The 125,582-nt window shown below is 41.5% G+C and overlaps 1 protein-coding gene across 11 annotated transcripts; it reads left to right on the top strand.

Moving 5' to 3' along the window:
- Positions 1-3,981: 3,981 nt before the first annotated feature.
- ZDHHC14 (zDHHC palmitoyltransferase 14) lies at positions 3,982-68,488 on the top strand. Of its 11 annotated transcripts, none has more exons than XM_072141055.1 (10): positions 3,982-4,006; positions 6,690-7,871; positions 29,689-29,849; positions 35,170-35,328; positions 36,285-36,422; positions 48,475-48,523; positions 51,378-51,480; positions 54,385-54,494; positions 55,045-55,147; positions 60,114-61,336. In XM_072141055.1, the coding sequence occupies exons 2-10, from the start codon at positions 7,630-7,632 to the stop codon at positions 60,513-60,515; spliced, it is 1,467 nt and encodes a 488-aa protein (XP_071997156.1). In that variant the 5' UTR covers positions 3,982-4,006; positions 6,690-7,629; the 3' UTR covers positions 60,516-61,336. The 11 variants fall into 11 exon arrangements, with proteins under 11 accessions (XP_071997156.1, XP_071997154.1, XP_071997162.1 ...); XM_072141053.1 differs by lacking the exon at positions 3,982-4,006 and adding an exon at positions 4,304-4,327; XM_072141058.1 differs by lacking the exon at positions 3,982-4,006 and adding an exon at positions 4,412-4,638 and having other exon boundaries at positions 7,603-7,871.
- The last annotated feature ends 57,094 nt before the right edge of the window (positions 68,489-125,582 follow it).

Raw genomic sequence — 125,582 nt, 5'->3', positions numbered from 1 at the left:
GGCCCTTAGTTTCATGGGTGCTCTAGAGACACACGTCTTGGGTCGCGGGCTTACCCATGCTTCCCTTAGCGTCCCAGCGGTATAACCCACCCATCCCCGTTCCTGCTCCGCCGGTCTGGCACGCGCATTATCATCTCCTAGGGCGCGTGCAACAGCTCCTGAACATTTAACCCCTTAAGGACGCAGGGTTTTTCGGCTCATTTCTCGCTCTCCAACTTCAAAAATCCATAACTTTTTCATTTTTACGTGTACAGACCTGTGTGAGGGCTTATTTTGTGCGTAACAAATTTTACTTTCCCGTGATGTTATTTATTTTAACATGCCGTGTACTGCGAAGCTGAAAAAAAATTCCAAATGTGGAAAAATTTAAAAAAAACAGCACATGCGTCACGTTCTTGTGGGCTCAGTTTTTACGACTTTCACTCTTCGCTCCAAATAACACACCTACTTTATTCTTTGGTTCGGTGCGATCGCGGTGATACCAAATTTATATAGGTTTTATTGTGTTTTAATACATTTTCAAAAATTAAACAAATGTGTACAAAAAAGAAAAAAAAATTAAAAAATTTTGCCATCTTCTGACGCTAATAACTTTTTCATACTTTGGCGCACGGAGATGTGTGAGGGGTCATTTTTTGCGAAATGAGGCGACGTTTTCATTGCTACCATTTTGAGGTCTGTGCGACATTTTGATCATTTTTTATTTCATTTTTTATGTTATGTAAAAAGGTGTAAAAGTCGCATTTCGGACTTTGGGCACCATTTCCCGCCTCGGAGGTCACCGCCGCCAGTAACCGTTTTTATATTTTGATAGATCGGGCATTTTGGGATGCGGCGATACCTAATATGTTTGTGATTTTTACTGTTTATTATGTTTTATATTCGTTCTAGGGAAAGGGGGGTGATTTGAACTTTTAATATTTTATTAATTTTTTTTTATTTTTTTTTTCACTATTTTTTAGACCATCTAGGGTACATTAACCCTAGATAGTCAGATCGCTCCTACCATATACTGCAATACTTCTGTATTGCAATATATGCCATTTTTGCAGCACATTCATTACAATGAGCCACTGGCTCATTGCTGCAATATGCAACAACCCCCACCTCTGTATGAAGAGGACTCAACCCGTGAGCCCTCTTCATACATCCCTTACACCTCTGCGCCGTAGAGCTACGGCGCAGAGCGTTAAGGGGTTAAAGGGCCAGCGCACCATTTATTGGAGCTGGCCATTACCGGAAGCCTTTATAAGCCAGCCTCTTCCTGCACAGCCCGCCAGTTCTTTGTGCCTCATGCCCTACAGTAAGCTTTGTTCTTGATGCCCAGTGCTTATTATTTCCTGTTGTGACCCCAATTATTGACTTTTAAACAAGGGCTGCCTGTCCTAACCTTCCCCTATGTCCCCGACTCTGATGTCCTGTCAAGGAAATACTATTCTTGAATGTGTAAGATTTGTTGAACTATTGGGCAATTACAAACTTGGTTGAAATATATGGCATCTATTGAAGCGTCCAGGCCACATTTACAACATCCTGGAGATCCTTACCACCTGATAAACTCTGACCTGCAGAATGTTCTCTGGTGACCTCAAAAGCCATTTGGTCACCTCTCCTCTGCACCTACCCCCACCCCTGCATCTAGGAATTTGGAAACAAAGAACTGTGTAAATGTTCCTGGACTCTCCCCCCTCATTAACACTTTGCCCAATCGTGAATGACCCTCTGGACTAATTAATGAATGGGAGGTTCTGAAATCTGAACCAAACTGAGAAGTTATAAAACAATATGAAATCCAAGAATTGGTGTTCACATTTTGGGGGCTGCTTGACAAGCTGAGTGTGTTCCTCATTTCTCCCACCTCCAGGGATCAGGATTTACTTTAAGTTGTAAGTTTCTGTTATTTTCTCCCTTTTTATTTTATAACTGTTTTGCCGTGTTGTGTGTCATTTTATAATTCTTTTGTTTTTAATATCTTTTTATGCACTGATCAACTTTTTGTAATTAAAGCTTTTCACTTTAATTTTGGTCCCTGTATGCTCTGCGAACTGATAGCCTTGTGAAGTGTGGTGAACTGTGTGACTGCTAGAGTGCTGAGTGTGCATGTCTAGTGGTGTGACAAAGTGACTGCTTGAGAGCAAGAATTGATGTAGAGTGGGATACTTATTGGTCCCAGTATAAATGCAATAAGTGGTGGCAGCGGGTCTGGTTCTGGTGCTGGATCTGTATGAGGTGTTATTTAGGCTCAATTTGTGTCCTGAGTGAAAGGTGAGCGCAAGTTTGAGTAGGCTAAATTAACCCATACAGTTGCACCCCAAGTCACGTGACGAGGCGGCGGCGTCCTCGCCGTGACACCCCCTAAGGTGATTTAACCCTACAGTGCCTGATCACTCATACAGTACAATTGTATTGCAGTATATTGTGAATATACTGCTTCCGTATTAGAGTCTGTCTCTGACAGACTGTAATACAGATCAATGGATGACAGCTATGGGAGCCTTGACTAGGCTCCCAGCTGTCATGGCAACCAATTGGCGCCCTTCAATGATGTCATGAAGGGCACCAATCGGCAATCCAAGATAGCGCTACCCATCTGAAAAACTGTTAGGTACAGTTATTGACCGCAGCAATCGGTGCCGCAGCAGTTACCAGTGGATGTCAACCCCTTTCCGTACTTCCCTTAGTGCTCTACAACATATATATTCATACAGCAGTATGGATGTGGTTAGAGAAAATCTACCAACAAAATCAAGCATGATAAACTCTATATTACAGGGTCCCCTTTGCAGCCAATACAGCACAGGGCCTTCACAGTAGTAAAAACAGTACAGGGCCCCCATAGTAGCCAATACAGCACAGACCCACTATAACACCCAATACAGCACTGAGCCCCCATAGCACCCAATACAGCAAAAAGCCCCCATAGTAGCCAATACAGCACAGAGCTCCCATATTTACCAATACAGCACAGACCTCTAGAGCGGCCAATATAGCACAGGGTCCCCATAGCAGCCAATGCAGCACAGAGCCCTCATGGTAGCCAAAATAGCACAGAGCCCCGATAGCAGCCAACATGCTGCAGGATGTTGTTATTGTGAATCTTTGTACATGCTCAAGAGAGGCCTGGATGTCTTTAGGGCAAAATATCAAGGGTTATGGGAAAAATAAACATTTGTTTAATTCTTGGACTTAATAAACCTGATTATTTTTCCAACCTTATATACTATGATATTAAAAAATTGCAGACAGTTGGTATGATATAATATTTTTATTTTCTGAGATATAGGCCAACATTTATCAATAGAAGTGCAAACTGGACCATGTGCAGTTTGTCTATGCAGTGGTGACAGATTCAGGAATTGTGGCGCACGTTCTTCATGAATCTGGCAACCCTGCACCCGTTTTGTCAGACACCACATGATAATTGTGTCGCACGGTCCGACTGTGCACTGAAACGCCCCTCTTTGTACAGAAATATGAGTTGCAGCAGAAACACAAAGGTGACGCCAACGACTATTGGGTTTTCCTTGACTGTAAGCTATAATTCTTAAAATTAACACAAATAAACTCTTGAAAAAGTTCCCCGTTTGTAAGGACTATATATAATATTTGAGTTTCTCAATTGCATTACAGAAAAAAAATAACGTTATGCTGATATTCTATTTATTGAAAAGAACTTGTAGTAATGTGAAGGGAAAAGAAGACAAAGGCCAAGTTAATACCGGAATTGTATCAAAATCACTACCCAAGAAAATGTGCAGGTCCATGCCAAAAGTAACATTTACAATAAGTAAATGGCTGTACATAACAGATCTGAGGAATAATATCTGCAGCTAGTGCAACACGAAAAATTAGTGTTGGGAATAACCCGATTGTATCGGGTTAAAGGGAGCATGGTGAGCCGGTTGGGGGAGGGATTAAGTGAGTCGGCTCCCTTCGGTCACAAACAAGAGCCAACTCATTTGCAAACACGGGCGAGAATAGGACCTGCTCAGAGTTGTGCAGCTCGGTGAGTTGGCTCACAGATGAGTCCATGGAAAACATGGCTGCGTGTATGAGCCCGTATAGATATTTGGGACTGTGTGCTAACCATGATAGCACACCGGGTGGATGAGATTGTATTCATAGTAGAAGTAAAGGAGATAGATAGATAGATAGATAGATAGATAGATAGATAGATAGATAGATAGATAGATAGATAGTGACAGCACATGAAGCTGCAGTCTCAGGCCTGGCTGCCACTACATAAGGCTGACGTCAGGCGCACAGCATTCTAGGTAATGTAGTTTCTACACTGCCCTGTTGTGGATATGGAGCGATGACGCATCGGGTAAACTGTATGCACAATACCAGATCCTAAGAACACCACATTGCGTATTACGTAGCAGCGCTAGGCCCTCCTGGGAATTGTAGTTTATCAGCGCCAGGCCGAGGCGTTCACTGAAAAAAACAGTTCCGACTTCGGAAGACTGCAACTCCCGAGCTGCCTCGTCCTCCTCCCGCCTCCCAGGGGCAGGGCAGGGCGCGTCATCGCAGCCGTTGCCTGTGAGTGTAGGTGTGTTGTGGAGTTCAGTCGCCTGCAGGAGGCGGAGAGAGGCAGGAAGGCGGCCGGGGCTTGGAGCCTGTGACACCGGGCGGAAGGTGCGTTGTTGTGGCTGGTGTGTGAGGAAAGCTCCGGGGCGTGTGCGGCCTGGTCACCACGTCCTCTCTGTGTGTAGATGGGCGGCATGTGAGGGGCTGTGTGAGTGCCGGGAGTCTGTGGAGGAATGTGACTCATTCCGGTGATGATGGCTGCTCCCTAGTATTACCATCATTACAGGACTGTAAACATAAGGGTGAGCACTACTTGATCTCTCCTCTAGTACTCAGTGATACAGCATAGCTGCTGGTGGGGAAGGCCCAGATCATCGTATATCACCCGAGCAGTAGTGGCCAGTGAAGCTCTGTACAAGTGTGAGAGGTAGTACAGCATGGATGTGCCACACATACATCATGTCCCTCTCACCACTACTTCTAAGCTTTGTTCACAAATCTGTCAGAAGCTCCACTAAGCAGCAATCTTAGGTTTTCTTTACATGAGTTTTGTAGGATAGAATAATTTAATAAATAGTCTTAGAAAAGTTGTCACATTGTGAAGATACAACACCCAGCACTAACTATACATAAGCTGAGTATGAAACCGTAAGTAGACTATAACAGGCCACTGCTATGGTCATTAATATTTTATCACCCAGAAAACACAACTTTTTTTTTAAGTAATTAGGAGCATGAATGTTTTAGTATTTAGATCGAGATATATCCGTTCCTGGCTGTCGGTAGGAAGAGGACAGTTGTGTATTGTATCCTTACTTGGTATTATGCATGTTTTTCAGGGAAAGGCACTAATCCTTTATAAAGGCTCTTTTCTTGTTTGCCCCTATTAGTCAGCAAGGTATCAAATGCATGATTAAAGGGGAATTCCAGGAATGAGCATAAAAATATAAGCTAATATCTAATTATTTGTTATTTAAAATGTGCTTCCCAAAATGTTGTGGACTTAATTATAGCCCTTTAATCAGTCCTGTGAGTTTGTCCCTTTGGAAGAGACACAGGACAGAAGATGGCTGCTGGTCACATGTTTACATCACATGTTCTGCACCTGCTTGGACAGGTCATGTGATCATCACTATATGGCTATAGTCGGTTGGTTGCAATGCATCCCGTATGGCCTGTGTTGTGGTGAGGGTGTGTTGCATCTCAGTGAGATAGTGTGCAGTGATGGCAGTTACGCATCATTACTATGGTAACAGAGCAAGACAGTCTATGACATCATCACTGGGAGCAGAGCATGACAGCGAGGAGCAGTAACTGAGAACTGAGGGATCATGAGAGTTGTAGTTGTAGATGGTGGCCATCTTGGAGATAATTCTGCCTTGTTTAGAAATCATAAAAGCAAACAATTTAAGCTGAGCTTTGATTAATGACTGACAGTGTTCAACTTAATACTCCTGGAAAGAAAGAAGGAACTCTACCCCATTTGTATATAAGGCGGCAGTGAGGTTACAACGTCACATAATAAAAAAAAAACTTAGGTGCCATTGCAGCATACAGTATAATAAATTTCTTTCCAACCAAAGAAAATACAGGAAAAATACAACCAAAATCACTTTTATAAAATCATTTTGATTTTTTTTTGCCCATGGAAAACTATGGCATGGAGAAAATGTAGTGTCCAATAACCTAGATAAATCGGTGCACTTATTTCCAGAACTATCTCTATTTGTGGAGACTAATGCTATTGATCCATAAAATTGTAATCAATATCAGATTCTGGATTCCTCTGCCCAAAAGTATTTCAGTGCTGGAGACACCCAGTAAGAACAGGTCCCAATGAGGTTGCCCCTTTTCTTTAGACGAGTAAACGCATACGTTCATTGTAGTCCACCAGTGCTGTGTGAGGTTTGCATTTCATGTGTATGTAGATTTGACAGGCTGCCTACACTGCATTTTCATGAATAAAGCTCGCAGCAAAATCTCATTGAAACCTGCAGTTTAAAATAGGATTTTTGGGGGGCATATTGGTGGGGCAAACACAACGCATGCTTATCTTCCCTATTCATTCCTTCTTTATCCAGGTTCATATGTTTTTCTTTCACAAATGTCCTAATGAATAATGTTTTTATTAACTTTGTTTTTCTGTTCTTTTGTAAAAGACATGCCCATGCCTGGTGGTAGACGCTTCTGTCAGAAACCAGCCTGAATGGTTGGCAAGGACCGAAGACCTGGGGATCTTTGGGATGTGTTTTACAGGGATTTTCTGCCGGTCTCCTAGCTTTCCTTCCTGGTCTATAGCTTGAGACACAAGATCGGTAAAGGGATATGGAACATTAAAGTCTCAAGTAGGATGTACTTTTCATGCTGGTTTGTTGCTGCTACTTCCTCAAGTATGTAATGACGGTTCTTCATCGGTTGTTAAGGAAGGGAGAGGATTGTGGTGTAACAGGAAGCAACGTAAATAGAAGCTTTTTTTTTGGTCTCTTGGGAAAGGTAGCTTTAACATAGATGCAAATTGCTTTTCTGCTATAAATAACTTTTTTTTTTTATTTCCTTGGAATATATACACTCTAAGTCTAACTTTTCTACACAAGGAAAAAGTCTATATCCTTGCAAGGATGTTTAATTTTCTCACACAAGTATAATTGCATGCCTCCAAAAGTATAAATTGTTGTCTTAACTATATCTGATGTGGACAAGAGAACGTACTGGACCTCGTAATAAGAAGCTGGGTTTTTGCCGCTCATATGACTGCCAATGCAAAAAGAGATTGTAAGCAAAATATAAGGAACTGCCTGAGGAGCACCCTACACTCAAAGTCTCAGAAGTTGGGTTTTTTCCCTCCTTAACTCGATGCTCTCCAACTAACAAACCTCTGAACTCTATATACTGGATAATAACATAAAGGGGACCTTCCATGTCAAAGGCCCTAACACCTTCTCCGTAAAATGGGAATAAGACAATTGGAAACAAGCCAGGGTTGAGATTATTTCCTTTTGTAGTTTACATTGAAGTGTTGGTCATCGGTGGATTGCCAATATTTAATTGGATTGCCTTCATCTATATTTGTAGACCTATTCATAGCCCTCTTTCCAATTGATGACTCCAGGAGGTGGACCCATGAAAGAGTGTGGATACAGTGAAATTAATACTCGTGGAACCTCCCACATGGAGTCTCCCCACAAGAAGAAGAAAACTGTGGCAAAGCGAAAGTGGGAAGTTTTTCCTGGGAGAAACAAGTTCTACTGCAATGGCAGGATTATGATGGCCAGACAAACCGGAGTCTTCTACCTCACCCTGATCCTAATTCTGGTCACTAGTGGGCTCTTCTTTGCTTTTGAGTAAGTAATTTTCTTATTATATGTATATATGTATTAATGTTATTTTTTAAGCTCTGTATACAATACGAAGTGCAATGAAGTAGGTGTCGTAGTCAATATCCCTGTGATACAACATGGATAGGAGAACTTGTAGTTATATTAACCCCTACGCGCACTAGGGCTTAAAGGGGTTTTCCCACTAAAGAAAATTTTCACATTTCTATCCCCTAGTGATGTTAACACAATAAAGCTTTATTTTAACCCCTTACAATACAATTTTACTCAGTTTTATTGCTGTTTTAGCTCCTAGTAATCAGTGATGGTCCATGTAAGATTCCAGAGTATTGGTGGGGCCCTCTAAGCTGACCCATTAGGATCCCCTCTAGTTCTGTGGGGTCGACAACTTAGTTAGATTATCAGGGTACAGGGTTTATATGCACTTTTATCTGGCTTCTGATATTATACTAACACAGATCAGAGATGCATGAGATGATAACACAGAGGTATGACTGACAGAGGCTGACAGACTTTTACAATGTTACACTGTGAGCTCTAGCTCTGCTACATATCACAGATATGTGCCTGTCTCCCCCTTCCTGGATCACATATCTCTTTGTAGTTTGCAGCCTCTCTCTCTGCTCACCTTTTGCTGACAGGATGTGAATCAGTGAGTGTCTCTGAGCTCCATGCAGGGGGCATGGCTACGGGCAGACAGCAGATTCTGACAGAAGTCATCTCATCTGCACAATCTCATTCAAGATTGTGCCTGACCCAAAGTCAGAAGTTACAGGGTCTACATGTCTAGGGGCAACTGAAATTGTGTAAAGTAGGACTGATAGACACTTTGGACTTCTGTGAAATGCTGTATTTTTGAGCATGCCACACAGTTTACATTGCTCTACAATGAATTAGTATTGTACAGCAGTGTAAAGTAAAGAAAGTTAAAAAAAAGTTTACAACCTTAAAATAAAATATAAAACCCTAAAATGTCACTTTCCCACACAAACAGTTAATAAAGTATTACATACACAACCCCCCACATATATTTGGTATTGACGCATCTGTAACAATCTGTATAATTAAGCAGCATCTGTATAATTATTCACCCGCACGGTGAATGCCGCAAAAAAAAAAAAAAGTTCCTAAGAAAGATAATTTAAGAAGAATGCTCTTAGATGCTATAAAAAGTGATTGAAAATGTTAAGCACTCTAAAATAAGACCACGAAAAAGAAATCTTCTCGCAAAAATATTCCCGTTGGGCAGCTACTTGTTCTCTTATGCTCATTTCCTGTATTAATATTTATCTGCTCTGAATGTAGTGTTTGGTTGCTGGTGAATTTGAGACATTTGCAACAAATAGTCTAACAAAAAAAAAAGTTGCACCTGCCAGGATAAGAAAAACTGTTATATCTTGTGGAATCTGAGTCGGTCCATTTTTATCATAATTCCCACTCCACAGCCCTGATAAGCAGACTACCAGGCAATTTCATTTTGTTTTGCATTAACAGTTGGCAGGATGGACCACCATCATACAGCTTTGTGACAAACACAAATTTAAATAAATAATGCATTGAAAATGCAATGAAAACATATTTGTTAATTAAAACTCTCATCGCAAAAATCACAAATAGGGATGTCATAATCAAACAGTCAAAGTAAGCAGATTTATATACCGCAACATACATCAAGGAGAACATTTACAGTCCCAAAAATGCTTAAAACAAAAACCATCCAATATTTGGTTCAGATGCACAAATGTGTTTAAAAATATAATACACAAAGTAAAAAGCTCTTATTCTTTTAAAACTGTGATAAAATGCAAACATTACATGAAAATTCGAAATAATACTCACCCTCCAGGGTCCGGATTGTTGGCGCGGGTCCCGCGCCAACAATCCGGACCCCGGAGGGTGAGTATTATTACGTTTTTTATTTTTTGCTTGACTCGTGTATGAGCCGAGTTTTTTGTGCTGAAAAACTCTGCTTATACACGAGTATATGCGGTAGATGTGAGAAGTTCATACATATCCCACTTGCACTAAGCGTCACACAGATAAATATTGTACGCTCCCTTACACAATGGTTACCCAACTAAAAAAAAAAAATCTAAATATTGTGGGGAATTGCTCTGTTAAATGCTTGGTAGTAGTGCAGGAAGCAGGGACACGCAGGGTAAAGTAAAAATCAAGTGTTTTTATTTGCGGTCAAACAACTTAAATTCAGCCTCCGCGTAGGCATAAACAAAACCTACTTGTCTGAGTACTGTCTAATACAGTAGCAGGTCCCCCTCTGTATGTGCATCTGGCTGCCAGGCACCTGCTCTTCGCCAGCAGTATATCAGGAGGCACTCTGTTACCTGTGCTGTATGAGCACAGTCCAGCTTTCAGCTCTCCCGGTAGTGCCTCACCTACTGCTTCTGGCCTGCGGTCTAAATTGGGCTCTAACAAGACCTGTGACCTGCAACTGTGGATATACCTGTGTCTATTACTATGAGAACTGTCAATCTGAGGAATAGCCTGCTTCAGGTGCTGGTCACAGCAGGGACAGCAGAGAGCTTCAAGAAGGGTCTAGATGCCTTTTTTACACCTAAATAACATTGATGGTTATGTTATATAGAATTTATTCCCCTAAATCCCTTCCTTGGTTGAACTAGATGGACAAGTGTCTTTTTTCCAACCGTATAAACCAGTGGCACTAGTGCCAGAGGCGGCACTTGGAGCCCTCGGTGTGGGCACCCAGGTCATCACCCCTGAATGAAGTTCACCAGACAGGACTCAAAGAATCTTCCTGGAGAATCTTCCTACAATGATAGGGAAATTTGCCCTCCTCCTTTCAACTGCGTTGGTGTCTTTAGGAGGCTGAACGATTGAAAATTGTCAAAGAAAAAGGAGAAATAAATTACTGCTTAAATTGCTGTGCTGGCACTTTGCAATAAATAAGTGGCTTTTAGTTGAAGTTTGGGCACTCCGGCTCTAAAAGGTTAGCCATCGCTGATATAAACTATGGAACTATGAAAATCCCAGGACCGAAGCTCAGATGGAGTACGTGTCCCGCTACCAGCGTACCCCTACTTCATAATAAGCAGGCCCAGTACAGACATTACAAAGGTGTCTATGCTAGCTACGCCAACGTAATGATCACATAGTGATGTTGATAATGGGCGCTGAAACAAAGCCTTGTGCACATCTGAAAATAATGTCCATACACATGGACCATGTTTTGTACCTCTCATTCCATAAAAATACATTCACATACTTTTTTATAATTTTTGACGCACACCCCTTTCCCTGCAAAGCCACACACCGGTTTTGTCATGTCAGTCTTATTAAACCCTTGATAAATGTGGCACAGGGCAATAAAGACAGCTTCTGGTGCATATTGCCAGAGATTGATAAATCTGACCCAGTTTGGTTTCACCTGAACTTCCTCATCAGAACAGCGGCAGACATATTTGCCTTTCTTTCTGCAAATCAGACATTTTTGTTTGCTAAGTTTTAATGACCGATTTGCTAATATTGATTTTTCCAGAAATCTGAGAATGTGAAGCCATAAAGCGCAGTCCGTATGATTAATGTTGTCTTTTATACTAATGGAGTCTGTGATCTGTCCAGCAACCAAAACAATATTACTAGTTAGACACCTTGTTGTGGCATCCCATAAGGAGGTGATCCCAAATCGCTGTGGATTATACTGCTCTGTTTTACTTCATTAGATATATTTTTTGTTGTTTCATCCTGAGATCTTGCTATCTAAAAATATAGACTTTTACTGTAGAAAAAAAAAACTATGGGGTCTCCAGAGTTACCCTGAATTGGATCATGTTATCAAGTTACAATGTTGCATCTATTCCCCCAAAAAGAGGTAAATAAAAGTTTAACCCAAAATGATTGCATTAACATCGCAAGTGGACCCACAAAAGAATGGACAGCAGGGACTAAAGCAGTGGTGGCGAACCTATGGCACTGGTGCCAGAGGTGGCACTCTGAGCCCTGTCTTTGGGCACTCAGGCCATTTCACAGCACAAAGGTCAACATTCAGGACTCCAGACCTGAACCAAGGAGGTGTGGACAGAGCTTGATTATCATTGAAGCCTCTTCTCCGGACCCATGATTCATACTGTTAAGAGGACTTTAGAGGGAAACCACAATAACAATCCAAATTTCTCCTTCTTTTTCTTGTATTGGTGTAATCGGAGTGTAATACGTTTGAAACCTGTGAATTACTTTAAATTGGCATTTGGCACTTTGTGAAAATATCTGGCTTTTGCTTGTAGTTTTGGCCATCACTGGACTCAAGAAAAGTTCTAGTAATGTTTATTGCAAAGTGAGAGTCACAATATTATAAAAGTGGTTCAGCATGTGAACATGGATTGAGAGTTAGAAGATCAGTGGGGGTCTCGGTGCTGAGACCCCTGCAAATCACAAAAACGAGGGGTCCGACCGACCAGCTCGGGGCTCCTCGGACTAATGGAGCAGACGGCCACGCATGACCGTTCTGCTCCATTAGTCTCTATGGAGCTGACGGAAATTGCCGAAACGCAAAACTTATCACTTAAATTTTACAACGCTCATGAAGTACAATCTCAAAATCGCCTGGATATGTTCAAGCGTTCCGAAGTTATAACCAATTAGCGTGACACACGTCAGATTCAGAAAATTGAGTCTGGTCATTGAGCAAGCGTGATAAGGGGTTAAACAGTTAATATAGTTAAAGGTTTGTTCTTCTCAGCAGATACAATTCTAAAATGTTAGTTGCTCTGTTTAAGATAAAGTTAAGATTTCCCATGGTTACTATAGAAACATAAAATGAGCTATGATGCTGTGGATTAACTATTCCTCAGGATTTACATCTTTACAAATATAAAAATAAATCCACTGAGCGCACATGTGTTATAAGCATTTGATTGCATTGCCAGCCAGTGCCCACGTGTTTGCAGTACTACAGTGAGCACCTTCTGTGTCCATTCATTGTAATTGTAGTTTATTGCCGATGAGAGAACCTCAATAAAACCTGTGAGGTGGATGCTAGTTGGCTTTCACGTGATCTGAACTTGGTCAAAAAAATCCTAATTCTATCATAGGCTGGTAGTCTATTTTAAAGGGGATCTGTCACCAGCATTTACACCACCAAATACCAACTACCTCAAGTCCTTTCGAGAATTCCCTAAAAATCACCTCTGATGCCCCTATGAGGCATGGGTGGGAATCAGACCTTTATCTGCAGCTCACATTCCCTTCTAGGTCTTTAATTGCCTCTATCTGTCCTAGTGTTGAATCGATACCAGAATTTTGAGTGTGATACGATACTCAGAAAAGTATTGTGATACTTGATATCGATACAATACTTTCAAGAAAAGAAGTATTATCTGAATGTTTATGGTGCTGTCACATGAGGCATTTACATTGCATTTAGAAATTTGCATTTCCATTGAAACGCATACGATCGGTAACAGTCAGCCAGTGATTTGCCAGGAGAAGCTTTAGTGCTTTATGACAGTGTATGTATTGTAATGGTTGTCCTGGCAATGTTAATACAAAATGGTATACTAAATAGTATAATTTAGGGCTCGTGTAAATGGACACTTTTGATGTCCTTGTGCTATCCTTTTTTTTTTTTTTTTTGCGGATGGCAAACAGAGCCACTGTTTCCTATGGGTCTGTTCACATGTCCATTTTTTTCATGGATGTGCAGAGTGAGAAAAAATAGCAGTACATGCAGTCCCCGGGTTACGTACAAGATAGGGTCTGGTGGTTTGTTCTTAAGTTGAATTTGTATGTAAGTCGAAACTGTATACTTTATAATTGTAGTTCCAGACAAAATATTATTTTGCCCCAGTGACAATTGGATTTTCAAAATTTTTTGCTGTAATTGGACCAAGGATTATCAATAAAGCTTCATTACAGACACCTTACAGCTGATCATTGCAGCCTGGGACTATAGTAAAGCATCCAGAGAGCTTCACCAGAGGTCACAGTGGGCAGTGGGGTTCGTCTTTAACTATGGGTCGTCTGTAAGTCGGGTGTCCTTAAGTTGGGGACCGCCTGTATGCGTTATTTTGTCTCACATTCAGACCATGTACATCGATAGAAGTCAATGGATCCGCAAAAAAATAAACGACACATGCAGAGTGTGTGTGTGTGTGTGTGTGTGTGTGTGTGTGTGTGTGTGTGTGTGTGTGTGTGTGTGTGTGTGTGTGTGTGTGTGTGTGTGTGTGTGTGTGTGTGTGTGTGTGTGTGTGTGTGTGTGTGTGTGTGTGTGTGTGTGTGTGTGTGTGTGTGTGTGTGTGTGTGTGTGTGTGTTTGTTTGTTTTGGGTTTTTTTTATATGTTGCTAGGCAACCAACTGGGGCAGGGCAAGAAGTAGATTAGAAACACATCAGCTTTTTGCATATGTGAAAAAAACTGATGTTGTATGGATGTGTAAGAAACTGATACAATATGGACGGATCACAGATATCACGTCCGCATTTTTTGCAGATGAGTAGCAGACATGCCTGTCTGAATGAGACCTTATTTTTTTGATATATAATAATTTTTTATTTTTTTTTTCATTTAATTTAATATACCTTTATTCCCATAATAATCTCCATAGTAGTAATAATCTCTGTAATAATCTCCATAATGTTATTATTATAATCATCTCAATAATAATCTACTCAATAATGATCTCAATATCTCTGGCAGGTGGAGGGAGGAGGTTGTGTATTAAAATCCCGGGCTGGGCAAAAAATTATTTGATTGCATAATTTAGAGCCTTGTGTCTGGGGAAGCCCTGGGAGGAGAAGAAACTACATATATGGACAGATGGTGATATCTCCCTGATGACATGGTCCCTGCTCTGTTGCCAAACTGTCACCTCTACACACAGGATTCCCTGCCCGATGCAGATACAAAGGGGTCTGTGAAAGACTTTCAGTAACGCAGGTAACAGAAACCTGGTATTGAACCGTTCTGCCTTTAACAGTATCTTAGAAGTACCGAGATTACGATACATCGTACAACCCTTATCCGCTCACCCCAGATTTATGGTTCTAGGTGCTGTAGACCCACCGAGGATAGGGGATAACAATTATAATAAGTATAATATTATATAATTATATTATATAATTATGTCCTCAATTGCTGCCTAGCCACAGGATCTGTCTTTTGGCATGGACCAGCGAGTAGCTGGTATAGAGTTTTCGATAACTTGACTACAACTTGTCTTTTACACCATAAAAAATATTGATGGGAATAATGACGGTTCACTTGCATGCGATATTGATCTATTTTAGAGTGTGTGTGTATTTTTCAATAAAAGTTTTTTTTAAAAAGTGATGGGTCTTAGAACTTGTTAGGAGAGGTTGAAGGTATATTTACCATCTGACTTGTCCCTTTACCTAAGGTAAACTTCACAAATCTATCTGCTGGTCTAAAGGTAAAATACCAGGCCTTTTTAGAATAACAATGGCAGTTCTTCATAGGAAGTAGTTTCCATTTGGCTTACTTTTTGCACACTGTTAAATAATAATTCAATAAAAAAAAATGAGTCTCTCCATTGTGTGAAAATGCTGCTGAATTAGCAGAATGGTTATGGACACATGCTTAAAGGGGTATTCTCGTCTGGGCACTCACATTCAGTTTCATTAATCTGCCATATATAAACATTTCTTCAATTAGATGTTATTAAAAAAAAAATGTTCCTGTGTGAAGATAATTTCTCATAAATGTAGTCATGTTGTCCCTTAGAAACGAGATAGCTTCCTCAGTTACGGCCACCTCTGCTGGAGGGATTGCACAAAGAAACAAATCGTTTTTGTATATGAAATGTCCGGGAGTTACTGTATGTCCTACAGCCGTCCTGTGGTAATGATTGCTGAATCCTGCTGGTCCGGCAGGACGCTATAGCGCAAGTCTGGCCACCGCTGCCAGAGTGTGACGTGGTCGTATCCGAGCAAGCTATCTGGTTTGTAAGGGACAACATGACTACATTTATGAGAAATTATCTTCACACAGGAACATTTTTTTTATTAACCTCCAATTGAAGAAATGTTTACATGAGGCAAATGAATTTAATTAAATGTAAATGCCCAGATGGGAATACCCCTTTAAGTGTAGCAAGTGGCTGAGAATGTATTTCTAACAGGCAGGCTATTAGGAAGCTAATGCTATGCAGTCCTTTATGAAAATCATACTTTGTGCTCATGTATTTTCTTTTGAAGTTATATTGACTTGCTTGCCCTTTTCTGGTTTCCGGGGGCAATAGTAGTGAGCGGTCAGTGAGTAAACTGAAAAGCAAACCTACCACTATGACAGATCTACCTATTAAGCTCCACCCTATCTTATTGAATTTTTATTGAATTGGTTATTGAATTTTTTTTTCTCCCAAGATTGTGATCATATATTTTTGAACTGATATTTGTGGCAGTTTACGACTCGTAGTATTGGGGAGCGATCTGGAGGGCAGTTATTTATTATATGTTTTATGCCTCTGTAATTGTATATGTGATAGTACTTAAAGGGAAACTACCACCACGGATTTACCTATAAAGGTAGATCAGGTGGTAGGTGCAGCTATAGGACGTGAGGATAGCCCTTTTAAGGGTTAATCCTCATGTCCCTGCAATATTTAAATAACTTTTATTTCGCTAATATGTAAATTTTGTAAAGAGGCTACTGGGGTGTGGAGTAGGCGAAGATAAGGCTACACGGCGCGGCTACTCCACACCCCAGTAGCCTCTTTGATCCCCCTACCAGATAACTTTGTCGCGCAGATCCTCATAGCTGCGCGCCCTCGTCCGTGATGCCTGCCATCTGCACAGACTGCAGGCTTCGTGGACGAGGGCGCACAGCTATGAGGACCTGCGCGACGAAGTTATCTGGTGGGGGGATCAAAGAGGCTACTGGGGCGTGGAGTAGCCGTGCCGTGTAGCCTTATCTTCGGCTATTCCACTGTTTTCTATTAAAGTTATAGTTCTAAGCTTTTTATTCCAATAAATATTTTTAGCTTTTACCTTATTAACTTGGTTATTGTATTGTAATGTTGTTAGTCTTTATCACTTAATGGCAACTTGTCATCAGAAATTGGCCTAATAAACTGCTACAAGTATGTTGTCAAGCATCTGAACACCTTCAAGATGTTTCTTTTATGGCCCAATGTGCTGTCATCATCTATAAAATCAAGTAAGATGCTAATTGGCTCTATGAGGTCAGGGAGGCAGAGAGTTCAGGACTGAAGACAAGCTCTCCCTGCCTCTGAACTCGGTCATGGAGATGAAATCTGGTCATGATGTCCCTGGATGCAGTTCAGCTTCATGACAACATACTGGTAGTGCTTTATTAGGCCAAATTCTTGTGACAGAATCCCTTTAAACTTGCCACATGTATGTGGGAGTCGAAGTCTGATGTTTGTCTTGTCGACTCCACAGCCCTGAATCTGAAAAAATCTGAATTCGTAGTATAAAGTCTTGGTGGTGATATACAATACATGTATAAGATAATTTTTATTTTGTATAGCCATTCAGTAAGAACTTTCATAGAAGTCGACATCTGCATTGAGTTTGTGTAAGTAATGGGCTGTAAGGCTTTGATGGTGTGACTATTTAAAAGTATGAGATTTGGTTTTAGATTTCATAAAGGTTATGTCTTTTTTTAATAGTTAACATTGTGGGTGTATTATGTGTAATAGAGCTGATTCATGCTGTGCATGGAGAGTAGTGAGCTCTCTCCTTACGCCCATAAAATTGCTGTGCTTGTTGACTTTGTGACTTGTTGTCAAGTTTTTTTCTTGTCCATGTTCTGGAAGCATCAACATGCACATTGTATGGTGTGTGTGTGTGTGTAGCAAATTTCAGGGGAAGGGACTGCAAGTTTTTTGGTCAGATTTATTACTAGACTTGGCTTTGTTCTATAGTTTGTTGCAAATTTATTACAAACTATCACACCAAATAGGACAACCCTGGCAATCTCGGCCTTTTGTTAACCGTAAGGAAATATACCATCAAAATGAAGCATGATAAACCTGGTGCATGACTGTGGTAATCTTCTTATATTTGTTATCCATGAACTCCTTCCATTTAAAGGACTCTGGGGGATGTTAGCAGCTCCTCTCCTTGCTTCAGCTTCACATGCTCAACCCCTTCCTCTCACTGTGTGTTGAAACTTCCTCTGTGGCTCTGAGATTACAGCAGGCACAGGAGGGGGAAGTGCTGATGGAGCAGTGGGGAGGGGGAGACCTGCTTATACACAGAGTAAAAACCTCTGACGCTACAGCACTGAGGGGCTCTGATAACATACCCAGAGCCCTTTTGGCGCATAAGCATAATTTTAAAAGTTGACTTTATCAGGAAGAAGGCCATGTATATCAAATACAAGAAGATTACCACAGTCACGGTGCCTGGATCCCTGGATCTATGAGAGAGTGCCTCTGCTTTATCAATACTTGATTTTGATGGTAGCTTTCCTTTAATGGTATCAAGGTTATTGTATAATATTTAGGCAAGATGTTTCAATGAGATTGTAAGAAGTGACTGGCTTTTGAAGAAATTGGTGAAGGTGAAGTACATTTCTGACGGGACATTTGAAGCGTTGCAGTTGATAAATGAAGTACAGAAAAGCGGACCACTTTCCAGCACAAATTTACTTTGTGGAACATGGCAGAGCTACCATCTAGGACAGTGGTGGCGAACCTATGGCACGCGTGCCAGAGGCGGCACTCAGAGCCCTTTCTGTGGGCACCCGGGCCACAGCCCCAGCACACCAGACAGAACTCAAAGAATCTTCCTGCAGTTGCAAGCCACTTAAAAGATGCTGCTTTTAGACGTATTTTGATGCTTCCTTCGCTCCTTAGAACTGTAGGAAGAGGGAGAAGGAGTAGACAGGGCCGAATTATCTTTGGAGGACCTCCTGCTGTCCCCATGATTGTCTGTGTACAGAGATGGATGGAAATAAGGGGGGTTTGGGTTGCAGCTTGGGCACTCGGTCGCTAAAAGGTTTGCCATCACTGATCTAGGAAGTTGCACCTTCTCCGAAAAGTCACATTTACACAAAGGTTTCCGAACCTTGACTGTAAAACATTCCACAATTCTAATAACCTCTATTAATACCTACTACGAAGTAAAGCTTCACCCAATAGATGCAGAGAAAAAACTGAAGAAATCTGGTCTTTTGGGGCAGCATTTGAATAGTGCTTAGAAATTCAATTGAAAGGTGCAGGGAAGGGCTTGGCCTGATAGTAGATTAATTGCTACTGAAATGCTTGCAATCAGGAAAATGCACTACATGTTTTCCATGTAAGGGTGCGGTCTCACACATGCAGTTTTTGAAGCTAAAAGCCGGTGTGGATGATAATGGGTTGAGACAAATAATTAATAGTGGCTCCTCCTCTCCTACCTTTACTCCATTCCAGGTTTGGGCATCAAAAACTGCATCTGAAAAACTGAATGTCTGACTGCACCCTCAAACATGTGGTGCTTGTTGCCGATCACATGCATTTCAGTAGAAACACATCTGTGGTCAGGTCAAGCCTCTCCCCGCTGTCTTTGAATTGTTCCAATACTCGATTGAATCGCTGTGAGTGAACACAGGGGGAAACAAACATGGGTCTGCAACCCTATTGCTCGCGATGTACAAAGGCTGTGTTCATGTTATGCAAAAGTTCACAGCATACTTTGCTTGTTTCTATGTTCACACCATGATTGTACCCCATTCAATATATATAAATTACAATGCCGAGCCTCAATGTGAACATGGTTAAAATGCATATGTTGATGATCAAGGTCATTGCTGTCTAATATGTTGAATTATCCACTTGGCAGCATCTTTTATTTCATGTTAATAATTGTCTGATGAGAATGTCAAATTCTTAAATGTGCAACTCTGTGGTGTATGCGCAATTCTGTGTGACCGTCAGCCTCTTAGATGTATAAGCAGATGTGACATCTAGGACAAGCCTGACAGAATTCTGGGGCTACAAGTGCATTCATATATATTGATGGGAAAACATATTGTTATACAGCCAATAAAGGGGTTCTCTGGTGACAAAGATTGACCTCTCTATACCGTATCTCCCCACACTTATCACTTCACTAATTCAGTGTCATCCCTGTGGACTGGCAGCTCCTGCTACACTTAGTTTCCACAGAAATTACCTGTATACGTTCTCTACTCTCCAGTGGGGCATGTGCAGTCAGTTCCCTGTTCCCTGCTGTGGGGGTGTTGCTGCAGGTTCCTACGTATGAAGAAGCTATGCGACCAGGGGCATTGTGGGAGATGTAATCTTTTAGCAGAATGGGGTCAGCCATCTTGAAGTGATGCAGCTACAGCAGTGACAAGTGAAGGAAAATAAAGCATACAGCCCATGTTGGTGAGGTAAGGGTGTGTAACTATAATATATGCAAAAGAACTGGTCATATAGTACATATAGTGCCTGGGCAGCCCCTTTAAGCTCATGTTGTTTTTTTTGTGGTAGCAAGGTAGATATGTAATAGTGTAGGATGTTTTCTGTCCTTTATTGCATAGAATTAGTTGTTTTGCAACCAAAAGTAGGAGCAGAAATAACCAGAAATACAGTTCCTCTGATCATATATTGTGAGATACATTATGTAGGTTCTGATGTCCTGTTCTGACTCTTATTACAGTCAGGTAATAAGAGTTCTCCGTACAGAGACTGCCAATTAAGGCCGCCTTGCAGGTGTGTGGTGATACAAATGGGCAGATATATGTTCCAAGATGGTACAAGGGGAAACCACACCTCTTTTGCTACCTTTTAAAGCAGCCCCTTAACATAAAGCATGACTTTCTGGAAGCCTTATATGATGTCCCATCCTTTAAATCCTATGCTGTGTCCAATGTTTAGCAAAGTGCCTTACTGGAACGTTGAAAGTTCTGTTACTTTGAAAGCTTCATGTCACGTGACCAGGGTGATGTCATCTAAGGTCCTTTCCTTTACTCAGTAACACTTGCAAAATCTATCGTGTATGTATGTGATCACATGAAATCACAGCATGCCTCCTCCCCTTTCCATAGGGCATTTTTCATGCCCATTAAAAAAAAATGTAAATGTTTTATTTCAAAGCCATTGAATACAATAGGTCACTGTCCATTAAAAGTCGCACATGTCAAGAACTTCCACAGAATGCTGGTGTGGAAGGTCCCAAAGCCTGTGGTAACAGTTATTACAGAGAACCATTCAAAGTAACACATCCAAAATTAATATTTAATTAAAAAAGCATTGCTTACCCGTAATCTGTTCCTTTCCATCGCTGTAATGTAAAAAAAAAGCTTGTAAACTGGTATGCAACTCGCCTAATGTGAGTCCATTGATATTGAGGGTACAGTCACACATTGCTGTAAAAATTGCATTGCAATCAGTTTTCAGTTGATTTTAGATGCAGTTCCTTATTTTAACAACTGAAAGACATTAAAGGGGTTTTCCCACAAAAGAAACTTCTCAAATCTCAATCCCATAGTGATGCTTACACAATAAAGATCATTTTAACCCTTTACTTTACAATTTTACTCAGTGTTATTGCTGTTTTAGCTCCTATCACTCCCTACGCTGCTCAGTGTAAGATTCCAGGGTGTGGGTGGGGACTCTCTAAGCAGACACATTATGATCCATCTAGCTCTGTGAGATGACAGTGTGGTTATATCATCAGGGTACATGTGTATATACACTTTCATCTGGCTTCTGAAATTGTATTATCACACTGACACATAGAGAGAGATGAGACAGATCAGAGATCCATGAGATACCTATTACACAGGTGCATGACAGACTTTTACACTGTCAGCACTGCTAAATCTCTGTTCTCACAGACATGTGCCTGCCTCCCTCTTCCCCCAGATCACTTATCTCCTTGTAGCTTGCAGCTTCTCTTTCCTGTGCTGGCAGGAAGTGATCAGTGAGTGTCTCTGAATTCCGTGCAGGTACTGCAGGGGGCAGGGCTACAGGCACAGAGCAGAAAGAGACGGAAATCTCAGCTGCACACTGTCACAAAGAAATCCAAGATGACCGCCACCCGACCCCAAGTCATAAATTACAGGGTCATGTCTAGGGGCAACTTAAATTGTATACAGCAGGAATGATCGACAGGTTGGGCTTATATATGTGAAATGCTGTATTTTAGTTAATAACAGTAAATCAGAGAATGTTATTTTGTTGAGTACACATAGAAAGTGGTCTTCGTGGGAATACCCGTTTAACTCAACAGGCTAATGACATTTGTTGTGCTGTTGTGTGTTTCCCTTCGAAATCATATTCACCCATTCAGGTTATGTCTTTCGTCTGTCAAATTAAGTAAACTGCACCTAAAACCACCTAAAAACTAATTGCAATGCAGTAACTGCAAGGTCTGACCGCACTCTGACTGCACGACACTGCCTCCATGTTCCTGATTGACTGGCCTCACTGCTATTAGTACTTTGGGACCGTCTGCCAATCCTCAACTACAGACCTGTATAGCTCTGTAGGAAATGCTATGTCAAATGCTTTACACAGTGCCTTGCTGGAACATTGAGATAGAGCACTGTTACACCATTCAGCACTTCATGTCATGTGACAAGGATGATGTCATCTAAGGTCCTTCACCTTATGTCTGATGACATGAAATCACACATCTCCATGAACTTCTCCCCATTCTCCATGTAGGCATGCTGTGATTTCATGTGATCGGATACAGTTATGGGGTAGATTTTGCAAATGTCAGGAGTTAAAGAACCTTGGACTTCACCCAGGTCACATGACATGAAGTGCTGAATGTTGAGAAGAGTCATCGGACATGGGGGGAAGCCACTGAACTTGACCTAGTAGGCCACGTCCCCTCTGACTCGCAGCTGTGTGCCAGGTAACAGAACAAAGTTGATTTTATGGAATATGAGTCAAACAATTTTTGGCTAGAAGAAGGGTGTTTAGTTAATAGGGCTCTATGGGAAGCTGTCACCAGCTGTATTTGTGAAAAATGCGGTGACAGGTTCCATTTTTATTACATTTTGAAAATGCTTATAGGGTCATAAAGTATACAGTATTTTCTAAAACAGAATGCAAAACTGTCAATACGAAGGACCTATATGTAATGTCGAACGATCTCTGGTAGGTCAGCCCAGTAATACAGGATATTGAACCTTCTAGGTCAGTGGTGGTGAACGTATGGCACGGGTGCCAGAGGTGGCACTCAGGGCCCTCTCTCTGGGTACCAGGGCCATCACCAAAGAGGACTCAAGTTATCTACTTGCACTCCCAGGCGGCCTAGGACTTGTCATGCTCAATGTTATTATAAAGCAACAGCGCTGCCTGGGACAACAGAAGGGGTGGGAAGCTGTGGACAGATCAGAATTATCATTGTTGCTCCTTCTCCAGGCAAAATATTTTTTCCTGTTTTGGGGAACATTCTATTTATTGTATTGGTGTCCTCAGAACACTGATATGATTGAAAGTTACAACGGAGCGGGGAGCAATAAGTTAGGGAATAAATTGCCATGTTGGCAAACGGGTGGGTATGGGTTGTAGTTTGGGCACTTGGTATCTAAAAGGTTCGCCATCACTGTTCTAGGTTGTTTTGAGCTCCATCAGTGCTGCTTTGGGGAATGATGTGAAAATATTTTACTTGATGTTTTTCTGTGTTCACGAACGCTTCCAACACCGTTCTAGTTGTGTTAAAATTGGCTACAGAACACTCCTACTTGTTTTTGTCAAGTGCTTTATTTGAGTTATGCCTACAAGTACGGAAAACTTGTAACCTCTGATGTATTTGGCAAGAGGAGCAGGTTAGTGAAGGGCACTTGTGTGTTTCTTATTATTGCCTTAGTGCGCAGACCAGTTTACTAGCAGATCTTCACATGTTATGCTGTTTTCTCTTGCCTACTGGAGGGTCTCGGCTACAAAAGCTTGCAGATATTTTTATTGGCAAACCAGAAAAATGGTCTTTCCTACAATATATTTGTAATTTCACAAGGCACAGCTTTTAGATCTGTTGGGATCTAAAAAAAAAGTATGTACTGCTAACGTGAAGCTTTCCTTCCAAAGAAATTATTGAAAAAAGCGATTATAAAGAATTAGGAGCTGGTCATTGTTGTATTGACTGCCAAAATGTCATAAACACTCAGGGTGTATCTATAATAAATCTGGGTAGCTGTTCGTGATTGGAAGTTATTGTCAGAAAATGACTAATTTTTTTTTTATTTTATTTTTTTTAAATATTGACAGATTTCAGCAGGATATATTTGTGCCATACAAAGCACTGTAAATAATATGAAAAGTAATTTTGGGGTTTTAGAATTTAAAGGAAACCTACCATTTTGATTTCATACATTATGAAGCAAGAATGGTGTTGCTACACTGATGCTGGATCATATCTTGATTAATCCCTGAGCTGAGTGGTTTTGCTGAAAAAACAATTATACCATTCAGGACCTTGGAAAAGCTGGATCAGCATGGCTGTCTCGATCAACAATGAGCTTGTAATTGCAAATGGAGGTTAGTCAAGCATGACTAAGCATGACTAATCAACTTGAGCTGGATCACTCATACACAGCAGCAGCGGGATGGTGCAGCAATTGATTATTCTGTCTGGCAGGGAGAAAAAGTGATTGTATCATCTTCTTCTGCAGAGAAAAACTCTCCTGCTAGGAGAAGCGGAAAAGCAAGTGCTGAAGGAGCCATAGAAGGGGCAGAGCTTCATTATCATAATGTTATTTCTGTTTTATCAGCAAAACCACTCAACTCAGGGATCCACCAAGATATGAACCTGCATCAGTGCAGCAACAGCATTCTAAAGGTATGTTTGCTTCATAATGCATCAAATTGTAGGTTTCCTTTAAAGGCAAGTTTGTTCTAACATGCTCTTTGTGTAAAGCACTTACCGTATTTTCCGGACTATAAGGCGCACATAAAAGCCTTGGATTTCCTTGGAAATCCAAAGTGCGCCTTATAGTCCGGTGCGCCCTATATGAGGGCAGCGGACCATACTTACAAAGGTCCCCGCTACCGGAGACAGCAGATCTCCAGCGGGAACTGCAGACCACGCGGCACAAACAACTTCTGCCGCATCGGTCTGCAGTTCCCGCTGGAGATCTGCTGTCTCCGGTAGCGGGGACCTTTTGTAAGTATGGTCCGCTGCCCTCCTCCACCTCCCCCTCACCTTCCCCACTCACCTTCCCCGCGTCGCCGGGTCGCGTCTCTTCTCGTCGGGTCTCCGCTCCGCCCCCGGACCCTGCGCCTTATAGTCCGATGCGCCATATATATGGAATTATTCCATATATAAGGCGCATCGGACTGATGCGCCTTATATTCCGGTGCGCCTAATGGCCCGGAAAATACGGTATAAGCAATGAATTTTGAAACTCGTGTAGCTGCGTTTTTCATATAAGCTCTATATAACTTTTATATCCTTGCTACAGTTTATCTTCGGGCAAGGTGAAATATCATTTATTTCCTCAGTACTTATTGGGCTACGTTCATACATTGCATTTCACTTGCATTTTGAAAAGCAAATCAAGGTCATTGGGAGAATCTGGGCTGATTTTAGTGAAAATGCATATGGTTTCAGTTCAAACTGCTCCCCGTTCTTAAAAAGCAGAGTCCTCAGATGCCTTATTTCGAGTCTGAGTGCACACGTTGCGTTTGGATTGCGTTTTGCTGCATCAGATGTTTTGCATTGTTTACATATTTATCAACACATTTATCAATGCTTCTACGACAGTAGAATATTTTTATATTCACACTTTCTTGTGTTTGCAAATGACAGTGTCTTACAGAGGGGTCTTTTTCCCCCATAACTTGAGATGGGAAAAAAAAAATCCCATAATAACCTGGGCATCTCACTTGTAGTCTAATTTGACCTGTTATACCAGTCTCTCTATTTCACTATGTCATCCTAAAATAATGGGTTGGGCATACTGAAACCCATCTACTACTTGTGTAATTGTGAATATTCACAGGTATATTTAGGCATTAAAGAGAACTTCTCAGCAGAAATTGATGTAATAAACCACTACCAGTATGTTATCACACTGCTGAACACCTTCTAGATCAGTGATGGCAAACCTTTTACAGACTGAGTGCCCAAACTACATCCAAAATCCACTTATTTGCCATGACGTGCCAACATAGCATTTCTAGCAGTAACTTATTGCTACCTGTTTTTCAACATCATTCAATGTATTGGCTCTCCTAAGGCCACCAATAGAGTTGAAAGAAGGTGGGCAAATAAATTCAGACCATCATTGTAGCTTCTCTCTAGGAAGAATGGTGGGTTCAGCAGGAGGACCTCCAAAGACAATGCAGGTGGGTTCAGCAGGAGGACCTCCAAAGACAATGCAGTTCTGTCCACACCTTTTCACGCAGTTCAAACAGCCAATGAAATGTCGCTTTAAAATGGCTCTGAGAGCAGTATCTTTTAAGTTGCTTGGGACTGCAGGAAGATTTGGTGGATTTGGTCCTGTTTGGTGAAATTGGGACAATGGCCTGAGTGCCCACAGAAAGGGCTCTGAGTGCCACCTATGGCACCCGTGCCATAGGTTCGCCACCACTGTTTTAGATCATGTCTATTTCATGGCACTACACTTTCCTACACTTGACTTTGATGGTCTAGAATATTATTTTCTCCATTTTTGGACACAAACCTAAGCCAACTACTAAAGATTCGGTATAGTGTGTCAGGCACTTGTAATGTGATCCGAATTCGTACTCTAGAAATCCAACATTGGAATACGATCTGTGCCTGTGTTGCATCATTTTTGCTCTGTTTAACTACCTATTTGGGACTAAAGTGAAAAATTGCAGTTTATGATACGTAAAATGGAAGGCAGGTGTATTGGACCTCTGATTCAGGGCACGTGTCCTGGCAGTGTCCTCATTTTAACCTTGTGGTATTAAAATAAGCCCATCCTTTTCAGAGCTCAGTTAGTCCAGGAGATGAACACAAGGGAAACCTCTGTCTCAGTTTTCATTCTCTATCTCTCCTACCTATGGCCCCATTCACACCACTGTAGGGACACCGTATATCCAGCTGCAAATTTGTGCCCATCGCCTACTGTATAGCCAGCAGTCTCAATGTATATTGCCAGTGCCTGCCCCCTGCCCAGCCTAAAAAAAACTCTTTACTCACCTTTCCGATGCCACAGGTCCTCTTCTGTCTTCAGCTAGTCTTCGCCTCTCCGTGTGGTCCTGTCGCCTACACCATGTCAGTCGCTTGCTGACATAGTGTGTGCCAATGGCAGCACACACACTATGTTGGCTGACATCATGGTGTGCACATGGCTGACATCATGGTGTGCACAACCGGACCATGCGTATACTCATAGATTTGAGTATAAGCAGAATAAGGGTTTTTGAGCACTTTTTTTTTTTTTTTTTTTAACTGCTTATACTCAAGTTTATACGGTAAATACAACCCTCCTCCTGTACAGACTCTTTGAAGTTCATAGCAATGTGTGTTTTTTAACCATAAGGTAATGTATGTATCACGAAACAGACATTTTTCTGTCTGACAAGTGACGACTTCTGGTTTTGGTTAAGTGGAGGTGAGGGATTTTCTTTTGATGCAGCTTTTAGGACATTGGATCTCATCTTTCACAATTGGATGCAGAACAGTCCCTGTTATCTGATATAGATAATTATTGCCAGCAGAGTCTATAAGGTGGAATAAATAGAGATTTAGTCTAATTACACGTCATGGATCCTTCTGTTTATTAAAGGAGAACCTGTCAAGCATACTAACCCACTCAAAATAAGGACTTCATTAAAAACTATGATTCAAAAGCATTGCTTTCATCCCTAAATGGTTCCTTTCCATGGATGCAATGTTACATAAATCAGTTTGTAAACTTGTATGCAACTCGCCAGATGTGAGTCATTAAAACAAATTGAGTCACACATATTAAAGGGATTGTCCACTTTAAGCACTTTCCAGCAACTTGTTGATATTATTTTTGTAATGAAAAGTTTTAAAATTTTCCAATATACTTTCTGTATCAAATCCTCAGTGTTTCAGATCTTTGCTTGCAACAGGAGGCTTCATTGTAGATAAAATCATGAAGGAGGAACTACACATACAAAAATGTAAGGTCTGGGCACATGAAAAAGCGAATTAAGTACAAATACAGACAAAACATGTGCTATACCAAACTATATGATCTTTATTAATTAAACAAATCAGTTATCACCAAACAAAGAGCCAATAAAAACATTTTATAAAGGAACAAAATCCTGTATACAAGAACCCAGGGAGGGTAGGGCACATAATAATGCCCTCCAAGACACCACCTCCCTACCCAGCCCCAAACCCTATGCCTGTCTAGCTGCACCAATATAAAAAGTAGCAAAAGATGACAAAAAAATGTGCTGCAACATCATGGCAAAGTAGCCCATGTAAGAAGCATGATAAATAAGTAACTCAGGGGAAGCCACTGTTAGTGGCGATACGCGTGAGGCTTTTCCCAGCCCCTATCCCTGTCTGTCAGGCTTGATTGGTAACTACAACAATTTACTTATCACTGACGAGACAGTGATGAATTTCGATAGCAAATGTTCAGCTTCTGACCAGACCCACAGGCTGTAAAATTCTGCTTTCTTATGACAATGTGATGAGTTTCTGAAATCTTCAAAGTGAAATGTATAGTGGAGAATTATTAATAAGCAAAGGAAAATAACTGTGAGATGAAAGGGCAGTGTGCTTAGATGAATCCTGAGATATGAGCCTTTTCCCCTAAGTCTCCAATATAGAATGTATCACACAAGTAATTTTCTATGACTTCCAGGCCCTTCCTCTGTGTTTGATCAATGTGTTACAGGTCCCTATAAGTTCAATAAAATGTTAAAGGGATTATGCTACTAAAGACCCTTTCATCCTATTTTATGGAGTGTCTGATCAATTTGTAGGGACCCTCTGAATCCTTGGGGATTTCTTGGTGAGTTCCATATGGAATAGATAATCCACCTCCTCTGTATTCACTAGGTAATAGAGATTCTGATTACTGTTCTGAAAACATCCTAAAAAACACCATGTGTTTAGGCTGTCATGATGATGCTGATGATGAGGTGCAGCTATAGAGAGTTAAGACTTTACCTTATTTGTGTCTAGACAAGTCTCATTGGGACTATGAGATCACCATTCCTCAACTAAATTGAGATATTTCTTGTTTGTTGCTTGGACGATGAGCATTCCTGGCATGCCTTGGTCATGGGAACATTTATAGCAAATCTGGCAGCTATTTTTATTTTCATACGACAATGGTATTGTCCAAGTACGGCATAAATAGACTGCGATAGACTTGCGATTCTTGGACTGATTAGTGTCATGGTGGATTCATCATACTTTAGCAAGTGTCCTTACTATAAGAAACTGCATTACAGTAATGGTACAATTCATTCTGAGAGGCTGCTTGATGTGAAGTATACAGTCAATTCCCCAAAATACTTGGGTGCATATCCAGTATACCTACACCGTCAGTTTGCATTTCACATGGTCCAAGAAAATAAGGCTGCTGTTTAAGAACGATGGCATCAAACTAGAAGCCAGTATTCATGTCTACTGAGCTAATCATAATAGCATTGTTTAAGATGTGTCTGACATTTCAATGCCCTTCTCTTATGTCATGTTTACAACATTAAAGTTGGGATGGATGGTCTTTGTAATTGGGGCAGGCGCTGCTGTAACAAAACAAACTTCTACCTACCTCTCACCTCAGTTTCCGACTAGAGCATCTTGTCACTCGGGACCGTGGACCAGTGATAAGGACACAGATAAGTATAGGTTCACTTGTTTTGTTGCAGCAGCCCTTGCCATGAAGATCATTTATCCTGGACAACCCTTTTAAGAAATTGACAAAATTAATCTTCCTGGCTGTTTCTTTCTTTGCAGTTGTCCTTATTTAGCAGTGAAGATTACTCCTGCAATTCCTGTAATAGGTGGAATCCTTGTCTTTTTTGTGATGGGGACATTGCTGAGGACAAGTTTTAGTGATCCAGGTGTTCTTCCACGTGCCACTCCAGATGAAGCAGCAGATTTGGAACGACAAATTGGTAATTCAAGATTAGTATTACACAGAGATATTCAATACTTATGGAGAAGTTGAAAGTCCCTATGCACGCTCTATAAGGGACTCATAAGAGTTCTCATGAATGATTCATTGCTTTAAAAGGAACCTGTCACCAGGGACCACATTTTCATTAAAGACCGTGAAATGCAGAAGCCCATTACAGCTGGATTAGAAAGATGTCTTTCTACCTTTTCTGAGCATTTACTTTACAATATAAATTTTAATAAGTTTAAACTTACCTTGCCAGGTTTGTTTTGGACGCATTTAAAACATGTGGTTTGTCTGTGCTACTCATTCACTTCTCAGCTACTCTGAGTACGCTCAGCTCTCACCTTTATTCTCCCATACAGCTCCTCCCTTCCCCACTGATGTCAGCTCACCATGCTGTGAGTCACTCCTTGTGTAAGTGAAGGAGCAGGAGGGAGGAGTTGTACAGGAGAAGAAAGGTGGAGGTTGAGAGCTGGTGAGTGAGCAGCACAGACAAGTCACTTGTTGATTTTTTTTAAATGCATCCAAAACACACCTGGGACCCACAACAGGGTTATATCAGGGTGCAAGGTAAGTTATATCTCACAATTTTTATTGTAATGCACAGAAAAAACAGGCATCTTTGCAATCCAGCTATAGTGGGCTTTTGCAATCTGTCTTAATGAAAATGAGGTCCTTAGTGGTGACCGGTTCCCTTTAAGGTTATTACTGTAATAACTGGAACCGTTTAAAGCTAACCTGTCACCAGGAATGCTTTTGTCAGCATTATGAATCATGTAAATATTTTTACATGTTTAATTCACATTACCTGGCTCCCTACCAGAGGAGAAGCATCTGCAGCCTCTGTCAGTCTCCTCTCCTCCATTCATGCAGCTCCCTCTACCCTCCCTTCTTGCTGTCATGTGCATTGAGCAGACAGGGGAGGGAGAGGGATCGTGTGGAGGAGAGAAAGAATGTATGAGGAGACACAGGAACACTCAGCCTGCACACTGCCACTACTTGGGGACTACCAGGTGATGTGAATATAAAATATTGAAATGATTTAGAATGCTGTGAACGCTTTAAACTGTGCAAATAAGTTTTTTATTGTTATTTCTTGTCCTTATGACAACCCAACATTTTTAAAATCCAATTGTCACAGAGACCAAAAAAATTCTGGCCGGGGCTACAATTATAAACTATACAGTTCCGACTTGCATACAAATTCAACTTAAGAACAAACCTACGGAACCTATCTTGTACATAACCTGGCCTGTTTATATAAATATTATTACTATTTATGCACTAGCTGTGGTTGCTGCCCCCTGCTATAACCTCACACCCAGAGGTCGCACTAACATTTTTCCAAAAGGGTAAAAATACTCCTCTCACCATTTTTGAGGAGTATTTTTACCCGAGGAGGAGTATGAAAATTTTGGTAATACACCGCACACTCACACAGAACACAGCGCACGCACGCACGCACACACACTGCACACACTCACAACACAGCACACACTGCACAACACACACGCACACTCGCACAGCACACTCACAACACACACTGCACACTCACAACACACACTGCACAACCACCACTCACAACACAGCACACACTACACACACTGCACAGCACACACTGCACACTCACAACACACACTGCACAACCACCACTCACAACACTGCACACACTCACAACACTGCACACACTCACAACACAGCACAACCACCACTCACAACACTGCACACACTCACAACACTGCACACACTCACAACACAGCACACACTCACAACACAGCACACACTCACAACACAGCACACACTGCACACACTCACAACACTGCACACACTCACAACACAGCACACACTGCACACACTCACAACACTGCACACACTCACAACACTGCACACACTCACAACACTGCACACACTCACAACACAGCCCACACTCACAACACAGCCCACACTCACAACACAGCCCACACTCACAACACAGCCCACACTCACAACACAGCCCACACTCACAACACAGCCCACACTCACAACACAGCCCACACTCACAACACAGCCCACACTCACAACACAGCCCACACTCACAACACAGCCCACACTCACAACACAGCCCACACTCACAACACAGCCCACACTCACAACACAGCCCACACTCACAACACAGCCCACACTCACAACACAGCCCACACTCACAACACTGCACACACTCACAACACTGCACACACTCACAACACTGCACACACTCACAACACTGCACACACTCACAACACTGCACACACTCACAACACTGCACACACTCACAACACTGCACACACTCACAACACTGCACACACTCACAACACTGCACACACTCACAACACTGCACACACTCACAACACTGCACACACTCACAACACAGCCCACACTCACAACACAGCCCACACTCACAACACTGCACACACTCACAACACAGCCCACACTCACAACACTGCACACACTCACAACACTGCCCACACTCACAACACTGCACACACTCACAACACTGCACACACTCACAACACTGCACACACTCACAACACTGCACACACTGCACACACTGCACACACAACACTGCACACACTGCACACACTCACAACACTGCACACACTCACAACACTGCACACACTCACAACACTGCACACACTGCACACTGACAACACTGCACACACTGCACACTGACAACACAGCGCACACTGACAACACAGCACACACTGCACACTGACAACACAGCACACACTGCACACTGACAACACAGCACACACTGCACACTGACAACACAGCACACACTGCACACTGACAACACTGCACACACTGCACACTGACAACACTGCACACACTGCACACTGACAACACTGCACACACTGCACACTGACAACACTGCACACACTGCACACTGACAACACTGCACACACTGCACACTGACAACACTGCACACACTGCACACTGACAACACAGCACACACTGCACACTGACAACACTGCACACTGACAACACTGCACACACTGCACACTGACAACACTGCACACTGACAACACTGCACACTGACAACACTGCACACTGACAGCACTGCACCCACACTGACAGCACTGCACCCACACTGACAGCACTGCACCCACACACTGACAGCACTGCACCCACACACTGACAGCACTGCACCCACACACTGACAGCACTGCACCCACACACTGACAGCACTGCACCCACACACTGACAGCACTGCACCCACACACTGACAGCACTGCACCCACACACTGACAGCACTGCACCCACACACTGACAGCACTGCACCCACACACTGACAGCACTGCACCCACACACTGACAGCACTGCACCCACACACTGACAGCACTGCACCCACACACTGACTGCACTGCACGCACACACACTGCACCCGCACTGCACGCACACACACTGCACCCGCACTGCACCCACACACACTGCACCCGCACTGCACCCACACACACTGCACCCGCACTGCACGCACACACACTGCACCCGCACTGCACGCCCACACACTGACTGCACTGCACCCACACACACTGCACCCGCACTGCACGCACACACACTGCACCCGCACTGCACGCACACACACTGCACCCGCACTGCACCCACACACACTGCACCCGCACTGCACCCACACACACTGCACCCGCACTGCACCCACACACACTGCACCCGCACTGCACCCACACACTGACAGCACAGCCCGCACTCACCCGGGACTGCTCTAGGTCCCCTCGATCACATAAACGCAGGCAGCTGCAGACAGGTAGAGCAGGACGGGGAGCAGCATCTTCGCAGCCCACAAGTCTCCCCCGGGGCCGGTGCACTCACTTCGGGTCTCTCCGGCGCGCCCCTGAAACTGTATCACGTGTCGCGCTGAGCGGCCCGGCGCGCGCTGCGATCACGCTACTGACTTGTACCTCCTTTGCAGCGCGCGCCGGGCCTCTCAGCCTGCGCGCTACAGGGAATAATTGCCATGCGTAACTTTACGCATGGCAATTATTTTGGGGGGTAATGGCGCCTCATCACGCGTCTATGACGCGTGGTGAGGCGTTAATGCGACCTCTGCTCACACCACTAAACTGAATGCCACTTCAGTGTTAGGGATGTGTGTAGTAGAGCTCCTGTTCAGACCCATCTGTCCTGTGTGGTGAGCTCTTTAACTGGGTTTTCCTACTGTCTTGAACCTTCAATATGCTCAGTTTTCAAATTGCTGAGGTATCACCAGGTACTCATATAGAAGGTTGTGGTTTAGCATCTGCCATATATGCCTGGAAATTTTCATTTTTCTATTGTTTTTAAAATGTCTTGATGCACGGTGTACAGCACATGCATAAAGCGCATTCCAACCCTGCTGTGTGCACAGGCAGTACACCCTGGCCACAAGAGGGGTATTCCCATAATCTGGGGGGCCTGCATACCAGCCACAAGGTAACTGGCATATTTGTGAGAAACTCCCCACTGTGCTCCTTGGTGGCTTTTCATAGTAGTGAGCACTCTTCTTCCACCTTTGCATTTCTGTAGATATATATCTTCCAGCCAAATCTTCTATTGAGACTAATTACTTTTTCCTGGAGCATTTTATTCTTGGAATTTGTGAAATTTAGAGCCCTAATAAATTACATTTTTTTCCTCTAATTTCACCTCCATTTTCTTGAAACAGAAAAAATTGCAACTAAAATAAGCCTTCTAATTTTATATAAATAAAGACATTTTAAACATAGCAGAGTAAAGCAGAGAGAGGGATGAAGTGTTCTTAAATACTTGGATAGTATGAACCACTCATATATATACGCGTTTATGCTGTGAAAGGTGTGTGAAGAGTGCTCAAAGGCCTAACCCTCTGCATGTATGGCAGATGTCTGCTGTATTATACAGCAGACGCCTGTCATTAATACCAGTGATTTGTTGAGGCTGACTGGCACGTAAACATTTGCTGCACATGGCTGCTGACTTGTTTGCTCTGAGCAGCAATACCTCCACCCATGCATCTATTTTTGGTGTCTCATTGGGAAAGACAGTATAGTTTTTTTTTTCTCAAATCTACTGCACCGTCATATGGCTCTGTAAATAGGAAAATAAAAGATATGGCCTTGGAATGTGTAATAAAAAAACTTGGCACAATGTGTGCTTTGCTCAAAATGGAAAACTGACAAGTCTTTAGTAACAATCAAATCGGTACAAAGTGGCATTATTTAAAATCTTTAAAAGTAAATTTCATAAAATGTACATATTTGTGTGAGTATGCTTTCTGGGATCTTCTCTTTTTACAGCTGACATGTTTTTATCTCCTGTTTTTATAGATGTTGCAAATGGGTCAACATCAGGTGGATATCGACCTCCTCCCAGGACGAAAGAAGTTGTTATAAATGGACAAACCGTAAAACTGAAATATTGTTTTACCTGTAAAATCTTCCGCCCACCTCGTGCCTCACACTGCAGTTTATGTGACAACTGTGTTGGTAAGTATAAAGGCCAAAAGTGGCTAGCATCCACAGGCATTATTTCTTTTTGTATGTACCATACCTTCCCTTATGTTGGCATGAAAAACCCTGGCTGACGTTACCATAATGCAATGTATCTTGTGTGGTACGGCACAGCATTTGGAGATGAGTAAGGTCTTTGGCAAGTGTCTCATTTGTTCATTTCATGATGACAGTTATACAATATACTGTATGTTTGTTGATTTTGTTGTATGTAATATTATTTAGTCTGTGGCAACTGCATTAACATAATGTTCAACTATCAAATATAGTAATATCAGTAAATCACAAAATTCCACCCCAGTAATCACAGCAGTGCAGTGCCCTCCAGGGCAGTAGATACTGATCGAGAAGAATCAGGACTTTCTATGCTGGGTTCTTACACCAGTTGTGCATAACAGATGCTGACATCAGGAGTGGGGCGAGGAGCAGCAAGTATCTGTAATTTTGCAAAAGCTTCTTGTTGCATCACTAAGGCCCAGTTCATATAACCTTTACTGGTGTCCTTTGCTGTTTTCTGTTAATAATAACTGCAAAACTCATTTATCTTTTGTACATAACGGAAGCAGAACATAAAAGTTAATGGTAACTGATGTTTCATCGAAGGCCATTCTTTTATGTATTAGGTGTCCTTTATTCTCTTCTATAATGCAAAAAGGGTAACAGACACCACTAATGTTGGTGTGACTAAAGGCTGTGCAGATCCCCCCCACCCCATTTAGAATACATTGGTTAGGATTCCCCACATATGCATACACTGTAAATGTAGCCCTTATGTCCTCTTATAAACTAGTGATGTAGAAGTTTCTGTAATGCCCTATTCTGCATAAAATGACCACGATCACTTAAGCATTCATTCATGTTGTTTTTACAGTTCTATACATTTTGATTAATTCAATGCCATATATATCTTTTTGTTTTGCCTCTCATTTCAGAGCGCTTTGATCACCATTGTCCCTGGGTGGGGAACTGCGTTGGGAAAAGAAACTACAGATTTTTTTACATGTTCATTTTATCGCTGTCATTTCTGACGGTCTTTATATTTGCATTTGTTATCACGCACGTTATACTTCGTAAGTATAAGTGGATGCCATATTTTAGTTTTATTTACTTTTCATCTCAATTTGTTAGTGGTTTTTATTTACATGCATGTAGAAGCTTGCATGGTATATTGTACCTTTTGTGTAACAGGGGCAGCCTTATAGGATTCATTCCATGACTAGCAAGAAACAAGATTCTTATTAAATTTTGAAGGTTAATGAGAATTGTCTCTAGCATATTTATCAGTAGACTGGAGCCGACTGACCTACTTTTCCAAGGACTAATGAATTTTTAATTCATTTGAATGTAGTCAACACCCTACATAAATGACTTGTGTATTATTTTTCCCCAGTTTACTTAATGCTTTATCATTTAAAGGATGTCTACCATCAAGCATGGATAAACCAGGGACACTTATTCATAGATCCAGATAATGTGGCTGGATAACGTGACCATGCCACAGCCATGGTGCCTGGATCTATAAGTAAGTTCCCCTTATCATGCTTGATTTTGATGGTAGATTTCCTTTCTATTAGATCTAAAAACGCTATGTTAAAAATTTCAATTCAAAGAAAAACTTTAAATACTAAAAATAATATGCAGACTAATAAACAGTTTTTTAAAAACATATTTTATTTCATCTGGTTTTGGCAATTCGATTTCTTTTACTAAATTCATGCTTCCTGTTACTAAACTGCATATATTTTTATGCTAATTTATAAAAATGGTCTACAATTTGAGTGCATGATCTAATGGAGACAGGTTCGGCTTCATTGGTCTCCTGACTGGTTTATATCATGGTGTTTATATTGTAGTTATGTTCATGGTCCTATCTAAACACCGAAGAAATGCGCTTTCTGTCAATCACTAACTGCAGCACTAGGTTGCCAGTCCCACTGTACATAGAAGTAAAGACCAGTGGGAACTCCGGAAGAACTGAAACTGAAAGGGATTTATTAGTGCTTTTATGTCTTAAATTGTTTTCTGACCGTCAACCCCATTAGGTTAGACTGCCAAGTAGTCTGCTTCCAAAGAAGTTGTTTTGAAAAGGTTTATAAATCGTAGGAAATTGTCCTCACCATTATTGCAGCCTAAAATAATGTATACCTTCCTTAAAGAGGCTGGCCACTCTTTTACATAAGTTGCCCATGTGTTTTTACTGCCTTAATAATAATGTAATCCATGAATGTTCATCAAGTGATTCAGAATTCCTGCTACTTACTTTAGTGCAAACACTCTGTGGATCTTTAACTTGTCTAAGCACGATTCAACTAGCACAGACGTGCACATTGCAGAGCACTGAAACCAAATACTCTGACATACACTATCCCCTCTCCTTCTTGTGTAGCAGTGTTTGTGCTTGACAAAGGCGAGATATTGCCGAAACGTTGCACGGAGATTTTATTTTGCCACATAACAATAAACTTTTCGTATAATTCATTTAAAGTGGGCCTGGATTTCCTAATGGTCTAACAGGGGTAGGAACCCTTCGGGTGAATCTACTATTGTAGTGCTGTTACAGGTTTTCTGTCAATCAGGAATAAGCTACTTTTATAGAGTTGTTTTGCTGCTTACTCCCCTCTTTCTGTGTCAGTCACTGATACTGACTGTGAGAGAAAGATGCACAGGGTGACGCCATTAAGATAGACTGTAGGAGTCAGAAACAGGAAGTTGTGTATTCAGGGGATTTGGAAAGTATTCAAACCTCTTTAAATTTTTCACTCTCTGTTTCATTGCAATTCTTTTTTTGCTCATTAATGTACACTCTGCACCTCATCTTGACAGAGAAAAACAGAAATGTAGATATTTTGGCTAATTAAACAAGAATAACTTAAATATCACAAGGTCAGAAGTATTCAGACCCTTCGCCTAGTATTGAGTAGAAGCATCCTTTGGATGGGGATGTTTGGTGGACAGCCGTTTTTAAGTTTCTCCAGAGATGCTTAATTGGGTTTAGGTCGGGGCTCTGGCTGGGCCAGTCAAGGATGGTCACAGAATTGTTCTGAAGCAGCTTCTTTGGTGTTTTAGCTGTGTGCTTAGGGTCATTGTCTTGTTGGAAGGTGAACCTCCGGCCCAGTCTGAGGTAAAGAGCACTCTGGAAGCGGTTTTCATCTAGGATATCTTTGTACTTTGCCGCTTTCATCTTTCCTTCAATTACAACCTTTCTTCCTGTCCCCTGTAGCTGACATAATTCCCCATTGCATGATGCTGCCACCACCATTTGTCACTGTTGGTATTGTATTTAGCAGGTGATGAACAGTGCCTGGTTTTCTCCACACATAGGGGGACATTTACTATGGTGTTTCCACCAGTTTTGTGGCGCTTTCACCGCATCTTCTGCTCTCCTACCTATTTATTAGCTGTCGGGGACAGAAAAAATGACTTTTTCCGTCTGCTCCGACTCTTCTCCGAAAAGGGGCGTGGCTTTGGCGGAGTGGAAACTCAGACACAATTAATATGTGTCGCAGCCCCTTTTGGGCGCTGTAAACTGGCGGAAAGTAGACCAAAAGAAAACTGGTCTAGCAGGGACTGTTGGACACATTTCTGGTGCTCGGGACAGATTTTGGTCCCAGGGACAGAAAATGGTCTCGGCGCCAGAAAGGTCTCTGCACAGCAAAAATATCTACATTTCTGTGTTTTTTTTTTCTGTCAAGTTTGGGTGACTGTACAATAATGAGCAAAAAAAAATGCAGACATGTCTAAGGGAACAGATGTACTGTATTGGAAAGTGACCATCCCCTTTAAGTTGTGCTAAACAATATAGGGCCATAATTAACCCTTTCACGACCCATGACGTAATAGCACGTCACGGGTCGGCCGCGGGTGCATGGAGAGGGCTCACGCGCTGAGCCCTCTCCATAGCCGGTAAGTCTTTGCTGCATATTGCAGCAAAGGCTTACCGGTAACACCCGCGATCGGTGCTAGCACCGATCGCGGGTGTTTTCACCTCGATCGCCGCCGGCAATGCTGCCGGCGGCTTCAAAAGCATGGCGGCGCGTGGGCGCCGCCATCTTTTCGAGGATCGCCGCTCCCCGTGACGTCATCGGGGAGCGGCGATCCGTCGCCATGGTAACCTCGGGTCTCGCGAAGACCCGAGGCTACTTCTGGTTAACCCATGCATTACAATGTGCTATCAGCACATTGTAATGTATGAGGAGTAAAATCCCCATATACTGCCATACTGTAGTATGGCAGTATATGATAGGATCGTGCAGACCCCCTAGGGTTAAAGTACCCTAGGGAGTCTGAAAAGTACTAAAAATAAAAATAAAAAAAAGTTAAAAAAAAAAAAATTATAATAAAAAACCCTAAAAACTCAAATCACCCCCCTTTCCCTAGAACTGATATAAATATAAATAAACAGTAAAAATCATAAACACATTAGGTATCGCCGCGTCCGAAAATGCCCGATCTATCAAAATATGATAACGGTTTTTCACTGCGTTTAATCCCGTAACGGAAAATCGCGTCCAAATTCGAAAATGGCACTTTTTTTGTCATTTAAAAAAATTAAAAAATTCTATAAAAAGTGATCACAAGGTCGTACAGTCCTAAAATTGATAACATTGTAAACGTCATCAAAATCCGCAAAAAACGACACCACCCACAGCTCAGTACACCAAAGTATAAAAAAGTTATTAGCGCCAGAAGATGGCAAAATCCCCAAAAAAATTTTTGTACAGGAGGTTTTAATTTTTTTAAATGTATGAAAACATTATAAAACCTATACAAATTTGGTATCCCCGTAATCGTACCGACCCAAAGAATAAAGTAGACATGTCATTTGGGGCGCACAGTGAAATCCGTAAGATACAAGCCCACAAGAAGGCGGCACAAATGCGTTTTTTTACCAATTTCACTGCATTTGGAATTTTTTTCCCGCTTCCTAGTACACGGCATGGAATATTCAATACCATCACTATGAAGTGCAATTTGTTACGCAGAAAATAAGCCGTCACACAGCTCTGTACATGGAAAAATAAAAAAGTTATGGATTTTTGATCATGGGGAGTAAAAAATGAAAATGAAAAAACAAAAAAGGGCCAGGTCCTGAAAGGGTTAAAGCGTACCTTTCTAAAAAAAAAAAAAAAAAGTTTTTTTAGACAATTATAGGTGCATGCCAAATGTAGTAGTAGTTTGGGGTCTTTTACATCTCTCTGCATGCCTGTTCAAAGTACAGTTTCTTTTTCCATTTCTGTGAATGGGCTCTTAATGCACTATTAGTACATGTTCCTAGTTCTGAGGCAGATGATTCCCTGTGTTTGTTATACCATCTCATCTCACAGCATGCAGAGAGAAAAACTGCAACTGCATCCCCCTCCTCTATATCTCCTATTTATGGTATTACCCTAGATGGATTTTATGGTGACTGAGGAGGTTTCTGAAAATCTGCAGGCAGGGAAAGGAGAACTACACACTCCTGGAAGGTGAGAAACAAGTCACTTTCCCTACTGAGATGTAGTACAATGATTCAAGTGTTCCCTTTTACCTGATGTGTCAAAAGAGTAAATAGATTGGTACGCTTTAAATCCAGTACTGAAAACTAACTTTGTGGAGTGTTGCGATGCACATATTAGTAAGAGCAGCTTCATGAGCATAATAAATCTATGTGCTGATGTTTGAATGATTTGTAGTGTATGAAAATTTAACCCTTTCTCTGCCAGGCATTTTTGAACATTTTGTCACTTTATTGGCCAGAGCAATTTTTACAATTTTGACATGTACGTATAAAACCAAAATTGCAGTATAAATAATTTGTACTAAACCACAACAAACCATATATTTGAAAAGCTGAGACACATTTTCAAAATTGCATTAGTTTATAGACACAGACTCCCTAATTCAATTTTGATTCAGAGCGTAAAACTTTATAAAAAGTGTATAAATATTTACTTTGGCAAAAAATGTGCCATAAACAGAATATAACTGGCTTCACATCTCCTAAATGTGATAGATGAACATGTGTAAAGTTCAGATACCTCAGTCATATGTTCACATTAATAAATCATCTTAAAATCACAAACTGAAATAACCATTAATCTGCTTTTCAGCTGCAAAATATAGTGATTAAAAAGTGAAGGTACCCCTAAAACCCATATATTTTATTGAAAGCAGACAACCAGGATATTGCATTTGTCTTGATTAACAGATGACAGCTTGTACCTCCATCATGCAACTTTGTGGTAAACACAAATTACTAAAAAAAAATGCATTGCAAATGAATACATGCATACATTTTGACATAAAACTCACAGCAAAGCGGAGCTTTACACACAAATAGGGATATATATATTCACTCACTCACTCGCCACTTTATTAGGTACACCATGCTAGTAATGGGTTGGACCCCCTTTTGCCTTCAGAACTGCCTCAATTCTTCGTGGCTTAGATTCAACAAGGTGCTGGAAGCATTCCTCAGAGATTTTGGTCCATATTGACATGATGGCATCACACAGTTGCCGCAGATTTGTCGGCTGCACATCCATGATGCGAATCTCCCGTTCCACCACATCCCAAAGGTGCTCTATTGGATTGAGATCTGGTGACTGTGGAGGCCATTTGAATACAGTGAACTCATTGTCATGTTCAAGAAACCAGTCTGAGATGATTCCAGCTTTATGACATGGCGCATTATCCTGCTGAAAGTAGCCATCAGGGATGGACATGGTCAGCCACAATACTCAGGTAGGCTGTGGCGTTGCAACGATGCTCAATTGGTACCAAGGGGCCCAAAGAGTGCCAAGAAAATATTCCCCACACCATGACACCACCACCACCATCCTGAACCGTTGATACAAGGCAGGATGGATCCATGCTTTCATGTTGTTGACGCCAAATTCTGACCCTACCATCCGAATGTCGCAGCAGAAATCGAGACTCATCAGACCAGGCAACGTTTTTCCAATCTTCTACTGTCCAATTTCGATGAGCTTGTGCAAATTGTAGCCTCAGTTTCCTGTTCTTAGCTGAAAGGAGTGGCACCCGGTGTGGTCTTCTGCTGCTGTAGCCCATCTGCCTCAAAGTTCGACGTACTGTGCATTCAGAGATGCTCTTCTGCCTACCTTGGTTGTAACGGGTGGCGATTTGAGGCACTGTTGCCTTTCTATCAGCTCGAACCAGTCTGCCCATTCTCCTCTGGCATCAACAAGGCATTTCCGCCCACAGAACTGCCGCTTACTGGATGTTTTTTCTTTTTCGTAACCATTCTCTGTAAACCCTAGAGATGGTTGTGCGTGAAAATCCCAGTAGATCAGCAGTTTCTGAAATACTCAGACCAGCCCATCTGGCACCAACAACCATGCCACGTTCAAAGGCACTCAAATCACCTTTCTTCCCCATAACGATGCTCGGTTTGAACTGCAGGAGATTGTCTTGACCATGTCTACATGCCTAAATGCGCTGAGTTGCCGCCATGTGATTGGCTGATTAGAAATTAAGTGTTAACGAGCAGTTGGACAGGTGTACCTAATAAAGTGTCCGGTGAGTGTGTGTATATATATATATATATATATAATATTATTCTATCCCAACATAGAACAGCAACAAGAATTTACACGCCCAGAAAAGCTAAAACAAAAATCCATCCCATATTTGGTTGCAACCAGGGGCGGACTGGGAAATTAATATGGCCCTGGAAAAAGTTTTAAAAGTGGCCCCATGTTGTGGGTTGGTCCAAATTCTCAGAAGGTGGAGTCAACAAAAGGGGGCGGTTTCAGAATACAAACCACAGCCATGTTTGTAGAAGGTTTGCTTATGCAAAAAAGAAATTCTAACATTCCTTCGATATGAATAATATAATCTGCAGCAGCTGAGGTGTCTTATTTGATGATCTACAGCAGCTGCTGTGTGTATTATGAGGTTCTGCAGTAGCTGAGGTGAGTATTATGAGGTTCTGCAGCAGCTGAGGTGTGTTATATGATGATTTACAGCAGCTGAAGTGTGTATTATGAGGTTCTGCAGCAGCTGAGATGTGTATTATGAGGTTCTGCAGCAGCTGAGATGTGTGATTTGATTATCTACAGCAGCTGAGATGTGTATAATGAGGTTCTTCAGCATCTGAGGTGATTATTATGATGTTCTAAATAAGCATGCATTTTTGACAGGTTTTACCAATTATCTTTATTAAAACTGGTCAAAAACGGATGCGTTTTCAAAAAACACATGTGTTTTTGGATGGACTGATTTTAAAAACGGACCAAAAACAGGTTCAAAACTCCATGTGTGGCATCACCCTAAGGGTGATGCCACACAACGTGTTTTTGGACCGTTTTAACATGGTTTTAGCACTTTTTGTGAACTCCAAGGCACAGGTAAGTAAATGTGCCCCAATATTTTTACAGTCCATCTCTGGAGTGCTGCAAGCTTTTTGATTAAGATTGAAAGATAGAGAGAAAGATATAGGAAAGATAGATTATAGATATATAGAAAGCTAGGAAGAAAGAAGATAGAAGTTATACAAGTTACAATAGCTAGATATGTACCTCTTAAAGGCAGCAGCCCAGACTTTCTCTGCTTTATTATGGCACTCACAGACAGGAACTATTTAGCAGCTGCACACTGTGCTCGGATCTTCTGCTCCTGCTGCTTTTGTGTTCCCCTCAGCCAAATCCCGACTGGCCAGGACTAAGGTATTTGTGCTTTGCTCTCACAAAGCAGAGCAGCTTCTCCCTCACAGAGCTGCTGAATGCCCCTCAAAGTTACTGCAGTATTTGTTTGGTCTATGGGGGAGAGCAGCAGCAAGAACACAGACCTCACCCCTGCTGCTCTACCACCAATGAGCGAGGGCTCTGCACAGGGGGCAGGGCTCTTCTCCCCCTTCCATGCTGCCGGCCCGATGTGGGTGATTCGGCCCCAGAGGGGACCGGCCCACCGGGAACTTTCCCGGCAGATTGTATGGCCAGTCAGCCCCTGTTTGCAACCCACAAATGTTTTTAAAAATGTATAACTGACAGTAAAGTAAAAAGCTCCTGTTCTGGCAATATCATATTTTTTCAGCAATCAATCTACAATGTATACAAAAGTAACTTTTTAATTAATACACACAACCACCTCCATTCAACTTTGCAGCAAACGGTGATAACATTTTGTAAGTCTTTATTCCAGAAAGATTTTTTTCCCCTGTGACTATAGGATTTTCCAAAATTTGTGTTGTAATGATATGACAGGGTCTCTGAGTTTTGTTAATCCTTGCTGTTATTCCAAAGTAAGCAGCTCCCTAGCCCTCCTCCAGTTATTGCATTGTTAAATCTGTAGCTTTATCAGAACATGCCGATAAGCTAGGGAACAATCCAGTACTTAGCAGTCTGATCGCCGCACCTAGCTTCTAGTGGTCCGGTGTGTTCATGAAGAGGCGGTCTGAGCCACTTCCACACCATATGCTGCAGCATTGAGCCTGGCTGTCACCTCCCCCCTCATTAATAATCCAGACTGCTGTAAACTAGGTCCAACTATCAGACTGCTACGTAGTGGATTGTTTCCTAGCTTATCAGTCTAAAGCTACAGATTTAACAATGACATAAATGGGGGAGGGCTAGAGAGCTGCTAACTTTAGTATGAGCAGCTAAAGTATTTTAATGATCTGACAAGTCCTCTTTAATCTAAGGCTGCAATGATCAACTGTGTTATCATAGATGTCTGCACTTAAAGTATAGTAAATTACTAGCATCCAGAGGTTACAGTAGGCCGAGAGGTCTGTCTGTAACTTTGAAGAGCCTGTACGTCAGGTGTCCTTAACCTCTTAACGCTCAGTGTCCGATATATCGAACGCTGAGCTCAGTGACTTAGCGCTCAGCGTCCGATATATCGGACGCTGAGCTGATGCCGGTTTGGCTCAAGATCTGAGCCGAACCAGCATCAGGAAAGACTGGGTGCCGGCTGTGACTGATAGCCGGCACCCCAGTGTAACACCCACGATCGGAGTTGTCTCCGATCGCGGGTGCTTAACCTGTTAAATGCCACGGTCAGCGCGACCGCGGCATCTAACATGCATCTGGGGGGTTTTTCCCCCACGATCGCCCCCCCCCCCCCCCCGAACCGTTTTTGGGGGGCGCCGATCGTTGCTATAGACTCTGGGGTCCGATCTGGACCCCAGAGTTACTTGCAAGAATTGCCGGTAAGATGGCGTCTGTGACGTCATCTTACTGGCACAGTGCCAGCCTATGCAAGTGCATAGGCTGACACTGATAATATTCTGCAATACATCAGTATTGCAGAATATTATCATGAACAAGCAATCAGATGATTGCTTGTTCATGTCCCATGGTATAAAAGTGAAAAAGTAAAAAAAAAAAGTTCAATAAAAAAATAAAGTCATAAATCACTAAAAATGCCCCAAAACATATAAAGAGACATATAACTAAAAAAAAAAGTCTAAATCATAACACAAACCCCACATATATAGTATCACCGCGTCTGTAACAACCCGTAGAATAAAATTAAATCATCACTGAACCCCCACGATAAACGCCGTAAAAAAAAACTGTTATAAACCCTCCAAAAATTATGATTTTTACCTTTTCAATCCCACAAAAAATGCTATAAAATGTGATCAAAAAAACATATGTACTCTGACATGATACTGGTGCAAAGTACAACATGTCCCGCAAAAAATAAGCCATCAACCAGCTCCGTAGCCAAAAAAGTAACAATGTTATGCCACTTGGAAGACGGCAATACATAAATGATATATTTTTCCCCACATTAGGGTTTTGTTTGACAAATTTAGTAAAACGTAAGAAAATATATTCATGTCTGGTATCCCCGTAATCGTATCAACCCATAGAATAAAGATAACATGATTGTTAGTCTATACGGTGGACACCAAAAAAAAAAAAAGTAAAAAATCCAGTACAGAATTGATGCTTTTCTACTCCTGCCCTCAAAAAAAGTTCCTAAATTTTCAACAATAGGTGATACCAACCCCAAAATGGTAACAATGGAAAAAGCATCTCATCCTGCAAAAAAAATGGCATCACATGGCCCCAATAACGAAAAAGCAAATTTTATAGCCTTCAAAAGGGGCCAATGAGGAAACTAAAACCCTGGCAGCTGCAGGGTGCTCCTTCCCTTCTGCACCTCGCTGTGCGCCCATAAAACAAGTCACAGCCACATGTGGGGGGTCTTTGTACTCAGGAGAAATTGCAGAACAAATTGTATGGTGGGTTTTCTCTTTTTATATTTTGGAAATGTGTAAATTTTAGGGCTAAATGAACGTATAAGGGAACAATATGACCATTCTAAATTTCACCTCCATTTTGATTCAATTACTATGAAGATCTCAAGGGGTTAACAATCTTCGTAAAAACTGTTTCTGATAGCTTGAGGGGTGCAGATTTGAAAATGGGTTGGTTATATAGGGGGTTTTGATGCTAAATATGTAAAATTTCATTCAAAACTGTATTTATCCCCAAAATAGTCAATTCTGAAAATACGGAAAAGCGATATTCTATTTGTAAGCCGCGTGACATCAAAATAAATTATCCAAACATTTCAGAAATTATGAAAATGTAAAGTAGACAAATGGGAAATGTTATTCAGCAACTTATTTAGGTGGTAAATCTATCTGCCTGAAAACGCAATGATTTTGAATTTCGAAAATGGCAAATTTTTCAAAAAATTGATCATATTTTCTTTTTTTTGTAAATAAACGCAAAACTTATCTGCCAAAATTTACCACTAAAATGAAGTACAACATGTGGGGAAAAAACAATCTTAGAATCGTTTTGATAAGTAACAGTGTTCAAAAGTTATAACCATGTAAAGCGAAGCATGTCAGAATCCAAAAAATCGGGCTGAGCCTTAAGCTACAAAATGGCTGCGTCCTTAAGGGGTTAAAGAGGACCTGTTGCCCATAAAAAAAGCACTAATGCTCTCTTTGTGCTATCTCAGATGGAGCAGTGTTACACTGCTAGCTTTATCAGAAACCTCCGATAATGCTAGCAGACACTACCGCGTAATACAATAGGAGCTGCCTCTTCCCCGGACCATCCCTCCCACTCCATAGGCCCGCGGTGACTGATGAGCTTCATGCGGCAGTCACCACCTCCTAGTCCCGCCCCCTTTTAAATTTGCCGGACTGCTTTGAGCCGGTTCAGCATACCTATTGTACTTTGCGGCAATGTCTGGTATCGTTATTGGAGGGTTTCGATAAAGCTAGCGGTGTAACACTGCTGAATCTGAGAGTGCTAGGAGCTGCTTATTTAAGTAAGCAGCTCCTAGTGCTTTTTATGGGCGACAGGTCCACTTTAAGTTGGGGATTACATGTATTTTAAATGTGTGAATTTGAATAGTTTACTTATTGCCAATTGAATCTTATGTATACTGCATTTGGAATTTTGTGACAATTGTGCATGATGTGTGTATATTCGGATGGCTGTTTGTGGTCTCTTACGGGGCTGTTGCACACGGGTACGTTTGTTTGGACGAACTTGGCCCAGATCTTGTTAATTTCAGCTAAGCTAGATAATGTTTCCAATACATGGACCACATTCTTTGAAACAGGCTTCCTTATTTCCAACACCCTTTCAATCAAGCATGATAAACCAGGGACAATTACTCATAGATCCAGGCACTGTGACTGTGGTAACCTTATATTTGTTATCCATGGCCTCCTTCCTTCTAAAATTAACCTGCTAATGCTAATGGTCCTTAAGGGCTCCTGGGGTTCTCTACCAGAGCACTTCTGTGATGCAGCTTCACAGGCTGTTACATTGTGTGAAGCATTTCCCCTGTCCCACTATGTGCTGAAACTTCCTCTGATACAGTGAGATTACATCAGGCAGAGGGAGGGGGCAGTTCTGAAGGAGCAGTGGGGGAAGGTCAGACATGCTCCTGCACAGTGTAACAGCCTGTGAAGCTACAACATGGAGGGGATCTGGTACAGGCCATGGATAACAAATATAAGATTACCAAAGTCGCGGCACCTGCATCTCTGATTAAGTGTCCTGGTTTATCAAGCATGATTTTAATGGAAGATTCCTCTATCGTCTCTCTGTTTGGTGCATTTCACAGACTATCAAAGTGGTTTTGATCCAATTGTCCAGTTCCTCTGTTTCCACCTCTTAATTTCTTATTTGTTTATTTTAGGCTCTCAACAATCAGGATTTCTCAATGCCTTAAAGGACAGCCCTGCAAGATATCCTTTACATGATTTCTCATATGCAGTAAAACCTATTTGAAAATAAGGTTGTATGTTCTTTTAATGTTCTTTTATTCTTGCATAATTTATTTTGCATCTAGTTCCTGCCGGAAACAATTTTTTTGCAATCTACGGTGGGTATCATACCCCTTTTTTATTCTTTTTCATTGCAGCCAATTGGCAAGTTCAAAAAAGTTTATTTTATTTGCTCATTAATGTGCACTCTGCACCCCAAACTGAAAAGCCTTGATGAGAGAGGTAAAGAAGACACCCAAGATCACTGTGGTTGAGCTACAGAGATGCAGTAGGAAGATGGGAGAAAGTACCACACAGTCAACTATCCCTACAGCTCTCCACCTGTCAGGGCTTTATGGCTTATGAGTGTGCAGACGGATATAGCGCCGTCATACTCCGTAGCCCTTTACAGATCATAGGGAACATTTACCAATTTTTGAGCTGAAAAATCCTGACTCTTTTTATACGCAAGTCAGTTTTCATATGGCCGGCTGTCTCTGCCCCCAAAACACACTTATGACTAGGCAAAGCTCAGACGGGCTGCCGATGGTATGTGTGTGCGGCAGCCCCTGTCAGACACGCGGCCCCACAGCACTAACCTAGCGCACAATGTATGTGCTGCGCATCCTAAAGGAAACCTACCATTTGATTTGATGCAGTATGAAGCAAACAAACCTTGATAACGCTGCAGCTACACTGAAACACCCTTGGCTTATACTCGAGTCAATAAGTTCCCCCTTTTTTGTGGTAAAAGGGGGTACCTTGGCTTATATTCGGGTCGGCTTATACTCGAGTATATACGGTAACTTTGGAAGGTGGGTATTATTTTGATAGTCTAGGGAAGGTCTTGCCAGAGAATTGGTGCAGCAGTTCGGGAGAAGTCCTGGAGATGTGAAGGAGAGGTTCAAATTAAAGTAGATTAATCTAATATCACTGGCAGGTCGAAGAGCATTGGTTGGACGATAGATTGAGATGAGAGATGGAGAGGTGCAGCATTTCATAAGACATATGAAAGCCTGCATACAGTTTGCAAAAAAACACAGGAATGACTCCCAGACTGAGAAATAATATCCCCTAGTCTGATGAGACAAAGATTGAACTTTTTGGTGTTAATTCTAATTGTGGAGTAAATCGGCTCCAGGGACAGGATGACTAGTTGCAATTGAAGGAAAGATGAATGTGGCCAAATACAGGGATATCCTGGAAACCTCTTCCCGAGTGCTCTGGGCCTCAGACTGGGCCTAAAATGTACCTTCCAACAAGACCATGACCTTAAGCACATAGCTAAAAGTGGTGGCTTCAGAACAATTCTGTGACCTAAACCCAATTGAGCATCTCTAGAGAGACTTAAAAATGGCTGTCCACCGGCGTTCACCATCCAACCTGAGGGAAATGGGGAGATTCTGCAAGGAAGATTGGCAGAGGATCCGCAAATCCAGGGCTGAAAAACTTGTTGCATCATTCCCAAAAAGACAATACTGAGCAAAGGGTCTGAATAGTTGGTTCTAATTTTTTGGTTAATAAATTAGCAAAAATAGCTATATTTCAGTTTTTTCTGTCAAGATGGGGTGCGGAGAGTACATTAAGAGTGAAAAATTTTAATCTGAATACTTTCCGTACCAACTATTTCTGTTGTTTTTTTTTGTTGGATTTTTTTGGTCAGCTTTTTATTTGCCACTCTATTAAACATGAATTTAGTTTTTGAATTAACTCAAAATGAACATTATTAATGAATTCCCTATTTTGTTTCAGTCGTTTTGAGATATATATAGTCTCGGGCAAATGGGACTACTGTGGCAATGTTTTCCCGTAGTGGAGTGGGGGATTTTTTTTATGTGGGGAAATTCGAATGTATTTTTATAAATATTTGATAATGCTTTTTTTGTGTAATGTGTGTTTTTACTTTATATGACCCGCATGAGGTCATAAAAGACCTGGGGGGCATTTTCAATGTTTTTTTTCTTTTTTTTTTAATTTTACATATTTTTTTTTCTTTTACAAGTTTTACCCTGTGACTGGGGCATCTATAAGAGCCCCAGTTACAGGGGTAAACGAGCCCATGTGACTACTGATGTTGATCAGAGCTGTACTGGATCTGATCAGACCCAGCAGCTCTGATTAACCCCTTTTAGACCTGGCAGTCACGTGACAGCCGAGTCTATAGAGCCAGAAGCCGCGCCGGTTCTGCTCCTCTAAGCATCATGCTACTTCATCACAATGCTGTGAGGAGTGGAGAAGGGAGAAGCAGTAGTAAACTGCATGTCCTTTATCCATAGGGTCTCCGGGTGTCTTAGACAACCAGAGACACGGTCCTGCTCCCATGACTAGCTTGGGAGCAGTAGAAAACTGCAGCAACGTCTGAAGACGTCAGGGACTTTAGACGTCAACGGGCAGGCAGAGCCTAGGTAAAGAATGTGGAGGTTAAAGTGTTATTATTTGTATGATGAAAAAAGATAGTTTTCCAATATACTTACTGTATCAGTTCCTCATTGTTTTCTAGATCTCTGCTTGCTGTGATTCCATAGGAAGCTTCTATGTTTTCTTCCTGTGGACAGAAATCTGCCCATGGCCACACTGGTGCATGACTCAGAGCTGTGTGATATAATGAGCCGAGCACACGTGTGACTATGGTCAGATTTCTCTCCACTGGAAATGAGCAATGAAGCTTTCTATAGAAGAACAGCGAGCAGAGATGTAGAAAACCTTGAGGAATTAGTACAGAAATTTGTATAACTTTTCATTATTCAAACAGTATCAATTTCTTGCTGAAACGGAAACACCGCCTTTTAAATGTGTTTACCCCGCTAATGTGTTCTTTCCTTGACTTTTATTTCACTGTCCTGGAAGCTGTGGTGTGTTTTTTTTCAGTTTGGTCAATTGTTGGCCTTTCTGGTTTCCATACATATTTGATCAGTTCAAATCAAACCACAAATGAAGATGTAAGTACAGAGATATTGCTATGGACTATAAAATCTCTCTCACTGACACATAAATACAGGATACTCTCACCAAATGTCTGTAACAACTCCAATCCACACAAAAATAGTGGAGTATCCCTCCTATTGTGTCTGTAAGTATATAATAATTGACAAATACATGTATTGTCTATAATTACACTATAAACAATGAACAAAATGTCCCCAAAATAACGTAATAAGCCACATCTTCCCACAATAAAAGCCATTACCCAAAAGTCCTGCAATTTCTATGGCAATGTAATAAGCACCATTCTAAAGGCAAGAAAGACCTCTTCTTCCAGGAATCTACCAATTGAACCTGAAATATCTATTTTTGCTGGAGAGGGGAACAAAGTCCTGATGCATTTTTCTGTCGCCCATGTTTTTTCATTTGTCCAACATAGACTGGATTTTGGTTTTAGCTCTCTCCAAGGAGAAATCTAAATGCTTATTATTCCTTTTCAGTGTTGCATAGCATTAAGTGAGCTCATCCTTCCACAGCATTGTGCACACTGTCATCTTCCCCAGGTCATTGTAAGACATTGAAGCGTTCCTGGGAGAATATTTTTTTTTTACCAACAATTTTTGTTATAACGGACATATTTAGTACAACTGTGTTTTTTGGTTTTTTTTTTATGGGGGAGGGATATATCCGTTGACCCTGTAACATATAAGTGGTCATTTAGTACATGTGAGTCAGTAATAAAATAATTTTTAATACTGTTATATTTGATTGGTCTCAAATTAACCGGTTAATTAACAAATTGCACTTCATAGTGATGGTATTAAATATTCCATGCCATGTACTCAGAAGCGGGAAAAAATTCCAAATGCAGTGAAAATGGTGAAAACCGCATTTGCACCATTTTCTTGTGGGCTTGGATATTACGTCTTTCACTGAGCACCCCAAATGACATGTCTACTTTATTCTTTGGGTCGGTACGATTAAGGGGATACCAAATTTGTATAGGTTTTATAATGTTTTCATACATTTACAAAAATTAAAACCTCCTGTACAAAAATTATTTTTTTGATTTTGCCAACTTCTTTAACTTTTTTATACTACGGAGCTGTGGGTGGTGTCATTTTTTGCGAAATGTGATAATATTTTCAATTATATCATTTTAGGACTGTACGACCTTTTGATCACTTTTTATAGATTTTTTTTATATTTTTCAAAATGGCAAAAAAGTGCCATTTTCGACTTTGGGCACTATTTTCCATTACGGGGTTAAACGCATTGAAAAACCGTTATCATATTTTGATTTGTTGATGATTTTTACTGTTTGAAATTTTAGGATTTTTTATTATAATTTTTTTTAACCTTTTTTTTTATTTTTACTATTTTTCAGACTCCCTAGGGTACTTTAACCCTAGGTTGTCTGATCAATCCTATCATATACTGCCATACTACAGTATGGCAGTATATGGGGATTTTCCTCCTCAGCTATCAGCACATTGTAATGAAGGGGTTAAAAAGAAATAGCCTCGGGTCTTCGGAAGACCCGAGGCTACCATGGAGACGGGGAGCGGCGATCACAGGTAAGATGGCGGCGCCCATGCGCCGCTATCTTTTTGATAGGAAGCCATCGCTGTTATAACACCTGCACCGATCGCGGGTGTTACCGGTAAGCCTTTGCTGCAATGCAGCAAAGACTTACCAGCTATGGAGAGGGCTCAGCCCGTGAGCCCTCTCCATGCAGCGCGACCCGACTGCCGACGTGAATACACGGCGGGCGGTCGCGAACCGGTTAAAAAAATAAAATCAATTGCCTTCCCGCAGCTACGGGCTGCATCATCTTCATTCTAGTGCTGGCCCAAGCACGATTGATGCAAACCACATGTTGATACCCTGTGACTTGCAGGGGGGAAGACCCTACCACTCTGCTCATTAGATGTACATACGATTTTAAGGCCTCTGGTAGTTTAGTACTTTAGTGGCCTGTTGTAAACCAGTGGGGCACAGTGCTAAAGAGAGGAAGAACTGCTGCAGGTATGGGCCTAGTCGCCATTTAAGGGTGATCGATACACCCCTGCTCCCCACTCTGTGTTTATTATTTCAGTAAATTCATAGCATGGGGACTGCTTCTCCCTGATACCTCCTGGAGGGAGAGGAGACCATGTGATTGGTGCCATCTGTGTAGCTAGTTGGAGATTCTTGTGTCCAGAAATCTCTTACAAAGGATACTAGTGGTAGAGCCTATCCCCTGTTCCCTATCAGTCCCTCCAATTCAGCTTGAGATGCTGCAATATTTTCAATGTTGTTGCAGGTCGGCCTACACCACTGACTCCTTTACTAGCTACAGCTCCCAGTCCCTGCTACTTTATACTTCATCTACGCCGCAGGGAAGCTGTTAACTTTTCAAGGAGCTTACACAACACACACACACTATGCACTTCATGTAACTTTTCACTTCTGAATTCTGGTCCTTATTCTATACTGTGAATGCGCTCCCCCACATGAAAGCACCCAGTGTTCATATCCCATGAACGTTTCGCCCTTTTACATTTTTTTTTTTTGCGCCTTTATGGTTTCTCCAAATGGGAAGTCTTATGACTTGCTTTAAAATGTTTGTTGTAAATGGCCAATGCATTTGTGCTAAGAGTATTCATATAGCATTGTGCCTTTTTATCCATTTGTTTTGAATACGCTGTGGTGAGGTTACCAGCCACCTACACCCCGACAATGTTACGATTTTTTTAAAGCCGGATTACAGATGAGCAACAACAAAGAAACCAAATTCCTTAATCGATTTCTGTGTTATCAAAAAAAGTGACACCTCCCTAGGCTTTTCCATTTATTTATTGATTTTTATTATTATATTTTTTTTTTATTTGTTGCAACTCTTGTGACAGGAAGTAACATTACTTTCCTTACAATTGCAGATAAAAGGTTCCTGGTCAAGTAAGCGAGGAAAAGAAAACTACAATCCGTATAGCTATGGCAATATTTTTATGAATTGCTGTGCTGCTCTTTGTGGACCAATGAACCCAAGGTAAGGCCTCTTGAAGTGTTGCAGTAATGCAGGCTTGGTAAATTTTGTGCTAGTATCCGTTTAACATGTTCCCTTTCTAATGTACTATTCCATAGGTGCATGATTTAGTATTTTGTTCTGCGGTAGGAAAGAGATTTTGTAGATACCGTATATACTCGAGTATAAGCCTAGTTTTTCAGCACAAAAAAAAATGTGCTTAAAACCCAAACTCGGCTTATACTCGAGTAAAAAAATATATATCAAAACTCACCTTTCCGGCTTCCACGGCTGCTGGCTATATACTGGGGCAGGGGGCTGGCTATATACTGGGGGATATGGGCTGGCAGGCTATATTCAGGGGTGCAGGTGCTGGCTATATACTATGGGGCAGGGTCTGGCAGGCTATATAATGGGGAGGCTGTGGCCAATGCATTTCCCACCTTCGGCTTATACTCGAGTCAATAGATTTCCCAGGTTTTGTGGTAAAATTGGGGGCCTCGGCTTATACTTGGGTCGGCTTATACTCGAGTATATTGTCTACATAATTGATTTATTTTTTTTTTTTTCACAGCTTAATTGACCGCAGAGGAATTGTTCAAGCTGATATGGCACAGTCAGTCACACCATCCAATGGATTGACTATGTATGGTTCTACTCAATCCCAGAGCAATATGGTAAGATGAGCTAAGTATTTAGTCATTAAGAAAAAAAAAAGCTCAGTGTTAAGTTCTGGACCTCATTTCAAAGGGTTTCACATGTTTAAACTGGCTGACTGAGAGTCCAGGATAAAGCAGGCTGTATATGGTATTGTTAGATTGAATGACAGGCTTCCCAGGATGTTGTGCTACTTTACAACTGTAAAACACATGTTAAGAATCTTACATTGTGTGGTATAGGCAGGATTGTATGATCACACAGATGTGCTGCTGTTCTTGTGGATTTCATTCTTCCATCTGGCCTTATCCTTCACATTAGTATGCAGCAGTGCCATCGCCAACCCCATCTGTCCTCCTGCTTACTTATTATTTTGTGAAGCTGTATCTGATTTATTTCATACATTTATTAAATATTCTCTATATAGCTAAAGACATACTGCAGTCATCTATTATTCATGATGATAGAGTTGTTTTATGATTATTTTATTACCATCTAAAATGGGTCACTATGACATAAGGGTTTTTGCAGTTCACAAACTATTAAGAGACTGGTTTACATTTTAAATTTGCTTAGCAAAAATAACACACTGTTTATTGGGTGTTATGGCAGATTTCTATTCTACATTCTTTGGCTCAGGAGCTGCAATAGCCCAAGGTTGTTAACACTGGCCTTGGGCTTTTAACACCCTGCATCAGTGGTGGCGACCAATGGCATAGGTGCCAGCTGTGGCACTCAGAGGGTGGGCAGGACAGAGATGACTGTCCCAGGCAGCACAATACGTGGTGCTCTGGCGCTGCAGTGAGAAGATATGGACAGGGTTGGATTAGCAATGGGGCTCCTGAGCTCTGCAATTCTGTCTGTTCAGGGGGCCTTGGTGGGAAGCTCACGCTACTCACTACACACTGCTAACTGGTAGCAGGTAATGTTAAAGAAGCAATTAAAAGGCATTGGTATTATTCAGATGCTTGACAAAGGCATTTTTTAAATCAAGAGGCTATTGGTGCACCCTATGCTACAGTAAAATTTACGTGGGCATCTATAAAGTTAATTGGCCAGCTTTGCTGCCTTGTGAACTGCAGGCTTGATGTCACATTCTTATCTAAGTCCAAAACCTGCAAACATTCAAGAGCTGCAAAATATGTTAGGAGGCTGTCATTCTTTCCATGGTTAGTTTTTGGGAACTTTTAACAATATTTGAATGATACAAAGTTTAAACATATTCACTTCTTAAGATAATAGCTTTTTTGTAATACACATTTCAAGGTGGCAGTACAGTTTTTTAAATAAATGTATATATACATTGATGAATGCTACTACTTGCCACACACACACACATACTAATATGGATAAAGGGCTTAAAGGTTGTACAATCAAAATGGTACGAATGGTAAAAATTGCAATTCATTATGCAAAGAATAAGACCTCATGAAGCCAAACTAGCAAACAATGGATTGAATATTTGTAGGTGCATCCCATAATACATGGTAAAAGGAGTCTGCTCACACTTTAATATAGGACTTTTAGCTCTGAGACAAATGGAAGTCTACAGATACCTTGTACATGTATGCTTAGATCTTTTCCAAGCATATACAAAATGTAGGGTTGAACTTGAAATCCATGTCTGAAAGGCAATATGTATGCTGCAAGCATAGATATCTCTGATAAAGAATATTTTGCCTACAATTATTTGTTGGTCACACAACAAAATCACTAAGTCACTGTTCAGATGGAATAAAGCCTTACTTCCACGTTGCTTAGCAAGTCATGTCAGAGAATGGCTTCAGTCTCCACTCACACATCATTAGCTGGAGAGAGCAGATGCACCTGTTTATATTAGGAGCTGGGAATTTCTCTGACAGTCAGGCAAAATGATTAACACTTTGTGTTTTTTTTAATTTTAATCTACAGAAGCACATTTTTTTGTAAGAACTGAATGTCATGTAAGCGGTTGCTACATAATGCTTCACAGGTCTTGGAAAGCTTTTGGCTCAACTTGGAGTGTCACTGTCTTGTAAGACAAAGATGCACGTAAGAAAATAAACTTTTGTTCAGGGTGAAACTAAATAAATAGGGATTTCCTTTTGTTCTTTGTACCTCCTATCAGTACAGGCAAAGCTCTGTATGAGATTCTGCATCAGACGGACTGTGGACTGATGTGCAAGTTCCCTTTAGTGGTAGCCCAATTATAAAGTAGCTGAGTTAAATGGTCTTTATCTTAAAATGATATACAGTAGCTTAAAATGTAGTAATTGGTTGCCCCCTTCTGCATCCAGCAGTTGTAATTTTGCCATAACTATTGCTGAACATGGTTCTGGTTAATCTATAGAAATACTTTATTAACTTAAAATCAATCTTTTTAAGCTATCCTCAGGATAGGACATTAATATTTTTGTGTGACAGTGATTGGGTTAAACAAGACATCTGATAACCGTACATGCGGAGAACCACCACAAATCTATTATTGATTGCTTAAAGGGGTTGTCCGAGTTCTTAAAAAAAATAACTCAGGGAGGCCGGGAGGGTGCTGCTTAAAAAAATAAAGTCCTACTTACCTTCCGGTGCCCTCCGGTATCCAGCGCTGCTGTCGCTCCAGTCCGGGCGCCATGCAAACAAACATGGCCGCCGGTGCAGCGCTGGACTCAGCTTCCTCTGGACCCGACAACCTTCCGTCCCGCATTCACAATGCTGTGAATAGGGACGGATAGGCGTGCCCGGCCACGGCCGGCCGGAAGCTGAATCCAGCGCTGCTCCGGCGGCCATGTTTGTTTACATGGCGTCCGGACTGGAGCGACAGCAGCGCTGGATACCGGAGGGCACCGGAAGGTAAGTAGGACTTTATTTTTTAAGCAGCGCCCTCCCGGCCTCCCTGAGTTTTTTTTTTTTTTTTTTTTTTAATAAAAAAGAACTCGGACAACCCCTTTAATCTGATATAGGTGTGTTATTGAGCAGGATAAGTGGGCAAATATTTAGTTTTGTGGAATAGAATTCCTTATATATGCATATTCTGCATATTTATATCTATCCTCATTTTGGGCCTGTGAGGGCCCTAGTGGTTGACAAGTTTCCCTAGGGCTGGGTTTAATTAATAAATTACCACTATTGCATTTTATTGCTTTTTAACAAAACTATATTGTATCATCTTTCTCCTCTATAGCATACTGTCTGCCCATAAAATTGGCAATGTTTAACTGCATTCAGAAATCTAGCATTGTAGGCCTCCTGCACACAACCATATTTCTAGGCATTGGCCTCCATTTAGTTCTATTATGCTCAGTCATGGGGCAATAAGACCACTGTGTCTCACTTACCCCTGGGCATGGGCAGGGGTTAGCTGAGCTGGGCCTAAGGCAGAGAACATATTACATTTAGAGGACTCAATTGGGACGATTATCAGAAGTGTCAGAGCAGAACTGTTCTAGTTACCCATAGCAACCAATCAGAGCTCAGTTTTAATTATCCCACTGCTTTCTATAAAATGAAACCTGAGCTTTGATTGGTTGCCATGGAAATGAGACCACTTCTGACCTTAGACACTACTGATAAAACTCTCCCAAAGTCCCCATGGTTGAAGTGCATGAAACTGATTTTCTCAACCTATAAAGGGGTTGCTCAATATTTAGAGCAGCACCACACTTGTACATGGGTCGTGTATTGTATTTCGGCTCATCTCAATGAAAGGGAAACTAATTGAGCTGCAATCCTACACACAATGTTTGAACCGGTATTGGCATTTGTTTTTTGGAAGAAAAATGTCATTTTTTTTAATCCAGGCAAACCCCTTTAATGATCCTGACTAATGAGTCTGGCTATAAAAATAAGACCATAAAATGTGACCATATTACAACCATCCAAACACAACCTATATCGTCATTCATACAGTCAATCTGGACTCTATTTTTGTAAATTTTATTTTTCCTGTGCATCTTGCATAGTCCTGGTTTTTAATACTTCATTGAGATACCTTCAGATTTGTTGCAGAAAATAATTAAATATGTGCTTACCTAAATGCCCTTAAATCCTGGTGTAATTTTCACCAAAAAAAAAAAAACCTGTAGGTGCCTTACGCCCCATACACAAAGCGCTTATACACTTTAGACATTTAAGCGCGATTTATATAAATGGGGGTCTGGCTCTTTGGCACCATATTTGGGTATGCCACCTTTTCACTAAAATTTTAATAATGCTGCCACATATTCTCTATTATCATCTAATTGTAAATTCCCAAAAAGGTGCTATTGTTGTGCTGGTACCTCCAAGAAAAATCCTACCAGCTGTTGGTCCTTTGTCCGTCTATAAAATGGACATTGTTGCGAAGTCACGTTAACAAGGCACGTTCTTTGTACCACTGCCGCTGACTTCCTTCATGCAAGGGCAGTACAGGGGCACTGAAGAGAGCCGAGGCTGCGCATGCACAGATATCACACTTCTGATTAACAGCTTGTGCTTGAGTTCCACCCCTCGGCCCTCTTCATTGGGCTTGTGCTGCACTTGTGTGAAGGAGGTCTGGTGCGTTGGGACTACACTTTGGACGAAGCGGTCATGTAACTCCACAGCAACGTCCATTTTATGGACAGGCGCCCAATCTCTTTAAGCTAATGAATAGAATGTGTAATGGTGCAGTATAAAACGTCCATCTTGGTGATAATACAGTCTCATACAAATACTTCAGATTTGGTTGGCAAATGCTTCTTTGGTGGTTAAGTTGGTGTATTGGCAAACTTAGTTGGTGTATAAGCTAACTATTTTTATAGATAATCGGTTCAGCTCTGAACCCAGCATATCTGTTGGTTTCCTTCATTAACTGAAAAATTTATATTGTATCTCTATTAATCACTAATTCTAATTTTTTTATATTTTCTCTTCATACCTTCTATTCTCCTTTTTAATTTTAACAACCTTCACATCTGCCCGTATTTTTAATTATTTTCCTGGAATGCCCTTTATTTTCATATTTGTACTCCTCCATACCCTTACGTTCTGCAGTGTGACCAAGACCAGTGCATTCAGAGCACCAAATTCGTTTTACAGGCTGCAGCCACGCCACTTCTGCAGACTGAGCCTACAGTACCTACTGATGAACCTCCGCTGCCTGGGAAGACGACGATAAGTGCACCGTGTGCTTCATTAGCACTTGGCCAGCCAACACCACCATCTTCAATGCCAAATCTGAACTCGGAAACTGTTTTAACAGACATGATACCCTTAAAAGATGATGTTGGAAACCATCAGTTCTTAACACCAGATGAAGCACCATCACCACCCGGAATGCTGCCAGCTAACAGCCCAGTGACTCACAGCCATACCATGCATGTCCTGAACCTTGTCAGCCAAGACTCTCTGCATGAAGACTCTGTGCGTGGTCTTGTTAAACTCAGTTCTGTCTGACCAACTATGACACTACCCATCAAATGTAACGCACAAAGGACAAACCCTGTGAAAAGATTGCACTGTGTGATGAAAAATGGCCACAGTCCAGTGTCGCAAATTACAAAGTGGCAAATTTATTTGAACAGTTATTTACCTGAATGGATCTTTTTTTTTTTTTTTTTTTTATATATATATTTTTCGGTTTTTTTCTTCTTTTTTTTTCTTCTTGCATTGGTCTGACTCATTAAAGTCTATATTTTCAGCAGTTTTGGTTGATTTGAAGAAATGGTTGGAATGACCTGTAAGTTGGGGGACACAGCAGGATTTCTGTGTTATTTGGATACTGTGTATGGAATTGCTTGTCTGGTTCTACCTGTGTATAATACCCTCTTCCTACCCAGTGGAGAATGTCGATATTGGAATGCTCAATTATGACCTGTTACAAATCTCTGGTTTGGTAATGTTGTAATATTTTTACAACAACATATTCTGTATTCTAAAATGGTAACATCTTCATTCAAGAATTTGTGGTCCAAATGCTGTCCATTTCGCCAGGGTACACTCTTGCATCTTTCTGTTGGGTATAAATGCTGCTTTTTTTTAAAGTTATGTTTTTGGTTTTTTAATGGCCATTGGGGAAAAACACACATTTTTGGGGTTTTCTTGGAATATTATCATTTGGGGGTTTTATTATCTTTCTTGATCAAAAAGGGCTTATGTTAGTGAATGACAATTCATTAAGTTAATCACTTGTATAAGTGTTTAGATATGGTATATTCCATTACACTTTTTTCCAAATATGTGCTACAACATCAATAAAGTAACCTTTTGTTTTCTTACTAGTCTCTGGCGAATTCTGTGAACTTCGATAAGCTATTTCCTTTGCATATTCAACTTGAATTAGTGAAGTTTGTTCCTTGTATATACGATTCAGTTTGAGGCATAGTAATGTGACTTTTCTGACAGAATATAGTGTTTTAAATAAAGCGATTGTTATAAAACAAGTATTTCTCTGAATTATCTCTGAACTTTTCTGCTCTACCAGTGGGTGAGGTAGAAGGCAGGCCAAAATTTATTAGGAGTCTATTCAGGATCTAAGCAGAAAGAACGGGAACATCCCGATAGACTTTCTAATCACTTTTAATGCATAACTACCAGACATTACATGGATCCGGCCCTGGGGATACTAATGAATGGAAATAGGTCTTATATTTTATGAAGATTACATCTTGCGTTCTGCTCTTGACTGAGAACACTGCATCATTGGTGACCTCTGACCATATTGAGTCTTCACACATCCCTCATCTAAGAACTATAGCACTACAGTTTTTACATAAGTTTTTGGTGTTGATCAAAGCTACATTTAATTTTTAATGGCATATCAATGCTTTTAGATTTCAGAAAATATGGTATACTTCACAATATCTGGCACGCATTCGGTCATGGAGTGCAACCTATGTGCCGTGAGTACCCCCTGTCCCATACCAGAGTGTGAAGGGGCTAGCCAAGGATATCCAAATCTTTGTATTCACAGTGGGAGCATGCATACAGTAATAAATGCACAGCTTCCTTGATCTAGCAGAAGTCTTCAGGACATGTGTGACCCTATATAAGTATTGTACTTAGCGGGGTAAACTTTTGTATTAGTGGGCAACCCAAATTGGATATGCCATCAACATTCAGCCATTCATTTATTTCAATGGAGCTGTGGCTCTCTTAATAGCATTAAATCTACTTTGTTTTACCAGGCACAGTACTCTAGTACAATAACAGCTGTGTCCTGTATTACAGTCGCTTATGCTTCTTCCATTAACGTGAATGGAATAACCTCCAATGCCAGGCACTACTCAAAGCACAGACCTGGGATGGAGCAGTGTACAAGATAAAGGGTGACGCCATGTTTGCTGAAAATCTAAGGAAATCCACGAGAGGAAATTACAGAAAAAATATAAAGGATAGCCCACATATTAAAAAATTTAAAATTTAGTGGTCAACTTCAGACACAGTATTTTTGGCCAGTGTAGAGAAATGTTTTTATAATAATGTTTACATTGAAGTCCTTTGGTCTGTAAAATATTGTCATTTTTGAAGACAAAACCAGGTATTGATGAAGGGGAAGGCTCTGTACAGTACAGGCAGCCCTCAGGTTACATACAAGATAGGTTCTGCAGGTTTGTTCTTAAGTCGAGTATGTATGTGAATCAGAACTGTATATTTTACAGAAGAACCAGTATTAACAATAAATCTTAATTCCAGTTGCTTTTGATAGCTCTTACAGTAAATTACGAACCCCTGTTTGTAACTAGGGGTTGTCTGTAAGTCGGGTGTTCGTAGGGGATCGCCTGTATATCTGAACATATGTTCAGACACTAACATTAATATTTTATTGCTTATTCATGGTTATACTTTCCAGATTTGTATTAGTTTCCATATGACCCTAAGGTTAATGTACTCATTAAGTCATGTATGGTCATGTACTCAGTAATTTCATTTTTGTGTATGGATTCACTTGTAGAAGGACATTATGGCTTTTGTGCAGTCAGTTTGCTTGTTGCACTGGAAGCTGCTTCTTCCTCAGTGCTTGAACATGTTACGTGATCAGGCTAAGGGATGGAAATGACCGTAGGAGATGCTATATCAAGTATATAAACTCTTGGATTGTAAATTTGCTACATTTTATGTGATCTTGCTGTGAAATATAAAGAGACCTTTGTAAGGATATTTTGATATCCTCCCTACTACTGACCATGATATGTAAAGTAGCTTGTGGTGGTCATACACTTATCTATAATCCTTCTCAGTCCATAATCCATCCCTATGACCTTGAAAGTTTAAGATCTTGTGTGTAACCTGCAAGCCAGATCCCTATTCTTAAGGGACTGAAGCAAGGATCCCCATTCTTAAAGGACTGAAGCAAGCAGAATGTTTGACTGGACAGTGCAGTCCAGCGAATGAGAAGGGAATTACTGACTGGTTGTAGAGTTGGTAATAAAGCTGTCTCTCCCAGAATCAGACCTTTTAAGATTTAACAATACCTGTTAAAGAAAAATTGCCACGTTCAGACATTTGGCATTTTGCATCATGACTTGTGGAAGAGAATGCCTTGTTAAGAGTTTGGCATGTACCGTACTTTTCTTTCTTTGACAGTCATATCCCTTAATAGATTATACCAAGCTCAGTAACAAGTCTTTGTAAAAATGTCGTAATAATTTAAATCTTGTGTCATAACAGAAAAAAGTCGAATTATGTTATGAAACGAAATTTCTTGGGCTAGGTTCACATCACAATATATATGCTGAGCATACACATTGACATATAGTAGTAGACTGAGATATAGATGTTGCCTCCGTCTGACCATTCTACGTCTTATCTGGCGAAAAAAGCAGGATAGAAAGATGCAGCAAACTACGTCTTTCCATTCTGCTCCCTCCTACTGAGTGACCCATGCACTCAGTGGAGGCAATAGAAGCCTGTGGGGAGCATATGCAGTGTATTGTATCCTTCCTCCAGGCTCGCTGAACGGATACATCGTTCAGCGGGTGGCAGGATCCCGATGATGTTACTGTCCATATAGGGACAGGGAAATCACTGGGGATAGACCCCGTACATCAGGCAGCAACTAGCGATTCAGGGGAAGGAGCAACGTATCCCACTATACAAACACACAGTGGGATACGTCTGAATCCCCCTGATGTGTCCTTACAACATATGGCAAAAAACGGGATGTGAACCCAGCCTCATTTTAAAGAAATGACTGTATTTTGTACTGTCACCCAGACACTTGGGTGTTTTCAGTTAAGTGCATAAAGAAATGATAATTCTTTTAGCTTTAGTGTTTATATGTGTATTTACTCTTTTTCTTTTTGTTTTTTTCTAATGATTTTGACATACATCCAAATGGGAAAAAAAAAAACAGCTTATTTAAAAAAAAAAAAAAACCTGCGTTAATATTAAACCTGAGTTCTTATTGCTTTACAATTCTTGTTTTTCAAATAAAGAAAACAAAATAAGAAACCACAGTTTTTATGCAATTTCTCATTGGTCAAGAATCATGCTGAAACCTTTGTGCTTATTCTAAAGATTTTTTTTCTGTAAGCAGAACAGTGTTTGATGAGTCATTTTGTGAAAAGCCATGTAGTAACTGTGAGTCTACTATTTGGTGGAATTCATTGGGAGCAGGTTAGTTAGCCTGTTGTAAGACTGCATGCATTATCTAGAAGTGTCTTCTAACATATTGGGGCACATTTACTTACTTGGTCCGGTCGCGATCACCGAGGTGCGTTGTCCGACGAGGATGAAGTCCGGCTCGATTCACTAAGATCATGCACCCGATATCCTGCATGTGTCGCTTCCCCGCTGGGTTCCGCCGGAGTTCACCACCTTCTTCCCGGTGTATGTAAGTGCATGTATGTAAGTTGTCCGACGGTCACCCCCCCCCCACCCCCCCATTTGTGTCGCATGAAAGTCTGCGCGATTGTGCCAAAATCCGATAGTGTGCGCCAAAAACCCCTGTTAAATTCAGTTGTCATTTTTCTCTTGTTTTGTGTTTTTCTCTGGACTGGGGAAATCTTTCTCTGGTATGATCATAAGATGAGCTGAAAGGTTTTCTTTTCCTGCCTGCAAATATGAATAAAAATTTATAGAATTGGTCATTAATATCAGATTAGTGGGGTCAATCATCAATGACACCAGATCAACAGTTAATGGGCAGTGACTTTCTAGAATTCTAGAACACTATACTGCTTCTCTTTATTCCTTTCACTTTCATATGTTATTTTGAAATTTTTAATTAACTCAAAAAATCTTCAGGAGCTGGGTCCATTACAACAGATTTTTAGTATGATTCGTAGAGTTTTGAGTGCCCCATGTGAAATTGAATATGGACTAGGATAGTCTTTTGAGAGGATGGTTTGAAGCTAGAGAAACTTGGCCTATTGTTAATTTCTCTTTGTACTACTGACCTTCAGAAAGTTAGCAGCTTGACTACAGATATGAAAAGTGTATTCTTTTTTCAAGCACTCCATTTTATAAGATGTAATTTCTAATGATATGTTATACCCTTGCACACTTATACTGAATCTCCATAAGGATACATTCACGCAAACTTATTTTTTGGCTAGTACAGGACCACGTATATGTCAGTGGGCTCATACATGTGACTGTGGTTTCTACAGCCTCTTATGGAAGCCAACTGCCTGAGCCGCAAAACTCGCAGCGAGTCCTTTTCTCCTATTGAATGGAGGTTTGTCCATTAAATTAAACATAAAAACTACCGTATTTTTCGGACTATAAGGCACACAAAAAATCCTTTGATTTTCTCAGAAATCAAAGGTGCGCCTTATAGTCCAGTGTGCCTTATATATGAACCATACTTACAGACAACAGCTGCCTTGAACTGTGCACAGGTCTGCCACCTGCTGGTCATTCAGCCTTATAATCGGGTGCGCCTTATAATCAAGTGCACCTTATAGATGAACCTAGACATTTTAGCAGGCATTTATTGATGGTGCGCCTTATAGTCCTAAAAATACTGTACATGAAAATTTCTATATTTGATATTACTAACCCAAACAATGTAATTATTTGTCAGTTCTACTACATTTGGATTTTTTCCATCTTCCAGTACACTACAAAGATTATAATCCGTGGGACCAATGGTTCTTACTAGTGGCACCATTTATAAACACTCCTATTGGCCTCTAAAAGGGTAAAAAAAAAAGTTACGACTTTTGGAATGTGAGGAGTAAAGAATTGAAAACAGCCCGATCCTGAAGAGGTTAAAGCCTGTGGTTTCTGGTGACATTTCAGAATAAGCTATCACGTTTGAGCATGAGAAGTAGCCATGGATCTATCTAGCCTCCATATGAACGCAGCTCCAAGCACCATGTCGGTCTCTGTTGTCCCTGAACTTGTGGAAGAAAACTAATTAGAATGATCAATTAATAATTCCATTTTGCAGAATTTGTCTTCTATATGGTTTCTATAATTATGGGGATTTGGTGATTATACTTTACTGCAGCCTCATGGTCATAAGCAGCAATAGTCTAGAGCTGTATCATTGCACATAGCATGCCTCAAACACATTATAGAGCTCTGATAGCAGGTGTGACTAAGGAGTACCGTAATACAGCCAGTAGTAGAGGCAATGATAGGGTTTCCTATAGAGTTATGAAGTGACTGCTGCATATAAAATATCAAGCATAGATGAAAGTGTTGAGGTTAATGTCTTTTTTGTAAAATTGGAAAGGAAATCTCACACAGTGAAGAAATTATCCTACAATTTCAAACTTTCTCTATGTTGCGTTTTAATTGCTATTTCATCTCCCATACACTTCACACAAAAGTTTCTTCTCCACAAACGATTAGCCCATTACCTACAGGCAATATTTTCAGAAAAACGTGGTCTGTGCACATGTGACCTTTACTATGACAAACAGCAGATCTTGGTTAGAGCCCATAAATGGGCTTGGGGTGGTGGTCTCTTAAACTCTAATGGGCAACAGGCCTTATTTAGATACAGAGGCTTACAGAACAGTGTAGCTTATCCTCCCCTCTTCCAACACTCCTGTGGGCAGCCTGGTAACTTGTCTTTCAAGATGGATTTAGTAGTGAATGAGTGACCAGTTTAGGAAGCAGAGGACCAGTATGATTAATGGATGAAGAAGCATTTTATACATATTTTTACATATTTATAGAGTATACTTGCTGGTACTATTTATGTATAGTTTAATAAAAATTGCCTATTTAAAGGAAGGTGTTTTGGTCGGGATCTATTAGTGACCTATCTGATTTGCTGATTGACACTACGGACAGAGCCAGAAGCTGACATCTGAGTGTAGTGTTGGGGTCCATGCATACTAACGTATGGGGACGTATGTACGGTCGCAAATTTCCAGCCGCATATACGTCCCCTATTGTTGTCGATAGCGCCCGGGCTCGGTACAGTGAGCATGCTCTATCTTTGGCTGTAAGAAAGGCCATGCAGCTCTATGCAGTGGGCGAACAGTGCTTGCTTCTTCTCCACTCCAGCCCGCCCAACGTGTGTCCGTACAGCTACAGCCAGGCAGGCACACGTCAGTGTGAATGAGCCCTTTATTCAGTTGATAGGTGAAACTAAACATCATACCCTTATAGTTTTACACTGTAGTAAAGAATATATTAATACAACAAATGAAAGGTATAATTCACGAGGGTAAGTTGAGTTTTCGCACGTTTCTGATTTATTAAAAGTTGCTGTATGTAATGATTGCAGATTCTTCTTTTTTAATGAAGTATTAAAATGTATTATTGAGGCGTGCATGCATTTATATAGCGGTCTGGAAAAAGAAAAAAATCTCTCCACATGATGCCACAATAAAACATTGCATGAATCTGCCTTTTCTCAAAGATTTGATCCAATTAGTGAAAGAAAATGGAATCGAAGGCATTTTAATGATAAATTAGATAACCATGTTGTTTTTCTAGTGCTGGTATTTGCCATGACTTACATGCCTGCTCTTATGCTGATGTTTTATCAATCAGTTGTGAATGATTTTTTATCATTGGTTATGTAGGGAATTGGAAACTGCCCTGTTTTACATACTATTCATTCTAGTTAATTGATAATGTATTTTAAATCATGCTTAACCATGTTATTCCCTACACTGAGGTGTTATATGTGAGTCTTAATAATGTTTTCTTTGACATGATACATTTTCAGGTCCAGGAAACTCCTGTAATATTGGATCAGAATTAAACAGAACACCAAGGAATCATCAAACTATTCAAGAACTGACCAAAATTGTTGGAATGACCAACACAGCTCAGTTGGCCGTGGACATGCTGGAAAATGTCTACAACTTCTACTGTATTACATAATGCCATTGCACTCCACCTCTTCATGTATTATAATGTAATTGCAGTTTTTTCAAAGTCAGATTTAATTCTGATATATTAATTTACAGTTAAGATTTGTAAGCAACAAATAAATTACATTTTGTGCCAAATAGTCTTGGTGATCTTTGTAAATTTGTGTGAAATAAACACTCTAGGAAAATCACCCTTTTCACCTACCTGCAGCTTCAGATGATTGCCCTGCACATATTAGACATGCAGAAGTGAGAGACTCATCAGACTGCTCCTGCATAGTATCTTATGATTCATCAGGAAAGCAGCACATTGACAGCTAGTAACTACTATATTTGCCTGCTTGGGACAGTATTAACCCTTCTCACTAAATCTGAGACCAGAAGAATTAGGCGGCTGCACTGTCGTCTCCATCATTATAAACAGTATGACAGAACCTCTCATCAGCAGTAGCTAACTTCTTCAGCAGGAAGGGAGACCTCTGGCTAAATTCAAAAATCCATGTAACTTTGTAATAGGTCATAAATGGATTAACTAAGAAACCAGGAATTTTGAGATAGGAAGCAGTAACTTAATAAGATAATAATGCCTTATATATGTACTGAGGAAATGAGATAAAAAAAAAAAAAAAACGAGGCGGCTCACTATGCCTTGCGTCCCTTCCCAATATAATGTAACTAGACAGAGCAAAGGTTCATAAAATATGTAGTTACGCTTAGTAGGGATGGGACGCAGGCGTAGTGAGCTGGCATAAAAATCCTCATATGGTGGATTTTGTATTATGCCATGTTTAGAAATACCCAATATGTGACCTTCACCGCAAACCTGAAAATATAAGAGTAATGATAAAGCACCATGTGCATTTGAGGCCTAATTTAGTGCCTTACACAGGATTTGCTGACCAATGTAGAGGCTTAGAAGCTGGGAAAAAGAAAGCAATGAACACATGACCATAGTTTCCAAAGTATATGCCTCTAGGGGTATGTTCAGCAGTTTGATCAAATAGCTGTTGCATGTATTCCCTTTCCAGAAAGGTTGAAAGTAAATTTGTAAGCTGTGCAGAATATGTTTAGTGGTTAGAGATGGGCAAATTTTTCAAAACTTTGATTCGCCGAGTTCAATGAATTTTCCAACAAGTTTCGCCCCGAATCGAATCATGACGAATCACGTTAAAAAAAACAGTATTTCCTGGCTGCAGAGAGCCTGTAGCGTGTTGTAGAAAGTTGTGCCATGCTCAAATATGCATAAAGAGTGTGGTTTGATCTTCAAACAGTGCTGTGTTTTAGTATGACACGCGCATGACAGCCGCCGCTCTTAGAATCGCTGCACTCTTCAATTCCATGGGCACTTACAGGGGCCAACTTGACCAAATAAGTGAAGCGGGAGCGCAGCCTTAGATTGTAACATCTGAAAGGACTGAGCTGAGGGCCAAGATCCCACTATTACATCAAAGCGTGCACTCTTTTTACACTGACATCAGATGATACCATAGATTACGACAGAACCTGTTCTGTTAAAGGCGGATACATGTAGAAACCCCCCCAAAAGAGTGGAGAGGGTTTCGGCAGTCATTTTTCTTTGACGTCACTGATCATTTTGTCCTACTTTTCATCCGTCAGTGTCTGCTTTCAATCAGTCAATAATCTATCAGTATTGCTAAATTAAAAAACAAACAGGAGTTGATCCAAAACAGAGATGACCAGTAAATGGGATATTTGCATGCCCTTTGTGTTGTGTATCCACTCCTGCTTTTGGCTATCAATTCTGAAGCTTTTCATTCCTTCTGACAGATGAAATGAAGGGGAAAACCAAACATAGTGGCAACGTCATAGAGTGGTGGATGGTGAAAACAGCATTATGGAAATCACAGGGTATTCTAGGGAGACAGCGGTCAGTTGGCAGTAGCATGAGTAGGCCGAAGAGTGGCACCATCACAAATTATGGAGGTGGCAGCCACATCGTAGGCCACAGATTGGCAGAATGACAGAGTGTGGAGGTGCCGGCAGCAGGAGGTCATAAAGTGGCACAGTGACAGAGTGTGGAGGTGGGTGACTATTCCAGTCCCTGGTAAAGATGGTGAGAGGCAGATGTAGCAACTGGCAGCAGATGTGTGGCATCAGGCAGGTGGCAGCATCAGAATAACTGCCACACCGCTGAGTTGGTGATTTTACCGCCAGCACTCTGCTCCTGTGTTGGCTCCCGTCCTCGCACTGCTGCCACCCTGCTGACTCATGGGCACAGTAGCGAATTGCTGCCTGCTTCGTGCAAGCTGACACCCTCTTCTCCCAACGATGATGATGAAGCCCTTGCCTTACCCGGCTCCCAAGTGCAATCGGTTACACCATTATCAATTTGTGTTTCCCTGTCACCGCTATTCTCAACGGTCTCAGTATGCACAGCCTGACTACTTGCAAGTGAAACATAACCTCCCGTGCCACTCTCCGTATCTCTAGTTTCCCACCTACTGCACGAAGCAGCGGATGTTTGCCCCCACCTCTTCTTTGCCACGCAGCTGCTGACTGTCCTAAAAGAGTTCACCCTCATTGTATAGTGGTGCTGAGCCCAGACCACCTAGTAGATCTCTGGCTGAGGGAAATGAACAGGACAGAGGCTGGTGAGGGCCGCTGACCTGCTTCTGGGCCATGCCAACTATGGGTTGTATCTGGCGAACCCACAGACTCTTGGCTGGGATTGTCAGATGTCATATGGGAGGAAAAGGATGACCTAGTCAACCAATCGAGAACCTTTAGGTTGTTCATCAACACACTGCCGCTAGATGGCAGTTCTGGCCTCACAGAGTCACCCCCTGCTGTGACATTCCCTTAATGTGCTGTGACCTGTGCCTGCTCCACCTGTCACCTCTCTGTCTGACATATAGGTTAATCAACTATGTTGATTTGACACGGATTTCTTGATATTAACTTAAAATTTGGGAAATACAGAACCCCAAAAACTGACACCCTGGACTTTGAGCAAAAATCACTCCATCAACTATGTGGATTTGACACGGATTTCTTGATATCTACTTTAGCAACAAAAAAGAATTGGAATTTGGGGGATACAGAACCCCAAAAACTGACACCCTGCACTTTAAGAAAAATCACTCCATCAACTATGTTGATTTGACACAGATTCCTTGATATCAACTTTGGCAACAAAAAAAGAATTGAAATTTGGGGAATATAGAACCCCAAAAACTGACACTCTGGACTTTGAGAAAAAATCACTCCATCAGCTACTGAGTACAAGCAGCTAAACGCTAGAGACAGCACATGCAGTATGAAATGATGGGATTGCAAATGGCCATCTGTTTTTATAGGGCTGTGACCTGACATAAGCCTGCCGGTCACTGCTTGGCTTACATGTCTGCACATGTGATCAAGGGTGTTCCTTTCTTCTTCCCAGAGTTCTCTGCACCATGTAACACGCTGTGCTCGTGGCCATTTTGCTAATAAAGAAAAAATAATAAATAATAAAAAAAATTGATCCCACCAATCACCGTAAACTTCCGGTTTATTAGGTACACCATGCTAGTAATGGGTTGGACCCCCTTTTGCCTTCAGAACTGCCTCAATTCTTTGTGGCATAGATTCAACAAGGTGCTGGAAGCATTCCTCAGAGATTTTGGTCCATATTGACATGATGGCATCACACAGTTGCCGCAGATTTGTCGGCTGCACATCTATGATGCGAATCTCCCGTTCCACCACATCCCAAAGATGCTCTATTGGATTGAGATCTGGTGACTGTGGAGGCCATTTGAGTACAGTGAACTCATTGTCATGTTCAAGAAACCAGTCTGAGATGATTCCAGCTTTATGACATGGCGCATTATCCTGCTGAAAGTAGCCATCAGATGTTGGGTACATTGTGGTCATAAAGGGATGGACATGGTCAGCAACAATACTCAGGTAGGCTGTGGCGTTGCAACGATGCTCAATTGGTACCAAGGGGCCCAAAGAGTGCCAAGAAAATATTCCCCACACCATGACACCACCACCAGCCTGAACCGTTGATACAAGGCAGGATGGATCCATGCTTTCATGTTGTTGACGCCAAATTCTGACCCTACCATCCGAATGTCGCAGCAGAAATCGAGACTCGTCAGACCAGGCAACATTTTTCCAATCTTTTACTGTCCAATTTCGATGAGCTTGTGCAAATTGTAGCCTCAGTTTCCTGTTCTTAGCTGAAAGGAGTGGCACCCGGTGTGGTCTTCTGCTGCTGTAGCCCATCTGCCTCAAAGTTTGACGTACTGTGCGTTCAGAGATGCTTTTCTGCCTACCTTGGTTGTAACGGGTGGCGATTTGAGTCACTGTTGCCTTTCTATCAGCTCAAACCAGTCTGCCCATTCTCCTCTGACCTCTGGCATCAACAAGGCATTTCCGCCCCACAGAACTGCCGCTCACTGGATGTTTTTTCTTTTTCGGACCATTCTCTGTAAACCCTAGAGATGGTTGTGCGTGAAAATCCCAGTAGATCAGCAGTTTCTGAAATACTCAGACCAGTCCTTCTGGCACCAACAACCATGCCACGTTCAAAGGCACTCAAATCACCTTTCTTCCCCATACTGATGCTCGGTTTGAACTGCAGGAGATTGTCTTGACCATGTCTACATGCCTAAATGCACTGAGTTGCCGCCATGTGATTGGCTGATTAGAAATTAAGTGTTAACGAGCAGTTGGATAGGTGTACCTAATAAAGTGGCCGGTGAGTGTATGTGCTTTGGTCTAATTAATACAAAATGTGTCTTTGTGTGATGCAGAAAAGGTGAAAGAATGGACTCTACATGCCAAGTTCCCATGGAGGAGGAGGAGTGATGGTGTGGGGTGTGCTGCAATATGCAGCAAAGACTTACCGGCTATGGAGAGAACTCAGCCCGTGAGCCCTCTCCATGCACCTGGCATGTGACGTAGTATTACATCACATGTCGCTAAGGGGTTAAATCCCAAGTGGGCTTAATCTTCTTGTATGAATATTGAACTTTTGGTGGAGATGTAAACACATGATATTTGGATTAAAAGAAAGACTAAAAAGAATTCAAAAGGATGTGTGCTATGTTATTTTCTACTGGATATTTGGATTGAGAATCTTACAAAAACACTAACTAGAATATTACCTCTTGAAGCTCATCAAGAGAATGACAATAGTATACAGTAATCAAAGGAAAAGGTGGCTACTTTGAAAAACCTAGAATATAAGACAGCTTTTCAGTTGTTTCAAACTTTTTTGTCAAGTATATAATTCCACATATGTTAATTCATAGTTTTGAATCTACAATTTTTGTAGTCATGAAAATACAGAAAATTCCTTGAATGAGAAGGTGTGTTAAAACTTTTGGTCTGTACTGTATATAGATAAATAGATGGGCAAAAAGCTAGATAGATAAATGGTTAGATAGACAGATATACAGACAGGAAATAGAGGATATACACCTTCACCTGGGCATTCAACCAAACGGTATAAAAAGAGCAATAAATTCTCTGCCCAAAAAGTCCACATGCAGGGAGCCCCTTTAGGACAGGGGTCCCTAGCCAAATGCTCAGTTTGCCGCCCCCTAAAGCCGCCCCTGTATGTAGGGGAAAATATATCAATGTGTTGAACATTAGACCAGTGTAGGACAACTAGACCAATCTTCTGCTGCTCCAGATTTATCACTGTGACTGATGCTTTATGATTAATCTGGTGTGTCATACTTTGCATCATTTATTAGTTGGTCTAGTTTACTGCACATTTTTTGGCACATTGACTTCGTTTTTTGCAGCACAAACTCTTTTCTTTTGGTGCACAGACTTTTTACCAAGAGCCACACCCCTTTCTCTTAGGTCACACTCTTTTTTTTATGCTGGTTGAAAAAGGGCCTTAATACCCTTAAAAACCTTAATAAATGTAGTGCAAGGCATTTCACATGAACAATACATGCTGATAAAGAGTTAAAGCTCCTCCTCATATCACCTAAAATGATCTGTCACTGAGGCGCTGTGGTATAAAATGGTATTTCTCCAGGCTGCCAGTGAACCTCACCTCCTTCTTTTGATTGAATGCTCTGTGTCTCTTATGACCTCAACTTGAGCAGACAGGAAGCCCTCTCTCTGTCCACTTCCTGTCCTTACCAGAATGTTGTCCCTCTCACTGCATGGTAAATTTAGCAGTGTGCACCCTGTGGGAGACTGCAGATCTCCTCACAATTTCACACACCCCGTGAAAGGCGGAGCCAACATAGACAAAGGCAGAAAACATTTTACTGGTGTCAGAAGTAGCTGGAATGCCTTTGTTGCATTTTTCAACAAAGGCATAATGGGTGGATGAGTAAGGTTTATTGTGCAGGTTCTAGATTACAGATGCACTTTAAGGCTCCAACCATATGATTAACTTTTACTAACCTTTTCTGTGCAGCTGAACCTTAAAGAAAAAAAGAAAACCTATAAAGGTAACAGGGTTTTCTACCTTTGATTACAGTAATAACGTATCCATAATATAGATCATCAATATCAATCTGGTGGGTTCCTGCTGATCAGCAGTATGACATACCAAGCAGAACTTCTGGTTCAGTTCTCTGTTTGCTGGGAACAGCTGATCTGCAGGGGTCTGAGCGATATTTATGATCTTCCTTTTTTTTTCTTTTTTTTTCTTTCTTCTTCTCTTTCTTTTTTTTTCTTTTTCTTTTCTTTCCTTTCTTTTCTTTCCTTTCTTTTCTTTCTCTTTATCTGGTCCTCCTTTTCCTTCATCGGATATGGTCTTGTCCTCGGGGGGGGGGGGGGGGGGGGTTGGGGCCTGGTGGGGAGTCAGTAGGCATGTATTGTTCAAGGGGTAATATCAGATGAATATATGTAGTTGATGGTTTCCAAAGTAATATAATGATTCTGGATATTAATGAGCTATTGAACCATGTAATTGTTTGTTACATTGTGGTTTGAATTTATTGTATTACTGATTTATTTAATCATGTGCTTGTACCGTGCACTGAGGGGGGGGGGGATTTAGAGGGGAGGGGGAGGGAAGGAAAGGGGGAAAAAAATGCACAGATTATGTATCTAGATGCATTATTGTTTGTGGTAGCCAAATGTATATAAATGTCTGTATTTTTCATTGATAAAATAAAGATCATTTTAAGTATAATTTATGATCTTCCTGACACGGCCCATTTTTTCAAATCTGCCCTGTGTCACTATAAGTGGTTATAACTTCGAAACGCTTTAACATATCCAAGTGATTTTAAAATTGTTTTCTCGTGACACTTTGTACTTCATGTTAGTTGAAAAATTTTGGTGTTATGTTTTGCATTTATTTATGAGAAAATCAGATATTTGGTGAAAATTTGGAAAAATTCTTGATTTTCGAACTTCAAAATGTTCTACTTTTTCCATACATAGTCATAACCGCAAAAAAATGTAATAACTAACATTCACTAAATGTCTAATTTATGTGGACATGGTTTTTTAGGCATCCTCTTATTTTTGTAGGATGTTATGGGCCTTTGAACGTTAGGTGTGATTTTTCACATTTTCATAAAAAACGCTAAATACTGCTCTTGAGGGACCTGCTCAGGTTTTAAATAACTTTGAGAGGCCTAAATAAAAGTAAAACCCCATAAATTACCCCATTATAGAAACTACACCCCTCAACGTACATAACACAACTTTTATGAAGTTTGTTAACCCTTTAATTGTTTTACAGGGGTTAAAACAAAATTGGATACAATTTTGAAAGTAAACTTTTTTGGCTAAATGAATGTGTTTTTCAAAAAATGTACAAATTCTCAGTGGATAAAATACCAAAATGCTCCACAAAATTTGATACCCAATCTCTCCCGTGTATAACAATACCCCATATGTGGTGGTTGCTGTATGGGCACACGCCAGGGCATCGAAGGGAGCTGCGCCATTCAGAACAGATTATGCATTGTCACTTTTTATTGGCTATACAATCTATATTTTTTTTGGCAATTTGGACATATAAGGGCTTATTTTTTGCGACATGAGATGCACTTTACAAATAATTCATTTTCGTGGGTCATTAGCTTATTGATGAGATTTTATTAACTCTTGAATGTATGGGTGAAAAGAAAATTGTCAATTTTGGTTTACTTTTTTTTCGTATTTTTTGGGGGTCGTACACCGTTCACTAAAAATACTATATTATCTTTATTCTATAGGTGAGTACGATTATGGTGATACCTCATTTATACAGTTTTTCATTTATTTTTACAATTTTACTGGATAAAAACTAATATAGAGGAAATCTCATTTGTTTTTGCATCGCCATCTTTTCGGAGACGTAACTTTAATATTTTTTGGTTGACAGAGCTAGTTTTGGGCTTATTTTTTACGAGTTGAGTTGTTCTTTTCAGTGGTACCGTTTTGGCGCACATAACTTTTTTTGATCACTTTTTAGAACATTTTTGTGTAGAGATTTTATGAAAAATGTACATTTTTGGCGTGTTTTACGGGTTTTGTTTTTACGGCGTTCACCGAGCGGGTCCAATAATGTTTCTGAGTTATTGTACGGATTGTTACAGATGCGTCGATACCAAATATGTGGGGTTTTTTGGCGATTTTGTGTTTTTTTCACTTTATTGCATGTGTATGGGGAATATTTGTGTTATGGGGACTTTAACTTTATTTAATTAATTCTTTTTATTAAAAAATGATTTTATGTAATGTTTTTAACATTTTTTATTAACTTTTATCCACTGATCACTTGTTCAAGCTCTTCTTCACATTACACAGTGTAATACAGATGTATTACACTGTGTAATGTAACACACTGAGCATGCTGCGCATGCTCAGTGTGTTACAGCCGGGTCCTGCCAGAAGGCACGGACCCGGCTCACAGAAGAGGATCGCGCAGCCCCAGGCACCGGCAGTCCCGGGGCTGCGATCGGAGCAGCGGACCCCCCCGGTAAGCGTCGCGGGGGGTCCGATTCTTCTCAAATGCCCCTAGCACGCGACCGCGGCGGGTCAGGGGTTAACACTCGCGATCGGAGAAATCTCCGATCGCGGGTGTTAGAGGCTGGTGTAGGCTATAATATATAGCCGACACCCGCAGCTTCTGGTGCGGGCTCCGTTCTGGAGCCGTCGCCAGAAGCATGACGTACTATTACTGCATTTTGCGGGAACGCACCTCCCGCCATGCAGTAATAGTACGTCAAATGTCGGGAAGGGGTTAATGTAAGTTAAATTCATAATTGATATTGAAATATTTTTATGGTTCAATAAAAAGTTTTATTGAGAAAAACTGAGTTATAAAAAAATGACAGTAGTATGAACAGTAAAAACAAAGTGCAAGTACCCAGAGACCTACATAGCGGTCAAAGTATTCGGGGCGCAGCCCCATAGTGTAGTCATGAGAAATGGTAAATAACGCAAAGGCAGACACTCAAGGCACCTTTTTTCAAAAATAAGTAATAAGAACAAAGTGGGGGAAAGGGGTTAAGGGGGAGGATGGAGGGGGGAGCAAAGGAAAGTAGGGGGCGGGGGGAGAGAGAGGCCCCCTGACTCTGCGGGATCTTTGAAAAAGATATAGGTGTATCGAGAAAATGGAAAATACCTCAGTTATCAAGAGTCACCCGTAAGCCATACGGCAAATAAGTCTGAGTTTCTCCACTGGGTCCATTTTGACCAGGTGGAGAAGTAGGTCTCCATCCGGTTGCCGTCAGACGCACAGAGTTGTTCCATACGGCAGATACGATCTACTTCCTCGACCCACATCAAACGGGTAGGGGGGGTCGTAGGTTTCCAAAGTCTGGGGATCACCAACCTGAAGGCCACCAAAAAATGTCTTAAGATACCTTTCTTAACGTCGCGAAGGCGACCTGGTAGCATTGAGAGTAGCGCAATTGCGGGTGAGAGATCCCCAGAAGCTCCACAAATATCCTTATAGAGGTCCCAGACGGCAGACCAGATGGAGGCCACAACCTTACAATCCCACCAAACGTGGTGCATAGTTCCCAGAGCAGAGAGGCAGCGCCAACAAGTTGGCGAAGCAGATGGAAACATGTTGTGGAGGCGAACTGGGGTTCTATACCAACAAGTAAGGATCTTGTAGTTCGTTTCTTGTATTTTACCAGAAACTGACATTTTGTGGGTGAGGATTAGGGATTTCTCCCATGATTCCTTAGCAAAGTTCTCCCCTAGTTCCTTTTCCCAAGCCGACATGTACGGCAGGAGATGGTCCTCGGTATTGGTATCAGATAAAAGCCTATATAGGAAAGACACACCATGCGAAGGTACAATTTGTTTAGAACATAGGCTCTCAAACGTGGTTGTCACCTAAAATATCAGTGTTTTCCTGTATCATAGATAAGGTCGACAATTTTTCGGGGTTTCCCATCAATAGGTTCTAGGAGTGGGGAGGATGTAAGCACTTGGGGGAGGCCTGGGAATTCCCTGGCAGGCGACAGTGGGCCGGGAATGTTAGTTACTTTAGAAGTAGCTGCAAACTTGCTCCAGGCTTTCAATACCCCTGACATTAGGGGAGAGACTCTCAAGAGCTCCCAGTTGGTTTTGGGGGGTAACCAAAATAGGCCAGGTAGATTACTAGGTTTAGGGAAAGCACTCTCAATACCAACCCATAATTTGTCTTTGTTCTGTGAAGCGATGTCGAGGACCACTTTGCATATGGATGCTCTATAGTAGCGGGTAAAGTCTGGTAGTCCTGCCCGCCCGTCCTCTTTATGTCTAGTCAGGAGGCTGTATTTTATTCTGGGGGAAGAGTCCTTTCAGATGAATTTAGTGGCAAATTTACGTAGGTGTTGAAGAAAAGATCTCGGAAGATCTAGTGGGATCGTCTGGAAGAAATAAAGGTTTTTAGGTAGCGAGTCCATTTGAAGAGAGTTTATTCTGCCATACCACAAGAGCGAGAGGGAGCTCCAGGATTTTAGGTCTGTCTCTAGAGATCTAAGAAGAGGGGCGTAGTTGAGGTCAAATAGTCGTCCAATATCCGACGGGATCCGGACTCCTAGGTATTTTATATGACCCTTAGCCCAGGAAAAAGGAAACCATCATTTCGGGAAGGGAGATGTTAAGGATATCGGATTTTTGTATATTAACCTTAAAGTTACTGACCTTGCTATAAATCTCGAATTCTTTCAAAATGTTGGGGAAACTGTTAACAGGGTCTTTGACATACATAAGTAGGTCATCGGCGAAGAGCGATAGTTTGTGATTTCTACCACCTATCCTGACCCCCCAATCGCCGGGTTTTTCCTCAGAGCGCGAACCAGGGGTTCCACAACTAGGGTATATAGGAAGGGTGAAAGAGGACAGCCCTGGTGGGTGCCATTACAAATAAGGAAAGGAGCTGACAGGGAGCCGTTGACTCTGACGCTGGCAGATGGGCCTCTATATAGAGCCATGATCCTCTCCCTCGTACGACGGCCTAGGCCCACTCCTCTGAGCGAGGCCTCGAGAAACCCCCAATGGACCCTGTCAAAGGCCTTTTCGGCGTCTACTATTAATAAACATAGGGGAGTCCCCGAGCGCCTCGCCCAGGAGGAAATAGCTAACGTTTTTATCGTGTTATCTCTCGCCTCACGTCCCGGGATAAAACCAACTTGATCTGGGTGTATGAGGTCGGGGATGAGAGGGGAGAGACGAGTTGCTATAATTTTGGCGTACATTTTGACGTCGATATTGATTAACGAAATAGGCCTGTAATTGCTACAGATTTTGTGATCCTTACCGGGTTTCGGAATTACCGAGATATGAGCTCTTAGCGTTTGGGGTGAGAAGGGACAGCCGCACGAGATAGAGTTGAAGAACTTGGTTAGGGTCGGAGCCAAGACCTCGCCGAAAACTTTATAAAACCTGGGGGTGAACCCGTCCGGTCCTGGGCTCTTACCTACTTTAAGGTTTTTTATTGCGAACATGGTCTCCTCCTCAGTGAAGTCATTATCTAGTGAGGAAGCCGAGTCCGAGGGGATCTTCTTATGTGGGTGTTTATCTAGATAGGAAGAAATCTCGCTATTTATCGAGGTCTGAGATTCTGAGTCTGAGGTTGGGTTTAGATTGTAGAGAGACGCGTAATAGTTTCTAAACTCCTGTAGGATCCCGGCTGGAGAATTGATGGTGTTTCCCTGAGGGGAGTTAAGAGAGATGATTGGGGGTTGGGAAGATCGTGGGTGGAGCGCTTTGGCAAAAAGCTTTCCACATTTGTCGCCATATTCATAATAATCCTTCTTTATTTTATCTCTGAAACAGAGACTGTTTTAGTCTAGAATTTGGAGAATCTGGTGACGAATAGCGAAAATTTCAGCTCGGGTGGCATCTAGAGGGGAGGTCTTGTTCGAGGATTCTTTCGAACATAACTCTGACAACAAGGAGAGCAGTTTGGCAGAATTTTCCCTCTTGAGACGGGCTCCGTGAGACATAAAGGTGCCCCTAATGTTTCCCTTCAGTGTCTCCCAAAAGACTGGGGGGGCAACTGAGAAGAGGCATGGTCTGTCATGAACTTAGCTACCGTATCTCTGACCTCTGTTGTACAAAGTACGTCGTTTAGAAGATTGTCGTTAAGTCGCTACGAAAATTCTTTCGAGCGTCTGCCTATGTTACCCAACCATCTATATACAGGGGCGTGGTCGGACCATAGGATGTTGTCGATGGAGCTCTTAGGGCCCCTGTCTAACAAAGAGTGGGAGACAAATAGGTAGTCCAGCCGACCATAACTATTGTGGGCATAGGAGTGGTGGCTGTAGTCCCTAACACCAGGATGTAGAACCCTCCACAGATCTATCAGTTTTAGTTGAAGCATGGTGTGTCTTAGCCTACGAATTGCAGTGTGTGATACCGAGGACCTACCTGTGAATGAGTCGAGCGAGGGTTCAAACGGGATATTGAAATCACCACCCAAGATTATGGCTGATCCTTCAGCGAAGTCGGTTAACCTCTTCAGAATTCGTAAACCAAAGTGGACCTGACCCTGGTTTGGAAAATAAACATTAGCAAAGGTGAGAATATTACCAAGGAAATCAACTTTGAGGAAAATAAATCTGCCCTCTGGGTCTACCTCTGTATTTACTACCTTGGGCTGAAAGGACTTATGGAAGGCTATAGATACTCCACATATTTTTTGTGAAGGATGGGGGCCATGGTACCAAGATGGATAAAATTTACTAGCACATCTCGGGATCTTGTCGGCTTTAAAATGAGTCTCTTGGAACATGGCCACCATGATTCTCTTCTTGTGGAGTCTATAGAGAATCTGACTTCTCTTCTCGGGTTTATTGAGGCCTCTAGTGTTATATGTACAAAATGCTAGGACTGTCATGAGGAAGTAAGAGAGAAGCAAGGTCCAATGAGTGACCTGCAAACCTGAGAGAGCCAAGGGGGGAGGGGAGGCATGGGAAGGGAAAAAGGGAAGGAAAAGGGGGGAAGGGAGGGGTACACAAAATAAAACATAAGCATAAACATATACAACCCGGGTGTCATACGGTACCCAGTCAGACTAAGTAACGGCTATATGAGCCTTATGTTGCGACTAGCACCACCGCCCTAGCTGGGGGAAAAGCGGCAAATGGGAGGACAGAGCCCCCGGCCTCGCTAACAACATGGAGACCTAAAATAGGTCTTAATTGTAGGGCATCCAACACGGAAAGGTTTAGCTAGAGGATAACTAGCATTTGTGAAACAAAGAACAATGAGGCATATTACAAGATACTTATAGTAGACATGGCAGTCCATCTAGTGGTCCAGCAGTCAGGTTTCGGAGGATTGGTCGGCAGGCTTGTTAGGACTTTTCCTGGTAGGGGTCACCCATTTCTCTCTCGGAGGAGGTACCGGGGCCGAGTTGACTGTTGGCCAGTCCGGAAGAGATATTAGTGGGAGCTCTGATATTGAAATATTTTTAGAACTCATATATATCTGGAGCCAGAATTGGCATTGTAATTGCCACATATGCACTTATGTAAGAGTATGTAATATTAGTCTTAATCTATGCAGGATAGAAATAATTTTTTCTCTGTTCTTTCTCTTTTTTTTTTTTGTCTCTGTTGCGTGGGAATCTAATGAAATGTTCTAAGGAAAGAACAGGAAACATGTTTCGGCTCTGAGTTTTTGTTAAAAAAAAAAAAGACAAATAACATCTACATCTGTGAGCAATATGGTTGCACTCACTACAGGAATAAATCAGTTGTCTAAGAAGAATTTCTTTGTTAATCCACAAATGTACAATACCATTCCATAAATGATAATATCTTATTTTACAAAAGCTCACAAAATAGTAATCTGTAGAAACCACTAAATCACCAGAAACTCAATATGCTTTTGACATAATTCTGTAGTCATCAGTATTTATCAAACATATCTTTTTTTTTAATTAACAGTAAACTTTATTAAGGGGTATTTGGAGATACAGTGCACATGGTGGATACAGCACAGACACGATGGTCTCGCAGGACCCTGCATAAATAGGAAAGATACAGAGAACAGTGTACAAATGTACAATTTCCAGACTCAGTTTGAAGACCTGGGATTGGAGTAGGTGATGCACGGCCTGCAGACCTCCTCCAAGAAGTAAATAGCACAGAGACAAGGAGAAAACAGAACGGAGCGCTCTCCTAGTGCATTACACAATGATGGTTATATGAAATAAAATCTTTGTCCTATAGGACTCTCACCTGATCGATGATCAGTGTACAGCATGTGTGGTTTTTTGAGTTGCGGGTGTCCGGCTGCTCAGCACGTATAGTCGTCCCGTCCTCCGTGTTCCAGGGGTACCCGGGGAAGGTTTCTGAATGTATCGATAGTACTGAATCTCCGTATGTACATGGATCTGAGCGCTCAAAGGATTTCCCACACTCCCAATATATTAAATTAATATCGGATTTTATTAGATAATTCTCGCAACGCGTTTCGGTCCGGTACTCGGACCTTCGTCAGGCAATCCATATGTCATACTTTTACATGTGGTATATATATTTTCTAAAAGAGCCCGGAAGCAATCCGTTACCGGTTAATCGTGACGACTTCCGGTTCAGGGTCTTACCGGTATCGGTAAAAACATACAAATAATACATCCTAGTATAAACAACTTAAAACACAATATATATAGTTACATTGTCTAAAAGCATTTTTTTTACTGTCCATGTGTTATTAAATTTCTCCTTTCATATGTACATTTAGGGTGAACGGAGCGGGAAGGGGTGGGGGAAGGGGGGAAGGAGGACCTTTCGTTGCCGTGGAGGTGAAGCGATCTATTTGGCATTCCTGGTTGTATAGAGACGCTTGTCGCCATGGTGATCCCTGCTAGCGTTCGTCAGTTTCATCTTCCTACGGAAGCCTGGGTGGGTCAAAAAGCCACAGCGGCAGTCTTGTATTGACGCACCCTTACCAGTGACGGCCGTGCAGTAGATGCTGGAGTGTACGCCTCCGCCTGGGTTTGTATAGGTGAACCGGCGAAAGGAAACCATTTCTCCTGTCTTTAATACAAAGGTAAGTGTGTCGGTTTTCATTTTTATATTTTTATAATAAAAAAAAGTGTCCATTCGTTTAGCTCGTATCTACTTCTTTATATTAAATTGATTCAATTACTTCGTTGAGACCCAGGGGATGGAGGGTGCCCAGCTTGAAGATCCAATATGACTCTCTCCTATTTAGAGTCTTTACTCGATTCTTCACATCTTTAGGGACTTGTTCTATAGGGATTATGGTGATGGCTCCAAAATTTCTCTCATGCTCAAGCAATAAATGTTTGGATAGACTGTGTTTCAGATATCCTACTTTTGCTTTATGCCTATGGCCATTTAGACGGACTCGAAGAGTTTGGACAGTACGTCCAACGTATTGTAAACCGCAGGTGCAGTTTATCAGATATATCACATAATCTGATGCACATGATAACTTTTGTTTAATATTAAACCTTTCCCCTGTCGTATTTGATTTAAATGATCTACTTCCATCTTGGATGGCATCACAACATAGGCATTTTTTCTGTCCACATTTTTTTATACCCAAAGATATCTGCTCGTTATCAATTGTTTTCTGGGGATTCCGTAATTTACTAGGAGCAATTATACTTTTTACTGTTGTAGCTTTCCTGAATGTGATTTTAGCTTGTTTGGGTATTATTTCTTTTAGATAGGGGTCTTTTAGGAGTATACCCCAATGTTTGTTTAAGATTTTTCTAATTTGATTATTTCCCTTATCAAATGTGGTAAGGAAGTTAGATGTAAAAGACTGTGTGGTTTCTCTACCTTTTTGTTTCGGTTTTAAACAGTCCTTTTGTGAGCGATCCAGATTACGAGCATAAGCTTCATTTACTATAGCTTTAGGGTAGTTTTTTTCTTTAAATTTTTCTTTCAGATTTTTTGCTTGTGCTGTATAGTCAGAAGTATGTGTACAATTTTTTCGGATTCGATAGAATTGACTAAATGGAATATTTTTCAACCACTTTTGATAATGGCCACTTCTATAATCCAAGAAGCCATTACTATCGACTTTTTTGAAATGTGTTCTCGTGATCATATTCTTTTTATCATGAGTGATTTCGAGATCCAGAAAGATAGCTAAATCTTTGTCATAATTTTCGGTAAAAGTAATACCCCATGTGTTGGTGTTCAGTGAGTTAACAAATATTTCCGCTTCGTTTTTTGTACCGTTCCATATAAAGAATAGGTCATCTATATAACGCTTATAGTAGATGACATTTTTTGTCCATTGGGGTGCGCCATAGATGTATTGGTCCTCGAACCGCCCCATAAACAAATTTGCATAGCTTGGGGCGGCTCGAGTCCCCATTGCCGTCCCACACTTTTGTAGATATAATTGATCTTCAAATTGAAAGTAATTATGTTTTAGTACAAAAAATAGAGCTTCTATTAGAAACTCAATTTGTTCTGGTGGCATGTTTGTTGTTTCCTTAAGGTACCAGTGAGAAGCTTCTACTCCCAGGTCGTGTTTAATATTGGAATAAAGAGATGATATATCTAATGTCAGGAAACCATATTCCTCTTTCCATATGAACTCTTCTAAATCTATCACTAGACTAGTGGAGTCTCTTAGGTAAGATGGAAGGGTTTTTACCAAAGGTTGTAGGAACAGATCTACATAGTGCGATAGATTGCACGTCAAGGAATCAATTCCCGAGGTGATGGGGCGGCCTGGTGGATTTTTAGCATCTTTGTGCACTTTTGGTAAATGGTAAAAAGTGGCAACCGCTGGATAGTTAGCTCGTAGGAAATGTTTTTCTTTATTATTTATGAGGTTGGCTTTGTGTGCATTGTTAATCAAGCAGGTGTATTCCTCTGTATATTTCTTTGTGGGGTCTGTCTTCAGACGTGAATAGTATATCGGGTCTTCCAGGATTCTCAGGGCTTCTTTAATGTAATCCTTCCGATCTTGGATCACAATCCCACCGCCCTTATCCGCTGATCTGATCACGATGTTAGTGTTATTTTTCAGACCTTTTAGGGCTGCTTCCTCCCCCATTGTTAGATTTCTATTTCCCTTTTTGTTCTGAAGACTTCGGATTTTTTTGAAATCCTCTGACACAAGGGTATAAAACGTATCAATATAATGTCCCCGATATTGGATGGGATTAAAGCTGGATTTCCCTTTCACATTTTGATGTAAAACTTTGTCTGCTTGTTCGATCGATTCTGCCGGCTTGATTGGTTCCGAGTTCTTTCTTTCTTTGATTTTGAAATATCTTTTCTGTGTCAACTTTTTGATATATAGATTTAAGTCGACAAATAGTTCGAAATCATCTGTTTTTTTATCTGGACAAAAGTTCAAGCCCTTTTTTTAAAAGGTTTTCTTCCTCTTTATTTAGAGTATAGGTGGAGAGGTTGAATATTTTTACAGTTTCTTCCTCTTTTTTAGTTATGGTCTGGTTTGGACATTCATTATTTAGTTCTCCTGCCTTTGTTTTTTCCCTTTTTGCCCTGTTTTTTCTTCTTCCTCCCCTCCCCCCTCTGTGTGTTTTTTTCTTTTTTCTGGTCTCGGGGTGTTCATAGGTATAAAATAATTTAGGAATCGCGATTTCATGGTGCTCTTGTCTTGGGGGGTGCTGGGATCTATCGGGGGTCTTAGGGGGGTGTGCGGTCTGGTGGGGCCTATCTCTAAAAAAGAGGATTGTGAGTTGGAACCCATTGGGGAGATAGAGGGGATTTCCTCTAAGCGAATGTCTTGGAAGTTTGCTGCGGTTTCTATATGAATCACAGTGTCTTGGCTATGTGAAAATGAATCATGTGTGGTAATGTCCGTGAAATTAATATCGATCTGTGAGGCATTGTGTTGTTTCCTCGGGCTTGATTGTCTAACTCTTTCATAATTTTCAGAAATGGGTATATTTGATTGTTTATTATTTTCATTCACATATTTCTTATTATATGATGAATTAAAAACGGTACGAGGAATATATTTATTCTGTTTATTTTGTTTATTTTCTCTCCTTCTTTTGTTGTTATAATTTTGGTGTTCAGTTCTATTCCTTTGTTCTGAATGATCCTGTTTATATGTGATTCTAGTTTTATAGTTATTGTTGTTATTTTTTAACTTATTAGTCATTGGGGTTTTCTCTCTTTTTGTATAATCTGGAGCCGCTTTGTCGGGATTATTAGATGTACAAATTTTCGATAGTTTCTTAGTTTTTTTAGTGGCAATTTCAAGTTCCAATTTTTTCAATCTTTCGAATATATTTTTCTCTATATTGGGGAAATCAGGGTGTGTATTAAACTTGGTTAGTTTTTCACCTATTTTCACAATTTCGTTTGTCACTATATCAAGATTTTATTTCATATAAAGATTTTATTTCATATAACCATCATTGTGTAATGCACTAGGAGAGCGCTCCGTTCTGTTTTCTCCTTGTCTCTGTGCTATTTACTTCTTGGAGGAGGTCTGCAGGCCGTGCATCACCTACTCCAATCCCAGGTCTTCATATTTACTACGTGTGGTCCGGGATACTGACCTCGACTGAACACGGAAAAGAGACATTGAGAAGGGAGCAGCCCCACTAATTGACCCAATATGGAATATTTTAAAAGAAGACTTTTTAATAGGAGAGAACTTTTGAATAGACTAATAGAGGAGCATGAAATGGAAATTATACCAGGGCATGGCGATACGAATATTAGAGAAATGACAGGACTATTTATGGACCTAGAGGACTTAATGAGGAAGGAACTAAATCATAGCCTGGACATTATGTTCCTAGAATTATATTTAGAAAAGAAAATGCTTCCAAGGGGATTAACTTTAAATATCCCTTCTGCATTCCCTGATGATAGGGGTTATACTGCTGAATGGAATGAGTATCTGCACACTTGCTCAGTTGGTCTAGTACATCGCATTATAAACAAAAGAAATAGAGAATGCGATATAGTGACAAACGAAATTGTGAAAATAGGTGAAAAACTAACCAAGTTTAATACACACCCTGATTTCCCCAATATAGAGAAAAATATATTCGAAAGATTGAAAAAATTGGAACTTGAAATTGCCACTAAAAAAACTAAGAAACTATCGAAAATTTGTACATCTAATAATCCCGACAAAGCGGCTCCAGATTATACAAAAAGAGAGAAAACCCCAATGACTAATAAGTTAAAAAATAACAACAATAACTATAAAACTAGAATCACATATAAACAGGATCATTCAGAACAAAGGAATAGAACTGAACACCAAAATTATAACAACAAAAGAAGGAGAGAAAATAAACAAAATAAACAGAATAAATATATTCCTCGTACCGTTTTTAATTCATCATATAATAAGAAATATGTGAATGAAAATAATAAACAATCAAATATACCTATTTCTGAAAATTATGAAAGAGTTAGACAATCAAGCCCGAGGAAACAACACAATGCCTCACAGATCGATATTAATTTCACGGACATTACCACACATGATTCATTTTCACATAGCCAAGACACTGTGATTCATATAGAAACCGCAGCAAACTTCCAAGACATTCGCTTAGAGGAAATCCCCTCTATCTCCCCAATGGGTTCCAACTCACAATCCTCTTTTTTAGAGATAGGCCCCACCAGACCGCACACCCCCCTAAGACCCCCGATAGATCCCAGCACCCCCCAAGACAAGAGCACCATGAAATCGCGATTCCTAAATTATTTTATACCTATGAACACCCCGAGACCAGAAAAAAGAAAAAAACACACAGAGGGGTGAGGGGAGGAAGAAGAAAAAACAGGGCAAAAAGGGAAAAAACAAAGGCAGGAGAACTAAATAATGAATGTCCAAACCAGACCATAACTAAAAAAGAGGAAGAAACTGTAAAAATATTCAACCTCTCCACCTATACTCTAAATAAAGAGGAAGAAAACCTTTTAAAAAAGGGCTTGAACTTTTGTCCAGATAAAAAAACAGATGATTTCGAACTATTTGTCGACTTAAATCTATATATCAAAAAGTTGACACAGAAAAGATATTTCAAAATCAAAGAAAGAAAGAACTCGGAACCAATCAAGCCGGCAGAATCGATCGAACAAGCAGACAAAGTTTTACATCAAAATGTGAAAGGGAAATCCAGCTTTAATCCCATCCAATATCGGGGACATTATATTGATACGTTTTATACCCTTGTGTCAGAGGATTTCAAAAAAATCCGAAGTCTTCAGAACAAAAAGGGAAATAGAAATCTAACAATGGGGGAGGAAGCAGCCCTAAAAGGTCTGAAAAATAACACTAACATCGTGATCAGATCAGCGGATAAGGGCGGTGGGATTGTGATCCAAGATCGGAAGGATTACATTAAAGAAGCCCTGAGAATCCTGGAAGACCCGATATACTATTCACGTCTGAAGACAGACCCCACAAAGAAATATACAGAGGAATACACCTGCTTGATTAACAATGCACACAAAGCCAACCTCATAAATAATAAAGAAAAACATTTCCTACGAGCTAACTATCCAGCGGTTGCCACTTTTTACCATTTACCAAAAGTGCACAAAGATGCTAAAAATCCACCAGGCCGCCCCATCACCTCGGGAATTGATTCCTTGACGTGCAATCTATCGCACTATGTAGATCTGTTCCTACAACCTTTGGTAAAAACCCTTCCATCTTACCTAAGAGACTCCACTAGTCTAGTGATAGATTTAGAAGAGTTCATATGGAAAGAGGAATATGGTTTCCTGACATTAGATATATCATCTCTTTATTCCAATATTAAACACGACCTGGGAGTAGAAGCTTCTCACTGGTACCTTAAGGAAACAACAAACATGCCACCAGAACAAATTGAGTTTCTAATAGAAGCTCTATTTTTTGTACTAAAACATAATTACTTTCAATTTGAAGATCAATTATATCTACAAAAGTGTGGGACGGCAATGGGGACTCGAGCCGCCCCAAGCTATGCAAATTTGTTTATGGGGCGGTTCGAGGACCAATACATCTATGGCGCACCCCAATGGACAAAAAATGTCATCTACTATAAGCGTTATATAGATGACCTATTCTTTATATGGAACGGTACAAAAAACGAAGCGGAAATATTTGTTAACTCACTGAACACCAACACATGGGGTATTACTTTTACCGAAAATTATGACAAAGATTTAGCTATCTTTCTGGATCTCGAAATCACTCATGATAAAAAGAATATGATCACGAGAACACATTTCAAAAAAGTCGATAGTAATGGCTTCTTGGATTATAGAAGTGGCCATTATCAAAAGTGGTTGAAAAATATTCCATTTAGTCAATTCTATCGAATCCGAAAAAATTGTACACATACTTCTGACTATACAGCACAAGCAAAAAATCTGAAAGAAAAATTTAAAGAAAAAAACTACCCTAAAGCTATAGTAAATGAAGCTTATGCTCGTAATCTGGATCGCTCACAAAAGGACTGTTTAAAACCGAAACAAAAAGGTAGAGAAACCACACAGTCTTTTACATCTAACTTCCTTACCACATTTGATAAGGGAAATAATCAAATTAGAAAAATCTTAAACAAACATTGGGGTATACTCCTAAAAGACCCCTATCTAAAAGAAATAATACCCAAACAAGCTAAAATCACATTCAGGAAAGCTACAACAGTAAAAAGTATAATTGCTCCTAGTAAATTACGGAATCCCCAGAAAACAATTGATAACGAGCAGATATCTTTGGGTATAAAAAAATGTGGACAGAAAAAATGCCTATGTTGTGATGCCATCCAAGATGGAAGTAGATCATTTAAATCAAATACGACAGGGGAAAGGTTTAATATTAAACAAAAGTTATCATGTGCATCAGATTATGTGATATATCTGATAAACTGCACCTGCGGTTTACAATACGTTGGACGTACTGTCCAAACTCTTCGAGTCCGTCTAAATGGCCATAGGCATAAAGCAAAAGTAGGATATCTGAAACACAGTCTATCCAAACATTTATTGCTTGAGCATGAGAGAAATTTTGGAGCCATCACCATAATCCCTATAGAACAAGTCCCTAAAGATGTGAAGAATCGAGTAAAGACTCTAAATAGGAGAGAGTCATATTGGATCTTCAAGCTGGGCACCCTCCATCCCCTGGGTCTCAACGAAGTAATTGAATCAATTTAATATAAAGAAGTAGATACGAGCTAAACGAATGGACACTTTTTTTTATTATAAAAATATAAAAATGAAAACCGACACACTTACCTTTGTATTAAAGACAGGAGAAATGGTTTCCTTTCGCCGGTTCACCTATACAAACCCAGGCGGAGGCGTACACTCCAGCATCTACTGCACGGCCGTCACTGGTAAGGGTGCGTCAATACAAGACTGTCGCTGTGGCTTTTTGACCCACCCAGGCTTCCGTAGGAAGATGAAACTGACGAACGCTAGCAGGGATCACCATGGCGACAAGCGTCTCTATACAACCAGGAATGCCAAATAGATCGCTTCACCTCCACGGCAACGAAAGGTCCTCCTTCCCCCCTTCCCCCACCCCTTCCCGCTCCGTTCACCCTAAATGTACATATGAAAGGAGAAATTTAATAACACATGGACAGTAAAAAAAATGCTTTTAGACAATGTAACTATATATATTGTGTTTTAAGTTGTTTATACTAGGATGTATTATTTGTATGTTTTTACCGATACCGGTAAGACCCTGAACCGGAAGTCGTCACGATTAACCGGTAACGGATTGCTTCCGGGCTCTTTTAGAAAATATATATACCACATGTAAAAGTATGACATATGGATTGCCTGACGAAGGTCCGAGTACCGGACCGAAACGCGTTGCGAGAATTATCTAATAAAATCCGATATTAATTTAATATATCGGGAGTGTGGGAAATCCTTTGAGCGCTCAGATCCATGTACATACGGAGATTCAGTACTATCGATACATTCAGACTCAGTTTGCAACCATAGCAGGATCGTCTCCACGGCATAGAGAAAAAAAAATATGTAAGACATGTCTAGCATGTTTATAAGCGTATATGTGTAACATACAACAATGTGTCCATATAAAGTTTAGCACATGCCCATGTAGTGACAGAGAAAACAGCACCTGCACCATAAACAGCACAAAGCACCCATCCACGCACCTGCACCATATTCCCACCCATGGCCACCTCCAATGGTATAACTAGATAAGGGCAAGAAAGACCCATACATATTAGAGAGAGTCAAGTCATTTGTCCCAGATGGCATGGAACCTCCTATCCTTCTGTGAATAAATAGCCAATTTTTAAGTGGAAGAGTGTTATTCACTGCCTTGATCCAGTCACAGAGAGAGGAGGGAAGTTCAGCCATCCAGAAAGTAGCTACTGTCTTCCTAGCATAATACAAAGTTTCGGTAAGGAAAGCTTGTTCTGCAGTGGACTGGAACAATTCAGGATCTACTAGAAGAAGACAGAGCTTGGGGTCATCAGAGAGATCCACTTCCATTTTATCAAACAATAATTTGGGAACCTGCTCTAAAAATCCTCTAACCACGGCGCAGGACCACAGTGAAAGAAGGTACCCGCGGTCTCGGAGCAATTGGGGCAGAGGTCCGGAAACCCAGGGCAAAATCTGTTGACCATATTAGTAGTTAGGTGCTTGATGGAGTATATATATATCTGCGAGGCCAAGATCCCATTCCTCATCCATCAAGGGACTGAGGTTCCTCTCGCATCTTGCCCTCGCCAATGCGGGTGTTCGTTTGATGTGAGTGGATAGTATTAGGTGACAGGGAAAACCTGAGGTTTGTTCAAAAGGAGCTGAGGCGACAAATAAGGGAGGGGAAATCCAGATACAAGAGGAAGATAGAGGAGCAGATGCAACAGGAAAACATCGTTGGGGTCTGGAAAAGCCTCAAATCAATATCTGATCACAGACAGCCCGTCTCTCAGGTTACAGCAGATAAGGAGTGGGTTAATGAACTTAATCTATTATTCAATAGGTTTGATCACACACCTGCCCCTCCCACCTCACAGGCTTCCCTCCTGCGACAACATGAGTCCATGTCATCAGGAAACCATTTTATTGTCTCCTCCACACTCAATGTCTCCTCTACTAGATCCCCTGCTGTTAGCCCTCATCCCCAGATCAGTCAAACCAGCTGTCAGTCATCAGGCTACAATTTGATCCTTACAAGTGCCCAGGTGAGAAAAGAGCTGAAAAGACTGAAAGTGGGCAAGGCTACAGTACCAGATGGTATCAGTGCAAGATTAATCAAGACCTGTGGTGATCAGCTTTGTGGTATCATTGCACACATGTTCAACATGAGCCTGAAGTTGGGAAGGGTACCACAACTGTGGAAAACATCTTGTGTGGTACCAGTTCCAAAAACACTTCACCCATCGGACCTCAACAGCTACAGACCGGTGGCATTAACATCCCATTTGTGGAAGGTCTTCGAGAGGTTGGTTCTTGCACATCTCCGCCCTGTAGTGAGCTCATCTATGGACGCCCTACAGTTTGCTTATCGGCCAGGCATTGGTGTAGATTATGCCATCATCCACCTACTACATCGAAATCCTTCTCACTGGGAGAAACCTGGGAACACTGTGAGAATAATGTTCTTTGATTTCTCCAGTGCTTTCAATACCATACAGCCAGGGCTACTAAGGGATAAACTGGATCTGGCTGGAGTGGACCACCATCTCTCTAGTTGGATCCTAGACTACCTCACAAACCAACCTCAGTATGTGAGAGCCCGGGACTGTGTGTCGGATACTGTGATGAGTAGTACAGGTGCACCTCAGGGTATGGTTCTGGCTCCCTTCCTCTTCACATTGTACACAGCAGACTTCAGGTACAATTCATGTAGCTGCTACCTCCAGAAGTTCTCTGATGACTCTGCAATAGTAGGCCTCATTACAGGTGAGAACGACAGGGAGTACAAAGAACTGATCCGGAAATTTGTGGACTGGTGCCAGCGAAACCACCTTAGGATTAATGCTGGGAAGACCAAGGAGATGGTGGAGGACTTTCGTAAGCACAGTTCTCCTTCTCAACCGGTGGTTATCCATGGGACAGACATTGAGGCAGTGAAGTCCTATAAGTACTTGGGTGTCCTCCTCAACAATAAACTGGAGTGGGCAGAGAATATAAACGCACTTCACAGGAAGGGTCAGAACAGGCTACACCTGCTGAGAAGGCTGAGGGCATTCGGAGTGCGGGGGGCTCTTCTTAAGACCTTCTTCAACTCTGTAGTGGCACCAGCCATCTTCTTTGGAATAGTCTGTTGGGGAAGCAGTATCTCAGCTAGGGAGAGGAGCAGACTGGACAAACTGATTAGGAAAGCCAGTTCTGTCCTGGGGGTCCTCTTGACACAGTGCAGGTGGTAGCTGAGAGGAGGACACTGTGTAAGTTGAAGTCTATTCTGGAGAATAGCTCTCATCCCTTGCATGAGACTGTGGTGGCATTGGGGAGCACATTCAGTGACCGACTGCTTCACCCCAAATGTGAAAGGGAGCGTTATCGTAAGTCATTCCTCCCCGCTGCCATCAGGCTGTTCAACAAACAAGGCCCAAACAGAAGTAACCTACGCCCCCCACCTAACCAGTCCCTGCAAGTGCCATCCACAGACTAAACATCAAACTGACGATCATTGCTTGTCTCTTTTTTTGTCTTTTTATCCCCCTTTTCTTTTTGTTAATTTATCCCTAATATTATTGTTGTCATAGTTTGTACTTCACTCTCTGTAGCCTCTCTGCTGCTGTAACGCTGTGAATTTCCCCACTGTGGGACTAATAAAGGATTATCTTATCTTATCCAACCAGGATATGAGGGCCCTACCCGGGGCCTGCAGGTGGATGAGGGAAACAGGGAAGGAGGCAACAGGGCAACTGTGCATTTATGGCATGGCAGAATTGAAGATCCTTTAACTTCTGAAATGAGCGGAGGACTCCATCTACACAGCCATCCCCCATATAGGAGGATCAAGGGCGCATCAAGGAGATCATCTGTCCCCCCCCCCCCAATTAGGAGATGTTGAGGTGAGGTATGTTGATTAAAATAGGAGCCAACAAGATGTGCGATGGTGTGTGGTTTTTCAAGGTAGAACTTCCAAAGAAAGTGGGACAACTTGGCTGCCCAGTAGTATAGCTTAAAATTGGGTTGGCCCACCTCCCAGAAGTGGAACAGCAAGCTGGTGGCTATCCTTGCCCTCCTCGCTCCCCAAACAAATAGGGCTATGCAACTATGAAGCTTCTGGAACAATTGGCACGGTATATACACTGGTGACTGGAGCAGGACATACAAGATTTTAGGTAGGAGAACCATCTTGACTAAGTTGATACGGTTAGGTAGGGGTAGGAAAAATTCAACCATGCCCCTGTGCATTGACACACCAGGAATACATTCAGCAGATTGTAGTCTACAATGGAACGCATAACCTGCACTCCTAGTTATGTGATCTCTGATGTCACACGAAAAGGTTGAAGTGCAGCTTTAGCCATGGGAATAGGGAGTATAGGCGACTTAGTCCAATTAATTCTAAGGCTCGAATGGGTGCTAAACTCCCGAATCACCTCCAGCACCACATTCAGAGAGGGCCCCAGTTCTTTCAAAAAGAGCAAGTGTATAAGCTAAGTGTCTCCACCTTCCTACCCATTGTCAACCCTCTGATGCCAGGCAAGATCCGGACATTCTACAGCAATAGCATATAGTTGGAGGGCTTAGGGGGCAGCCCTGGTATGTCCCCCTAGCCAGCGAGAACTGCCTGGAGGGTAATCCATTTACCAGAAGAGAGGCCACGGGGAGGGATATAGCAGATGGACCAAGGCCACAAACTCCCTAGGTAAACCAAACCGCTCCAACACTAACCAAAGATAAGGCCATTCCACCAAGTCAAAGACTCACATGGCCAGTGAGACCAAAACCCTTGACCCAGAATTTTCATGGGCTGCTTGGAGATTTAGGAACAGTCTGCGCAGGTTACGGTAGATTTACCTGGCATGATACAGTGTGTCCTGCCTACTCCACAGCTAACCCATCGGACATATAATGAAACAAATGAATGGTTCAATAATTCAACATAATGGTTTTTAGAATAACACTATAAAATAAACAAATTAAGCAGTTTTACAGTTAAAGCTGAAATCTAAACTCTTTATAGTTAGCTTTTCAAGCACACGCAAATATTTGGCCAATGACATCAGTAGGGTGTTCCCTCCTGCTGAGCGACATATAGGGGCACATTTACTAAGGGTCCGCGTACTGCAGTTCTGTCCTGTTTCCTTTTTGCGCCGAATTGCCCCAGGTTTTTCGTGCACGCAACACAATTGTGGCGCATCGGCGCCGGCTTGTATGTGACAGAAATCAGGAGGGGGGGGGTGCCGTCGGACAACCCGACTGATTCGGACAAACCGCAGAATTTAAAAAACGAAATTGTGACGCAAGATAAAGCAAATACATATACCAGGAAGAAGAAGGTGAACTCCGGCGGACCTCAGCAGGGAAGCAACACATGAAGCAAATTGAACGCACAACCTTAGTGAATCACAGCAGACCCGAATCCTCATCAGACAACGCACAGCGGTAATCGCCACAGGACCGGGTGAGTAAATGTGCCCCATAGGCTCAGCAGAGGCCTGATGCATGCAGTACTGCTGCATCCACCTCCTTCAAAGAAATCACCAGCCTCCGCTTGCTTGCTATGTCTTTCCATCCTGCCTCAACTCTGTCTGCCAGTATAAGTCTATGTACATGCTGAGCATATATTTCCTGGCATATGTAAGCTCAGCGTATACTTAAAAGAAGATGTGAACATAGTTTAATCTTGATGAATGAATGAAAAAGCAAATATATAAGTTACTTAAAACTGCAGAAGCACAAATATTGTATGCAACAAAGTAATAGTACATTTGCATGTTATGGTGAGGTGATAAGCATTGTTTTCATGTATACAAGCTCCAGCTAAATTGTTACTTTTGCTGTTCTTTGTAAGAGCAGTAATTATGATGCCACCATTACTCAGGCATAAAAATAAATGAAATTACAGTGTTCCAAGAGAGAAAAATGTCACATAATATTTGTCAAACATTGAAAAAGTGAATTTTTAACTATATTATAAAATACAAAGACAAATAGACTAGTCACAGTTTAACACATACGTTGAAAATACTAATATTTTTATTTTTTTAATTGTATTTAATTTTTAATTATTCTTTCATTATTCAAAAGTACACCTTATTTATATTATATGGCTTTATGCATCAGGATATAACAATGAAATATATGACTCATAGATGATTTTAAAACCTGGCAGCTACAGCCCTCAGATGAACAGGAACACTTTGACGGAAGTTATCACTGTAATTATGTCAGTTATCTGGCGTACGCATTTATACCAATTGTCTCAACTGCTGATTTGTTCAAAAATTTGTGCAATTTGCCAACCTACTCCACTTTTCACTTTAGCCATTTTACACCATATTTATCAAGTGAATACAGATGTGGTGCTGGGAAATACAAACACATTTTCCAGGATGGGACAAGGAAAACATTGGCTCTGCTTGCTACCTTGAAAGGCATCCCCTTAAAGGACATCTACCACCAGGATGAAGAATTGTAAACCAAGTACACTGACATACTGGTGTGTGCCCCCTCTGACAGGATCAACTTTTCTTTAAGCTACTATTCCCTTATTTTTAAGAATAAAAGGCTTTACAATTATGCAATTGAGCCTGAGGGGCTCCATGCTCCATTAAAACCTATGGAGCCTGGATCTCTTGAGGTTCATTTGCATGATTTTAAAATCCTTTTTTTGTAGAAAAAAAACAGGACATAAAAAGCTAAAAGAAGAGCAGATCCTGCCAGAAGGGGCGCACGGGGGGCTTGATTTACAATCCTTCATCCTGGTGGTAGATGTCCTCTAACACCATGATTTTCAAGAAGCCTAATGACATGTTGTGGGATTAAAGCCAAACCAGTATATCTATTCCAGAAGGAACAGATTCCCAACTGTAGATAGCACTGTTTCGACCTGGTGAACCTTTTAGAGCATGAGTGCCCAAACTTCAACCGAAAGCCGCAATTTAAGCCGTAATTTATTTATCCTTGTTCTTTGACAACTTTCAATCATTCAGCCTCCTAAAGACAACAACGAAGTTGAAAGGAGGAGGGCAAATTCACCTATCATTGTAGGAAGATTCTGTAGGAAGATTCTTTGAGTCCTGTCTGGTGAACCTCATGCTGGGGTGGTGGCCTGGGTGGGCTCCGAGAGGGCTCCGAGAGGGCTCCGAGTGCCACCTCTGGCACCAGTGCCATAGGTTCGCCACCGCTGTTATATACCCTCTGAGAAGGCAATTTTTACATATCAATAGGTATAAACCGGGTAATAATGCCCTGCACTGGCTATATACGAAGCTGTAAAATATGTTTATGGTTCAATAATGTTATATATATATATATATATATATATATATATATATATATATATATATTTATATAGACACATACATTTCCCAGGATTATAGCCCTTGGATAAATCCCCGGACTCGCACAATGGACCAAATGAGGTGGGATTGTCATCCCTTAATGGCGACTACACGTTTGGGTTAGATGGTACTGCACACCTTGGTGGTCGCATTTCTGTCACTTGACGGATTTTGCACCTACTAGGTAGTACTTGGCATAAGATGAGCCCTTTGTCTTTTGGGACTCACTAAATTGCCCACCTGGATAATGGGCGCCTTTTATACCGGTATTTTTATACTTACCTCATGATCCTCAGTGCTTGCAACGCGGGAACAGGGCAAACCCGAATCCAGGATGGCCATAGCTAACGCTGTATTCTCAATACGCCAGCGCAGCCTTTGCCATGACACTACTTCCGGCTCTGCACGTAATTGTGGCGCACGTCTGCAGGTGGTCTCGGATAAACACTATGTAACTTTATAATGTTCACATTGGTTATTATAATACACAGTGTATCCCTGCACTTTAATCCCACAATGTATAAGCTATCATGATACATCATGTCTTGTTTTTCACTCTGTATAATGTATTTTTTTCACAATGTCACTGACCAATCAGCTGTTGGTTTGGTCTTTAAAAAGCTGGATGTTTGTTAAACTTGTTATGCTTGAACAAGGTGTAGATATACACCGAAACGTCGCATTTTATAGAATAATGGTTCACCCTTCTCCACATACTTTGGAGTGCTGCCTCTCCACTACTTATATCTGGGATTCACCGCCAAGGTATCAACGGCTACTGCACACACTTTGTCAAGTTGTGCTGCTTTGGTCTATATATATATATATATATATATATATATATATATATATATATATTGCACTGTTATCTGAGAGAAAAATATAAAAAAAAGCTCAACCACTTAGTAAAGCCACGTGTTGAATGGACAAACTGAGCCAGATCAGTGCATAGTCGAGCAGCCAGGCAGGTATGAAGGCAAATAGTGATACCTTATATACTCGAGTATAAGCCTAGTTTTTCAGCACAAAAAATGTGCTGAAAACCCCAAACTCGGCTTATACTCGAGTCAAAAAAATAAATAAATCAAAACTCCCCTTTCCGGCGGCTCCCCTAGATCTTCTGTGCGATCCATCCGGCAGAGGCGGCAGGTCCGTGTGACATCACATCATCTGACATCAACAGCAGCCGCTGCAATGGTATTGTTGTGCTGCACGACAGGGGGAGGGTGGCTATTTACACTGGGGCAGCGGCTGCCAGGATATATACACTGGGGCAGGGGCTGGAAGGCTATATACACTGGGGCAGGGGCTGGCTGGCTATATACTGGGGAGGCTGTGACCAATGCATTTCCCACCCTCGGCTTATACTCAAGTCAATAAGTTTTCCCAGTTTTTTGTGGTACAATTGGGGGCCTCGGCTTATACTCGGGTCGGCTTAGACTCAAGTATATACGGTAATAAAAAAGTTTATTTCATCCTTCAAAAATAGTTTAAAAAGGTGCCATCGTGAAAAAACTGACGCGTTTCTAACTACATATAGTTCTTAATCATAGTCTAGACATCACAACGTTTGAATTAACTATATGTGAAAATAAGCGGAAGTAGGCGGCAAGCGAATCACTGATTGCAAAAGATGGGCGGACAAAAAGATACATTACAATTGTCAGAAAAAATTGTTTCATTTTCAGGAGTCCAAACAAGATGGGGGGTCAAAAAACAATCAAATAATGGTGAATCCACAAAACGCAAATGGTACCACAGGTAAACAAACATAATTGAGAACAAGAAATCGAGAAAGAACAAACAACTACCTCTTCAATGACAACCACAGAAAGAAGTTTCTTTGTAGTTAATCAGTTTGTGTGTATGTATCCTTTCTACCACACAGATAAAACTGTTATCAAAAGGATTCAACTTCATACCATCTACCAAGATGAAGCTATACCAAACTGTTAACAAAGATGTTAACAATTTTGTTAGGCTTCTCACCGTAAAGAAACATTTCTTTCAAGAGGACAATACTGAGAAAAGTTCACTGCAACCCAATTGTTTTTTCAAATTGCAAGGCAATATTTAACTTACTGAGATAAAAGATTTTCAAGAAAAAGTTGCTACACTACAGTTACTTGAACTACAAGCTTCTTCTCCACAACATGACAAAGCCAATAAGGATTTGACTGATATAATACGTGTACCAAACCCAAGTTTCTATCCTATAAATTCAAAAGTCCCCATAATGGACAAATTCAAGATGCTTGTCAGAATTGTCTAATGACTCCAGCCCCATTCTTAACAACAATACTACCACCTCAGAAATAAAAGCCATCAAAGATTTAAAAAATAACCCATATATCACTATAAGACAATCAGACAAAGGAGGTTCTATAAACATCATGGACACTGATCTGTATGCACAGGAATGTAAGAAATTACTACATGAAAAGACAGTATACTCACCTCTAAGATTGGATCCTACATCGAGCGCTGCATCCAGACTACTACAAGATGGCATATCTTTAGGCATTCTTAACATTAGAGCTGAAGATACATTCATTTTTTATTCCCTGCCCAAATATCATACAAATACTTTTCCACCTCCCATGCGTCACCAGAACTCCAGCTTTATAAAGGACTCTTTTGAAGTGGTGAAAATTATGGATTCTTTTGTTTAGAAACTGCATTTTTTGGGGGGTTATTTGTGATGTTATTTCTTTGTATACATGTATCCCTCGTAATTTAGCCATCAAGGCCATTCAGTATCATCTTCACAAGTACAGTTCTTTAACGAAACCACAAATTTGTTTCATTTTGGATGTATTGTTATTTTTACTAACCAACAATTTTTTTATTTTTTTCTGCAAAAACAGGGTCACCGTCCCTAACTAACCTATTTCTGACCTGGTTCGAAGAGGAACTAGTTTTTTTCATGCATAATCCATATTTATATAACATTAAATATTATGGGCGTTTTATAGATGATGGTCTTATGGTTTTGATAGGTAGTGAAGAAGAGATTGCTGCTTACATTACATATCTCAATAATAACAACTACAATATCCAATTTACATTCTCTTTTTCCTCTACCACTATATCTATTCTAGATTTGTGCCTAACATGTGTTCCACAAAGTCAAAAAGTTTCATGCAACCTGTATCTCAAACCTACTGCGGGCAATACTTTCCTACACGCCAGTAGCTGCCACACCCCCCCCCCCCCCAAGTAGTAAAAAATTTGCCTAATTTGCACACAAGAGGAACATTACTTACAAACCTCCACCCAAATAACTAAGCGCTTACATGAAAGAGGATACAACAAAACACTTATTAAATGCACCAAGGAAAACTTACAAAGTAAATCCAGCTCTCAATTACTATATTCTGAACGATCGTCACATAGAAAAAATGAAAAACAAAACCAATCAAATTACTTTTTCTAAAGAATTCATGTGCCAATACAATCAGATAATACAAATAATCAAAAGACACTTACTGATTATGTATCAAGACCCCATCTTATACAAAATACTTGAAACATGATGTTGTTTCTCAACTAGAAATTCGCAATTTGTTTCATCTACACAAAATAATAAAAATTATAAAATACATTCATTTATAAATTGCAACATCACATACGTAGTGTACTTACACCACCTACTCCCTTCAATACATAGGAAACACCAAACGCACTTTGAAACAAAGAATTGCAGAACATCTGGCTGGAGCCCGATCGGACTCATCTTGGTTCTTTACCTACACTTGCAATATTTCCACTGTATCCAAGCACGCATAAGGGAGAAACTTCACAGCTCACTGTTGTACCTATTGAACAAGTCACCTGCCGCAAAAGAGACTGGGACTGGATGAAAGCCCTCAGTAATAGAGAGGGTTTTTGGGTTATGACTATGAAGACTAGAGTTCCCCATGGTTTAAACTCAAGGTATGATCTAATGTATGTATATTAATTATTTTCTGTTTGTATACTTTTTTCTGCCCATTGTAATGTATCTTTTTGTTGCCCATCTTCTTGTGATGCAATCAGTGACTCGCTTGCCGCCTACTTCCGCTTATTTTCACATAAAGTTAATTCAAACGTTGTGATCTCTAGACTATGATTAAGAAATATATTTAGTTAGAAACACGTCAAGATGGTACCTTTTTCAACAATTTTTAAAGGATGAAATAAACTTCAGTTTTTCTTATCACTATTTGCCTTCATATCTGCCTGGCTGCTGGATTCACCATCACCCCTGCTCAACTGTTATCTGAGGTGTCTTTTTATGTCACATGGTGCACTTCCTAGTTTGCAACCACTCCTATGTAGTATTTGGAGAAAGTTATATACTAACACATAGGTTTAATAATGGCATCAGCACACTTGAATTGATATCTCGAAAGTCTATTTGATTGGGGCCTAGACATATATAGCCTGATTAGACTTGTTCAAGATCAGTCAATATGCAATGCTCTGTCCTCCTTATGTGAGAGGGGCATAAATTGACGGGCAGCTGAACTCCCCCCTACCAACTCATTGATTCTGGATTGGTATCCAATCAACTTTTATTGTAAGGGTGAAACTGGAACAGAAAGATAGTGCACTTAGTAATGCATACAGGAATGTAGTAATACACTATAATACAGGATATGCAAACACATTCATGTGCATGAAAGGTGCATACAATACAACAGTGAGGATGAATATCCATAGATACAAGTACATGTGCTGTCTTATATATGACCATCATGGAACTTTGGGTTGGGAATAGGACATGGAGACATGCTAATAGGATAATATGCATTAACATATGAACTACAGGGCTGGATGTCAACATACCAGCAATGCTGCTGTAGACTGGTGGTTGGAGGATGGCTGAAGATGCTACCATCTCCACTGCAGGTTCTTCAGAAAATGGCTCCTGCATAGCTGAAGGATTGTGACAGCAGGTCAAGGGATACAAACTACAATGAACAATTAAGGCCACTAGATGGCATTGTAACAATAAGGTAGTACATATTAAATAAACATTACAAATTGCTGAAGGCATGACATGCAAATAGATGCAATATAGATGTGCAACATACCCCACTGGGGCCTAGCCATTCTTCGGTGGTTGTAGATAGCTAGGGGGCCCAGAGTACCGGAGTGGCTGGCTTATGCTGCCCTGGGCACACTGTGGTCATGGTGCTTGGTATTGGGATTGGAGGATGGGCCTGTAGCCTGACAGGTCTCCAGCAGCTGGTGTATGCAAGAAAAGTAGAGGGAAAGGCTGATGAAGTAGGTTTCTCCCTGGGGCAACCCCTGAGGTTTATATGGGAATCCCTGGGTGATGGAGGATGGGGAGTCCGTGATGATTAAGCAGCCTGATCCAGGGATTACACTGCAAAACAACTTACAGTTCTTTATTTAACTCCAAACAGCAGGCAACGGCCAAACATTAGCAGCAGAATCAGTAAGTTGGAAAGCTGGTCCGCAGGAAGAATTGCTTGCTGCCTGGTAGTAACTTCAGGTTGGGCTAGTAAAGATGGAACTGATTCCAGATGGTGGAACTTTGCTCTTTTGCTTAGTCTCCTGACTTGCCCAAGGTGTCAGGCAGTGGCCTGAGACACCTCTGCTTCCTGGTATTATGACACTAGCTGGTGCAGCACAGGCAAGTACTGCACACTCCTCTGCTTACTTTGCTGACTAAAACTGCAGGACCTTGTTCCCCCCACACCAAGGATTTTTATACTCCCTTGGTCAGGAGGCAGCACCCTCCAACCAGCTTCCAGCTTGCTTTACAATAGTACAAAGAATATTATTGGTTAATAACATTTCACATGTTAACTCTTTCCTTACAAGGCAGTGGCTTCAAGCTGCACTTACTAAGTTTTCAATGTTACCAACATCCTAGTGAGGTGATCAATCTCACCAGGTAGCTACTGTCATAGAGCAGGGTTTTTTGCAACACCAACCCATCCCATGCATGTTTTTTCAGTAGTATACTATATGGGGATTACTTAACTCTAATGCTCAGTTCTGTCTGATGTTAAGTCTCATCTAAGCCTCTGCGTACTCAACCAGCATGTGTCTTCCGTCCGCTTGTATGCTCCTGTTATATTAGTGCCACGCAACTTTGTAAATATGTACAGCTACTGCTGAATAGTTGTAAAGACATGGACAGCGACTGCTGAATGGCTGTATAGACTTGAATATTGTCTATTCGTTCTCTCTTGTAAACTCCTCAACTTCCCTGAGACAAAATGAGTACTGTATCGACATGGTACAAAGTCTTTAATTTTTGAAGACATGGCTGTGGATTGACAAAATTAAAATTGAATTGTTTCACCATAATGACATAATGATCATTATGTTTGGAAGAAAAAGGGAGAAGCCTGCAAGCCTGAGAAAACCATCCCAAATGTGTAACACAGGGGTGGCCAAATCATATTGTGGGTTTATTTTGCTCTGGGAGGAACTAATGCACTTAAATAGATGCATCATGAGAAAAGAACATTGCCCCACGTTTATTGTGTTTGCACCAGTTTTATGTCTGACTTTGCACTAGAAAGAATGTACAAAGTGTCTGCGCCAGTTTTGTGTCGCGAATGCACCATGTCTAACAAGACAGAAAAAATGTCATGTCACAAAAGGGTCATGTTAATGCTTAGTAGGAGTTTGCGCAAATTGGGTCTTCCAAATTGACAATACCATACCAAAACCATACCATGCCACAATGGTTACAAAGTGGCTTAGCAGCTTAAGGACACTGGCTAAAATGGCCTTCCTGACAAAGACCTTTTTTATGTTTTTCCCTGATCAAATTTAATAATAAATAACACTGACACTGGCATATGAGGGCTGCCTTGTGCGACTTGTTCCTGGTGGCAGCCAAGGTCGGGGTACCGGAACGCTAGGCAGTCTCGAGGTCGGGGATAGGCAGATAGTCAGGGCAAGCGGCAAAGGTGCAGAATCAGGAATGGAGCAGGAGGTCAGGGTCATGTCCGGGGTCACAACAGTAGATCAGAATACAGGAATCGCTGAGTAGCTTTCTCAATGGCATTAGCTCAAAGATCTGACAGGGGTTACTGAGACATGGCAGCTTTTAAAGAAACCCGGAAGTGGCTAGCGTGAAACAGCGGCACGCTGATGCATGCACCCTAGGGAGCGGGGACATGCGCACTGGCCAGCCGGGATGGGAACAAGAACGTGGAGAGGTAAGTGAGTCGGGATGGAGGTGCTGCCACGTAGAGGGGCACGGGCACCTGGAACATATTTAAATAGAATAAGTAAAGCAGTGGCAGGATCTAGAACACAAATCTTGCCCAAAAGAGGTCCTGCATTTAAAATTGTGATCATAAGCAACCAGATAACCAGCTTCTGGTTGTTATAGAGCACCATCTAATGCTCACTACCCATACTGCATATTTCCACATTTACTTTCAAAACCATCTTGAAAATTATTTCAACCAAATTGAAATCGTTATACAATGAATTCTTTATATATGTATAGTTTATAGTTTTAGGCTTTGTCAAAAAATTGGCAACACTTAGCTAAAATAAAGTTCAGATGGGTACTGGGGTGACACTTGTAAGAGATAAATTGCATCAGGATAAGTAAAGGAATTTAATATCTAGTTAGGCTAGTGATATGATGTAATTCTGTGATTTAAAAAATGTTAGATCCTAACTTTAAGGCCTCCTGCACACAATAGTTTTTTCCTACAGCTGCAAAAAAAGGCTCTAATGGCTGTTTTTTAGGATAGCGTGTCAACAGTATTTCCTATGTGTCCGCTGTGGGGCTGCAAAGTAGGCCCGTGTGTATTCCTTACGGACCACATTAGAAAACGGGAGGTTGTTACTGGGCAACCTACCACAAATATGGACAAGACACACAGTGGGTCACATTTACTTACCAGTCCGGAGGAGTTCACAGAAAGTGCATTGTCTGACGAGAATGCATTCTGTTGCGATTCACTAAGATAGTGCGCCTGATATCTTGCATGTGTCACTTCCCTGCTCAGGTCCAACCAAGTTCACCTTCTTCTCCCTGGTACATGTAAGTCCATTGACTTGTGACACAATTTGAAAGTTAAATCCCGTGCTCAGTCCGAATCAGTCAGATCGTCCGACCACACGCCCCCTCATTTGTTGGAAAATGTCTGAAAATCCGACAAAAGTGCGTCCGCGGACCCTTAGTAAATAAGCCCCTGTGTGTCAGCCATATTTTTCACAGTTCCTTAGACTTCTATGAAAGATTAAGAAACAGATTGGATGCAGAAAAAGGGAACTACTGTATGGCCGGGTTACGATAATTTCTCTGTGTAGGTGGTGACCTAATGTGGTCCTTTGTACCGTGGCCCAGTCTGGTTGCACACCTGATTGTTTAGTCCAAAAAACTAAATTGACATCAAAGGGTACCCCTTACTTGCAGGGGAAAATGGACAAAAACAAGGTTGGGTAATGATAAAATAAATCTTTATTAATGCTACATGTATATAAATACAAAAAAGGACAAGTGCCAACAAAGCTGACACTAACATGTAAGTGAGAGGTATAACATACAATAAGAACCGAGTGGTTTGGCACAGATCCTCCAACATCCTCATTCGTTTATTCTTTGACTTTCTTAAACACCACTGGGTTCATGTCATGCATGCACACGCTGGCGTCTCAGTACTCCAGATTTTAATTGTTTTTAATCGTTTCTAACACTATACCTTTATGTTTCAGCTAATTTTCTCACAGTTTCTAATATATACATGTCATCAACAACAATGAGCTTTCACGATTGCGCCGGTGAGTGATGAGGAACAAATGGGACTGAACCCTAAGATACAACTAACTTCGCCGACCACATCAATACTTTCTATTCTAAAGACCCTCTGCGTCTCCTATCGCCATGGCAAAGATACGCATTTAGATGCACCATGTACGATGCAGTACAATAACCATCACTTGGTAAATTTCTTGACTAAAAACATATGAGAATGTTCTGGCGGTTTATAGGTCCTGCTGTGTAACATTGGGGCAGATTTATCAAGCTGTCTGAAAGTCAGAATATTTCTAGTTGCCCATGGCAACCAATCACAGCTCTCCTTTGAAATATTCATGAGCACTGGTAAAATGAAAGCTGAGCTGCAATTGGTTGCCATGGGTGACTAGAAATATTCTGACTTTCAGACACTTGATAAATCTGCCCCATTGTGTTGTAAGATTGTGTGTAATATAGTGTCTAAGTTTTATTAAGCTTGAGATTAATATAGATTTTCTTTACATTACCCCTCACTTTCCTCCCTCACTCCTTCACTCCACACACCCCCTTCCCTCACTCTACCCCCCAGCACTTCCCACTCTTCACTACAATTTATTGCAGTGTTAAAATTTAGTACTCATCCCAATATGTCTACCTCATAGCGATTAATCAACTAAAATAACTTTTTCCCTTTCAGTGGTATATGTCTGTAAGCACATGTATATTGGCACAGGTATATTGGCATCGTAATAATTTTTTGTCCTATGTTGCCAACTATGTATTCTTATTTTTCATGCACAGGTCACTTTATTCTAATAGGGTACACATATACCTTATAGTACCCACTATATACGACACTTTATAATAATCTATTGTTATATCAAGGAATGGTTTTTAGGCACTCAGTGACATCTGGGCTGTCATTTAAATTAGCTTGTAATCTACAATCAAATGGTATTTTTAAGATGCATGTATCTGTTTGTCACTGTTTTCACGCAACATCTTTATGCTGTCATTTGCTATACTTACCTCAGCAGTACCACAGCCAGACGTTTCTCTTCTGTGGGGCGCCCTTTACGCATGCGCTCCGAATGCTCTAGTTCGGGTATCTTGATCCGGTCACGTGATTCTCTATCCATACGCTCATTGGTTCGCCTTATATTATATATTATCCCTACACCGGGTAGACGCCACCCCCCAGACAAAGGCTCATCCCGAGCCGAAACGCGCGTAGGGGACGCGGTCTACCTCGGGCAGAGGAGTACTACTACCTTCTCTAATCTGGTACGAGCTGGCACACATCCTTTAATACCGATTTAACACAATTACTCCCCCTCTTTAGGGTTTGTCCTGTAATTGCTTCTAGATATGAGATCTATGGAGACACCACGTATCTAACATACACCTTTTGCTCAGCTCTACTTTGACTATACAATGTATACTATTCACCCTCCTCTTCTGTCCGGGTTGGTCCGTTTTTTTATCTGTGCCAAACCACTCGGTTCTTATTGTATGTTATACCTCTCACTTACATGTTAGTGTCAGCTTGTCCTTTTTTGTATTTATATACATGTAGCATTAATAAAGATTTATTTTATCATTACCCAACCGTGTTTTTGTCCATTTTCCCCTGCAAGTAAGGGGTACCCTTTGATGCCACTTCTATGAAAGAGCAGAGCCGCAAACATGGCCCTCCTCTGAGTTTTTTCTGAGGGGCACTAGGTTGAGATACAGGGCTGTATATGCAACACCCCTGCCAACGCATAGGCAAGGTGGTTGTTGCGAATAGCACCCTCTCCATGTCAGGAGCTGTTAGGGAGACTGATCACCTCTCTAGGAGGTCTCTAAGTACTGGAGAACTTTGCAATTGCAGCTGCCATCCAGACCCACTACCAGGAGAAAGAGGTACCCCAGGCCGCTGCCTAATACCTTAGGGCAAGTCAGGACACATAAGCCCCAGAGCAGAGGTCCACCATCTGAACTCGGCTCCATCTCTACCAGCCCAGCCTGAAGTTACTACCAGGCTGTGAACAACCCTCCTGCAGACCAGCTATCTCCCACCAGCACATCAGCTTGATGAATCTGCTTCTACCGTTTGGCCATTGCCTGCTGTTTAAAGTTGAATAAAGTTCATTTGTACAACGTTGCTTCTGTCTAATCCATGGAAAAGGCTGCTTACCATCACAGGCTCCCCATCCCTCACCCAGGGATTCAACTTCAAGGGTTGCCCCAGGGAGAAACCATTGCATCAGCCTCTCCTTCCATATTTCTAGCACACACCACCTGCTAGAGACCTGCCAGGCTGTAGGCCGGCACTCTGGACCCCATACCAAGCACAGTGACCACAGCGTGCCCAAGGCCGCACTAGCCAGTCACTCCAGTATTCTGAGCCCCAGCTGCCTCCAGGCAACAAGAAAAGGCTAGGCCCCGCTGGGGGATGTTGCATATGTATGAGCCCATAGAACTGTGAGATGGCCACAAAACCATCTGCCATATCACCTGAGGAAAAAATTATTTTGTGCATGAAGCCTTAGCTGTTGTACAGCATAAGAAAAACATAGTGGCTTTCCTCTGTAAACAGTATCACACTTGTCTACAGCTTGAGTGTAGTATTGCAGCTTTGTACTTTTCATGTCAATGGGGCTGTGCTGAAGTAACAGGCAAAACCCATGGACTGAAGCAGCACCATTTCTAGAAGAAAGCAACAATGTTTTTTTAATCTATAACAGCCATTTTCAGTGTGACATGTCATAGTTTCTTCTTTTGTGACTGCTGATACCTGCAGTGATAGCTAGAAAAAAATTATTACAGACATCCATGGGTCCATGATGTTCTAACTGCAAGTCATCTATTCTTCATATCATTTTTTTAAAAATAAGAGGTCCTGGCAACAGTCCACATACATTTGCATTTGCAGTGGTTATTGTTAGCTGTTTCAAAATATTTGTAATTAAAATTTAGCAGCGGATAGATCCCAGGTGTTCTTAAAAGGGTTTCCGAGAAACCTAGAAAATAAATAAGCTGGGTAGGGGCAGGAACAAAAACATACTTACCCTGCTCCGACTCCCTCTTTGCTCCGATCCTTCCAATTTTGGAACCAAATCAGCCCGAGCGAATAGCCTCAATGGTCTTCTCGGACCTGGTAACAACAAAGAAATTTTCCTCTCATGGTCAACAGAAGAGATGTTTTGTGTTCCAAGTTAGCCACTCATTGGCCAAAGCAAGTCCGGTGGGTTGCAGTGCCAAAAGTCATATGTACCGGTGCTATTCTGGAACAGGAAGCTAGTATTCTATTCTATTCTATTTTCAAAAAACTTACTTTTACTGCAGGTTCATTTTTGAATGTTGCTTTAAACTCAATTATATGGCCTTGAAGTAAATCTAAATTCTAAGATAAAATACAAAGAAAATAGATCACTAACAGCAAATGCCTCTGTAGAACTACACACATACTGTAAGTGTACTACACTGATGTTTTTCATTTAATTATTATATTGCAATTTTGTTGTAAGAAAATGAATACAAGATACAGATTCCCTACTGATAAAAACAGCTTCTCAACAGAAAATACGTGGTGTTTAACTTTTTCAAAGCTAGGTGCAAGGTGATCTATCTAGTTCTCTTTCTCTTCTAATGCAGTATGAGAAAAAGTCAAGATATCCATATACAGGCGGTCCCCTACTTAAGAACACTCGACTTACATACGACCCCTAGTTACAAACGGACCTCTGGATATTGGTAATTTATTGTACTTTAGTCCTAGGCTTCAATAATCAGCTGTAACAGTTAGAAAAGGTGTCTGTGATGAAGTTTTATTGTTACTCCTTATTCTAATGACAACCCAACATTTTTAAAATCCAATGGTCACAGAGACCAAAAAAGTTTTGGCTGGGATTACAATGATATAATATACAGTTCCGACTTACATACAAATTCAACTTAAGAACCTACTTAAGAAACCTACAGACCCTATCTTGTACGTAACCCGGGGACTGCCTGTAATGCTTTTTTTAATTTACTGTATATATGTGCGGAACTACCACTAAGGCAGCCATCACGGCTTACATAGGACCTAAAGTGTCAGGGAGCAAACATCCAGACTAGTAAACAATACAAAACCTACAGAAATGAGCGTGGAGAGGTGAAGATTAATTTATACCAAATTAGTGACCCTAAATATGAAGAAAGTCCAATCACAGAATATGTACAATAAAATGTAAATCTTTATTTACCGTATATACTCGAGTATAAGCTGACCCGAGTATAAGCCGAGACCCCTAATTTTACCACAAAAACCTGGTAAAACCTATTGACTCGAGTATAAGCCGAGGGTGGGAAATGCATTGGTCACAGCCCCTTCCCCCAAATATATAGCCAGCAAGCCCCCAGAAGTATATAGCCAGCAGCCCCCCAGTATATAGCCAGCCAGCCAGTCCCTACCCCCCAGTATATACCCTGCCAGCCCCTGTGCACCAGTATACAGCCTGCCAGCTCCTGTGCCCCAGTATATAGCCTGCCAGCCCCAGTATATAGCCTGCCAGCCCCTGTGTCCCAGTATATAGCCTGCCAGCCCCTGTGCCCCAGTATACAGCCTGCCAGCCCCTTTGCCCCGGGAAATATAGCCTGCCAGCCCCTGTGCCCCGGGAAATACAGCCTGCCAGCCTCTGTGCCCCGGGAAATACAGCCTGCCAGCCCCTGTGCCCCGGGAAATACAGCCTGCCAGCCCCTGTGCCCCGGTTTATATCCTGCCAGCCCCTGTGCCCCGCTATATAGCCTGCCAGCCCCTGTGCCCCGCTATATAGCCTGCCAGCCCCTGTGCCCCGTTATGGAGCCGGACCCCCGCCCCATTGATGTAAAAAAAAAATAATCAAAACTCACCTTTCCGGCGGCCCCCTCGGGTCTTCTTTGCTGTCCATCAGTCAGCGGCAGGTCCGTGCCGCGCACAGCGCTGACGTCAGCCGTAGCCACTGACATCACAGTGTGTGGCGGCTGCCGGCACACACAATACTATTGCAGCGGCGGCGGCTGATGTCAGTGCCTGTGACATCGGACGAACCTGCCGCTGACTGCCGGATCACACAGAAGACCCGAGGGGGCCGCCGGAGTTGTTGATTTTTGATTTGAGTTTTGATTTTTTTTTCAGCGGCAAGTCAGCGGCAGGTCCACACAGCGCTAACATCAGCCGCAGCCGCTGGCATCACAGTGTGTGCCGGCTGCCGGCACACACAATACTATTGCAGCAGCGGCGGCGGCTGATGTCAGTGCCTGTGACATCGCACGGACTTGCCGCTTACCAACAGATGGCACAGAAGACCCGAACGGGCCCCCGGAGAGGTGAGTTTTGATTTCTTTTCTTTTTTTTGTGTGTACATTTTATGTTTGACTCGAGTATAAGCCAAGTTTGTGTTTTTCAGCACATTTTTTGTGCTGAAAAACTCGGCTTATACTCGAGTATATACGGTAATTCACATAAGATAAAAATACATAGATATAGCCACAACACAGGACTAAATAGACAATTTGTTGTATATAATCAGAGAGCATGGATGGAAGCAGTAGCAAATCACTGAATACAGTAAGTACCTCTTAATGTTTAACTTTGTGTATGCATATATTGTGAGGCACTGAAGGGGTTAACTGTGGATTAGCAATATGTTTTCCCTGGGTTTTCTTATCATGCAAGGCCTTAATGCGAAGGTTGTGTTTATCCAGCTGCAAACACTGTAAATCCAAGAAGTATGGCTTGAACAAGTTATCTGTTAGAGCAGTTGTTTAGAACTCTCCTGGGCCGGATTTATGTGGAATGGATTCGCAGGCTGGTAGTCAGGCGGCCTATTTCACCTCCCTATTAGACTAGGTCAGGTTTTGTGTTGTTCAGCACCTTGGACACAGGTGGTGGTGGCAGCCTAATCTGCAGGCATTAAGCTGCTGAGCAGAGCTGACAGTTGTATCTGGAAGGAGTCTGATAGAGTGCACTATAGCCCTGACTTCCATGCCTAGAACAGCCATGTCCTTACAAGGTGACTTTATGTTTTAGTGGTGAGTTCGAGGAACTCTATGTATAGAAAGCACCCAGACGGGTAGGAATTTGTTCATGTTTAATGCCTAAATGTGAAGGCTGTTTTGTTTAGGATGTTGCTTGAATAAATACAAGCGAGACCTGTTTTAGACTGACCTTTTGGTGTCACTGTCTTGAACTGCATCACAAATCTCCATTACCTCAGTCTCTATTGGGCCAGATCTCCCACATATGGTGTTTCGTATGTGGGCAGTTCAAAAGACACACAACTGAAAAAGCTTGTTACGACCTGCTACATTGCATGGCCTGGGTGAAAGCAGCGGGCAAATTGCAGGAAAAAGCCAAGATGGAGGACTTTATTAAATGCCTGCAAGCCAAGCTGTATCCAGCAACAGGAGAGGTTCCAACAATGGCAGGAAGAGAACCAAGCCATGCTCCAGCAACAGGAAAGGTTTCACCGGCGGCAGGAAGAGTCCCAAGCCATGTTCCAGTGGATGATGGAAACGTTTTCTGGCGTTATGGCAGCACCACAAGTGACGACTACAGAGGGGTCCCATACTGCAAGGGTTCCTGGTTGTCCACATGGGCTGCAGTTCAGTGTCTGAGGGAGAGGGGTTACCGACTGAGCAGTGAGCGGATGTTGTGGCACCGTTCCTGACTGGGACTGTTTGTTGCCATTCGTGAGGTACAGGTTTCTCACCCTTTGAGCTGTTATATGGCCATTCCCCACGTGGGCTCCTGCACCTAGCAAAGGAGACCTGGCAATAAGAAAGAACCCCCCACCTTAGTGTGAATGAACATGTCTCCCTTATGCAGGACAACATAGTGGCGGTAATGCTTCTTTTAAAGGAGCACATGACAAGGGTACCAGAGGCTGAATGTAGGGTCTACAATAGATCAGACAGACCCAGGACCTTTAGTCCAGTTGACAGGGTGTTAGTTCTTGTGCCCACCGTCGAGAGGAAATTTTTGGCAAAATGGCAAGGTCCATATGAGGTCGTAGAGAAAGTGGGGGAGGTTAACTACAAGGTATATCAGCCGGGGAGGAGGAAACCCGAACCAATATACCACGTGAACCTCCAAAAGCGAAGGAGAGAAAGAGAATCGCTGACAGCAGTAGGAGTAGAAAAAGCGAGTGACCCTCAAGAAAGTGACCAGTGGCGGAACTACCGCGGTTGCTACGGGGCCCGGGAGCTTCAGGGGCCCGTGGGGCGGCACATCCCAATGTCTGCTGCGCAGCATTACCGACCCGGTCCGACCGAGGCCCGGGCCCTGCTATACGGCACGATAAGGCCCCTCCCCGCCCCTGTGTATCTGTCCCTGCGCCCGCCCCTGTGTATCTGTCCCTGCGCCCGCCCCTGTGTATCTGTCCCTGCGCCCGCTCCTGTGTATCTGTCCCTGCGCCCGCCCCTGTTTCTGCCCCCTCCTTACCAGTCCAGCGTCGGCGATCCGCCCACCTGTTCTGTAACTCCTTCAGGTTGCACCGCGCGGCCCATGTCACGTGACTGACGCGACCTGACGTCAGGTCGCGTAAGTCACGTGACCAGAGGCGCGCGGTGCAACCTGGAGGAGCCGAGACGCCATTTTCTTCCGTGAGGTGAAGGTAAACGGAAGAAGACATCACCGGTGGGTAAGTATATGTTTATTATTTGTATAGGGAAAGCTTTTTTATTAGTTAAGGGAGGCCCTAGGGTATTTTTTATTAGAGAAGGGAGGCCCTAGGGTATTTTTTATTAGAGAAGGGAGGCCCTAGGGGATTTTTTATTAGTTAAGGGAGGCCCTAGGGGATTTTTTATTAGAGAAGGGAGGCCCTAGGGGAGTTTTTATTAGAGAAGGGAGGCCCTAGGGGATTTTTTATTAGTTAAGGGAGGCCCTAGGGGATTTTTTATTAGAGAAGGGAGGCCCTAGGGGATTTTTTATTAGAGAAGGGAGGCCCTAGGGGATTTTTTATTAGAGAAGGAAGGCCCTAGGGGATTTTTTATTAGAGAAGGGAGGCCCTAGTAACATCGGCTAGTACATACCGGGCACTCATGCCGCACGGATGTCTCATAACCCTAGTTAAAATATGCCTAATAACAGACCCCTGAGGAATCTTTGGCAATGATGAAACGCGTAGGGTCCTAGGGTCAACTGTCAGCCGCCAGCTGATGTCAGATAGCCGCATCAAGATTAGAATATAATCGGAATAGCCAGAACAAATAGAAAGTGCTAATACTTTAATGTTATACACTGGTTTCCAGCGGCACAACAATATCCATCAGCTGCTTTATTTGATAGACACGGTGTGGGGTGTGCAATACGATCACACTCACACTGTGCTTCAAAACTTTCTGTCTTCCAAGTTTAGGGGAAACAACGGCAGCAGAAGGCTGCAGTGTATACATACACTATCCTGAGATGAGCATGCGTTAGATGGAGCACATGGACTCTGTTCTGATGTGAAAGAGTTCATGTACACTATCAACCAGTGGAAACAGGCCCGTACGTTGACCCGGCCAAATAGTCACTGCATATGCATATGGAAAGAATTACTATTAGTCATCAGCTTAAAGTGCATCTGTCTATTCTATGCTGATTTTTAAAAATGAGTTATCCTTATGGTAGACTATGAATATTAAACACCCATTTGCTCAGAGCCATTTTCTTTTTTTCTTCTTTCCTAGATTTTATTGTGAAGAGCATTACGTGAAGTGTGAAGGCCAAACAGTGATCAAAACTTGAAGAGAAAAGGAGAAGAGTAAAGCTACGTATCCTACAATCTATAGAGTATGGCTTACTTTAAAACTATGTATTAACACTATGGGGCAGATTTATCAAGCTGTCTGAAAGTCAGAATATTTGTAGTTGCTCATGGCAACCAATCACATCTCAGCTTTCATTTTACTAGTGCTCATGAATATTTTAAAGGGGAGCTGTGATTTGTTACCATGGGCAACTAGAGATATTCTGACTTTCAGGCAGCTTGATAAATCTGCCCCTATGTATTTGTCCTCAACCAGTGCTGGTAGTGAGCAGCCCAAAGACCACCCAGCCAATGCAGGGACTACCCCACCATGTGTGCAATGTGCAGGTGTTCCTGATAATGGTTTGGTGTTGTTCATGAAATAAGTAGTTAAAACTGTGTTTTGAATCGGTAGTTTTATTGACAGCTTTGTGTTTTCTATATTTCTTTTACAGTTTGAATACAGGCGGTCCCCTACTTAAGGACACCCGACTTACAGACAACCCATAGTTACAGACGGACCCCTCTGCCCACTGTGACCTCTGGTGAAGCTCTCTGGATGCTTTACTATAGTCCCAGACTGCAATGATCAGCTGTAAGATGTCTGTAATGAAGCTTTATTGATAATTCTTGGTCCAATTACACCAAAAATTTTGAAACTCCAATTGTCACTGGGGCAAAAGAAAAAAAATTGTCTAGAACTTCCATTATAAAATATACAGTTTCGACTTACATACAAATTCAACTTAAGAACAAACCTCCAGACCCTATCTTGTATGTAACCCGGGGACTGCCTGTATACTGTAGGAATCAAATACAGGTAAAAGTTATATCTTTGGATGTTGTGCTGATTGCATTTATAGTCAGTCCCCAGGTTACATACAAGATCTAATCTTTATGTTTTTAAAGGGGTTCTCCCATGAAGGAAAGTAAGGCCCTATCCACGGGATAGGGCCTAACTTGCTAAACATTGGGGGTCTCCGTGCTGAGACCCCCACAGATCTCGAAGACGAGGGGTCCGTCGGATCCCTCCTTGTTCTGTCAGATTAACGGAGCAGACGGCCGTTTTGCTTGATCAATCGCTATGGAGATCGGTGAGCACCTTCGTTTTCGCGATCTGCAGGGGTCTCAGCACTAATAGAGCCTAACTTTCAATCATGGGAAAACACCTTTACGTTGAATTTGTATACAAGTCAGAACTGGTATATTTAGTGTAACTTTAGTTTCCTATAACAATAGGATTTGAAAAATTCATGGTTGACAAGGGAATAAGGATTAACAATAATGCTTCATTACAGACACCTTACAACCTATAATTGCAGTCTGGGGCTAAAGTTCAAGTAAATTGCCAGAGAGCTTCACCAGAGGTCACAGTGGCCAGAGAACTCATTTATAAGTCAGGTGTTCTTAAGGTGAGGGCTGCCTGTTTGGAAATATCTCACTACTTGTAAAAAGTGGGGTTGATCTAGCCACTTCAGTATTTATTAGCATGATCTTGGGATAGAAGATTAATATTTAAAGTATCTACCATCAGGATTATGGATTATAAACCAAGTACACTTACAAGCTTTTTATGCCTTTGAAGGCTTCTAAATGAGCCTGTGGGGCTCCACGCTCCATAGAAGTTAAAGGACATCTACCACCAGGATGAAGGATTGTAAACCAAGCACATTGACATACTGGTATGCGCCCCCTCTGGCAGGATCCGCTCTTCTTGTAGCTTCGTATACCTTTGTTTTAAAGAAAAATAAGTTTTAAAAATTATGCAGATGAGCCTTTGGGGCTCCAAGCTCCATTGACAGCTATAGAGTCTGGAGTCCCAGAGGCTCATTTGCATAATTAGTGAGACCTTTTTGTTGTAAAAACAAGGTCCTAAGAAGCTAAAACAAAAGCAGAACCTAGCAGAGGGGGCATTCACCAGTATGTCAGTGTAGTTGGTTTACATATCTTTATCCTGGTGGTAGATTTCCTTTAATGTAGCCTGGAGCGGCTCAGGCTCATTTGCATATTTTAAAGCATATTTTCTTAATCTATGGCATAGAAAGTTAAAAGAAGAGCAGATCTCGATAAAGGGGACACCAGTAAGTAAGTGTATTTGGTTTATAATCCATGATCCTGATCGTAGATTTCCTTTAAATAATGGACATCCTATGTTTAGCTGCACCATGTAATGTCCACATCGGTCTGAAAACTGGTTTGTACATGCAGATACTACTTTATTGTGCTTAAATACATTGTTTGCATCTACAACTCAGCCTAAAACATATATAATCCCACCTCAAAACAGTTGATCTGTTAAACAGCAAAAGACTCTTTAAAATTGAACTGCGCAGTCTTAGATTGAATCACATATATTAAAGACCAATATATATCTGGAACTCTGTTTTGCTGACATGTCAACTTATCACCATCTCAGTGGCGCTCAAAAGCGTAAAAAAAGAAAGGAAGAGAACTTGAAGAGTCAAAAAATGCAGAAAATAAGTAGCTTTTTTGCCGCCCCTAAACCTGTGGGTGAAAGCAGTAGTACATCTATAGCAGATGTAGAGGAGGCAAGTGCAGAAAATTTTCCACTTCCAAATGTTACAACAACCGAGGTGGAGGGGTGTGCCCAGACTAGTAGTGAAGAAAGTATTGAGGATGAGTGTGGTAGAGATATGAGCCAAATACAAGCAATTACTCCCACCTCAAATGAGCCAATCAATTCCACTGCTACCAGTCAAACTGCAAGCACATCTACCAGCAGCAGATTAGGAAGTGCTACTGCTTCTGAGTATGTCACCGATAGGGCTAATTATCCTGTAACAATTGCTGACCCAAACGTTAAAAGATTCATTATTTCCCAGGGCCCATGCAGACCCCCTGGCCCGTTCCCTAGAGACAATGACAAAGATAAAAGATGCTTTTCAGAAAAATATTATGATCGAATCACACAAACTGGCCTTAAACTTCCTGTCACATGGTTGTGTTATTCTCCCAAGCTGAATGCTGTGTACTGTGAGCCATGCTGGCTGTTTGGGGATCGCAAAAAGCAGGGTTTTGAACCAGCTTGGGCAAAAGGCATCAATAAATGGAAGAGCTTAACCACAAAAATACAATCTCATGAAAGCTCAAATGCTCATGTTGATTCCTGTGTCGTATATGACCAATGGAGGAAGAAGGGCACAATAGATGAGGAAACTGAAAAGCAAATGAGGAGAGAGAAGAACTTTTGGAGGCAAGCCCTACAAAGGATTGTTAATGTGACATTAACTATGGCAATAGTTGCATTTCGTGGTCATCGAGAAAATTTGGGGGAAATTAATAATGGAAACCTCCTCTCCATAATACAACTTTTAGCAGATTATGATCCAGTTCTTCATGAACTAATTGAAATGCCCCAAAGATCCATAAAATATCTGAGCCCAAAAATCCAGAACGAGATTATCCAAATTCTTGCGGGACAAGTCCAAAAAGAAATAGTCTCAGACATTCAACAGGCACAGTTTTACTCTATTATAATGGATACTACACAGGACATATCAAAGGTTGATCAGTTGAGCGAGGTTTTCCGGTACGTGTCTGTTGACAGAGCAGAGAATGGAAGAGCAACCAGCGTGAAAATACATGTGCTGCAGGAATAGAGAAGGATATTATCGCCTGTATAGAGAGCAAAGGCTTGAAATTAAATAAGTGTCGTGGCCAAGGGTACGATGGAGCTGCAACCATGAGTGGCATATACTCTGGAGTGCAAGCGAGGATTGCAGAAAAAGAACCAAATGCTCTTTATGTACACTGTGCAGCACACAATCTTAACTTAGTTCTACAAGATGCAATGGCCAATATCGAGGAAGTTGCAGGTTTTTTTGATGTAGTACAGAATTTATACACATTTTTTGCTGACAGCATAAAACGATGGGAAACTCTTTGTTCATTCTCAACTAAATCCACCTTGACATTGAAGAAGTTGTGCCCTACACGTTGGGCCTCACGCTATGAATCCTTGCTTGCTTTACGTTTTAGTTTTGTTAATGTATTGCAAGCACTATCAAAGATTGTCCTTACCTCTTCAAAAACAAAAGAAAGAGAGGAGGCTGCATCGTTAAAATTTTCAATTCATATTTTTAATTGTTCTGCAGACAACAATTTTGGAAAAAGTTAATACTGTTTCTAAAGTCTTGCAAGCAAAAAACACTGATTTGTCTGAAGCCTCAAGATTGATTAAGAACATTGCTGACAGTCTTGGGCAATAGAGGAATCAGTTTGAGGAAGCAAAACAAATTGCAGTTTCGCTTGCACAGCAGTGGGGCATTTCATCGCAGTTTGAAAAGAAACGGATCCCAAAAGTCAAGCGTCATTTTGACGAATGGGCAGTTGATGAGAGGTTAAATGATTCAGAAAAACATTTTCAAGTTACAGTTTTTTTTCCATGTTTAGATATAGTAACATCTCAGCTTCTAAACAGATTTATGGGAATGGACAAGGTTCTTGGTCGTTTTAATATTATTCAGCCTGCAATGCTTTCATCTGCGTCTGATGATGTTCTTTTCCAAGCTGCATCAAAACTCCAAGAAATCTACCAGGAAGATTTATCATCCAGTTTTCCTGCTCAACTGCTGAATTTTCGGTCTGCATTAGAGGAAGACATTCAGAAGTCATCCTCTATCAGTGATCTGGCTCACCTCCTTCTGGTAGACAACAGTGCCCTTTCTTCTACACTACCGGACGTGTGTGTAGCCTTGCTACTTTTCTTAACACTACCTGTGACAGTAGCTGCTGCTGAAAGATCTTTTTCTAAGCTTAAATTAATAAAAAACTACTTGCGGAGCACCATGTCAGAACAAAGGCTTTGCGGGCTTGCGGTTCTGAGCATAGAAAATGAGAGAGCTAGGAAACTAGACATAGACAGCATTGTGGACACCTTTGCTGAAGTCAAGGCGCGCAGGCGTGTGTTCTAAGAAATTCTCTTCTGTGTAAGTGTAAAGTTATGGGAAGTTGGGGAGTTGGAAAGTTGTTTAACTACTAACAGTTTAAAAGTTTTCTGTTCAACTAACAAAAAGTTTTACTAAAACAGTTCCATGCATGCTTTGTTTTAAGTGACACTTATTGTCAATTTTTGTACTATGCCAGGAATGAATATAAGCAGTGAAACCTTGTTCAGATGATAGCCCAAAGGGGGGTGCTGATCATATAGGGCAGTGGTTCTCAACCTGTGGGTCGTGACAAAATGTCATATAAAACAATATATATAAAACAATATATATGTGTGTGACAAAACAATATATATGTGTGTGAAGAACAAATTGCAGATGTTTAAATACATCTGCAATGTGTTCTTCACACATATATATTGTTCTTCACATGCTATTTTGGGCGCACCGTTCCGCGCGTATCTCTCGACAAGTAAGCAGATGTGCCGAACATCTGTAATCTATTCTACACTGTGTTCTGCACTGTGTTTTTCTCTTAAATGATCCTGTGTTCACTGTGAAGAATAGAATAAAAACAGTGAACACTGTTCTTCATTGTGTTTTTTTAATTAAATGATCGTTCGCGAGCAGGGGAAATACTGTTATTCTGGTCACCTAGCAACCCTTACGTTTAAAACGCATTGCACTCGCATTGCACTTGCAATGTTCGCGAGTGCAATGCGTTTTTGATACGTCCCCATAGACTGGAATGGGGCGTGAAAAACGCGCGTGAAACGCAAAAATAGAGCATGCTGCGATTTTGACGCGCATGCAAACGAACGCAAGCACGCGCGTGAAAAACAACGCTAATGAAGAAAGAGCCATTGAATACAGTGGGACAGAGTGCAATGCAAGTTCTGCGCGTCAAATGCACGCGCAGAACTCGCGCGTGAAAAACGCCAGTGTAGAAGGGGCTTAAGGGTGATCCAGGAGTTTAAAAGTGACTGGTCGAGTGCTATTGTATTAATCCCCAAGCCTGACGGTTCCCTGCAGTTCTTCAACGACTTTAGGAAGTCGTGAACGAGGTATCTAAATTTGAATTCCTACTTTATGCCCAGAGTTGACGGGTTGATAGAACAACTGGGACAGGCTAGATTCTTCTCTACCCTTGCGCCGACCAAAGGGTATTGGCAGGTGCCACTCCCTGACAGAACTAAAGAGAAGACAGCTTTTGTTACTCCTGATGGGCTATTTTAGTATTTTGTATTTCCCTTTGGGCTACATGGGGCTCCCAACACAGAGGTTAATGGATCTTGTGCTAAAACCTTACCGTAGATATGCCTTGGCATAGTGGGTTATTATCACCAATTTATTCACGATTTCGCAACAATAGCACTCCCTGACAGACATGACCAAGGGTAGCAGGTCAGTGATGGTGAAGTGGAGTGAATGGGCTGAGGGGGCGTTTCAGCAAATTTTGTGCGAGGGAGCAGTACTGATCACCCCTAACTTCACCAAGACCTTTATTGTGACGCTTCTGAAATGGGCTTAGGGGCTCTCTCGTCCCAAGTAGTAGAGGGTGAGGAAACTCACGTAACATTCCTAGCCGCAAGCTCACTCTCCCTGAAGAACTATAGTATAGTTGATAGGGAGTGCTTAGCTGTCACTGGCTAAAGAGAGGAACGCCAGAATCACAAGGTGGTTCCTAATGTTACAAAATTTCAAGTTCATGGTGGTAGTGGGGAGGTCCATTTCACCTCTCCATTAGGCTAGGTCAGGTTTTGTGTTGTTCATGAGCTAGGACCCAGGTGGTGGTAGCAACCTAATCTGCAGACATAAGGCTGCTGAGCAGAGCTGACAGACTTGGCTCTGAAAGAAGTCTGACAGAGTGCACTACAGCCCTGACTTCCATGCCTAGAACAGTGATGTCCTTGCAAGGCGACTTTATGTTTTAGTCAGGGCCGGCGCTATGGGTAGGCAAAGGGGCCCCCCTGAAATGGGAAAGGGGAGAATCTTCTTTCAAATGAATCTTGAATTTTGTTTCTAGGTGCCCTGGATCCAGAGATATTCAGGTTTAAAGTGAGAATATCAGGTGCCATTTTTATATATAAAAATCACTCCAATGGCAGTTTAACAGTTAATATCTCCATTTTCCTGACACTTAGAAACACAAATTTAGATTCATATAAAAGAGGAGACTCTCTTCTTTCATAGCAATAAAGAAGTGAGGTTCTATGTGTCACAGAGCCAGAGATACAGCCACCTGAAGTGTAGTCCCCTCCAGATTCTTAGCCATCAGGCTATAGGGAGAAATCACTGCACACAGGAGCTGCTGCACCTCACAGACAATGGAAATAATCACTTTATGTGTTACTGCATTTTGAGAAGGGATAATATCAACTAATATTCAAGTTTTTAACCCTTCTCTATGCAGAACTATCTAATAACACACTTTCTCTCTTATTGCCTTTTATTTTGTGATATTTTTTTTGTTGGGAAAATTGACTGATACGATGAACATTTGGTCCTCTTCTCCTAATGTGACTACACAGCGACCAGAACATGTCCATAAAGTTATATGTAACAACAAAAACACACATATGTTCTGGAATAAAGTTTTTATTTCACTCCATCCTCCATTATTTACACCTATGTTATGACGTTCTCACTCTCATTCTTATGCATCACGGAGGGTTCTGTTATTGTGCGGATAATACAATGGCACACATCTAAACGTGACTTTATTATCTCATTAGCTTGGTTTATGGATATATATTTATGTATTTGTGTTACCATTGTGTAAGGAGCATACAATGATAGATCTGTGTGACGCTCAGTGCAATTTTCTGCAGTTCCCTTTGCTGCATATTTTGGTGAATATACACATGTGGGGCCTGTATGATTTCCTCACGTCTTAGGCTACATTCACACTGATATACGTCCCTCATACACGGCAATGGGCGCACAGCGCCCTACGGGAGCGGTATGGTGCAGCACACGTGCGGCACCGTACCGCTCCGTACCCCAGAAAAAGATAGGACATGTCCTATCTTTGTCCGTAGTACGGCGCCGTGCGCCATAACTTCCTATGGAAGGGGGCGGGGGTGAGCAGTGCTCACCTCCTCCTCCTCTATCCGTGCACTGCCGTTGCCCGCTACGGTACGGTACGGGCGGGCAACGGCAGTGTGAATGTAGCCTTAAAATTTTAGGAAATTATATTTTCTTTATATAACTATTCTGGATTTTACATATTTGAATGTTAATTGCCAAATGCATCGTCTGGTTGTCTGCTTTATAGGTTTATATAATTATATAGGTTTATAATTATAAAGGTTTTATGGCACCTTTACTTTTTTATTCTGTTTTATTGATATATTTTGCAGGTTGTGACTGTCTTAAAATTTGTAGCTGAAAAGCAGATATCTAGTTATTACAGTTTTAGTGATATTATGTGGATTTATTTATGTAACCATATCAATATGGGACATTTGTGAACTCTACACATGTCCATCTATTACATTTAGGAGATGTGAAAGTAAATATTTTCTGTTTGGAACAAATTTTTTGCCATCAAAGTAAATTTTTAAATATTTTTTATAAAATGTTTCAGTTTGATTCAAAATTGCATGAATGCGTCTATGTCTATAAAATCTTTGATGCAATTTTGCAAATGGGGCAAGTGTCTGCTTTCAGAAAATATCGGTCCCTGTCCCCATTGGGCCTCACAGTCTAATCAACCTACCAGTAATTTTTTGGAGTGTGGGAGAAAACCTGGAGGACCCAGAGGAAACCCACGCAGACACAGAGAGAACATACAAACTCTTTGCAGATGTTGACCAGCGCTGCAAGGCTGTAGTGCTAACCACTGAGCCACTGTGCTGCCCATCAATCTCAATATGATCTATCTCCTATAAAATTCTTCAAAATTACAGTTTGTTTTACCATACTAAAGGGAGCCTCTTACTGACTGTGACTGGTCATAAAATAGTTATATTTTGGGGCCCCACTTTTAGTTTTGCCCAGGGCCCCACTTTGTCTAGAACCGGCCCTGGTTTTAGTGGGGAGTAAGGGGAAAGCATCCAGATGGGTAGGATTTTGTTTATGTTTGATGCCTAAATGTGAAGGCTGTTTTGTGTAGTACCTGCTGCTTGAATAAATGCCGGCGAGATCTGTTATGGACTGAACTTTTGGTGTCACTGTCTTGAACTGCATCACAAATCTTGGTCACCTCAGTCTCTACTGGGCGAAATCTCCCACAAACAAATAAATAAAAATATGTATATAATCGAAAAACAGCAGCACAGTCCTCAGTAACAAAATGGGTGCTATCCTTTGCTCTCACCAGCCAATAGATATCCAAATAAAGAAAGCGGCAGCACTCCAATATACTGAAAACAAATGTGCTGTTTATTCCAGCAACGTTTCAGCTGTGTTCCGAGCCTTTGTCGGCAATGTATGTCATGATACATAGATATATACACTCACCGGCCACTTTATTAGGTACACCATGCTAGTAACGGGTTGGACCCCCTTTTGCCTTCAGAACTGCCTCAATTCTTCGTGGCATAGATCCAACAAGGTGCTGGAAGCATTCCTCAGAGATTTTGGTCCATATTGACATGATGGCATCACACAGTTGCCGCAGATTTGTCGGCTGCACATCCATGATGCGAATCTTCCGTTCCACCACATCCCAAAGATGCTCTATTGGATTGAGATCTGGTGACTGTGGAGGCAATTTGAGTACAGTGAACTCATTGTCATGTTCAAGAAACCAGTCTGAGATGATTCCAGCTTTATGACATGGCGCATTATCCTGCTGAAAGTAGCCATCAGATGTTGGGTACATTGTGGTCATAAAAGGAGGGACATGGTCAGCAACAATATTCAGGTAGGCTGTGGCGTTGCAACGATGTTCAATTGGTACCAAGGGGCCCAAAGAGTGCCAAGAAAATATTCCCCACAATATGACACCACCACCACCAGCCTGAACCGTTGATACAAGGCAGGAAGGATCCATGCTTTCATGTTGTTGACGCCAAATTCTGACCCTACCATCCGA

Source organism: Engystomops pustulosus, chromosome 3, assembly GCF_040894005.1.
Source record: "Engystomops pustulosus chromosome 3, aEngPut4.maternal, whole genome shotgun sequence".
Lineage (NCBI taxonomy): Eukaryota > Metazoa > Chordata > Amphibia > Anura > Leptodactylidae > Engystomops > Engystomops pustulosus.
Note: the sequence above shows the minus strand (reverse complement) of the source record. Positions and strands in the feature narration are given on the sequence as shown.

Bases quoted from the DNA above. Each gene is read 5' to 3' on its own strand.
- ZDHHC14 (XM_072141055.1), top strand. From the start codon at position 7,630: ATGACTCCAGGAGGTGGACCCATGAAAGAGTGTGGATACAGTGAAATT. The intron at 35,329-36,284 runs GTAAGTATAAAG...CTCTCATTTCAG, and splicing joins TTTATGTGACAACTGTGTTG to AGCGCTTTGATCACCATTGT. The intron at 36,423-48,474 runs GTAAGTATAAGT...TGTTTATTTTAG, and splicing joins TATCACGCACGTTATACTTC to GCTCTCAACAATCAGGATTT.